Source organism: Capra hircus, chromosome 5, assembly GCF_001704415.2.
Source record: "Capra hircus breed San Clemente chromosome 5, ASM170441v1, whole genome shotgun sequence".
In the NCBI taxonomy this organism is placed as follows: domain Eukaryota; kingdom Metazoa; phylum Chordata; class Mammalia; order Artiodactyla; family Bovidae; genus Capra; species Capra hircus.
This window is the reverse complement of record NC_030812.1, coordinates 63036607-63151982: the sequence shown is the minus strand read 5'-3', so window position 1 is coordinate 63151982 and position 115376 is coordinate 63036607. Positions and strand designations below refer to the sequence as shown.

At 39.6% G+C, this 115376-nt stretch overlaps 1 protein-coding gene across 4 annotated transcripts; it reads right to left on the bottom strand.

Annotated features, from left to right (window-relative positions):
- Positions 5410-85461, bottom strand: NR1H4 (nuclear receptor subfamily 1 group H member 4). Of its 4 annotated transcripts, none has more exons than XM_018048151.1 (11): positions 85355-85461; positions 68187-68309; positions 67276-67413; positions 52052-52417; positions 26446-26598; positions 24162-24295; positions 22033-22131; positions 21613-21712; positions 16297-16443; positions 8406-8519; positions 5410-6569 (listed from the first exon to the last, which is right to left on the bottom strand). In XM_018048151.1, exons 3-11 carry the CDS (start codon positions 67352-67354, stop codon positions 6331-6333), a joined length of 1431 nt encoding a protein of 476 aa, XP_017903640.1. In that variant the 5' UTR covers positions 67355-67413; positions 68187-68309; positions 85355-85461; the 3' UTR covers positions 5410-6330. The 4 variants fall into 4 exon arrangements, with proteins under 4 accessions (XP_017903640.1, XP_017903641.1, XP_005680559.1 ...); XM_018048152.1 differs by having other exon boundaries at positions 26458-26598; XM_005680502.3 differs by lacking the exons at positions 67276-67413; positions 68187-68309; positions 85355-85461 and adding an exon at positions 57899-59353 and having other exon boundaries at positions 26458-26598.

The following is a 115376-nucleotide window of genomic DNA, read 5'->3' as shown; positions in this document are numbered from 1 at the left end:
GAGATAGGAGGGTTGAGGTAAAGTGGAGACTGGTCTTGAATATAATAAAGATAGGTCTCTGATCACTAAACGTGGCTTGTTAATATGGGGATAAAGTCAGAGCCGAAAGCCTGGAAGGCCAGGCCCTTTCTCTCAGCTTTATTTTGTCAAATTATGTCGCCTTTCTGGGTCTCAGTTTCCCATCTGTAAAGAGTGGAATTGACCAGGAATGATGCTCTTTAGCTGGAGAAGGAAATGGCAACCCCCTCCAGTATTCTTGCCTGGAGAATCCAGTGGACAGAGGAGCCTGGTGGGCTGCTGTCCATGGGGTCACAGAGTCGGACACGACTGAAGCGACTTAGCATGCCCGCATGCATTGGAGAAGGAAATGGCAACCCACTCCAGTGTTCTTGCCTGGAGAATCCCAGGGACGGAGGAGCTTGTGGGCTGCCGTCTATGGGGTCGCACGGAGTCGGACACGACTGAAGCGACTTAGCTGCAGCAGCAGCAGATGCCCCTTAGCATTTATTCCTTCATTCACTTAACAAAAAAAGAAAAATGAAGAGGTACTGTTGCTTGCTGAAAGACTAGAAAGAGAAAAGTCTTTGCCTTGAAAGTGCTCAGCAACGTGGTAAAGACTCAGTGGAAATCAGAGAATCTGTGAAAGAGGAAGGGTGAGGGGTCAGAGGCTTGAAAGGACTTGAATTTTGAAGGACAAATAGGAATCTGCCAAAGGAGAGGATAATTAAGAATGAGGAGTGCTTTCTAGGCAGAGAGAATAAGCTTCCAGGGATGTGAGAGCATCTGGAATGCTCTGGGAATTGTAGTTCTGAATAACAAGTTTAGGGATTTAGTGAAGTGAAGTCGCTCAGTCATGTCCGACTCTTTGCGACCCCATGGACTGTAGCCTACCATGCTCCTCCTTCCCTGGGATTCTCCAGGCAAGAATACTGAAGTGGGTTGCCATTTCCTTCTCCAGGAGATCTTCCCAACCCAGGGACTGAACCCGAGTTTCCCACATTGCAGGCAGACGCTTTACCATCTGAGCCACCAGGGAAGGGATTTAGGGATTTAGAGGTATTGATAAATCAGGCTGGAGGAGTAAGCACAGAGGAAACCTTTGTAGATACTACAGAATTTAGATTCTTTCTTGCAAGCAATTGTCACTGATTTGTGTTTTAAGGGGAAAAAATATTTTTGAGGGGTTTGGAGATGGAGCCTGGTGGGCTGCCGTCTATGGGGTTGCACAGAGTCAGACACAACTGAAGTGACTTAGCAGCAGCAGCAGCAGCAGCAGCAGCAAAGATTGGCAGCAATTCTAAAAATTAAAAGATTATAATTACTTAAACTAGCTCAGAAGGGATAGGAAAGAGGTGTCTGGAGATACTTAAGAGGCTGATTTATCTGGACTTTGTATCATATGACAGTGATGCCAATCTAAGGAACACAAAGAAAACAACACTGGGGGGAGAATAATGCATTTTGGTGTGAGGTCATGTTCACTTTGAAATGTGAGGGGAATGTGCACGTTGAGGTGTTCAGAAGATATGGTTGGAAAATTAGGTCTGAAGCTGGTTAAACTGGTTTGTGCAAGAGACAGAGATTTGAGAAGTCAATTTAACAAACACACTTAAGTGCTTGTTCTGTACCAAACTCCATCCTAAGCAGTGGGGTCCTGCTCTTGCAGAACTTACCTTCTGGGTTAGCCGGGTAAAGATGGTCATCAAAAAGTTGACATTTAAGTGATCATTGAATATGATACCCAAGAGTGGTTGCTCCTTTTTTACTGGTGTCTTTACCAGAACCCTTTGTTGTCCATGACTGCAGTAGATCCATTTTCACAGGACCTGGTATTCAAATCAACCTATGTTTTATAGCAGGGGTCCCCAAACTCTGGAATCTAATGCCTGATTAACTGAGGTAGAACTGATGTAATAATAATTGAAATAAAGTACACAATAAATGTAATGCACTTGAATCCTGCCAAAACCAGCCCCCCGCCCCCCACCACACACACACACACACTCTGGTCCATGGAAAAACTGTCTTCCATGTAACTGGTCCCTGGTGTCAAAAAGGTTGGGAACCAGTTTTACAGTGTTTCTGTTTAAAACTAAAGGGGCAATTTGTCATATCATTTCATTCAGCCAAACTTCTAGTAGAGTTCTGATTTTATGTTGGATTTGTTGAGCCCGAATATCAAATAGGTACACTGCTCTCCAGAACTTTAAGAATAAGTAAATTGTGTCACACAGATTTTGTTTGAGTCAATAGTTAACAGTTCTATTTTTTCTTACATGCATGGTGTGTACCTAAACATTTGAATACTATTTATTAAAAATTGAAACTATGTTATGTGAAGTATGTATACATTCTCTCTCAAATACATTCACACACACACTCACACACACCACTTAATATTTCTGTAAGCCATTTGCTGAAATGTTGGCAGCAGGGTATTTTCATGGTTGGTTTCTTTTTATTTTCATTGTCTATTTGGTTTGTCTTGGTAACTCCTCTAGCTTATAAAGGACAGTGTGGTGAAAAGTAAATCCAGAGTCAGGAAATCTGTGCAAATCAGATTCTCTAAGCCCATCTTCCTCATTGGTTAAAGGTGGGGAATGGATAAGGATTTCCCTTCTAGATTCTTTGATTCTTATTGCTTTTCCCTTATGAATAAAAAAGTCCCCCATGTTGCTCTCTCAACATCACTTTTACAAGAATTCTCAGTACTCCATCCCCCTAGTACCCCACCCACTAAGCACATTTACCATCTTACCTGCCTTGATTTTAACACTGCAATTAGTAATTGAGGGTTTCAACTAGTGAGCTGCAATTTACTTTCATGTGTAGATTTTCTAATTGGTGGTTAGGTTAATAGTAATGTTTTAGGTGTTCTCACTTGAAATTGGCATGGTTGTAACATGCAAAGCAAGCCTCACCAGTTTGCTTCCATCAGATGACAAAGTATCTTATTGAATAGTTCTAACTTTCTCCAGATTGTGATGAAAGCATCATGCTTGGAGATCTAAATTTTTCGAGTTATTACATTAGGAATATTCATTCATCTGACTACACATCTCTACAGAACACAGAAGAGTCACTCATAATCTCATAATCCTTGAATATTGAAATACAATTTGGTTTTTTCACAACCCTATAAGAATGCTCCTTTATTGCTTCAAGTTTACTGTAGTTGTTGGAGATGTTTTTCTTTGATTGATTTATTAGTTGTTTTGTTCTGCATTTTGTATTTTCTGCTGTTGTTTCTAATGTTTTGACATTAGCTATCAATCCATGGATTCTGCCTTGTATGAACTGCTGGATGAAATTTGGGGGCTACAGATAGCTTGATTCACTCAGTTAATTAAACTACTCATTCAGCAGATGATCTATTGAGAGCCAATGTTAAAAACAAGATTAAGTTCAATCTTAAAGAGATGTTATTGATTTACATTAACAAATATTATCTGTATGTAATTCAGTAATGTAAAATTTTATAAGTTATGATCAATACTAAAATGTCATATTTATATAGTGAATCGAATAGCCTCCCCTCCAAAATTCATATCCACCTGGAACCTTAGTTGTTGTTCAGTCACTCAGTTTTGTGATCCCATGGGCTTCAGCATGCCAGGCTTCCCTGTCCTTCACTATCTCCCAGAGTTTGCTCAAACTCATGTCCATTGAGTTAGTGATGCCATCAAACCATCTCATCCTCTGTCATCCCCTTCTTCTCCTGCTTTCAATCTTTCCCAGTATCAGGGTCTTTTCCAATGAGTCAGCTCTTCACATCAGGTGGCCAAAGTATTGGAGCCTCAGCTTCAGCATCAGTACTTCCAATAAATATTCAGGGCTCATTTGCTTTAGGACTGACTGGTTTAATCTTCTTGTTGTCCAACAGACTCTCAAGAGTCTTCTCCAGCACCACAATTTGAAAGCATCAAATCTTTGGCAGCAAAGTGATGTCTCTGCTTTTTAATACACTGTCTAGGAACCTCAAAATGTGCCCTTATGTGGAAATAAGATATGTATAGGTGATGCCCTCTATAGGTTTGTTAATTTGCTAGTTTGGCTCACAGAACTCAGGAAAGCAGTTCACTTACTATTACCAGTGTATTATAAAGGCTACATCTCAGGAACAGTCAAATGAAAGAGACAAAGGGTAAATGGAGGAGAGTGTGGAGCTTCCACTCTCTGGCACATCACCCTCCTGGCACTTCGATGTGTTCATCAGCCCAGAAGCTCTCCAAATACTGTCATTTAGTGTTGTGTGTTTTTTTAATTCAAATTTCCATTACACAGGTATGAATGATTAAATCATTGGCCATTGGCAACTGACATCGATCTCAGTGTTCTCCCTTCCCCAGAGTTGGAGGAATGGGACTGAATTCTAACCCTCTAATCACGTGGTTGGTTCCTCTGGCAACCATCCTCCACCCTGAAGCATCTAGAGGCCCACCTTATTAGCGTTAACTCAGGTATGGATGAAAGGATCTCGTTATGAATAATAAAGATCCTCCTATCACTCAGGAAATGCCAAGAGTTTTAGAATCTCCATGTCAGGAACTGGGGACAAGCTATGATACTTGCTATTATAAGGTCTTAACCACCTGAATAAATCCAGACCTAAGAGATTAACTTCTATCTCCATCTACAGGACACCCTCAGCTCCAGCTCAGTTCCCACCACTTGCTTTCCCCCAGATGCCTTAGGATCTGGAAACACCAAACCGCTCAGTTCCCCAAACTGACCCTTCTCCTTCAGGCATCCAGAAATTTACATCTCTGTCTTAAATGTCCTTTCCTCACCACCCACTTCCCTGGTGAGTTTGCAACTTTCCATTTACTCTTCATTCATCAGCTCAATTCCTTTTGATGGTGGGTTCTGAGATCTTTATTTTGCAGAGGTGAAACTGAGGCTTACAAAGGTACTGTGCACCCTCCCGCTCTGGCCCACATTACTTCTGGTCTTTAACCATCTGTACCACTCCCCTACCTCCCCTTCTTTTGCTCCTGCCACTGTGTTCACCTTGAATCCTCTCCTTTCTTACCCATTAAGTCCTGACTATTCTTCCAAGCCCAGGGCAAATGTCACCTCCTCCATGAGATTTTCCCAGGTAAGCCCACAGCACTTTCCTCTGCTTTTCTTTTAAGCCCCTCCAGGCAGTTACTGGGTCTTAATCATCTTTATATCTCCCATGGAGATTAGCATAAAGATTTTACTTAGTGCGGACTCAAGTCTTTTTTCTTGTTGAAACAAATGGAATTCAACTAATGTTAGCCCCAACTCACTCCCTTCTCTACTGACTAGCCTTTGTTAGAACTTCAGGATTGCCTTAATATTTTAAAACGAAAAACTCTCTGCTGCTAAGCAAGCTCCAATTTGGCTGATTTCAGGAGTAAGGGACATGTAAACTCATTACTTACAGAAGGTGTTTTATTATAGTTACTGAAGGATGGTGGGGAGAAGAATGCAACAATATAACAATGAAGGAAGGAAATGAACTAATTCCTGCTTTAGGGGAAGTATACACAGCTGTGTACCCAGCTGAAGGAGTGTTTTCCAAAAGCAAAACAAACAAATAAGTGAAAATGAGTAATTACATGCACTAAAGCCAGTAGAGAGCACTTTTACGAGAGAAAAGGGAATGTCCCATCACTGGAGTTATCTGCATACTCTGAATTTGTAAATGCCACCTCAGGACCGTAAGTAGGGAAAGAAATTGCTTGATGGAATATTCTGTGAGAATCATTAATGCTTCTGTATGCTATGCTCTGTAAACTTTGAAGAATAAGAAATTATCAAAGGGCTATCACAAATGAATGAATATTCACCAGGACCTCCGGGGATGAGAAAAGCACTATTTATGTTGTAAGAATTTATCTTTGTGGAAATTACCCCCTCAGACTCAATAGGATGCCATTCATCGTTTAAAGAAATGTTTGTATATTTTTCAAAGTTTGTTTCCAAAGAAAAGCCTGTTGCCATTATGTTCGGTTTATTGCCCAAATTGAACACAACTCTTTAATAAAATATATGCAATAAGATAAGATGAAGAGCAAAGTGAGAGCTTCCCCTATTTCAACAGACTTACAGTAATGATTAATTTAATTTGGCAAATAGGGCATGCCAATTTGAATGAAAAATTCCCTGAAGCTTTGTAAAATACAATACAGAGAGAGTATTTCAACCTAGCCCCATATTTACAATTGCTAGGGTTATATAACTACCACATAAATATAGAGAAAAATTCTGGCATGAAGCCAGGTACAAATGCAATAAAAGAAAGTTATGAATCAGATTTATATCAGGAAAATGAACAGCTGGATCCTGCCTCTGCAGTGCTCATCACTGCACATCCCAGATTTCACAGAGAAGTGGGGTAAACTTGTGGTCATTCACTCTCCATGACATAAGCATGTCTGCATGGTGATGGTTGAATGTCCTCAACTCAGTCAGGCGACCCAGAAGACAGGCAAAATGTTGAGGATTCTCAGGCTGATGAATCTTACATAACTTTTGCAGCACATCAAGCAGTGGTTCCTGAAGCTTCTCTACTGCCTCTCTGTCCTTTATGTATTGTCTATCTGTTTTTCAAGTTCAAAATAAAATGACAAAAAAAGTGGAAAAGTAAAAAAATTTGGCATAATTACAGCAAGGTTAACTTTTTTGAACTGTAACTTACAAATACTGTATACTTAAAATGGGCAAAGTATTCACATTGATGAATTTTTACACATATGTATATATACTCCTGTAATTAGATCAAGCTATAAAACACAATTAGATCAAGCTATAAAACCTTTACTGCCCCCCAGCTGCTGCTGCTGCTGCTAAGTTGCTTCAGTGCGACCCCATAGATGGCAGCCCACCAGGCTCCTCCGTCCCTGGGATTTTCCAGGCAAGAACACTGGAGTGGGTTGCCATTTCCTTCTCCAACTGCTCCCAGAGGCCTGACTAATTCTTCCAATCAATGTGTTCAGGAAAGACTGCACACTACCCTTTGGTTTTAAACTGTATGCTCTGTTACCTGTGCTTAGTCATTTTAACTCTGCACTTTGTAATAGAATGTTGCCTTGAGCCTGAAATATACAGAATAACCCATTCTCAAGGCTCTGACCTTTAAAGGTAAGACACTTTTCCATTCATTTAGAGATAAAATGTTGCAGAACAGAGAATACCATTTGTCTTGTTGGAGGTTTATAGGAACATTATAACCAGACCTACCCGAACAACTGCAAGAACAAAGGATTCTAGCACCAAGAAGTTTGCAGCAACCAACCACACCCCCTCCAATTTTATTATAAAAGAAGCCTGAATTCTAACTTGGGTGAGATGGTTCTTTGGAACATTAGTCCACCATCCTAGTCTGCTGGCTTTCCAGAGAAAGTTGCTGTTCCTTATCCTAACAACTCATCTCTTGATTTTTTGGACCACCATGTGGGGAGCAGTACGAGCTTGGGCTTGGTGACGAATGCACCCAGAAGGTAACCCCAAGAACAGACGTAAGTGTCATCTGTGGTGAGTGTATTCTGAGGAGTGGAATTTCTGGGTCATTCTTTCTAAAATTATAATTTCTCATGGTAAAACAAAGTAACAACTATCAATAGCACCTGCCACAGTGTCATATATTAAAATGGTTTAAGGCTAACACTGTAATTAAGCTTTACAAATCAGGAACATGACATTACTTATTCCCAAATAGTTAATCAAAAAATATAGACAAATTTTATGTACAGAGATTCATTTCAACATTGTTTAAAACAAGAGTAATGACAAATCTGGAAACATCTTGAATATCCAAACGTGGTAACAACTGAGTAAATGATTACACATCATACAACATGATGTACATATTACAACAAAATTCTACCAGTATGATTTTTAATGACATGGAAAAAGTATAAAGACAGTATATTCTTTATTACTTTAAAAAAGTAATAGTTTCATTTATGTCCTGCTCAAATTGCAACCCTTTAGATGAGCCTTCCCTGACTACTGATTACAACAGCATTTTGCTGCCACTTTCTTTCCTTATATGACATCTTAATTTTTTTGTAGTATTACCACTCTCTGAAAATTCTTTTAGTTTGTTTCTTTATTCATTGTCTTTCTCACTCTGCTAGGATGTGAACTACATCCTGCCTGTTTCTTTGCTGCTGCTATATCCCGCAATGTCTGGAAACATGTTTAATGTATAAAGGTGTTCAAAATGCAGTTATTAAATGAATGAGCATGATGTTCAGAAAAAGGCTGAGAAGAACTACACTGAAATGTTAACAATGGTTCAATTTGAGTGATGGAATTATAGGCCATTTTACTTTCTCTTTATTTTTTATCCAAGATTTTCCTTAATATTCCTACTATCCTTGAGAGGAAAACTGAAAAATGGGATAAAAATAAAGATATAACATTGAAATTACCTGGAGAGAGGATAACAATTGCTGTAAGCAGAGCATACTCTTCTTGAGTCATTTTCAATTCAGCAATACTTTTATAAAAGCTAAACATAGGCGTTATATATTCATCAGAGATACCTATGGGGGAAAGTTGAAAAATTGCAGAGGCATAATAAAATTTTTGAATGACTGAAAAGTGTAAAACTACAAACACATTATACACACACAGACAATATTTATATCCATATGTATACATTTAAATAATGACTATATATAAATATCCCAGTTAAAGGTGAGACACTGCAAAAAAGATCAGTTAACAAAATCCTTAAAATATAAACTAATCAATGATTTATCTTTGATCTTGACTGTACCTTTGTTTTAGTCACAACTTTGTGACAATAAATGACAATATTCTTGAATTACCAAAAGAATCTCTGAACTTCACCGTGTTCTAGACGGGGCTTGGTTAATCTTTTAAATATCACTATCAATAATCAAGACATAGACAGCATCTTAACCAACAAAAAATTATTGTTCTTTTTTTTTTTTTTTTTAGTTTTTTATTTTTTAAATTTTAAAATCTTTAATTCTTACATGCGTTAAAATTATTGTTCTTTAGTCCGGAAGTATAAACTCTACTTAATACATTGGCTAGAGTTCTTTACAGAGTTCCCATCTCTCTCTGAAGTATCAAACCGTTTATCCACTGCCTACCAGGCAATGGTACTTGGTTTCTCTCTTCAAACTCAGCATGTCCAAAAGCAAAGACACCATGTACAGAACTAAATTCCTCATCTTCCTCCAAATCCACTTCTTTCCTGATGTTCCCATTCTTAGTGACTGGTATCCTCACCCACCCAATTGTCTCCACCTGGTAACCAAGATTCAGCCTCGCTCTAACTCAGTCCGGTGCTGAGTCCCCTGGATTTGACCAGCTAACTCTCACTTGGCACCTGGTTGACCTAGTTTAACTTTTTAATTGTTTTCATCTGGATTACTCCACTTGCCTCCTCACTGGTCTTCCTGTTTTCAGTGTGGTCCCTTTCAATCCATCCCTGAATCACCCTTCTAAAATTCAGACCACACCGTGTCTCCCCAATTCTTTCAAACCTTCAAAATCTCTCCATGGTTTTGGCATAAATGTCTTCCTTTTTACATAAGAAACTCTAGGCCCTGTCCCTGGCCTTTCCCACCGCCGACTACTCACCCACATGATAACAACAGGAGTTAACATTTGAGTACTCACTATGTATTAGGTGTACTTCTTGCGCTGGGAATCATTTAATCTAACACCCCATAAGATGAGCACAGAGAGGTTACATAACTTGACCAGACACACAGCTGGTGAAAAGTGGGACCAGGATTCAAACCAAAGCTAGTAGGCCTCAGAGTCCTGGCTGTTAGTTGTGGCTAAGGGGTCCCATCTTTCTATCACACAACCTTTACTCCAGCTGTGTTCAGGCACTTGGAGTTCCCTAAACAATTCTTATTGCTCAGTTTTGTACATGTTATTTTCTCTGCTTGCAATACCCTCCTCATCCTTTATAACTTACTCCTCTTCATAATTTAAGATTCCTTTGTGCCATTTCCTCCAGTCATTCAAGAGCAATTAGTTTGGGGCCTGTTCTGTGCTTGGCCCCACTCCAGAAAAGCTTTGATTAGGGAATTGTGCAGAAAGAAAAAAAAGAAAGTTTGTGTTGTGACTTATGGATGAATTAAGATGAGACTGAGTTTCCCAGAACTGGTTCACAATAGACAACTCTATTTCATCCCAAACTAGACCTAAAGCCTTAGAGCTTAGGTCGAAACATACCAAGTAAAATTGGACTCCAAATGCTAAAAAGAGTATAATTATCATCTAATAGTACATTTCACAGGCTCAGAAAGTCTGAATCCTCATTTTTAGATGAATCTGAAGAATCTTCTCAAATAGAATCCCTGGCCTTTCTCTTTTTTAGTCAAAATAGAACTTTTCTCCCCTTCAATGCTTAATCGACCCCAGTGGGCTCTCTTAACAATAGTGTCTTTGTTGAACAACTTGGGGGTGACATCGTGTGGAAGACTGCCCTCTATCCAGCTATTACAGATTGAAGTGAATGCCCATGATCAAGCTAGATACAACTTAAAATTCAGACGGCTGGAGTATGTAGGCTGGGACTACTAGTCCTGGTTGCCAACAGACATAGTAGTTAAAGAGGTAGTAAGTCTGAGTCTAAAAGCTGACCTATGACGTGATCTTGGGCACATTACTTAAACTCTTTAAGCCTCAGTTTCCTCATCTGTGAACTGTGAATTGTAACAATAGTATTATATGAGATAAAATATGTAGAGTTCTTAGCACCATGCCTAGCCTTTAGTCACTCTACTTGAAGGTAATTGTTAGGTACTTAGTATAGTGAAAGTGAAAATGTTAGTCGTTCAGTAGTGTCTGACTCTTTGCAACCCCATGGACTGTAGCCCTCCAGGCTCCTCTGTCCGTGGAATTCTCCAGGCAAGAACACTGGAGTGGGTTGCCATTACTTCCTTCAGGGGATCTTCCTGACCTAGGGATAGAACCCAGATCTCCTGCATTGCAGGCAAATTCTTTACCATCTGAGCCACCAGCTCAGATGCAGCATCCTGCCTGGCTCATGGTAAACTCTCAGTAAATGTTAAACCCTCATAAATGTTAGAGCAAATAATCATAATAAGAACTATTATTGTCATTATTCAGGAAATTGGGTCAATACATTCATTCCATCTTAATCTTTGATTAAGTTCATGTACTTTTGTATTTACAAAGCTGTATTTTTGCTTTTTGTTTTGTTTTTGCATTCTGCAGTTTGCTAGAGATGAATACAAACTGGCTGATCAGTGATTTGCCTCAGTATTTTTCTAGGTATTAAAGCTAAGCTAAGATCTGTATTCGTTAATAAGGCTGCTCTTTTTCACTTTTGAGAAATGGCAGTCTTCTATATTTGAATACTATACTCTTCAGTTGCAGTTACCTAAAATAACTCACGACTGTCATTATTTTAAATAATACATAAAGGTTTGGAGATAAGGTTGGTGGTGGTTTAGTCGCTAAGTCGTGTCCGACTCTTGTAATCCCATGGACTATAGCCTGTCAGGCTCCTCGGTCCATGGGATGCTCCAGGCAAGAATACTGGAGTGGATTGCCATTTCCTTCTCCAGGGGATCTTCCCAACCCAAGGACTGATCCGCCATCTCCTGCATTGCAGGCAGATTCTTTATGAACTGAGCTACCAGGGAAGCAGGAAACTGATTTGAAAATATTTATGAAATCATCTTTGACTACCTCATTTCTTATTTTGTTTTCCTAAATCCCTTTCACCTTCCAAAGATGATACCATTAGCTATCTAATTGCAACTGGTAATTTGGGGGGAAAAACAGGTTAAAATGTTAATTAAAAATGTTCATCTTGTAAATGTTCATTGTAAAGACCAACAGTGAAGAGAAAATGTAGAAAATAAATAATAGAAGAGTTTAAAAAATTATTTTCCTACAGGATAGATAAATATAAAGTTGCTTTTGGAATTAGAGTGGATAATCAGAATTAATCATGCCAGCATAAACAAAGAGATGCTTTAAGTATTTTTGAGCCAGCAATTTCTAACATAAGCAATGTAACAACAGCATCATCCTGAAGGGGCAGTCTTTTCTTGTTTTCCTGCTTCCTCCTCCAGAAACTTGTTATAAGTCCAATTAGTTGATTTTTGGTCACAAGAGGGGGCTATTTTCTAATTTAATCACAAAGCCTACCATGAAAATGTTAGTCGTAAAAAAAAAATCAGTTTCTGCTTCCCTGTTTTTTTGTTTTCCTTAAAAAAGTCTGTGATTGATAAATTATTTTTCCAATGATAAATATTCTCTGAGAGAATAACCATGTGATAGAATTAACACTATGCTCTTTAAAGTTACTTTAAATGTAAATGTCTTTATTTCCTAATTAACTTCCTAGTTTTAATTGGGAGCAAAAATAAAACAGAGGTATGTGTGTGTGTATCAAACACAAATGCACATATACAAGGCATCTTCATTTGGCTAGGACACCCTACTCATATTTCAAGGCCAAGTTCAAATTTTGCTTTTTCTGTGGAGCTTTTCCTGTCATTTTGAAGCAAAATTTGTTGTGTCCTCCTCTATGTTCAATTCTATTGCACCTCTCACAATTCAAATCTCTCCCTTCCATTAGAGTGTGAAATACCATCTACATTTTATAAAAACAGGAGTCAACTGCTCTATCCCCAGTGCTTGGCACACTGCCTGACCAATAAAGATGTTTCTTATCCATATCTGTGTCCTTAGAAACTAGCATCCTACTGGAGACATAGTAGGAGATTAATAAATGCTTATTAAATTATGCAATATTATGTTTTGTTTGTTCCTAGCAATGAAGGTTACATAGCTGTGAGATGTGCTAGGAGAAAGGATGCCATTCAGACAATGGAAATATTCCTGTGGTGCTAAGAGATTGGACCTTGGCCTCTTTCAATTGCTAACCTCCACTCAGTGAGTCATTTTTGCCATACTGTTGCCTTGATTAAAATATTTAAGATATTTAATACTTTCCAATAGTCTGAGTGGCTAAAATTTATCTTAGGATAATGGTGCTTAGGAGTTGCCAGGGTTTGGACTGTCAAATTTCGGATTCATCTCAACCGAATTCACCAATTTTTGTGCACCTTGTCTGTGCCAGGCACTGTGTTAGTGCTGGGAACAGTCCTCAAGCAGTGCAAAGATTGATGGAGGAGACAAACGCATAAATAAATACATAATGTCCCTAACTGGACAAGTAAAACAGGCTTGGGGAATACTGCTGAGGGGCAATGGAAATATTGACACTTGTGTTTCTTTAATACTATCTCTTACTTTGAAGGGGTTTCTTCCTATAATTTGACCCCCAAATTTGTCCCATGCCAAAATTATCATGTGACCACTTTGAAAAGCAACATGAGAAGTTGTAAGATTTCTAAAGTTTAAGAATTAAAACTTTCTTATAAATATTCTGTCATTTGTCTCTGTACATTTCCAACCTTTTTCTTTCAAAGACAGTCTATGAACTGACAGTTTAAGTCTGCTTCATTAGAGAATTTAGCTTTTATAACGATTTTCATTTTGTGTAAGTTGCCAAAGTTGAAGCAGCAAAATCATATATATTTAAAAAGAAAAAATATACTATATATGGTATGCTTTACTATGCTACAACAACTTTATCACTCTAATAAGCATCTCTCTTTCCTCTGACCTCATTGTCTCCATTCTATTATTTGCTTAAATGTAATTTCAGATTGATAGCTGCTGCTTGTGCCTTCTCACTCAGTCAAAGGGGAAGAACCATGTCTTAGTGGGTCTTTATATTCCCTACCAGCTAGTAGCTGGGGAAATATTAGATCTTAGCAAGTGACAGGTACAGTGTATAGAATAGTGCTGGGCTTTGAGTAGAACACCTGTGTTCATCTCCTGATAGTCTGCTGATTAGCTGTATGATCTTGGGCAGGTCACTCAGCCCATGTAAGCCTTTCCCCAATTATAGTATAGGAACAAAGCCCTCACCTTTAGAGGCCATTGGAAATACTAAGAAGATGATGCTTGTAAAAGCAAACCGTTGCACAATCACAAGGTATATTGTCAACTTGATAAACACTTGCTGAATTGAATATTTTACTTATGTCTGTTGTGGGTAATCAAAAAAGGCCAAAAAACACTATAGTTTTCAGAGGTTATTTCAATTTGAAGTGAACATAACAGAACAAGTTGTTAAGTCTGTGAGAAGTTACTGCTAATTACCTTAATGTAAAAATGTAAACTAATTAGTATCGGCAAGCCCTTTTCAGTTCTATCATATTTTATGGTATCATATGATTATTCCTATTTTTATTAAAAATTCCAGGTTATAAATGAATTTTACATAATACCACATTAGGAATAAAAACCTGATGCACTAGAATTATGCAAAAAACTCAGCCACAGGTTGTGTCAGAAATATATTCTGAAGCCTCAATTAACATAAATAAACACTGTAATCCTCACTAGGTAAATGTATCTTGGGAGACAGCATCTTAGTGGATGTAATGGGATTTAATAATAGCAAACAAAAGAGTATGAATTTGAAGAACAGGAAAAGAAATTTCACATTATATTCTTTAAAGAGCTCTGTAGGCTTAAACAGGGTAACTTTGAAATGTTATGCTATTCTGGAATTAAACATACAATAGAAATAAGAATGTATTATATTTGCATAAAAATAAAGTTATTCTGAAAGGTCATCTTGCAAGATCAGGTTTTTATATGGTGTGGGGAAAAGGCAATGTTCTGAAAATCCACTGGGGGATGCAAATTCATAAATATTAATAAATGGAAGCATCACTGTAGATTAAAAATATGAAGCAGCATATGAATTTGGATGGTTTTCATTGTCACAATATGTGGCTGATGTTTGGGTAAAGTATCTTATGAGCCAGAGGCATACATGTTTCTTTATACAGACTGTTCTAGAAAACTTCATTCTTGAACTTTTCTGAAATTTGCAGTATTACAAGTTCTGTAACTTATGTTATCAAGTAAGGTTTTTTCTTTTTGATCACTACATATTTTTAGTCTATAAGACCCTCATGTTTTCTCACCTGGTTATTGCATTGGTCTCTTTATAGAGACCTGCTACTTGTCTTAATTCCCCCAAATCTTCTTTCACAATAAAGATCTTTCCGTAGTACTTTTATGGTCATATCGTATCTGTTCAGAATATTACCAAGTATCCCAATTACATAAGGACTAAAGCTACTTTTGTGGCATTCAACATCCTTAATAATCTAGCATTCACTGCATTTCCAGCTCCACAAATATTGTCTTGCAGCAATATCAAGGTATTTGTCAGTCCTATACATGGATGCTCTCTCATTTCTCCACATCTTTGTACCTGCAATTTCTATATTATTATATTGTAAAGGCTCTATCTCTTGGAATGCCTTTTTCAGACTTTTGTGGCTTGACACAAACCATTCTGCATGATTCAACTGTAATTTTACATGCCTTTTCTGACTCAGCAGGAAGATTTGGCAGAAGGGAGGCACATCTTTAGGCTTCAACTTCATTTTACATACATATTCCTTACAGTCTCTCTTACACTCCTTTGGAATCACTTGCTTATACACCTTACTTCTGCACTAGTCTGTGAGTTCCCCGAAGACAAAGACCATACATTCTCATTTCCATACCTCTCTATCACAGTATTCCTCCACAGTAAGTTAAACTGTGTTATTCATTCATTAGTTCATCTGAGAGGCAGTGAAGTATAGTGGTTAGGACATGTGGCTTCTGAAGTCAGGCTTCCTGTCTATCTCTGAAAAAATTATTTAACGACTCTCTTAGTTTTTTCGTCTATAAAATGGGAAGAATAATAGTACTTAAAGGATTTTTGTGAGGATTTGAGGAACCAATATATATTTAGAACAGTGCTTGAAACCCAATAAATGATGTATAAACGTTGCTATTGGTATTATTTCTTATTTGGCTTTGAACTGAGATAGATTAATAGCTTGATACACAGTCATTCATAGCTGAAGTTTCTGAATAAATAGATCTTTTTTTAGACTGAATAATCCCCACTCCTTTATGTTATTTTAAAAATCATACTAATTTTCCAATATTTAAAAAAATTTCGCCTTTGGTCCTTCATCTTAATGCAGTGAAAAGAGTATTTTTGGTATTTTGCTATTACAACAAGAATTTTTGAACCAAGTCACAAAATTTGCTTCTATTTAAATTGCATCTTTTCTTTTTTGGGTCATTTTCCATGCTAGTCACAATGGGCATAAATTACATAAGACAGGCAAGAGGCCTGCCTTCATGGCATATTCAAATTCTTACTTGCAGGAACAAACACTTTTTACCATTAACCAAATTACTTACCACTCTTTCGAATTCTTTCTTCCAATAGGTCAGTATGTCCGGCTGGAAGTTTCTTACTGAAAATCTCAGCTGAACGGAGAAACATAGCTTCAACTGCAGACCCTTTCAGCAAAGCAATCTGATCTTCATGGTCCAATGTCTGAAATCCTGAATGAAGATGATAATCAAATCAGTATCAAAAATTGAATGTTCTATAACAATATTTCCGGAGAAGGCAATGGCACCCCACTCCAGCACTCTTGCCTGGAAAATCCCATGGACGGAGGAGCCTGGTAGGCTGCAGTCCATGGGGTTGCTAAGAGTCGGGCACGACTGAGCGACTTCACTTTCGCTTTTCACTTTCACGCATTGGAGAAGGAAATGGCAACCCACTCCAGTGTTCTTGCCTGGAGAATCCCAGGGACGGGGGAGCCTAGGAGGCTGCCGTCTGTGGGGTCGCACAGAGTCGGACACGACTGAAGCGACTCAGCAGCAGCAGCAGCAGCATAGCAATATTTCGCCATCCCCACTGACAGAAAATTTCCATAAAGTGACTTTGTAATTGTTTAAGACTGAGTAGCCAAATTGAGTTAATAAGTATCTGTTATATTCCCCAAATAGAAGCTGACTTTTATATTCATTGAGCAGGATTTGTTCAATGAGTTGGGCAAAAAAGGATATCAGGTCTACACCAAATATATATACTTGCATACTATGGAAGACACAGGCTGATTCAGATGAAATACTGGAGACAAAGTGTACTGTTTCAGAACCATTATTTTAGTCACGTCAGAAAGGGTCAGAGAGGCTTGACTCTGTAGAATGGAAGTGTCCACAAGCCAGAAAACATTTCACATGTACTCAGAGGTTTAAATGAATATTTGACCAACTCATGAGTCTTTAATCTATGTGAAGAAGCGGCATTCTACCCTCCTTGCCAAAAACACAATCAGGGTCACATTGAGGTGTCTGTTCTGAGCTCAGCACTGCCCATGCAGGGTAGGGAAAATAAGAGAAATATGGGAAAGAACTGATGACCTGAAGAAATACAATGCTGCCCGGAAAATCCTTATGCGGGCTGATAGGCTGCAGTCCCCACTTTGACCTCACTTTCTCCTTCATCACCTCCTCTTCAGTCATTGAGCTCCAGCCACACTGACTCCTGCTTCTGCTGTGAGCCCACAAGTCTAATTTTGCTTCAGGGCATTTGCTCTTCTCCAGCTATTCCCATGCCTTACTCCCTTACTGTAGGCAGGTCTCTGCTTTAAGGTGACCCTACCTAAAATAGTACTTCCCAGCACTCACTAGTCCCTACCTTCTTTATTTTCATTCATAGAACTTAACACTGTCTGACATGATACTATAGGATTACTGGCTTATTTGTTAATTGTCTGCCACTCTCCTAGAGTATAAACTTTGAAGACAGAAACTTTGCCTGTTTCATTCATTTTTGTTCCAAGTGCCTGGCATATAACTTGTATCCAAGAATTATTTGCTAAATAATTTTATAATGACTGAATGAATGGAAAACAAACACAAACTCGTGTGCATATATGTATTAATACTCAGACACACATGGACACATGAATATAGACAGAAATAAACTAATGCCATCAGAGTCTAAATGCTCTGGAAAAGCATTAAAGAGCAACAGAATTCACAGAAGAGAGTAATGCCAAGAATTAAAAGTCACTCCATTGATGGCAGGCATTCAAAAATACTTGCTTAATGAATAAATGAATGAATTGAAGAACTGAAAACATAGCAAGAATCCATTAATGGTGATTACCTAAATAAATTATGGTAAATCAGTATAAAATATGACAGTATGGAGGACAGTATAAAATAACGTCTCTAAAATCAGGTTGCCTGGAATAAAATTCTGTCTCTGACAGTTGCTATCTTTGCGGTATTAGGAAACATAATCTTAGTGCCTCGCTTTCCTCATCTCCAAAATGGGGATTGTAAAAGTACTTGCTCCTTAGGATTGGCAGAAGTATTAATGAAGCAATTGCATTAAATGCTTAGTACAGTTTTTGACATACAGTAAGTACTTAAATATTGTTAACTATTATTATTACAATAGAATACTATGCAGTTCTTAAAAGCATGAGACTGATTTACACATATGGACATGTGAAAATCATAGATGCTTAAACTATATATTTTATGATCTCATAAATGTTAAAAAACCTATGTATGTGTATGTTTGTAGAGATAGAAATATGTGAAAGAAATCAAACCAGACTTCTATTAATCATGGCCTAGAATAAAGATGATACAGGTGGGTGAAGAGGGGACTTTCTAACCCTAACTTTCTGCTCCATATATTTCTGCATTGTTTGAGTCAGGTGATTGAATTACATACAATGGACACCAATTTATTCAGAGTTTTTCCATCTAAAACTTTAAAAATCAAGTGAAAGATTCCTTCTTTGCCTGCCTGCTGAGCCTGCCTTCTGAGATAGCCCAGATCTATGAGGTATGATTTTAAGGAGGTTTGGAAAGGTAGGAATTTTTTTTTATCAAAGTCCATTAATCTTTTAAATTTATCCCCCCATTGATAAGCAAACACTTAAATCCTTTTCCATAATTTGTATTTTTCCCAAGTATAAAATCAGATTGTGAGAGTAAAGAGTAAGCTTTTTCAAATTATATTCCCTGTCTACCTCCTACCCAAGATTCTGAATCACACTTTTAGAAGCTATGCCCCTTTGTTTCTCTTCCTAAAATATAACCCAGAAACTTAAAAGCAGTCCTGAAGTCTCATTTCCATCTCAGTGTCACAAATGCCTGATCAAGGCAAGTCTCAGAACATCTCCTGTAAGTAGCAGCTCTGCTGTAACCATCTCTTTTCCTATTGGTTATGAATAACCTTCCCCTGTTCTAAGAATTTGAGTCTTTTCTGTCTCTTAAAAAAAAAAAAAAAGTCACTACCTTAAAGACTCTAAGAGCTCCTCTGAGGGCGGGAGCCTTGCTGAGTCTCCAGCACCCTGGATAGTGCCTGACACAGGTTATGTTCAAAGTGCTGAAAGACTCTTGCTGCGTCTTTCACAAAACACCCTTTCATACTGGTATTATATCACTATTATTATTATACATAATAATGTCATTTCTAAAGTTATTGTTAATCAATATTCTTAGTTTCTCAAGATTTTCTTGCCTTTAATTTCCTGCTGTATTTAAATTTTTTTCCTTCTACTTTACTCATAAAACATGCATTAATTATTTACACATGCATTAATTGTTTCTCTCCCTCAGGAACTATGTTAGGCACTGGAAATGAAGAGGTGTAAAAGATTCTTGCCACTGCTTTCAGATAAGCTATCTTCCTGTAGATAAGATTCTTTCTTTTCTTCAGTTATTCCTTGGTTCAATACCAACTGGCCATTTGAACTGAAAAGCCTCTTCTCATAAGCGACCAAGAACGTCACATTCTCCCTGTCCCAGTTCTACCCCCCACCCAGTTTCCACTCTTGTACAATCTTGGTTTTGATCAAGATTGCTCTAGCTAAATTAGCATGCAACAAATTAAGTTTCTCTTTCATTGTTAATAAAGGAATGAGATATATTAATGTTTCAATGATAACAAGAACTTTCTCCCCACGTTTTATGACTTTTGCATAAGCTTATATCTATCTATGACACATTTAATAAAATAATAGCATAATGCTAGCAAAAGAAAGCAAATTAAATGTCTAATTAAAATCCTACATCAGAAGTCACCTATAACAACATTACAGTGGTGTGGTACTATACAAGGTATATACGAGACCATGGGTTTCTAATGTACTAACATATTTTAAAAACACTGGAACAACTTAAACCTATTGACTTAGCGTTGATAATGCGGCTGGAAAATGGGGGGTGGGGAGCGGCATAACTTTTGGAGATAAGAATCTTGAATTCCAGTTTATGCACTGGCACCATCTAAATGGGGCTTCTAAGGTGGCTCAGTGATAAAAAAATCTGCCTGCCAATGCAGGAGACTCAGGAGACGCAGGTTAAATCCCTGGGTTGGGAAGATCAGCTGGAGAAGGGAGTGGCAATCCACTTCTTGCCTGGAAAATCCCATGGACTGTGGAGCCTGGGCTACAGGCCATGGGGTCACAAAGAGTCAGACATGATTGAGCATGCACACACAATCTAAATGATTATGGATAAGTCCCTCTCCCTCATCCCCCACATACAACTGTTCATCAAGCCCTATCAATTTTTGAGTCTCTCTTCATTTCCTCTTCTCTTTCTCTGCTATTGCTTTATTACAAGCCCTTTACCTAGATTGGTGTAGTAGACATACTAACTGATTCTGACTACCTGCAATGCTTCCCTTTTCAAATCCATCTTCTACTCACCCAAGAAAGTCATATCTCTGTGACATAAATTTCATCATGTTCTACTTCAAAAATAAATAAATAAATAAAGCCACCAAAACTCCTTACCATCCAGGGGATAAGAATTAAATCCTTTAGTTATGTCCTCATCAGTCTGGTACCAATCTGCCTTATGTCAAACCTAGGAGCCCACCATAGATACACTGAATCGTCTCTCCCATCTCTAATAATCCCATTCTTGTTCATGCCTCATTACATTTTCACAAGCAGATCTCTCAACTTGGAATGCCCCTTCTTTCCTATCACCAGGAAAACTCCTTTTTTATTTTATACCCAAATCAAATAAGATTATTTCTGAAGCCTCCTGGTCTTTCTCAGGTACAATTAGGAACCACTTTCTCTCTGTTCAAACAGTGCTTTGTGTACATTAAAAAATTTTTTTGGCCTTTAGTTACTCTACTTGAAGGTAATTGTCGCTTAGTATAGTGAAAGGGAACATCTTAGCTGCTCAGTCGTGTCTGACTCTTTGCGACCCCATGGACTGTAGCCCGCTGGCTCCTTTATCCATGGAATTCTCTAGGCAAGAAAACTGGAGTGGGTAGCCATTCCCCTCTCCAGGGAATCTTCCCAATCCAAGGATCAAACCTGGGTCTCCCGAATTACAAGCAGATTCTTTACCATCTGAGACAGCAGTTGAGACACAGAGTCAGACAGGACTGAGCAACTTTCACTTAGTATAGAATAGGTATCAAAAATGCTTATTGGATGGATAAATGGATGAATAACAATTCTGCAAAGTTTCAATTTTTAATCTATCATTTGGTGAATTATTATTAATGATTTGTTGATGAGTGGAACATGATCTGGCTCTAATATTTTGTGTCTGTAGTAGACACATGAATTTAGAGCAGGTGTGAGATGACTCCCATTCAATTGATAAACAGACACCTGCCTTTCAACATCACAAGAATACTGTATAGTAGAGAAGTATGTGCAAAGATACCTGGAAGTTTTTTTGTGAATTCTACAAGAACCTGTACATGACTGGTAGCCATTTCAGTTAAAATGAGAAAATTTTCTTCTGCGCTGAATTCTTCTTTTAACTAAATTTTAAGAAAAAAAAGCAAACAATAAGTAGATCAGAGAAATCAACATAAAATTATTAGACTACAGAATCATATTTATATAATAAAATTTAAGACCCAACTCATATTTTCAGATCTTTGGAGAACAAATGCTTTCTACCAAGCTAAATATGAGACTTACTCTTTGTTTGATGTAGCAAAAAGTTTAAAATATAACTTTAATTCTAAGCCCTAATCATTTTAAAGTAACAAATTCATATATACATTTGACCTCCAAGGTAGTCAAAGCTCCAGAAAATATTAACTTCAAACACATAATTTTCAGATATTGTACATACAATTTTATTTGTTATTTCCTGAGGCATCCTCTGCTTGCTATATGAATCCATAATATAATGAAGAAGATTCTGTTGATCTGGGGTGAGTTCAGTTTTCTCCTACACTGGCAAAAAAATAAAAGGTGTTAGGGAAGGTGGTTATAAGGCATGTTTCTCATATGTACATTCATCTAGAGTAAACCGCTAGCAGAAACTGTTGAAAAAAGCCCTAAATATGGCAGAAACTGTGCATGCACTCTGTTACAATGTGTACTTGCTTTCTCTGGGCCATTGGACAAGCTCTGTCACATTTCACTAAATTTGTCCAAAGTGGCAAATTTTCCTATCCACAAATCATGGATAGCAAAATATTCCTTTCATGTATTTCTTATGAAGAGATAATAATCTGGATATGAAGCCTATCAAGACAATTCACAAAATTACTGAAAATTCAAAGTTTAATCATAACTAAGAACAGCTTCCCACATATAAAATGGAGACTCCACGTAAATGTAGTTATGTGGAACAGGGGTCAACCAACTGTAGCCCATGGACTAAATCCACCTGGTTTTATAAATGTATTTCAGCAGAACTACACTTGCTTTTCAGTGTATTGTCTATATTGCTTTTGTACTACCATTGCGGAGTTGAATGGTTCTCACAGAGACTGTGTGGCCAAGGCCTAAAATATCTCGTCCTTTATAGAAATGTTACCAACCCCTTAAGTAGTGAGTCATCAATCTGGACAATTCAGACCCCAACCACCTCTTTCCCTCTGATTAGCATCTTTTGTGAGATGAGACTAATTGTGTTAACTCGTTGCTTCCTTTACTAAAGTGTTATTGACAAAGCACAACAGCAAAGCAATATAGCCGACCCTTGAACAACACAGGGTTTGAACTATGTGGGTCCACTTATGCATGAATTTCTTTTGTTAAACATGTTCTGCTGCACTACAGAATCTGTAGTTGGTTTTTGAATTCACAGACACAGAACTGAGGTTACTGGAGGGCTAGCATGTGAAATGACACGTGGATTTTCAACTGCCTGAGAGTGGGTACCCCTAATCACCCTCATGTTATTTAAGGGTCATCTGTACTTTTAACATAAAATTATTTTTTCTGAAATGAATACAACAGAACATAGCTGAAAAACTAAACATGGATGACATTTTCAACAGTGGTATAATATTGAGAAAGGTATGACTTGACTGATCATAGATTACTGGGTTTTCAACTAATGGAAAGTCAAAATTTTTCCAAAAGTCCTAGGCACCATCATCATATGTTTGGCCAAGCATCCAAGATGCTGTTCCTCCATTTTGTCTGAAATCCTGAAAGGATTTCTTGGGTAATTTGTGACCTCGGTGGGAATGGCCTTTCTCTACTGATCCACAGATGTGTATTCACCCTGTCTTACCCCATGAGGACTAATCCACGGCCTCTATTGAATCCACATCCTTTCTGGTCTGAGCCTCCCTTCTCAATGACAAGGAAAAAATGTCATCAAAATGTGGTTAAAAAAATCTTCTTTATATCCCAAGCCATTCCCACTGGCAAACTCGGGGAAGCAGGAGAGGAATGGAGTCAGGAGATGGGAGCTTGCACTTACTCTACTTCATCCATGCTTACATGGGCTTCCCTGTATTTACTTCTGTGTTAATGTGGCTCAGATGGTCAAGAGTCTGCCTGCAAAGCAGGAGACCCAGGTTTGATCCCTGGGTTGGGAAGATCCCCTGGAGAAGGGAATGGCTTTTGCTATCTTTTGAATTTTTACGTGGAAGCATATATTACTCTTTTGATTAGAAAGCAAAGAAGAGGGACTTCCCTGGTGGGCCAGTGGCTAAGACTCCATGCCCCCAACACAGGCATTGAATTGAACCCCTGGATTCAATTCCTGGTAAGGGAACTAGATCCCATGTGGTACAACTAAAGATCTTGTTTGCTGCAACTAAGACTTGGCACAGCCAAATAAATATATAAATATTTAAAATAAATAAATAAAAAGCAAAGAAGAAATCCACTTGACGCACACTTGAAATGAAATCCTGATGTGGCTGTAGCCGTCATCTGAAAGCCCCCCGCCCATGTCATGACATCCTGGAAGCTCAGCAGCCGCTGGTTCTGACCAACACCGTGGCCCATCATTACCCTGCATGACTTAGTTGTCGAGGTTACTTGTCGCAGGTCACGTCCTTCACTGTCTTCATGGATGGCCTGATCTGCATGCTGCTTCACATTTTTTCTCAGTCGTTTAGATTTACACTGAATTTCAGTTAACAAGCCTGAAAAAATAAGCAGAGTCTTCACCATCCAAGGAAAGTCCTATTGGATGTGTGTGGTCACAAGGCAGCTGAACTATAGTCAGCTGTAAAGGTCTCCTTTGCCAGCTGGCACTGAGCTGATTCTAGCCCTGCTGACACTGTAAGACTTGACCTCAAACAAGAAATATATCTCCTGTGTCTCAGTTTCTTCCTTGATAAAATGGAAATGATATTTACCCTATAGAGTTTTTTGTAGATTAAATATGACTAGGTCACTATTTAAAATGAGTAAACAAAGAATCTGTAATAACAAAGCATTGTACCCATGTAAGGTAGTCAGTAAAAGAAGGTAAATGACACTCATCCTCTTCCTGGCCTAGGGGGGCCTCAGAAACTAGTGTTTCAAAACATAGTATTAATATTATTTTTCATTGATGTTTACATAATGTACTGTAAGAAGTATATTCAATTTCACATTAAACACAGAAGTAAATATTTTGGGTAAAATGATGTCAACATCCTTTAGGGAAAAATCTTAAAGTTCTGTTAATTTTCAGAACTGTATAAATTATTGAGAATATAGTTATAGATGAAAATAACTCCAGGAGACTTTGAAATTTTTTTTTTTTTTGAATAATCATGGGACTTCCCTGGTGGCTCAAAAGTTAAAGAATCTGCCTATAATGCAGGAGACCCGGGTTTGATTTCAGGGTAGGGAAGATCCCCTGGAGAAGGTACTAGCTACCCACTCCAATATTCTTGCCTGGAGAATTCCATGGACAGAGAAGCCTGGCAGGCTACAGTCCATGGGGTTGCAGAGTTAGACATGACTGAGCAACTAACACTTTAACACTTTGAATAATCATACAATATCATCATGAATTTTCACTTAAACAGAACAATCTAAAATAGTGGAGAACAATCTCCCATGTTCCCATTTAACTTCCTCATTCTCTCAATGTTAATGAAACAAATCTCCAAGAATTTCTTTGTTCAGGGCATGTATTTTACAGGATCATACAAAAGTTCCTGTATCTGTTGCTGGATGAGTCTGTGTTTTCATAAATAATATTATAGACTCTTGTAGGTAGGCTCATGAAAAATGTCCTCAGGACTTAGCTGGAGCAGGTTCATATTTAAGTGATGAGGAACATGAACCACCTAGGATCGAAGCGAGTGTTTCCACTGTAAGATTGGATTCCAGCCGCAGCCCCTGCCGCAGTCTCTTGTTTCATACATGCTAAGAAGAGATTGTGATCGGCCACTATAAAACTTTCATCTATCCAGAGCTGGATTATTTACACTGCCCTATTTTTTTCCCCTTCCTGCACGCATTATTTCTTTGGGTCCATCCCAGTTGCCTATGGTTGGGGAACAATAGAACTGGAGTCACCTTCCAAAGGTTTTTATTTCATGCGGCATTCCCTCTCTGAATGTTATCATCTCCTTGGTGATGTTTGTTTGTCTATTTGTGTTTTGAGAAGGAAGAGGACGTATCTCAGAATCTGAGGGGTCTGCAGAATTTTCAGAATGAAAAATTAATATGTTACATACTAGCGTGCATTCCAAATTCTGATGAAGATTATGGTTTCTCACAAAGCCAGCAGTTAATACAGTGTTTCTTTATCTGATCGAAAGACCAAATTATATTAAAACTCGGAGTAGTTAATTTCCTGTGTAAACCTATACAAATTGGTTCAAAGCTGCACAAAGAAGGAGTCTTAATAAAACGACTTGGTTTAAAACTCTATCTAGACAATTCAGAGGCAGTTATACCTTATAAAACATTTTTAATTTTCCTCACAGCTGTGAATTTTTATGCTAATTAATAGGTAAGCAGGATATTAAATTATATTTGGAGGAAATTTTAGACTTATTCTTTGTAGCTAATTAAAACATGCTATTTTGGCTGTATGTTAAAGCCACTTCATTTCACATATAATTCACTGCAAGAATGGACACTAAAATACAGCTGTTTCTTTCAGGTGTATGAAGTGCTTCTGCAGCTGACAGTTTGGACAATTTCAGTGGTTCATTATTCTCTTCAAGAACTTAGATGGTTTACTAAGTCCCTTCCTCAATTTTTGCCCTACCATTCTAATTATATGAATTACCTGACATCTGCCTCCTTAAGAGATTTTTAGTGGAATTTAATTGTTTGATGCAAATACCTGTATACATACATTCAGCCAACATTCCCATTTCTTTGCATTTCCTTAGTCGACACTCTTGGCACTTCCTTCGCATGTACATGTCCATCACGCAGTTGCCCCCATTTTTACACTTGTACACGGCATTTTTGGTAATGCTTCTTCTGAAGAAACCTGGGGAAGAAACACAGAAAGGAGTAAGAGGCTCCTAACAACACACTCGACTTCTGAGATGGCAGAGCATCTTCTCATGAACCCTGCAGGGTACCCAGGCCGTCCTCAACCATACCTGTGACAAACGTCCTTTCAGTTGCACTGCATGGTCCAGACTGGCTGCTATTTTAATGACTTATCTCTCAAAAATAAAGACATGCTTGAATGATAGCCTCTCTTGGAAAAACTCTTTGTTTTAAAAGATAGATTACTTTCATTAGCGTATCTTTACAGGGAGACAATTACCTGCTAATGAGCTCTAGGTGCTAGTAGTAAAGAGTTGAATAAGTCATACCTGCCCTCTTACAGTTTATGGGCTGGTTGAGAACAAAGACATGCAAACAACCAAATCAGTGAAATTCCATGTTCCTGGGCTGTGCTGGGGCAAAGAAGCTGGATGAATGGTCAGTTCTGGACGGAGAGGTCAGAATCAGAAGCGAGAAATGAGCTGTCTTAAAAAACAAGGGACTGTCTACCAGGCAGACAGGGAGCGGTCACATTTAAGGTTTCATTTCAGTACTTAATATACCCCGCTTGGTATAATAATAAACATGCAAACCTTGCTTTAAAAACAAGCATCTCCCTGAAGAGGATGTAGCCATACCCACTGCTGCTTCAGTTCAGTTGTCTGGAGTAGGGCAAGGGATTGCCTGACTCCCTCTCTGCTTCTCCTCTTCCTCCTCCACCCATGGACCTGGATGACCATAGTTCCTGGCTCTTCCATGGTAAATCAAGAAAGAATTGTGGGAGGCAGGGGAGGAAGTGACAGGAAAGTGCTTACTTGCCTGGTGTTGTCAGAAGCTGGTTTCTACCTAGCGAATTTCTGAAATTGACTCTTTATCCCATGGGTCATGTTATTTTGAGAACTCCTCCCCTCTCCTTGATGAGGGCAAATATGTCTCTCTTCTAGCCCATGTATCTCCCTCTGCTTCTAAGAATTTGGCAATTCTCCTCCATTCTCTTTCTTCTGAGGTCCCTCCATGTGGCGCTTTTAGCATGGACTTAACTCCATGTCATTTTCTCTGTTCCAACAAACTCAGAGAAAGTTTCTCCCACCTATCTATGAGCAGTCAGCTACCTGCCCTCTTGACCTTTCAACTTCTCAGGTGAAAGTCAGACATCAATCTCTGGTGTCCCTCAGCTGTGGGGAATATTTTTCAGTCTCCTCAAGTGATCCTGTTGACCACCCTTCCACTGGGCATAAGGCAGCAGGGCCTCCTTGGTGCACAGACCTTATCTGGGGAAGAGGGATATCTTTTCCTAATTCCCATGAAAGCTCCATACTTTTTCCACTGGTGTTGAGTGTTTGAGTGTCTCCTGTGGAGGTATTTGTCAGCAGTGGCCTGCCACTAGGGCAGGGCTTCTGGATGCAGGAGACCTGGGTATGGCATAAACCCTCTTGGAAGAGATTGCCATTAACCCCACCACAGAGCCGCCAAAACTCACATAGGACTGGGGAAACAGACTCTTCGAGGGCACAAATAAAACCTTGTGTGCATCAGGACCCAGGAGGAAAGAGGTGTGACCCCACAAGAGACTGACCCAGACTTGCCCATGAGTGTCCAGGAGTCTGGCAGAGGTGTGGGTCAGCAGTGACCTGCTGCAGGGCTGGGGGCACTGAGTGCAGCAGTGTGTGCATGAGAACTTTTGAAGGAGGTGCTATTATCGTCATTCAGTTCAATTCAGTTGCTCACTCGAGTCCAACTCTTTGCAACCCCACTGACTGCGGCATGCCAGGCTTCCCTGTCCTTCACCAACTCCCGGACTTTACTCAGACTCATGTCCACTGAGTTGGTGATGCCATCCAACCAACTCATCCTATAGCATCCCCTTCTCCTCCCACCTTCAATCTTTCCCAGCATCAGGGATTTTACAAATCAGTTCTTCGCATCAAGTGGCCAAAGTATTGGAGTTTCAGCTTCAGCATCAGTCCTTCCAATGAATATTCAGGACAGATTTCCCCTGGGATGGACTGGTTGGATCTCCTTGCAGTCCAAGGGACTCTCAAGAGTCTCCTCCAACACCACAGTTCAACAGCATCAATTCTTCGACTCTCAGCTTTCTTCACAGTCCAACTCCCACATCCATACATGATGACTGGGAAAACCATAGCTCTGACTAGACAGAGCTTTGTTGGCAAAGTAGTGTCTTTGCTTTTTAATATACTGTCTAGGTTGGTCATAACTTTTCTTTCAAGGAGTAAGCGTCTTTTAATTTCATGGTTGCAGTCAGCATCTGCAGTGATTTTGGAGCCCCAAAAATAAAGTGTGCCACTGTTTCCCCATTTATTTGCCTGGAAGTGATGGGACTGGATGCCATGACCTTAGTTTTCTGAATGTTGAGTTTTAAGCCAACTTATTCATTCTCCTCTTTTACTTTCATTAAGAGGCTCTTTAGTTCTTCTTTACTTTCTGCCATAAGAGTGGTGTCATCTGTATATCTGAGGTTGCTTATATTTCACCTGGCAGTCTTGATTCCAGCCTGTGCTTCATCCAGCCCAGTGTTTCTCTTGATGTACTGCACATATAAGTTAAATAAGCTGGGTGACAACATACAGCCTTGACATACTCCTTTTCCTATTTGGAACTAGTCTGTTGTTCCATGTCCAGTTCTAACTGTTGCTTCCTGACCTGCATACAGATTTCTCAAGAGGCAGGTCAGGTCGTCTGGTATTCCCATCTCTTTCAGAATTTTCCACAGTTTGAGGTGATGCACAGAGTCAAAGGCTTTGGAATAGTCAATAATGCAGAAATAGATGTTTTTCTGGAACTCCCTTGCTTTTTCCATGATACAGCGAATGTTGGCAATTTGATCTCTGGTTCCTCTGCCTTTTATAAAACAAACTTGAACATCTGGAAGTTCACAGGTTCACATATTGCTGAAGCTTGGCTTGGAGAATTTTGAGCATTATCTTACTAGCGTGTGAGATGAGTGCAATTGTGTGTTAGTTTGATCATTCTTTCCCATTGCCTTTCATTGGGATTTGAAGGAAAACTGGCCTTTTACTGTCCTGTGGCCACTGCTGAGGTTCCCAAATTTGCTGGCATATTGAGTGTACCACTTTCACAGCATCATCTTTTAGGATTTGAAATAGCTCAACTGGAATTCCATCACCTCCACTAGCTTTGTTCATAATAATGCTTTCTAAGGCCCCCTTGACTTCACATTCCAAGATATCTGGCTCTAGGTAAGTGATCACACCATTGTGATTATCTGGGTCATTAAGATCTTTTTTGTATAGTTCTTCTGTATATTGTTGCTACCTCTTCTTACTATCTTCTGCTTCTGTTAGGTCCATACAATTTCTGTCCTTTATCGAGTCCATCTTTGCATGAAATGTTCCCTTGGTATCTCTAATTTTCTTGAAGAGATCTCTAGTCTTTCCCATTCTGTTGTTTTCCTCTATTTCTTTGCATTGATCACTGGAGAAGGCTTTCTTATCTCTCCTTGCTATTCTTTGGAACTCTGCATCAAATGGATATATCCTTCCTTTTCTCCTTTGCTTTTCACTTCTCTTCATTTCACAACTATTTGTAAGTCCTCCTCAGACAGCCATTTTGTGTTTTTGCATTTCTTTTTCTTGGAGATGGTCTTGATCTCTGTCTCCTGTACAATATCACGAACCTCTGTCCATAGTTCATCAGGCACTCCGTCTATCAGATCTAGTCCCTTAAATCTATTTCTCACTTCCACTAAATAATAATAAGGGATTTGATTTAGGTCATACCTGAATGGTCTAGTGGTTTTCCCTACTTTCTTCAATTTAAGTCTGAATTTTGCAGTAAGGAGTTCATGATCTGATTCTAATTCAGCACCTACTGACCTGAGGAGTTCATCTTTCAGTGTCCTATCTTTTTGCTTTTTCATACTGTTATGGGGTTCTCAAGGGAAGAATACTGAAGTGATTTGCCATTCCCTTCTCCAGTGGACCACATTTTGTCAGAAGTCTCCAACAAGACCCATCCATCTTGGGTGGCCCTACATGGCATGTCTCATAGTTTCATTGAGTTAGACAAGGCTGTGGTTCGTGTGATTAGATTGGCTAGTTTTCTATGATTGTGCCTTTCAGTCTGTCTGCCCTCTGATGGAGAAGGATAAGAGTTTGACTTTTGAAGGATAGTTTGGACTCAGGTCTGACAGAATGTGGTCCACTGGAGAAGGGAATGGCAAACCACTTCAGTATTCTTGCCTTGAGAACCCCATGAACAGTATGAAAAGGCAAAATGATAGGATATTGAAAGAGGAACTACCCAGGTCAGTAAGTGCCCAATATGCTACTGGCGATCAGTGGAGAAATAACTCCAGAAAGAATGAAGGGATGGAGCCAAAGTAAAAACAACAACCAGTTGTGGATGTGACTGGTGATAGAAGCAAGGTCCGATGCTGTAAAGAGCAATATTGCATAGGAACCTGGAATGTTAGGTCCATGAATCAAGGCAAACTGGAAGTGGTCAAACAGGAGATGGCAAGAATGAACATCGACATTCTAGGAATCAGAGAACTAAAACGGATTGCAATGGGTAAATTTAACTCAGATGACCATTATATCTACTACTGCGGGCAGCAATCCCTTAGAAGAAATGGAGTAGCCATCATGGTCAAGAAAAGAGTCCAAAATGCAGGACTTGGATGCAATCTCAAAAATGACAGAATGATCTCTGTTCATTTCAAGGCAAACCATTCAATATCATGGTAATCCAAGCCTATGCCCCAACTAGTAACACTGAAGAAGCTGAAGTCGAACAGTTCTATGAAGACCTACAAGACCTTCTAGAACAAACACCCCAAAAAAATGTCATTTTCATTATATGGGACTGGAATGCAAAAGTGGAAGTCAAGAAACACCTGGAGTAACAGGCAAATTTGGCCTTGGAATGCGGAATGAAGCAGGGCAAAGGCTAATAGAGTTTGGCCAAGAGAACACACTGGTCATAGCAAACACCCTCTTCCAACAATGTAAGAGAATACTCTACACATGGACATCACCAGATGGTCAACACCGAAATCAGATTGATTATATTCCTTGCAGTCAAACATGGAGAAGCTCTATACAGTCAGCAAAAACAAGACCAGGAGCTGACTGTGGCTCAGATCATGAACTCCTTATTGTCAAATTCAGACTTAAACTGAAGAAAGTAGGGAAAACCACTAAACCATTCAGGTATGACCTAAATCAAATTCCTTATGATTATACAGTGGAAGTGAGAAATAAATTTAAGGGACTAGATCTGATAGACAGAGTGCCTGATGAACTATGGACGGAGGTTCATGACGCTGCACAGGAGACAGAGATCAAGACCATCCCCGTGGAAAAGAAATGCAAAAAAGCAAAATGGCTGTCTGAGGAGGCCTTACAAATAGCTGTGAAAAGAAGAGAAGTGAAAAACGAAGGAGAAAAGGAAGGATATATCCATTTGATGCAGAGTTCCAGAGGAGAGATAAGAAAGCCTTCCCCAGTGATCAATGCAAAGAAATAGAGGAAAACAACAGAATGGGAAAGACTAGAGATCTCTTCAAGAAAATTAGAGATACCAAGGGAACATTTCATGCAAAGATGGACTCGATAAAGGACAGAAATTGTATGGACCTAACAGAAGCAGAAGACAGTAAGAAGAGGTGGCAAAAATAGACAGAAGAACTATACAAAAAAGAGCTTCATGACCCAGATAATCACGACGGTGTGATCACTCACCTAGAGCCAGACATCCTGGAATGTGAAGTCAAGTGGGCCTTAGAAAGCATCACTATGAACAAAGCTAGTGGAGGTGATGGAATTCCAGTTGAGCTATTTCAAATCCTAAAAGATGATGCTGTGAAAGTGGTGCACTCAATATGCCAGCAAATTTGGGAACCTCAGCAGTGGCCACAGGACTGGAAAAGGTCAGTTTTCATTCCAATCCCAAAGAAAGTCAATTGCAAAGAATGCTCAAACTACGGTACAATTGCACTCATCTCACACGCTAGTAAAGAAATGCTCAAAATTCTCCAAGCCTGGCTTCAGCAATATGTGAACCCGTGAACTTCCAGATGTTCAAGCTGGTTTTAGAAAAGGCAGAGGAACCAGAGATCAAATTGCCAACATCCGCTGGATCATGGAAAAAGCAAGAGAGTTCCAGAAAAGCATCTATTTCTGCTTTATTGGCTATGCCAAAGCCTTTGACTGTGTGGATCACAATAAACTGTGGAAAATTCTGAAAGAGATAGGAACACCAGACCACCTGACCTGCCTCTTGAGAAACCTGTATCCAGGTCAGGAAGCAACAGTTAGAACTGGACATGGAACAACAGACTGGTTCCAAATAGGAAAAGGAGTACGTCAAGGCTGTATATTGTCACCCTGCTTATTTAACTTCTATGCAGAGTACATCATGAGAACGCTGGACTGGAAGAAGCACAAGCTGGAATCAAGATTGCCGGGAGAAATGTCAATAACCTCAGATATGCAGATGACACCACCCTTATGGCAGAAAGTGAAGAGGAACTAAAAAGCCTCTTGATGAAAGTGAAAGAGGAGAGTGAAAAAGTTGGCTTAAAGCTTAACACTCAGAAAACTAAGATCATGGCATCTGGTCCCATCAGTTCATGGGAAATAGATGGGAAAACAGTGGAAACAGTGTCAGACTTGATTTTTTGGGGCTCCAAAATCACTGCAGATGTCAACTGCAGCCAGGAAATTAAAAAGTGCTTACTCCTTGGAAGAAAAGTTATGACCAACCTAGATAGCATATTAAAAAGCAGACACATGACTTTGCCAACAAATGTCCATCTAGTCAAGGCTATGATTTTTCCTGTGGTCATGTATGGATGTGAGAGTTGGACTGTGAAGAAAGCTGAGCTCTGAAGAATTGATGCTTTTGAACTGTGGTGTTGGAGAAGACTCTTGAGAGTCCCTTGGACTGCAAGGAGATCCAACAAGAACATCCTAAAGGAGATCAGTCCTGGGTGATCATTGGAAGGACTGATATGAAGGTGAAACTGCAAAACTTTGGCCACCTCATGCGAAGAGCTGATTCACTGGGAAAGACCCTGATGCTAGGAAAGATTGAAGGTGGGAGGAGAAGGGGAAGATAGAAGATGAGATGGTTGGATGGCATCACTGACTCGATGGACATGAGTTTGATTAAGCTCCGGGATTTGGTGATAGACAGGCAAGCCTGGTGTGCTGCAGTCTTTGGGGTTGCAAAGAGTCAGACCCAACTGAACAACTGAATTGAACTGAACTGAACTTCCACTGGTGGCCCCTAGGGGAAGACAGCTGCACCCCACACCTTTGCAATGGAGATGTGGGATTCCCAGCACACTAGTCACATTTCCTAAACCTTTAAAGATCCCTCTGTAAAGTCCTTCTCACTTCAAACCTTCAAAGTGGGCATATTTATCTAGTCTTTAACGACCCACCACAAGATGGGCTTGCTTAGAATTTTAGCATCCATTGTCTTCTTGCCTCTGTCAAAACTGAGACAGCTGTGTCCTTCTATTTTAATAGCCTATTGGAATAATAGCTGACATTTACCAAACACCCACTGGCTTTTGTTCTAACCACTTCACTTGCATTATTTATTTAGTCTTTATATCAATTTTATTATGACGATAATATTATGTGTCCCCATATTACAGATGAAGAAGAAAGGTACATAGAGGTTAAGTACTTTGGTCATGAGCACATTGTTAATAGGTGGACTAGAAAGTTCAAATCCAGGCAGTCATGTACCAAACCCCACACTCTTAACCACGAGGTTATAATTGCTCCTCTCACATCGGAAGAGAATCACTTAATATTAACTCCCTACTATCTGCAAGCTTCATCAAAGAATGCAAGAGCTACACCAAGATGAAGAAAACATTCCTGTCCTCAGAGCTTCCAACTTAGTGGCAAGACAAAGAAGTAAAATCACAGTATAATGCAGTGGAGAGTAATAGGAGAGCTAATTAAGTAATAAATTACTGTAATGTAGATGAAAAAGTGATCATTCCATGGCCATACTAAATTCTTGTGAAGGATATGCCACATTAAAGGGGAGACGGCAGTTCCATCATAGACTTAGAGACTTGCACATTTGTTATTACAATTTCCCAAGCAGAAGGCAATAAAAATTGTTCTAGTAAGATAAGTATATGAAGCTTTCCCATCACTGAGAAGTCTAGTGTCATGAGGAAAGGCATTATATGGGCTGGGAATGAAAGAAAGTGAAAGTGAAGTTGCTCAGCCGTGTCCAACTCTTTGTGACCCCGTGGACTATAGCCTACCAGGCTCCTCCGTCCAGGGGACCCTGATTAATTCCAAGTAGCAGAAGTCACTTGGAATGATTCAGGGCCATTCTGAGCCTGTATGTCTTCTCCTCAAGACACTAGACTTGACCTGGGTTTGATCCTTGCAGGGGTTGGGAAGATCCCTTGGAGGAGGGCATGGCAACCCACTCCAGTATTCTTGCCTGGAGAATCCCCATGGACAGAGGAGCCTGGCAGGCTACTCTCCACTGGGTCACAAAGAGTCAGACACGACTGAGCAACTAAGCACAGGGGAGGTCACAGAACTCACGATGGAATTAGAATTTGAGCTGGACATCAGAGAATAAGTAGAATTTTGAAACATGGACTTTGAAGGAGGAAGGAAAGACTGGGAAAGGAGCAAAGGCATGGAGTTATGGAAATTCCAAAGAAGGGGAGATAATCCATCTTGATGGGAGGGTAGAGTGTGGGGAGAATTAGTGGGAACTGGATGAGGGCATGTGGTAGGACAGAATATGGTTAAATGAACTTGAGCTCCAAGCAAAGAAGCTGAAATACCTTTAAAGGGTTTTGGCAGGGCAGGGTCTAACCTAATCTATATGTTGGGAAGATGCCTTGGAGCAAGATCAAGGTGGGACAGGGAGACTGGAGACAAGAGGCTGTTATGGCCAGAGGGGGATGGATGCCTGACTAAGAGGTAGGGAAAATAGGGAGGAGGAAACAAGGACATTCAGGCCTGGATAACTAACTCAATATGAAAACAGGCTGAAGAAAAAAAAAAGTCATAAACTTGCTTGTAAATTTGTCAGCTAGTGTAACTCTCAGTAGGAAAGATACTACCATTTTCCTAAATGTCAGATCTAACCACATGAAGTCTAAAAAAAGTCTGTTGATATTGGGAGTGCAAATACCAGATCATGCATTTCAGAAGAAACTATAGACAAAAAAAGAATTTTTTTTCCTGGTACCAAATGATTGAACTCAGTGACCACTTTAGCCTACCTGAGTTAATATTTCCACTTATTCTCAGCCTCTCCCAAGGATGATTCCCTCTAACATCATGATCAATACTGATAGTTCAATAATTAACAGAAATAAAATTCCTTATTCCAAGATGAGTCAAAGGACAATTCTGGAGGTTTTTTTTTTTTATTATTCTGTTAATACTGCATTAATACTGAGAAGGAAATCATTATCATCTCAATAGCTGAATTAGTTAGCTTTCACTGAGGTGGCAACACAATACTATCATTACATCACTTACATAAGGCTACCTATACAGTATTTATACTTATGCAAATCCATCCATACATAAACCTCTGCCTCTATTTAGTGCATATTCAACAATGCCCATATCAAAAAAGTCATTTGAAAATGAATAGAAAGAAATATTCTCTGAGGAACAGAGGCTCCCTGGTAGACAGGGCTGGCATTGCCATCTGAGGAGTATGTTGCACTAGGAGGGTTCTGGGGCAGGGGGCGGGGGGCAGGTGAATAGCTATGGTAAAATGGACCCCTCAGTTATGCAGAACACTGGACATCCTGCTTTTTTGTTTGGGGCTTCCCTGGGCATCTGTCTGCAATGCAGGAGATCTGGGCTCGATCCCTGGTTGGGAAGATCCCTTGGAGAAGGGAATGGCAACCCACTCAAATATTCTTGCCTGGAGAATTCCATGGACAGAGGAGCCTGGCGGGCTACAGTCCATGGGGTTGCAAAGAGTCAGACACACTGAGCAATCAGTATTTTCATTTTCACATACAGACAGAACCCATATACTCCCAACTCATACATACATGCATGCCTATACAAACACACATGCACATACTGGACTCCAGGGACTGACAGTAGGCCACCCATTAATTTGAAATCAATAAATGTTGGTTGATGTTTAAACCTTTAAGGCTTTTTTTTCCTTGTTTTTGACCAAGGCCCAAGGCATGCAGAATCTTTGTTCCTTGAACACAGCTCAAACTCAAGCCTGCTGCAGTAGAAGCAAGGATTCTTAACCACTAGACCACCAGGTAAGTCCTCCCCTGGCTTTTTCAGTTCAGTTCAGTCAAGTCCAACTCTTTGCAACCCCATGGACTGCAGCACACAAGGATTCCCTGTCCATCACTAAATCCTGGAGCTTAATCAAACTCATGTCCCTTGAGTCGGTGATGCCATCCAACCATCTCATCCTCTGTCATCCCCTTCTCCTCCCGCCTTTAATCTTTCCCAGCATCAGGAGCTTTCCCAGTGAGTCAGTTCTTGGCATCAGGTGGCCAAAGTATTGGAGTTTCAGCTTCAACATCAGTCTTTCCAATGAATATTCAGAGATGATTTTTAGGATTGATTGGTTGGATCTCCTTGCAGTCCAAGGGACTCTCAAGAGTCTTCGCCAACACCACAGCTCAAAAGCATCAATTCTTTGGCACTCAGCTTTCCTTACAGTCCAACTCTCACATCCATACATGACTACTGGAGAAAACACAGCTTTGACTAGATGGACCTTTGTTGGCAAAGCAATGTCTCTACTTTTCAGTATGCTGTCTAGGTTGGTCATAGCTTTTCTTCTAAGGAGCAAGTGTCTTATAATTTCATGGCTGTATTCACCATCTGCAGTGATTTTGGAGCCCAAAAAACTAAAGTCTCTCACTGTTTCCACTGTTCCCAAATTTATTTGTCATGAAGTGATAGGACTGGATGCCATGATCTTAGTTTTCTGAATGTTGAGTTTTAAGCCCAATTTTTCACTCTCCTCTTTCACTTTCATCAAGAGGCTCTTTAGTTATTCTATTTCTGCCATAAGGGTGGTGTCATCTGCATATCTGAGATTACTGATATTTCTCCTGGCAATCCTGATTCCAGCTTGTGCTTCATCCAGCCCAGCATTTCACATGATGTACTCTGCATATAAGTTAAATATGCAGGGTGACAATATGCCTTGACATACTCCTTTCCCAATTTGCAACCAGTCTGTTGTTCCATGTCCAGTTCTGTTGCTTCTTGTCCTGCATACAGATTTCTCAGAAGGCAGATCAGGTGGTCTGGTATTCCCATCTCTCAGAATTTTCCACAGTTTTTGTGATCCACACAGTCTAAGGCTTTGGCATAGTCAATAAAGCAGAAGTAGATGATTTTCTGGAACTCTATTGCTTTTTTGATGATCCAACGGATGTTGGCAATTTGATCTCTGGTTCCTCTGCCTTCTCTAAATATAGCTTGAACATCTGGGGGAAGTTCATAGTTCACGTACTATTGAATCCTGGCTTGGAGAATTTTGAGCATTACTTTGCTAGCGTGTGAATTAAGTGCAATTGTGTGGAATTTTGAACATTCTATGGCATTGCCTTTCTTTGGGATTGGAATGAAAACTGACCTTTTCTTGCCCTGTGAGCACTGCTGAGTTTTCCAAATTTGCATACTGAGTGCAGCACTTTCACAGCATCATCTTTTAGGATTTGAAATTGCTCAACTGGAATTCCATCACCTCCACTAGCTTTGTTCATAGTGATGCTTCCTAAGGCCCTTGACCTAGGAAGACTTGACTTCTCATTCCAGGATGTCTGGCTCTAGGTGAGTGATCACACCATTATGGTTATCTGGGTCATGAAGATCTTTTTTGTATAGTTCTTCTGTGTATTGTTGGCACCTCTTCTTACTATCTTCTGCTTCTGTTAAGTCCATACAATTTCTGTCCTTTATTGTGCCCATCTTTGCATAAAATGTTCCCTTGGCATCTCTATTTTTCTTGAAGAGATCTCTAGTCTTTCCCATTCTATTGTTTTCCTCTATTTCTTTGCACTGATCAATGAGGAAGGCTTTCTTATCTCTCCTTGATATTCTTTTGAGCTCTGCATTCAAATGGGTATATCTTTCCTTTTCTCCTTTGCCTTTCGCTTCTCTTCTTTTCTCAGCTATTTGTAAGGCCTCCTCAGACAACCATTTTGCCTTTTTGCATTTCTTTTTCTTGGGGATGGTCTTGATCACTACCTCCTGTTCAGTGTCTCAAACCTCCATCCATAGTTCTTCAGGCACTCTGTCTATAAGATCTAATCCCTTGAATCTATTTGTCACTTCAACTTATAATCGTAGGGGATTTTTAAACAGCAACAAACACATGGCTTTTTAAACAGCAACAAACACATAGGACTAAGCAATTAGTTATCTAACTTCTAACATGGCCTAAATAGAGTCAACATTTTTGCCTCAGCGGACTGTAGCATAAAAAGGACTCTACCACCCACTTTATAAGGGCTTCCCTAGTAGTTCAGACAGTAAAGAATCTGCCTGCAATGCAGGAGAGCCAGGTTTGATTCCTGGGTTGGGAAGATCCACTGGAGGAGGGAATGGCAAACCACTGCAATATTCTTGCCTGGAGAATTCTATGAACAGACCATGGGGTTGCAAAGAGTCAGACATGACTGAAAGACTAACACTCACTTATACATGACTTATTTTGTATCAGACACTTTACAACATTTTGCATATGGTGTTTCACTCAACATTCATAACAATCCTATGAGGTAGACTTATTCTTATCTCCCTCTTACAGATAAGGGGACTGAGTTACACAGAAATTAAGTAATTTGCTCAAGGTCCCAAAGATAGTAAATAGTAGAGCTCAGATTTGAACCCTGATAGGCTCATTTCATGCAAAGATAGGCTCGATAAAGGACAGAAATGGTATGGACCTAACAGAAGCAGAAGATAGTAAGAAGAGGTGGCAAGAATACACAGGAGACCTGTACAAAAAAGAGCCTCACGACCCAGATAATCACGATGGTGTGATCACTCATCTAGAGCCAGACATCCTGGAATGTGAAGTCAAGTGGGCCTTAGAAAACATCACTATGAACAAAGCTGGTGGAGGTGATGGAATTCCAGTGGAGCTATTTCAAATCCTGAAAGATGATGCCATGAAAGTGCTGCGCTCAATATGCCAGCAAATTTGGAAAACTCAGCAGTGGCCACAGGACTGGAAAACATCAGTTTTCATTCCAGTCCCAAAGAAAGGCAATGCCAAGGAATGCTCAAACTACCACACAATTGCACTCATCTCATACGCTAGTAAAGTAATGCTCAAGATTCTCCAAGCCAGGCTTCAGCAATATGTGAACCACGAACTTCCAGATGTTCAAGCTGGTTTTAGAAAAGGCAGAGGAACCAGAGATCAAATTGCCAACATCTGCTGGATCATGGAAACAGGAAGAGAGTTCCACAACAATATCTATTTCTGCTTTATTGACTGTGCCAAAGCCTTTGACTGCATGGATCACAATAAACTGTGGAAAATTCTGAAAGAGATAGGAACAACAGACCACCTGACCTGCCTCTTGAGAAACCTGTATGCAGGTCAGGAAGCAACAGTTAGACCTGGACATGGAACAACAGACTGGTTCCAAATAGGAAAAGGAGTACGTTAAGGCTGTATATTGTCACCCTGCTTATTTAACTTCTATGCACAGTACATCATAAGAAACGCTGGGCTGGAAGAAACACAAGCTGGAATCAAGATTGCCGGGAGAAATATCAATCACCTCAGATATGCAGATGACACCACCCTTATGGCTGAAAGTGAAGAGGAACTAAAAAGCCTCTTGATGAAAGTGAAAGAGGAGAGTGAAAAAGTTGGCTTAAAGCTCAACACTCAGAAAACGAAGATCATGGCATCTGGTCCCATCACTTCATGGCAAATAGATGGGGAAACAGTGGAAACAGAATCAGACTTTATTTTTTGGGCTCCAAAATCACTGCAGATGGTGACTGTAGCCAGGAAATTAAAAAACGCTTACTCCTTGGAAGAAAAGTTATGACCAACCTAGATAGCATATTCAAAAGCAGAGACATGACTTTGCCAACAAATGTCCATCTAGTCAAGGCTATGATTTTTCCTGTGGTCATGTATGGATGTGAGAGTTGGACTGTGAAGAAAGCTGAGCACCAAAGAATTGATGCTTTTAAACTGCGGTGTTGGAGAAGACTCTTGAGAGTCCCTTGGACTGCAAGGAGATCCAACCAGAACATCCTAAAGATCAGCCCTGGGTGTTCATTGGAAGGACTGATGTTGAAGCTGAAACTCCAGTACTTTGGCCACCTCATGTGAAGAGCTGACTCATTGGAAAGGACCCTGATGCTGGGAGGGATTGGGGGCAGGAGGAGAAGGGGACGACAGAGGATGAGATGGCTAGATGGCATCACCGACTCTATCGACATGAGTTTGAGTGAACTCCGGGAGTTGGTGATGGACAGGGAGGCCTGGCAGGCTGTGATTCATGGGGCTGCAAAGAGTTGGACGTGACTGAGTGACCGAACTGAACTGACTGAGGCTCAGTTCCAATCTCTATGCACATTACCACTATATCATGCTTTCCTTCTGGTAAGACTGCATTCCTAAAAATTATCTTTTGACATTAATGTCCCCACATCCCTAATTCCTGTGAAATGCTCCACAGTTTCATCCCTATTTCCCAAACTTTTTCGTGGACATTTCCCTGGTGGTCCAGTGGCTAATACTCCCCACTCCGAATGCAGGAGACCTGGATTTGATCCTTGGTCAGGAAGCTAACTCCCACATGCTGCAACTAAGAGTTCACACACCACAACTAAAGATCCTGCAGCTAAGACCCAGCAGAGCTAAATAAATAAATAGATATTTAAAACCAAAAACCAAAACTTCTTCAGAAACATCCTATTCTCCCTCTCCCATCTCAGCTGTCTTTTCCACAGCTGCAACGGAGTACAACCTAGAAAGAATTGCTGCCAATACTAACCCAGGTAAACTTGGTTTCCATCGCATAATTTCTTAGACTTCAGGATCTCAGGTCTTCTCTTTGAGTTGCTTGCTGAAAATTTTAGAACTCAACAACAGACTCCTGATCACCTAGCAGGTGACTGTTTTAGGTCACTGTTTTTGAAAAAGCAAACTCTCAAACTCTTGAATTACAGTTGATGAAAATTAGTCTTAACTAGTTAGTTAATGCTAACGCCTTCTCTGGTGGCTCAGTGGTGGAAAATCCGCCTGCCAGTGCAGGAGGCGTGGTTCAATCCCTGGGCTGGGAAGATCCCCTGGAGAAGGGAATGGCAACCCACTCTAGTATTCTTGCGTGGGAAATCCCATGGACAGAGGAGCCTGGTGGGGCAAGAGGAGTCCATGGGGTGGCAAGAGAGTCAGACACGACTTAGTGACTAAACAACAACGTTTTTTTAAGTCCCCCTCCCCCTTATCTCTTAGGGAGCCACAGAAATATGTCGACGTGGTTTTTCAACACTTACTTTTATCACTACCATTTCTCTTTTTAATTAATTAATAAATCTATTTATTGGCTCACTGGGTCCTCATTGCTGCAAGCAGGGGCTATAGTCGTGGTGTACAGACTTCTCCTTGCCATGGCTTCTCCTGTTGCAGAGTATGGGCTCCAGAGCACGTGGGCTTTCAGTAACTGCCATACATGAGCTCAGTAGTTGTGGCGCATGGGCTTAGTTGCCCAGCTGCATGTGGAATCTTCCTGGACCAGGGATCAAACTCATGTCCCCAGCACTGGCAGGCAGATTCTTAACCACCAGGGAAGTCCACTACAATTTGTAATAATCTTTTTACCTTAGATAAGTTTTAAAAGATCTGACTTTGAATTATCTTTGGAAGTTGCCTAATGTCACTCCAAAGTAGACGAATCTGCAGACAGCTAAGAAGTCGAAGGGCATTCATCATACTTCTATACTCCCTCTGGGGGAAAATGCCATGAAATAAGAGAAAAATTCAATAAAACATCATAGTTTATAAAAATATTTGAATACAACTTCATTAGTGCATCAGAAATGTTGATGAACCTCAGAAAGACAGAAGTCAGAGTAAATTTATGAAGAAACATGACCATGGGGCAGAAGAGCTCAGGAGTAGTAGCAATGGGGAAGTTCCAAGTTCAGATACAGGTAGACGCAGAGAGGACCCTGAAGCATTGATGAGGAGCACTGGGTTAAGCCAGGGGTTGGCTAACTACAGCTTAAAGGATCAGTTTAGCTTCCTATTTCTGTATGGCCCACAACCTGAGAATGATTTTTACACATTTTAATGGTTGAAAGAAAGCAAAAGAAGAATATTTGTAGTATGAAAAAGTACATGACATTTAAATGTCAGCATCCATAAATAAAGTTTTATTGGAACAAAACCATAATCATTCATTTACATATCTACTTCTGCACTACAATGACAGAGCCAAGAGTTGTGACAGAGACCTTAATACCTGCAAAGCCTAAAATACTAACTTTCTGCCCCTTTACATACAGAAAAAGTTTGCCAGCCCCTATGCTAAGCCAGGGATAGCAGTAGTACTTGCATGCAGTTTCAAGCATCGAATACAGGTCACTGAGGGAGGGCAAGGAGGAACAAGGAATCCTTATGCCCAGATGACAAGGACCGGAACATTCCATCTAACAGCAAATCTTGTCCTCCCTCCTGACAGGGAAAAGCAGCCCACAGAAACACAAAGAGCATCCTTTGAGAGGTGGGCAAGGAATCTCCTTGTCTACTCAATGAGATTACTCTTGTTTCTAGTCATTTGGGAATTGTCTTTGCACAATTAAGTGCTTCCTCTCTCCTGAGTCAATGAAGAGAGACAGAGAACATAAATTATTATTATCAGAAAAAAAGAGGGCCATCCTAATAGTTTTATGTAGCTTCAATGTGCCAGGAAGAAACACACAACATTTTAATAGCTTTATTTATTCCTGACGACACATCTGGAGTGGGGTCCTCCATCCTGCAGGCAATCCTGTCATGTCCCTAGTCAGCATCCTCTCCTCTCCTAGACTTTGTTACAACCTTTCCTTTTCAATCTCTCAACACCATGTCCATACTTCTGACTCTCAGCTAATGACTGAGCTTCTTATTTGACTGACAAAATTGAACCTTTCAGAAGAGAATTTCCACGTGTACCAACCTGTCTGTATTTGTACGACATAATCTGCCTTCCTTCCTTTTTCTAAAGATGGATCAGTCCTCTTCTAAACCAAACCCACCCTAAAATAAAAGCCTCCCTTAGCCCCCATCCTTCCATTCATTGCCCTGCTTCTCTGCTCCTCTTTATGACAAGACTTCTTTAACGAGTAGTCCACAGTGGCTGTCTCTACTTGATCTCCCTTTTCTCTTAAACCCATGCCCATCAGACTTTACCCCACCACAGCTGAAAAGGATCCTCCACTTGATTCAGTTCTCAGTGCTCATCTTGACTGAACCACCATCAGTGTTTGATACAGTTTTGTGCTTCCTCTCTCTTGAGTAAATCAAGATAGAGAGAAGACATTAATTACTACTATCAGAAAAAAAAAAAGAGGGCCATTACTGCTAATCCCATGGATATTAAGAGCATAAAAAGAAATATTATCTTAAAAATTATATGTGCCTTCTCTACATCTCTAATTCTGTGTTTGTAAGGAGGGAAGATAGCTCTGTGGAAATAGAGACTATCCAAATAACCAAAACACAAAATGCAAAACACACACACACAAAAACGAAACCACAAGTGGTTATCAGTGTTTGCCTCTGGGAAGCAGGAGTTGAGGTGGAAATGGTTGGGCAGGGGCTTTTCTACCATTTGACTTCTGAAAAACGTGTGCTCATTTCTTTGCACAAATGTCTCAGTGCCTGAAGGAACTGAAAGCAAAAATCACTGACACCCTCACCCCTACTGGGTATCTCTGGGAGAATGAGGGTAAGTATAATGTCACTCTGCAGGAGTTTGCCTAGCAGGTCTTTAACAGCCATTTAAACTCCCAGGCAGGCAAATTCCCAGGAGTTGGAGGCTTACACTGTTCCTTTTAGTCACTACTTTCATATTTACATATTGCTTATATATTGAAACTTTTTTCTTGTTTAAATCTAATTTTTATTGTCTTCAGTTTCTCTTATATCACTGCTCTATATTTATTTAAAATATCAATTTTTATCCATTGGAAATCACCCTTCTACCATTTCATTTTTCTGCATGTTCTTTTAGATACTATTTTATTACTTTTGTAATTTTAACCTTTTTGTTTGTTTTCCTGATTTCTCCCTTTTATTTATTTTAGCTCAGCTGTGTGAACGGTTTTCCTACTTTGCTTTAAATGGTGACACTGAGTGCAATAAGTTCGTTTGTTTTGTTCACCATTGCATTTCCTATGCTTAGAATAATGCTGGAATATAGCTGGTATTTAATAATATTTACTGAATAAAACTGAATTAATTCAAATTCCCAGCAGCTAGAGGCTTAATTAGTTAACTAATGGGAAGAGAGAACTAAGGTCATGGCACCTGGTCCCATCACTTCATGGCAAACTGATGGGGAAAAAGTGGAAGCAGTGACAGATTCTATTTCTTGGGCTCCGAAATCACTGCAGACAGTGACTGCAGCCTCAAAATTAAAAGACGCTTGCTTCTTGGAAGGAAGCTATGACAAATCTAGACAGCATATTAAAAATCAAAGCAAAGACATCATTTTGCCGATAAAAGTCCATCTAGTCAAAGCTGTGGTTTTTCTAGCAGTCATATGCAGATGTGAGAGTTGGACCATAAGGAAGGCTGAGTGCTGAAGAATTGATGCCTTTGAATTGTGATGCTGGAGAAGACTCTTGAGAGTCCCCTGGACTGCAGGGAGATCAAGCCAGTCAATCCTAAAGGAAATTAATCCTGAGTATTCACTGGAAGGACTGATGCTGAAGCAGAAGCTCCAATACTTTGGCCACCTGGCGTGAAGAGCCGACTCACTGAAAAAGACCCTGATGCTAGGAAAGATTGAAGGCAAAAGGAGAAGAGGGCAACAGACGATGAGATAGTTAGATAGCATCACCAACTCAGTGGACAGGAATCTGAGCAAACTTTGGGAGACAGTGAAAGCCAGGGAAGCCTGGTGTGCTGCAGTCCATGGGCTTGCGAAGATTCGAACACAACTTAGCGACTGAACAACAACAAATGATCCAAATTAGGGAGGCTGGATGAAGGCAAGAGTAACAGCGGGAACTCGTCAATAAAACAACAATAGCGCTTGCTTTTGAACACTCAAATGTGCCAGGTACAAAGCTGCTGCTGCTGCTGCTGCTGCAGCTAAGTCACTTCAGTCGTGTCTGACTCTGTGCGACCCCATAGACCGCAACCCATCAGGCTCCCCCATCCCTGGGATTCTCCAGGCAAGAACACTGGAGTGGGTTGCCATTCCCTTCTCCAATGCATGAAAGTAAAAAGTGAAAGTGAAGTCGCTTAGTCATGTCCGACTCTTAGCGACCCCATGGACTGCAGCCTACCAGGCTCCTCCGCTCATGGGATTTTCCAGGCAAGGTACAAAGCTAGATGTTTCAAAATCAATGTTTCATATTACTCTTCATGGCAATCTGGTGATAACAATAGTAATAGAGGATAGACATTTATACTATGTTAACTGCTTTATATACATTACCTTATTTAAATCTATGTCAAAGGGCTTTCTTGAAAATGAAAAGTGTTAGTATATGTAAAAGTTAAGTTAAGTCGCTCAGTCATGTCCACTCTTTGTGACCCCATGGACTGTAGCCCACCAGGCTCCTCCGTCCATGGGATTCTCCAGGCAAGAATACTGGAGTGGGTTGCCATTTCCTTCTACAGGGGATCTTCCTGACCCAGGGATCGAACCCAGGTCTCCCATAATAGAGGCAGATGCTTTAACCTCTGAGCCACCAGGGAAGCCCAGTATAAAGTCTCTAGATAAAGCCTACACAAAATCATCACTCAATATATGTTATTTATCTGTCTCTCATCCTCACATTACCTTCATCATCATCTCACCCTCCTCCTCCTCATCTTTATTATTATCCTCATTTTACAGGTAAGGACTCTGAAGCCCAGAGACATTAAGTAACTTGGAAGAGAATCAGCTGGTTGGAATCCAGGTTATCTGCCTTCCGAGTCCTACTCTTCCCAAGATTTTGTAACACTTATTACAAAAGGCATACCATGCAGTGAAATTCTTTAAACCCCACCCCTTGAATCACACGCTAAGATAATTTGACCTATAGAGTTCTTTGAGATCCTTATTGCATTTTATAAAATCAGAACTCAAAATCAAATAGGATTTCAGTAAGCTTATAAGTTTGCAACCCCATGGACTGTTGCCTGCTATGCTCCTCCACCCATGGGATTTTCCAGGCAAGAACACTGGAGTGGATTGCCATTTCCTTCTCCAGGGGATCTTCCCGACCCAGGGATCGAACCCTGGTCCCCGACACTGCAGTCAGACTCTTTACTGTCTGAGCCACCAGGAAAGCCCTGTAAGTCAGTCAGGGTATCTCAACTCTGAACCATGAACAAAATTGGAAACACTATATTTGCCCAATATACCACAATTGTTTCAATAATTCTGGAATCTTCTCTTAAACTTCAGAACTAAGTCTAATGTGGTTTCACTACCTTATATAAAAACAAGTTCAAATGGATGAAAAGCCTCTCATTTACTCATAAAATGCCTTTTAAAAGTTCTACTATTTTCTCACTGATAGGCTAGACTTTCCTGGCATGGAGATGGGTTGTGAGTGACATTGACCTATTTGTGAATGCAGCCATTTGAAATATCCAGTCAGATGCAGATCAGTTTTGTTAGCTGAGGCTTGAGGTTTGAATCAAAATTCATCCAGACCTTAGCATATTTCCATATGCTCCACTGATAACTGAAGGGGAGGGACAGGTTTTGATTTAATCTAGCACCAAGCAAATGACAGTCACTGGCACTCAGCCTTATGCTTGTGTTCTGCAATTATTACATTTAAAAAAAAATCAGAATTTATCTTATTGATGCCATAAGTGCTTATTCAAATAAAACCTTAAGAAAAATTAAAATATTTCTAACAGAAACAGATATAGAGACCAGTGAAATCAGGAAGTTTAACAAAGTTTAAAATCTTTCCTTTGTTTTTAAGCTTTAAAAAATTTTCTCGTGGGTATATATGAGTGTGTATGTGTGTGTTTAAAGTATTATATGCATGACTGATCTGAGTGACGTCCTAAAGCAAGAGAGCTACCAGGATCTTTGCATATAAAAATATAATTTAATCGTCACAAACTCTGTGAAATAGATATTATCCTTAGTTTGCAGACTGGAGGTTCAAAGAAGTTATATATTCTGTCAGCTAAGGACTGGCTAACTGGATGCGTGCACCCTCTACTGTAAGGGCAGAATAGTTGAACAGTCTTTCCCAGACTCCCTTGCTGCTAAATGTGGATGTGACTTAACCTCTGCCAAACAGAGCCTCTTGTAAGACATTTGAAAAGTGGAAGTGAAACAAGAGCTGTGCTTCTGCTGTTTGCGCTGGCAAGCAGGATCACAAAGTTCTGCGACGACAGCATCTCGGTTTCCAGTTGCTGGTTCCCAGGGCAACTAAGAGAGTTGCCACAGGGCCTTCATCTTTTGTATGTACAGATTTAGCAGCCACGCCATGGCTCTGGAGCCAGTGATCGCAGAAAGGCAGATCCCTGATCCCTAAAGGGCACATATGTTGCTGTGTTCCTGAAGTTAACAGTTCTTTAGCTTCCTGACTCCCCATCTTCTTGGACAACAACTGCCCTAGCATTCCAGTTCTGCCTGTGACTTAGATTATCTTCCTGGAACACAGCACAGACGCTGCTCCTGTGCCCTTCCAACTTCTCCTGTATGGATTTTCTCTGCTTGAAATTCCGTTTCTGCTTTACTTTGTTGAACACTGACTAATTAATATGGTAAGTAACTTGCTTAGTCAGCCAAGAAGTACAGATTCAATGCATGCCTGCCAAATCCCAGAGCTTACACTCCCTTTGATGGAACATTATGGAGTGAGATTCCTTTTGCCTGTGGTAAATGCAGATACCCAAGGGGTGTGGGGTGGGGACACCAAGTTGGCCAAGATGTTAGGCCCGCAGGTGTTGGTTCTTTGGCTTGTAGTCTACCCTATTCTGTGCACCTTCTCCCCATTCACTAAGCTAGAACAGTTTCCATTTGTTCCCTCAAGTGTGTTAGTTGCTCAGTTGTGTCTGACTATTTGTATCTAGTCTTTGCAACCTCATAGACTATATAACCCACCACTATATAACTCCTCTGTCTATGGAATCCTCTAGGCAGGAATACTGGAGTGGGTAGCCATCCCTTCTTCAGGGGATCTTCCTGACTCAGAAATCGAACTCTGGTCTCCTGAATTGCAGACAGATTTTTCATCAAGAAAGCATGAAGGAGCCAATTATTGATTTTTCAGCCACTAAAGTCTAAGCCCCAAGATCCCAGACACTAATAAAATTTCCCCAAATTGGAAGAGGCAGATAATCAAAGAGTAACGGCACACTGAATATCTGAGAAGGTCCTGAACTCTGTCCCTCCCATCTCCTGTTTCTCAGGCCGAGTCCTGGGGATTAGGCTTACTGAAAGCTTATAGGAACTCCACATCACTGGGGAATCCTAGAATAGAGGGATTCTTGTGCTTTTTCCAGGGGAAGGTACGGGGAGGCGCCAGAGGTTCCCTGCACCTATTGAGGTACAGAAGTGAATGATATGGCCACGTGGTTTCCCTGGGGAACCAGGCATTCCAGGTGACACTGTGGGGCTGGACAGGAAGGAGGAGTGTGGTCAGGACACTAGGACAGTGCCTCAGAGACCTTTCCCACTAATGACTGAAGATCAGAAAGAACATTCTTCCCCAGATGCTGGACTGAGTCCCAACCCTGCACCCAATCCCTCCATGTGCATGCGTGCATGCTAAGTAGCTTCAGTTGTGTCTGACTCTATGCGACCCTGTGGACTGTAGTCTGCCAGACTCCTCTGTCCATGTGATTCTCCAGGAAAGAACACTGGAATGGGTTGCCTGACCCAGGGAATGAACCCATGTCTCTTACCCCTCCTGTGTTGGCAGGCAGGTTCTTTACCACTAGCACCACCTGGGAAGCCCAATCCCTCCACAATGCTATGCAGTTCTGGAATTCAGAGGAAATCTCAGAAAAATTCAGTAGAATCATCCTGAGTTAATGAAATGAGGTGTCCACCAAGGCTTGAAATTGGATTAAACCCAGTTACATAAAAGAAGAAATATTTTTCTTGCATGCATACCCTGAGTGTTGGGCTCTCTCACTGCACAACTCCCAGTTAATTCTGATGCTGGACTCAACTCTTTTACAATTAAGGTCAAGAAGAGTTACTGCTCTAGAACAGGGGTCAGCAAATTACAGCTAGGCCCATGAGCCAAATTCGGCCCACTACATGTTTTTCATTCTCCTGCCTATTTTTGTAGGCTAAGTAAAGCCACTCTTTCGTGGCTGAGTTTGCCGAGTTGTATAATTGCAACAAAGATCACTACAGTGCAAAGCCTACAGTATTTGCTATCCATCTCTTTATAGAAAAAAAAAAAATTACCAACGCCTGATATAGAACATGGGCCTTGCCTGGCTCTGTCTCATTTCCTGTCTTGCACTCTTGTCCTTTTGCTGTCATCATGGGGGCAAAGTCTCATATCAAAATCAATGGAAAAGCTCTGCCTTTCTCTGCTCTTACAAATGTATCCAGGTTCAGATCCAGCTCTTCCTCCCTGAAGTGCCCTGAGAATCAGTCCTCCTTAGACCAGACTTCTGTACCCTTGTCTCCTGACCCTGCATTTGCCTACCAGCCTCCCAGCTCTGACTTTTCTTCTGTATCCTTTGTGGGCATCTCATCCCATCTGCTTTTGGAGTCGCTGTTTCCTATGGTTGTCCACAGCACTCTGATCTTCCTCTACTCACTCCACCACAGCTGAGAATTCTGAGAAGAACCAGATTTCACGCCAGCCTTCACCTGTGAGGGGGCCATCTGGCCCAGGTTATTGACTTCAGGGTTTTACTCCCTTGGCTTGGATAATACCAGTATTTCAGTGCCTAAATGGAGCACTTGATTCTCTTCCTTTGGCCACCAAGTTAGTCAATGTTAGCTTGAACAAATAGCTCAAAGAGCAGTAATAAAGGCTCTGGAGTCAGCTTTAGAAGCAGGAGATTTGAGGCTATGTCCCTTCTTACCCAGGAAGTGATGAACACGGATTTTCATTGTGTCACTCCAAAAAACCACTTACTCCACATTTTCTACATACCAGACACTGTTAGATGCTATGAGGTGTGTCAAAGCTGAAAAAGACATAGTCTATGTCTTCAAAGAATTTACACGTTCTTTTTATCCATATGGACTTGACTCTCCACAAAAAGGATAAAAGTATTTTGAAGGCCATAAAAGAATCTTTAAAATTTTCTTTATAGACCTGTCTTAATTTTTTAATTTGGGGTATAAATACTGCTTTGGGGGAAAAAAAATCTCATGAAGTCACACCAAGTTTTAGATAAGCTGATCATCTGAACTTTCTAAAGTTTGAAATGTCCTCGACCATTCTTCTGTAGCTGGGTCCTCTGTTTATTTTTGTGGCAATCAATGGCATCTGGAAACACTAAACTGGCCTACCATTCAACAGATTCTCCTCAAGGGATAGTTCTTAATCAGCTTTCAATGGCCTAGACGCTAACATGGTAGCATACCATAAATACTTGTTGAATGAACAAATTAAAAAATAAATAGGTGAACCTAGCAGTCCACTACGTTCTTCCTCTGAAATTTTACAGACTTATAATTTGTGCCCTCATTAGGGGAATGATCACATAGGGATTCATACTGAGTCATTTTCATGTTTCATATGTTGTATTTTATCCATCCTATACGGATTGCAATTTTATTGATTCCCCTACAGCACTTCTATGTCCCTGCTAAGTGAAATATTTGTTGAATATCAGCTATTCCTTTTTGTTTCCTTCTGTTTGCCTTCCTCTGTCTCTTTCTCAATTAGAGTACATGAAAATGTATTTTTAAATATTTACTGAATAAATCCTTATTCTCCTTGATCTTAATTTTAAGACAGAGGAGTTCAGCAATGTCTCTTTCTTAAAAAGACAATAAAAACGAACAAACCCCACAATCATAAGTTCCTTCTAACTATATGTGAGGTTGTGAATAGGGAAAATGTTAGTTATATCCAAGCTAAATACTCTAATAAGATCTTCCTAGAAACCTATGACATCCCAATGAAGGTGAGGAGATAAGAAGAGGGAGAAGCAGAAGAAGAGAAATGGGAAGTTATTTGGGAAAAGAAAAGAATGCAGTTTGAGGGATTTCAACAACAAATATAGAAAAACCTTAATAAGGAGAAAACTGCCAACCAAAAGACATTTACCTTTGCATCCCTCACAGGTCAGGGCGTTATAGTGATATCCAGATGCTCTGTCTCCACAAACAACACATAGCTCATCCCCTTTGATTCTTCCTGCTGATGCTCCCAGTCGGGCCTTCTTTGTTATGGGAATCTCCACTGCCTCAGTCTCTCCCTGATAGAGAGTCTCAGCAGGCATTCGCCTGAGTTCATATATTCCAGGAGAGTACCACTCTTCAGGCTGCTGGGGATAGAAACCCACATTGGAATAATAGGAAGAAGGGGAAATCTGTGGTTGAACCTGGGGAAACTGAACGTTGTTGTATTGTGAGTACGGTTCCACTTCTAGATTCTGTCCCAGAGGACCTGCCACTTGTTCTGTTAGTACTCCTGAAAAAAAGTGACAACAAAACTGGAATTGATATCATCGTTCTATAAACAAGAGGCAGTTTAGCATACGGTTAGGAGTACAGGCTCTAAGGAAAGACTGAAATATTTAAATATTTACATTAAAATTTTAACATAAAAATTAGCTTTTTACAGTAAAAATACTATTAAAAGATTAAACGACAAAATTAAAAGCTCAGAAAGATATTTGCAACATAGAGGACAGACAAAACACTCATATCACTAATATGTAAAGAGCTTTTGCATATCAATAAGAAAATATTCAACATGGAAAAAAAGGAAAACATACAAGGATGCTTAAAAGAAAAACAAAAAGGAAAGTTGGAAAAAATTCAACAATTCATAGTAAAAAAGATAACAGGTAAACATACAAATGCTGTCTTTTGTCATTTCCGTCTCGTGAAATCCTATGAAGTGGATAATAGTATTATCCTCACTTATAATTGAGTATTCCAAGGTTGAGAGTAGTTAGGCAACTTTACTCCTACACACCTAAGTAGCTGAGATTTAAACTTTGAGTCTGACTTCAAAGCCCATGTGCTGAATTGTTCCTCTCTGCTGCTGCTGCTGCTGCTAAGTCACTTCAGTCATGTCCGACTCTGTGCGACCCCAACGACGGCAGCCCAGCAGGCTCCCCCATCCCTGGGATTCTCTGGGATGACTTCAAACGTGTGATGCTTTAAAGAATGATGGTAAAGATTTCCTCTTCCTTCTTTTATACTTGAGTTTACTAGTCCCTTCAGTGCCCCCATTTGCAGGTAACCTATAACTAGGCCTGCAAGACTATGCATGATCCTACTGTTTCTTTCTTTCCCAACCATTTCCCAGTGTTCTGACTTCCGTATTCCTTGAATGTGCCTTGCTCCTTCCAGAATCAAAACCTCTCTCACATGCTGCTTGCTGAGCCTGGAACCTTCCTCCACACAGCTACCCACCTCCAAGAACATCATCTCACTATTCTCCACTTATCTTTAAATTTCCCATTAAGTATAGCTTCTCTTGAGAAGTATTCCTTGACCCTGGGTTCTGGGAGTCTTGGTTCTGAACCTAGTTATATGGTACTTACCTACACTGCCTAGGCCTCCCTTATCTGTAAAGAGAAGACTCCATGCTTCATGATATTATAGTTCTTCTTTATATCAAAAACTTCTATAAGTTTATGACCAACAGTTTATGGGCATTACAATTAACAGCCTTTCTACAGTGACAAAGTGGAAAATATGTATGTTAAATATTAGTTGAAACAAAAAAGCTTTCTGCATTGATCCAGGAAATGATTGATGGAACACAAAGTATACAGTATCTGTGTGAAATCAATTTTGTTTCTTTTATGCCCAACTTATCTATATAAAATCAGCACTGAGTCAGTATATCTGACAGTCAAACAGTTTTGGCAATGGTGCTTTGTCTTATGGTCACAAAATGGAAGAATATAAAAATATGGAATTATTACAGAAAAAAGATAAAACATATACAAAATTTGGATCATTTAGTAGCTAAATATGATTAAAATTCCTGGAGTGAATACAACTGAAAATAGTGAAAAGCATTAAAATCATTACTTTCACCTAGATTTATCCTCCAACCCATCTTACCCCTACTCAACTCCCCATTCCACCCCCAGCCCCAGATTCTCTCCATCTACAGGTCCAGTGAAGTTAAGCAACTTGCCTGAAGTCACATAATCAATTAAAGACAGAATGTTGATTCTCTAGAATATAAAGAAATGTATAGTCATTTTCTCTTTAAAATTCCAAGGTCTCTGAGCATTCTTTCAAGAAATCTTTTACAAATCAAGAGACCATGGAGTTCCAACTCAAGTCAAATCATGTTATCAGTATCATATCAATCTCTCGAATCATTTCAAATTAAACAGAAAGCTTTCACAAAGACATCAATTCTATTACATGAAATTAATAAACAGGGTGAGATTATGATATCAGTACACACAGTATTATTAAATAACACCTTTATTCCAAAAGCACATCCACTTCTAGTATTTCATAGTGTTCCCACCAAATCCCCACAGAGTAGAGACAATAAATATGCAGGCAACTTACAATTAAAAGAAAAAAATCCAGCATGAACACCATGCTCCAAAAGAGTGGAACAAGAGCTTCCATGAACTGACTATAAGATCTTAAACAACTGCCTGACAATTTTCTGTTTTCTTCTGTAAAATGAGGCTACTAACAACCAGCCTTCCTATCTCATAAGGTAGTTTTGAGTATAAGATACAGTTTCTGAGAAAAAGTTTTGACAAGTTAAACACCATAAAAAGGCATGTTTGTTTCCTAAAGAACCCAGCAAAATCTTGATTCTAATGACAGTTAATTGATAGTTAATTAGTAAATATTAATACACATTAATCTGTTTTGATATATTATCTATCTTTTAAATAAGGTATATATATATATATCTTACAATTTGCTAAACACAGAACTAGGTTCTGAGAATAAAACAGTGAACAAGACAGAAAAGAGGCCCCAGACTTTCTCTTGTTTGTGTGCTGGGGGTGGGGAGGGGTAAAGGTATGTCAAGGGCTGGGATAAAACCAAGTAAATGAATACAGAATTTTCTGACAGAGCATAAGATGTGGAGAGGGCAAAGGTAGGTCAACTTCAGAGTGTACTTTCTGAAAAGGTAAATTTATTTCTGCTTTAATACAATTTATGAATGATTTCTTAAGAATCAGTTTATCAAGAAATAGGAGAATTTGGATTTCTTTATAATAGGAAATTTTCTGTGGGAGTTTAGGGAAGAGTTCTTAAATGGGAACACTTGAATGGACTCCAGGATAGTCTGAGACCCCCTGCAAAAGGAAGAAAAATTTTCTGGGTAGAGAGTCATTTAGTAGCATTTAATAGTTTCTCTAAAGGACTAGACCAAAGGGAAATTTCTGAGATGGAAGCCCTCTATAGCTTTCAATGTGTTAGCGGCTAACCATGTGGAATAGTGAACATTTGCAACATGGCTAGTGATAATGAGGAAATGAATTTTTCATTTTCTATAACTTTAAATAATTAAAATTTAAAATAACCACATGTAGCTAATGATGCCATATCCAACAGCACAGCTCTAAGGAGTTTGTGACTAGAACCGCTGGGTACCCAGATGGGAGAATCAGGTTCATGTGAGGAGGATGGCGCTTTTTCTTGAACCTGTAGTTAATTGCTGATGAGCCCAATAAAGGATTCAGATTATATCCAGTTTTTCTCCCTGGCACAATGCTGACGCTGGTAAATGTTTTATGAATGTTTGTTGAAATGTTTCATGAATGGAAAAACTGCCTTCTTGTCCTTTCTTATTCCCTAACCCATGGTTCCTCAAGTAGATGATACGACTTGGTTTGTGAAATTGTTTGCCAGTCCTGGTGCCAGGCCTTTGCGATGTTGGTGCCTCTTCCCACCAAGTTTGTCAACCCATCGCTTGCTCTGTGATGCCTGATCCAGTTTCCCCAGGTAGAATTAATCTCTCTTCCCCTCTGCACACGCTGGTACTGCACACTCAGAAGCATGTACCATTGCTGCTGTTGGTTTACAGGCTCGTGTTTCATGCTATATCATTTAGGGTGGTGGGACATACGCATCGCAAGCATCCGGCCATGCAGACAAATCTGGATTCAGTTTACCTGCAACATGCTGGAAGTATGAACTTGGGAAACACATTGAACATCTTTAAGCTTCTGTTCCTTTCTTATAAAGCTGGGGTAATATAATACACTACTATGTATAAAATAGATCAACTAGTGAGAACCTATGTATAGCACAGTGAACTCCACTCAAAGCTCTGTGATGACTGAAACGGGAAGGAAATCCAAAAAAAAAGAGAAATATGTGTACGTGTAGCTGATTCACTTTGCTATACAGCAGAAACGAATACAGCATTGTAAAACAACTATATGCCAATAAAAATTGATTTTAAAAAGGATAGGACAATATAGTAATTGAAACAAAATATAGTACCTAGGTGAAAGGTTAAAGATAACCTAAGAAAAAGAATCTAAACTGCCCTGACTAAGCATAAACATTCAATACATTTTTGCTATTGTTGCGGTTAGTCTGTGGACTTCAGGGGAATACATTAGATTCAGTTCAGTTCAGTTGCTCAGTCGTGTCTGACTCTTTGCGACCCCATGAATCACAGCACGCCAGGCCTTCCTGTCCATCACCAACTCCCAGAGTTCGCCCAAACTCATGTGCATCAGTCAGTGATGTCATCCAGCCATCTCATCCTCTGTCGTCCCCTTCTCCTCCTGCCCCCAATCCCTCCCAATATCAGAGTCTTTTCAAATGAGTCAACTCTTCACATGAGGTGGCCGAAGTATTGGAGTTTCAGCCTCAGCATCAGTCCTTCCAATGAAAACCAAGGACTGAACTCCTTTAGGATGGACTGGTTGGATCTCCTTGCAATTACTATATATTATATTCCCTTTTTTCCTTCATTTGTGGCACCTTAAAGAGTGCCTGACACAGTTTAACTCTTTAATAAATGTTTATTAAATTGAAATGATGGGGAATTTGCTTCTCCAGCTTTCCATCTACTTTCCATTACTAAATACAGTCTCAGTCATTTTAAAATAAAACATTTAACTAAAATAACATGCTGCGAAGTTTACAATCAGAAATATGTTCAAAATTACAATTATTGTAAAAATGACGAGTTTCTCTAGCTGGAAATTCGAAAGGTAAGCTTCTATTTTGAAAAAATATGAAAACAGACAATATTCTTTATACTATCTATATTTTGATTATAATCTGTATTTTAGTTCAGAGAAAACAAACATACTGGGCTTAATGCTGAACTCTTTACTCATCTGATTTTCCATTGACTTTTGGGAAAAACCTGTTGTGAAACTATTTCAATAAATTTTTTGGATCTCTTTTTATTTTTCTCACCATAACCCACAGTTTGAAATAAATCTTATATCATGATCCTTATACACACTTACACATATGTATAAATAATCTGAAACAAAATTTCCATGAAATAACATGTATCCTTACCCCTGACTGCACTCTGATATTTCTACTGTACTTATTCAGTTCTAAATTTTTAATGCTGGTCACAAGTCACAAAATAGATGTCATGACCTGCTAGGATCTAAGACTCGCCATTTTAAAACATTGCATTGAACAATGTACTTTAAAATGTTTTTTCAAGTGTCTGAGGGCATTAATACTTTAGCTGCCTAGTGTTTAAATTGGAAGAACTGTGCTACTTTGACACAATATCCAGTGAAGAATTGTAGGGAAAACACACTTAGATTTAATCTCTATGAGATACCCACCTACCTCGAGCCCTACAAAAATCACCCCAGCCAGCTTTTCACCCCAGCCCTCTGGTTCTGACTGAGCCATCTTTGATGGAGATCTGTTGCTGAAATCTCAAGCAAAAGTCCCCCACATTTCCTCAGTCCACTGCCAGACGCTCCACCACAAGCAGCTGTGAACATTCTCTTACCTTTAGCGGACTTCATGCTCATCACTTCCATGGCGAATCCTGAAGATGTGTGGCTGTGACAAGGACTGATTTGAACTGGATTTTCTAACTCCTGAAACTGCATTACCATTCTTAGCTTACTCACAGCAACTGAAAATGAGACTAGGTGAGGAGTAACAGAGGCCAGAGGTTGTACGGTTTACTGATTAACTTCATTACTGAGCAGAATATTTGTAAATGTTTATGAGAAAAGTCCTCAATGCCAAATTGCCTAGTAAGCTGGAAACCAGCCTCTTAGATAAACATTTTGGGGGAGCACATTCCAATTTAGGAATTTTCAGAGGATAGATTTTGGTTCAGTGGCTCTAAAAGTAGATTTGAGGGTCTAGAGCCATATTCTATGTTTTGGCATTTGTTCCTCTCAAAAGGGTACAGAATGGTATAATTTTGTAATGTCAGGAAACATGAAAGCATAACACTGAACGGTGTGAGGCCAATTAATCCGGGCTTATACGCAGTGTTATGGGTAGAACTGTGTCCCCTCCCCACAGTTAGTATGTGGAAGTTCTAACTCCCAGCTCCTCAGCATGCAACACAGTTTGGAGATAGGGTCTTTACAGAGGTAACCAAGTTAAAATGAGGTCATTAGATTGGTTCCTAATCCTGTATGACTGGTGTTCTTATGCAAATGGGAAATCTGTATTTCAGACACAGAAGCTCAAAGAAAAGGTGGTGCAAAAGACACAGGGAAACATCATCTACAAGCTAAGAAGAGGCCAGAAACAGATCTGTCCATTTCAGCTTTCAGAAAGAGCCAACTCAGGCTTGATTTTGAACTTCTAGCCTCCAAACTGGTACAACAATACATCTGTCATTTAAGTCACCCAATATGTGGTATTTTATTACACCAGCCTTAGCAAACTAATACCTGCAGGCTTCCTTGGCATTCACTAGCTTTCTGGATCACAGACAAACTACTGCCTTAATTTCCTCGTCTGCAGAATGGGACTGATAATCACACAACCTCAGAGAGTTGTTATGAGGACTCAATAAAATAATGTTTATTAAATGCTTAGCACACTGGGTGGCTACCCATCATCATTATATTGATATTTTAATTATTCAGCCTTGGACTCACATTGTAGGTTGGTTTGCTTCCTGAGTAAGAATAATTTCTGTGGCATAACCTGTGGATACCAAGCTTGTGATTACAGGTTATTTTTTGGAAGGGAGGGCTTTAGAGTAGGACTCAGTAGTTCTGGGGTTCAGCTCAGGGATAATGCAACCAGACATATCAACAGATGGCAAAAACATAGATAATAATTCCTGCCCTACTTCCCTTATGGACCTGTTGTGAAGATAAAATGACATAATAAATATGAAAGCAGTTTTAAAAGGCAAACATGATCTATATAAACATAATAATCCCTGCTAAGCCATTTCTACAACCTTTACAGGTTTACAAAGTGGCTTTCTATGCATTGGGCTTCACTGATGGCTTAGATGGTAAAGAATCTGCCTGCAATGCGGGAGACCTGGGTTTGATCTCTGGGTTGGGAAGATCCCCTGGAGGAGGGCATGGCAACCCACTCCAGTATTCTTGCCTGGAGAATCCCCATTGACAGAGGTGACTGGCGGGCTACAGTTTATGGGGTTGCAAAGAGTCCAACCTGACTGAGTGACTAAGCATGCACACACACACACACACACACACACACACACACACACACACATTATCTCACCTGATTCTTACTTGCACGTCTTGAGGAAGGTATTATTTCTGATGCCCACTATCTTTTACCTTGTTTTGCAGACTTGGAAAGGCAATTCAGTGAAGTTATGTGATTTGTCTTAAGTTAGCCAGCTATTAAGGGATGAAGCTAATGCTCTAACCCTTGTGGTAGAAAAGCTAAAGCACACCTGCCCTCATTGCCAGGAAAGAGTTATGGTTCCTGGTTGTATTTCAGTTTGTATTTCTCAACCAAGAATCACCATTTGCAAAGCTGTTTTCAATTCTCAAAATACATTTTTCCCCTAAGGGTCTGTGCTGTTTGAAACAGTAGTCACTGCCTATATACGGCTACTTAAATTTAAATTCAGTTCAGTTGCTCAGTCGTGTCTGACTCTTTGTGACCCCATGGACTGCAGCACGCCAGGCCTCCCTGTCCGTCACCAACTCCTGGGGTTTAAATTAAATTAAATTAGAATTAATTTCTCAGTTACACTAGTCCCATTTTAAGTGATCGGTAGCCACAGGTGGTTAGTGGTTACTGCATTAGACAAAATAAACCTACTATATTTTTTATCACCACAGAAAGTTCTACTGGATAGCACTGTTGCAGATGGTACTTGGGAGCAATGTGAATGATATGCCAGTTGTGCCAAATGGAGGCATAAGCTATGATGCCATAAAAAAGGGAAGTTCCAGAGCAAACTCTAGCAATGATTTTCAGAGAACTATCCTTGAGAAGAGTCTTGACCAACAGATTTGAGTGATACAGTCTCACCGGAAAGACCTTCTCCACTGAGAAGGTGAACAGGAACGTTCTCTTAGCCTGAATCCTTACTCATCCAATTCTGATTTCCTGGTCTGGACTATATTTTGGTTGCCTACTCACTATCTATGGAATCTTAGCAGATTATTTAACATCCTTAGATCTCTATTTTCTCATCATCAAAAGGGGAATAGTAATGGTATCTACCCTATAAAAGTGTAATGGGAATAAACACTAATGGCAAATAGAGTATTTACAATGTGCCAGGCATTCCTCTGAGAATTCTTTAAATGAGATAAGTAACTCGCACAAAGTTAAGTAATCTGCCTATGACCTCATGCCAGTGATATGGGACTGGCATAGATGGGGCTGAATGCAGAATCCACTAACCAACCTAAAATACACTCCACATGATGCCTGACATGTAGAAAGGGCTCAAGAAATGGCAGTGGTTATGATCACATTTTTCTTTTTTAACCACTGTAAATGTATAAATTTGCAGCCTGATTTCATGGTCAATCTTTCTCAGTTTGGTTATCCTGAGAGTCCCTGAGACCTGTTTGTTAGCCTGCAAGGTTGAGAGCCAGGCCCTGGATGGTAGTGGATTCACCAACTAGCTGGTTAGCCGGTACCTCACTGCATACCTCTTCCAAACGATGCATACCCTATCTGAAAGATGCAGTAATTTATTTTGTAATAGGGAAAGGTTCTACTGATATTTATTTTCCATCTCCCATTTCTTAACCTTATAACAACAGTACCAGATCTGAGAATCCTGGGAGAGCAAGAACCAAAGCCACAGTGAATTAATAAAAATCCTAGAGACTGCTTCAACCTGTAAAAGAGATATAGGTAATAAAAGGTAGTAACAAAATATTTAAATAAGGCTAAAGTAAAGCTCCATTTTGTCTGAGACAATGGTATCTTTCCATCTTCTGGAAACTTTCAGCTTTGATTCACCCACCAGGTCAGAACTACATTGACTTGTGTTAAACTCAGTGAGATGGAAAAAGATTTGAAATCAAATGTCAGAAATATTATACAACATTGCATCTCAAGACCTTTAATTGTATTTCAAAACCATCTGGCTGGTTCTGCAACATCTGAAAGTTTCTTTTAATTTAAGCAAAAGACATAGGCAAGAACCAGATTTCAATAAAAATAAAGCTATACAGAGAAAATGAACATCAACAGCTGAGAAAAGCATAATGTAATGAGAAGTAGCTAAGGGAAATGAAGTATAAGTGGATAGGATTATTTAGGATCTGACCTCCTGTGACTTGCTGGACCTCATTCATAATGGGGCTTTGGAAACACTGTCAGAAACAATAATAAAGGTAACACAAAAATGTAGATTCTAGAACATGTTTTTTTTTTTTTTCCTTAGAACACCCAGAAATTTAGCTTGATACTGTTGGTTTCTGTTGGCTCCTTGAAAATTCTTAGCACTCAACAATGTTAAGATCAACAGAATTTCCTCCATTTAATAAGTAGAGTGGTGCTTATCATTCCAACAGTTTAAATAATAACAACTACGTTTCAAACCCTGGATGAGCTATACTGCTTTATGATGCCTTCAGATTTACAGGACACTTTCCCACACAGTCATTCAATCCTCCAACAAACAGCGAAGTGTTATTATTAACCCCAATTTACAGGGGAGAAAACTGAAGTTCAGAGTTTCAACTGCCTCTGCAACTTTATTTCTTTCAATTTCATCACTTATTTCCACTCACATTCATTGAACTTTTCCCAGTAACGCCGAGCTAAAGGAACTGGATTCATCGTACTTGAAATGGTTGGTATGGGGACATGAGATTTGCAGTGATATGGATGAACCTAGAGTCTGCCATACAGAGTGAAGTCAGAAAGAGAAAAACAAATCTTGTATATTGGTACATAGACATGGAATTCTAGGATAACTGTACTGATTAATCTATTTGCAGGGATAGGAATAGAGAGGCAGATATACAAAACGGACACGGGGACACAGGCTGGGGAAGGACAGGGCAGGATGAACTGGGAGAGCAGCACTGACATATGGATGCTACCATGTGCAAATGGACCCCACTCCAGTACTCTTGCCCAGAAAATTCCACGGATGGAGAAGCCTGGTGGGCTACAGTCCATGGGATCACGAAGAGTCAGACATGACCGAGCGACTTCACCACAACGATGTGCAAAATAGATAGCTGTTTTGGAATCTGCCATATATATAACACTGAGAGCTCAGCTCAGTGCTCTGTGATGATCTAGAGGGGGTGAGGTGGGGAGTGGGTTAGAAGGCGGTCCAAGAGGGAGGGGATATATGTATGCCGCTGACTCACTTTGTTGTACTGCAGAAATTAACACAACATTGTCAAGCAAATACACCCCAATAAAAAAAGATTGTACCTTTTCTTGCTTATTCTGTGCTAAGAATGGTTTTCTGTTTTCTGAGTCTTTCAAATTCTGTTTTTTTTTTTCCTTTAGTTCTCAAACCACAATTTGCTAAAAGAAGACAGATTTTAATTGACATGTCACATTCTACCCTATTCATTATGTCACACCATGGGAAGCTGTGGACTTTGTCATTATTACCTTTTATTATGTACTAATTGCATAAGACTCTGCCTTCTTCATTCATCAGAGAAGTCTTTCTTAACCCACTCAAATTAATCTTTGACCAAGTTTCCTGGCTTTCGGGATCTCCCAGAGGAAAGGAAATTTGTCTTTGTTAGGTCACCATGTCCTTCCATCCTGAGTCCTGTGTATGGATTGGGGACCAGTGAGCTAGGTCCCCATGTGGATTTGTGAGGCAGGCCTGGCCACAGAATGAGTTGAAGGATCTTACAAGGTGATTCCAGACCCATCTCTGCAATTCTTTCTTTCCTTCTTTTCTACATGGCCCAACCTAAGAAAAGAGAACTATAGAACAAATGTACACCACTCCCCTACCCCACCTGAGCTTTCCTTTGAGTATTCTGACTGATCGGCAGCTGGGGATCCCATTAGCACTGTGTGGCAGTCCCTCTGGTGATGGTGCACATCCTTCGTCCACCTCTCATTTCAGCTGTAGCTGTAGCAGGGGATCATGTACAAGCTCAGACTCACTTCACACTTGCACCCTGTCATTTCAAGAGCAGGCTGCACATCTCTGCTTTTTGCCCAGAGCTTCTCCAAGGCCACAGGAGACCACACAGCTTGACTCTACTGGGAGTAGCGAAAGCACGGCCCAGAAGCGCAGGGACGTTAATGTCCCCGGAGTGACCCTCAACCAAGGGGAGCCAGAGGTCAGTTAGTAACTTCTCCAGTGCCTGGTGCCTCAGTGGACAATTCTCTCTGCTTCTCCCAGTGCAACCAAGCTCCCCTTGCCCACAGCAGTGATCTCTATAATTCACCTCATCTTGGTTTTTCCTCCTTCCCTGTCTTATCACCCCACTCCTTGGCTCCTGCTCCCTAGGATCATCTCTCACATAAAGTCTGCACACAATCCTTGCTTCAGGCTCTGCTTTTCAGGGTAACCATTTATATGGACGGAAAGGCTTCCCCTTCTCCTTAGGCAAAGCCTTCTAGAGGGGCTCACAGTCGTCTCTGGAAGCAGCTGAAAGGCCTCATTCACGAGGTCATTAGTGTATCCACAGCCCATTAGTGAGTGCTCATCAGTATTTGTTGAGTAACATTTATGTCACTTTCTCAATGTCTTAAATTAAATGTCAATGGCTTGGGATTTAATTATGGCCTTTTGGGTGACCTGCAGGAAGGGGAACCATGCCCAGGACCACCTGAAAAGTCACATCATATGTCAGGTGAGTACCACTGAGTCCAAGTTGCCACTTCCTGACATGACGACTGTAGAGATTTGTGGACTTGAATGCTAGTTCTAGGTGTCCTAGAATTCCCAGCCTAATAATCTCTTTACCAATGTTGATTAATGGAAATATCCAGAGCCAGTTCTCTAGACTCTTTCAACTTTCCTCAACAAAAATGAGAAGACAAAGCCCTTACAAGTCATTCTAGACTTTAGATCTTTGCATTTGCATTTCATTTACCCAGGATATGTCTTCAGATTAAGACTGTCTTTTTTAGCTCGGTTGTCAGCTCCTCAGAGGTCTCCCCTGACCACACAAGTTAGAGCAGCCTCCTTCTTCCAGTTGCTATGACATCACCCTCTTTTGTTGTTTCCATAGCACTCAGCACTACCTGATATTATTTCATTTATTTATTCCTTTGCCGGTTTCTTGAGAGTTTACTCTCCACTAGGGTCTTGCGTGTCTTATTTTCTGCTTTATTCCAACATCCAGCACATGATCAGTGTTCAGTGTCTAGATGGAAGAAATTATAGCCACCCATATGCAATACCATAAACTTCAGTTGCTCTTGTTATAACAACACGATGGCTGGTTTTCAGGACACAGTTAGACCATAGGAAAAGAGTCCAGCTCTCCAGTTAGTTGAGCCTATGAGTTAAACTTCTGAATTTTGGGCACATCTCAAGATCTACAAGTGACGACTTAGGTATTGTGGGCTACTCATCCATGAGCCACAGTCTTTTCCCTGGTGCTCTGTACCCCAGGCTCAGAGTGGGAGGTCCAGAGAATCCATCAGTGTCATCAAGACGTGAAAGAAGATGGGCAGGAATTATAACAAAATGCTCTTCGTCCTCCCCTTTGGCAGACTTTGGTTAGGTATGTTGAACAGAGTGAGACAGAGGCCCCGAGGGAAAGGTATGTGGGAGAGGAAAAAAAAAAATCAAAAACCTTAGACCCTGCTCTAGAACTTAACAGAAAAGATTGAAGGAAACTTCTCCAACTCAGAATAACAGCCATGCATTGCAGCTTATGCATTTTGTGCTATGTATTCTAAGAAACATTACAAAAAGTGTTAGGAAACTGGATAAGGATGTGGTCCTGCAAAGGAGAGATGAGGAAAGAGCACCACTGAAAGAAAGCATGAACCACAACGCTTCTGCAGAAATCATTTTCAGATGTTTCTAACTTGACAGCCCCTTCACAACTTCTTCTCTATCTACTTACCTCTTTTTCACCTCACCACCGCTGAGGTCAGCTTTCAATCTGATGAGCTTGCTTAAAGTGGACTACTTTGTAAGAAAAATCTTAACAGTTTCCTCTTGATGTATATACAAAATTAAAGCTGGATGGATTTGTTTAATAATGATGACATCAGAGTTTAGATTTGGAGATCTTAACATGCAGTCATAAAATTTCAGAGCAGGAAATGGAGTCTATATGTGAAAAAAATCATCTCAAGTGCAACTTTCCTTAGTCTATGATCTGCACCTACAGTCTTAATCATCTGATGAGTAGATAAAATACTATCAAGATATCTATACATTATATTTGTAAGGACCCATAGAAGGGTAGGCTGGAACATGGAAGTCTATGTCCCACTGCCCTTGACTGTATCCACAGCATGAAGAAAAGCCAACTGGAAGGAATAAGATGTAGCAACTATATCTGAGAACTGGCATTTCATAAATAATTACTGCTGCCTTTAGTTCTCTGAGAGTTACTGATGAAGATCTTTTCCCCTTAAACCTCTTTTCCCCTTCCCTACTATTATTTATTGTTAGATTCTTGGATCAGTCCTGGGTGTTCTTTGGGAGGAATGATGCTAAAGCTGAGACTCCAGTACTTTGGCCACCTCATGTGAAGAGTTGACTCATTGGAAAAGACTCTGATGCTGGGAGGGATTGGGGGCAGACGGATAAGGGGACGACAGAGGATGAGATGGCTGGATGGCATCACCGACTCAATGGACATGAGTTTGAGTGAACTCCGGGGGTTGGTGATGGACAGGGAGGCCTGGTGTGCTGCAATTCATGCGGTCACAAAGAGTTGGACAGGACTGAGTGACTGAACTGAACTGAGGATTAATAAAATATAGTCTCTGCCCTTAAATGCTCTTAAACTGAATGGGGGCAGGTAGACATGTAAAGAGATAATAATGACCCCTCCTTGGAAATGACCTGATAAACCACTGCACTCTAATGCTAATGACTAGTAGGTAATAGTATAAGCTATTGATTAATATCTTTCAGGGATTTCTGCAACCAAATAGGGGATAGATTCTTAACACATTGAAATTTGTGTAATTTCAAGTGTTTGCATTCTCACTATCATCATCGATCATGGTTCATATTTTAATATAGTGTAAAAACCTGGGAGCATCTAAGCCTCCCAGCAGAGATGCAAAGCAGAAGGGAACTATTTTAAGAGTGGCGGAAAGCTGCTCTACCCCACTCAAAATATTGCCCCTGCCAACATTTTGCTGATGTTCTCAATTCAAACTCTTTATAATGTGGTGTTTTTTTAATAAATGCATAAAGTGGAGCAATAGATCATTTTATGGTATCATCTAGTTACAGATCTACTGAAAACAACGTAGTACAATTTGTGCTCAATCCAGTTTAAATGACTAATCCTGACACTGCCATAATCCTGACACTGTGCCATATCTCCCCCAGCACCGGAAGAAGGGTGGAAAGGAAACGTAGCACAGAGCTATAATCTAAGTAACCCCAGCCTTTAATAGGTATAATATTAAACCATAAGAATCATGATTTCATACTTTAGTACATGCTATAATAATATTAGAATTAGCCCTAGACAGGAATGTATTTCTACTCCCAGCTCTGTTAATTATCTAGCCTCATGGCCTTGGACAAGTCACAAAACTCTCTGACTCTTGCAGTTCTCATCTATAAAAAAGAAGACTATTAGGTTCAGTGAATCCAAGGTCTGATCTATCTCTAATCTTGCAGAGTCACTAATGTCTGTGGAGTACTCGGAACAAAAATATTTTCTGGACCCTCTCTGGACTTATCAGTTAGGTTTTTTTCCTTTTGTATGTCCAAATTGCAGTTTGTTTTTTACTAATATTCGAATGAACTTGACAACTTACCAAATAAATTGTCAGAAAGAGAAAATTCATCTGTGGCAGGTAAGTGGGAGTGTTCAATAAGATTCATTTTTGATCCCATCCAAACTTTTCTATTTGAGAATGTATTACCTTCGTTATGGTGGCCTTCAAAAAAATCCCCTGAAAGGTAAATAAATACATAGAGTGTTGGGGAGGGTGGGCAGATGATTAAGAAAGAGAGGGAGAGACAGAGAATGCTAATTTTAACAAGCACAAAAGATTCCCTTTGTAGACATTTTTTCATAGCTTTTCTTTAGATGTCTTTCCTCGATAATTACCATTTTTACAGTCATTTGGACTTACAAATGTCTAAGATATATGCTTTCAGACTAGATACTCTCTAATTTATCTGGGAAAACACCTTTTGTTTTCACTTGTTTGAGCACTTGGTAGATTTGGGCAAGATATGATATTTTGGATATGTTTATTTTACGTATAGAAAAAACAGAAACAAATATAAAAGCCTTGATTAAAAATGGGATGAAAAAATGATTTACCTTAAATTTTACACTAAAGATGAACAGGTCTTTGCAAGACACAAAAATGATTTCAGATCACTTCCGACCAGAATTTTTCATTTTCTTTTTTTGGCTATACTGTGCAGCCTATAGGATCTTCGTTCACCAACCAGGGATTGAACCCACACCCTCAACAGTGAACGCATAGAGTCTAATCAACTGGACCACCAGGAAATTCCTTGGAATTTTCTTAAGTTGAGTAGGCATCATATTAGCAGATAAAAAATTCAGAAGATGTTCACCCAAGATCTTTATTCTTGCCTTTTAGAGAAAATTTAAGGGGCTTACATTTTCATTCTCATGGTCTACCTTGTCGTGTATTTAATCTAGGGTAAAAGAAGCTATGGCAAGAAGAAAAAAAGTGGTAAATCTCACCCAGATGTCTGAAGTTTCATCCTGAGAAGATGTCCAGAGTATATCCAAGAACCCAAGAGATGCGGTGCTCACTTGTACTCTATTTCCAGTTCTTCCTTCCTTCCTTCCAATACGTCTTCCCCCCTGAAAAAGTAATGAAAAAAGTCGAATAATGAAAAGGTATGTTATCAGAACATTTTTTCCAAGGCCGTTTTCTGAGGATGATTTTTAAACTTTTAATCCTGTCTTTACTAAGAAATCATTTCATTTATGGATAACTACTTATATTTACAACTCAGAAAGAGAATACAGGGGGTTTGTTGGGCAAATATTTATTTCATTAGAACTTCCTTACTATTCATAGCTCTCTGTTTCTTCCTCACTCAGCAAAATGTTCCAGATCAAGCAGAAGTGACAGTTCAAGCAGACATTTGGCTGCAAAGAGTTGGACACGACTGAGCGACTGAACTGAACTGAACTGAACTGAACTGAAGGTAGTTCACCAGACTACATTTGTTGTATGCAGTCATTTATTCATGTTTTCAACAAATATTTATTGAAGAGTTATTTTGAACTAAGCTCTGTGCTGGATCTTTGAAAATGAAATAACAGGAAAAATACCATCCAAAATCTTTTATATCAAGCTTAATGAGGAACAGAGACATTGAAAAACAATCACAGGAATACACAGATGATTACATGTCTTGAAAGCTGCTGATGAATGCAAAGATGAGGATGCTCTAGTGGGGACTCACCTGTATTAGATTCAAGAGGCCTTCTCACCACCCTGAAGTCAGGAAGGAAAGGGGTGTAAAAAGGAGTCAAGATAGGGCAGTAGTTGGAGGAAAATGTGTGGTTTTGAGGGCAATTTTTAAAGACAAGCAATACTAGGTCTCATCTAGAATACACCAGAGAGGTTGAAGAAACAAGAGAAATGATACTCCTGAGAAATGATACTCCTGAGAAATGATACTAGCTGTGTCCACTGTGGGAACGCAGACATACCTGAGTCCATCTGGTAAACCACTGGCCTGGCCCTACCAAAGTCTACTGTCCAATAAGCCAAGGGGCTTGTAGGAGAAAACTCATCCTAAAGTCAGAGGGAACCAGGACCCATGATCTTCACCTCAGTCCTTAGAGGAATGTGTAATCCTCACTGTGGCACAGTGTTTGACCAACCTGTATTAGATTCAAGAGGTCTTCTTGACACTCAGGTAAGAAGGGAGAGGGTTATAAATAAAAATGAGTCTAGAAATACTGAACTGTAAGATAGAACTTCCAAAAGAATGAAACAAGGAGGAGAGAGCTCATCTCACTTCCATCCCCACCTTCAAACAACTCTGCAACATATCATAGTCACAGGAGCTTTGACTCCAAGGGGACTCTGGGCCTTTCTGGGGCATCTGTGAAACAGTGACACCATCTAGGTATCACCATGACCCATGGAAACGTGCCCAGCAGAGGAATTGTGACCACTGGTTGGGCACTGCTTTCCCCCATGAACACATAAAGTAATGGAGAAGCGGCCCGAGTAGACTTGATTATGAACAAACATAAAGAGACCCCAGGGCATTCCTAAAACATCTGCAGGGAGAGGAGGGCTTTGATAAGGAACTATAAGTCCTGAGGAATAAACCAGTAAAAGTTCAGCTGTCACTATCGATGGGACCGCATTCATACTCATAAGCTAGCTGCGTGTGAGTGCTCAGTTGCGTCTGACTCTTTGTGAGCCATGGACTATAGCCCGCCAGGCTCCTCTGTCCACGGGATTTCTCAGGCAAGAATACTGGAGTGCATAGCCTTTCCCTTCTCCAGAGGATCTTCCCAACCCAGGGACTGAACTTGCATCTCATCCTTGGTAGGCTGATTCTTTATCACTGAGCCACCTGGGAAGCCCCTGATTAGCTAACAACAAAAATCTCCCAGAATCCAGATAGTTGACCAAGTCTGCTCAAATCAGTTCTGTTGGTTATGATTTCTGAAGGGAGTTAATACAAAGGAAACTCTAATTTTTGAAATGGTAACATAAGCACATGGCAAGCAATTCAATACTACACTGAAAAATAAGTCTTCCTTGAGTTCTGTCACCCTTTTCCCTTACCAGCCACCAGACCTGGTTTCTTGTGTATCCTTATCATACTGTACCCACTCTTAGCATAAAGGGGCCCATATCTTAAACTGGAGTCTGGCAAACTACTTTCTGTAGGCCAGAGCTGGCCTACCACATGTTTTTGTAAAGCCTGTGAACTAAGAATGGTTTTTACATTTTCAGATAGTTGGGAAAATATCAGAAGAAAGAAATTTCATGACATGAAAATTATATAAAATTCACATTTAAATGTTCATAAACAAAGTTTTATTGGCTCATAGACACATTCATTTGTTTCTGGACAATCTATGGTTTCTTTTTCCCTGCAGTATGACCCACAAAACCAAAATTTACTATCTAGCCCCTTTGTAGGAAAAGATTGTTTCCTCCTGCCTTATATAAAGAATAGAAGAAAAATTTAATCAAAGTAATATCATAGTAAACTATGAATAACTATAATGAGTACCTTGGGGATGTGACCTCACCTAATTTTATACATATCATGATAGTAGACTCTTCCTTGCTTCTTGACAGATCCTTCCTGGGTTTGGCAGCTTTAGTCTTAATTGCTCTGTGATTTAATGAGCACCTTCTGTGTACGACAAAGGTCCATATTATCAAAGCTATGGTTTTTCCAGTAGTCATGTATGGATGTGAGAGCTGGACCATAAAGAAGACTGAGTGCCAAAGAAATTATACTTTCAAACTGTGGTGCTGGAGAAGACTCTTGAGAGTCCCTTGGACAGCAAGATCAAACCAGCCAATCCTAAAGAAAATTAACCCTGAATATTTATTGGAAGGACTGACCCTGCAGTTGAAGCTCCAATACTTCAGCCACTTATGCAAAGAGCTGACTCATTTGAAAAGACCCTGATGCTGGGAAAGATTGAGGGCAGGAGGAGAAGGGGGTGACAGAAGATAAGATGGTTTGATGGAATCATCAACTAAATGGACATGAGTTTGAGCAAACTCTGGGAGATAGTGAAGGACAGGGAAGCCTGGTGTGCTGCAGTCCATGGGGTCACAAAGAGCCAGACACAACTGAGGGACCAAACAACAAAAACTACATCTGAAGCACTTGGCAAATGTTTTCACATATGTTATTTCTTTAATGAGGGTTACATCTGTGTCTTCCTTTTTCTAATACTCTTCCCTTTCTTTGCAGGAATTGCTTCACAATAGGAAAATAACTCCCTGGAAGATGTAAGAAAGATCGTAGCTCTGGAGTCTTTTTTCCTCCTTGATTTCTCCCTTCCGTACAAAGAATCCTTTTATAGGTTGAGAATAAGAAAATGAATATTCTCTACCTAAGTGATCTTTGAATTTTGCTTGTTTACCCCTCAAAAATGAAGTTTTAAAAAACAATACGTTCCCACAACACATTTTTAGGTTGGAATCTAAAGTTTTTTACTAAAATATAAACTAGTTCAAAAACTGTAATTGCTGATATATTGCAAAAATTGACATTTTTACATGTTATTACATTGCTTAAATCTCTTCAATTAAATATGAATACCACAGCAACTTAATAATCTTCTTCATCATTCTAAGAAATATAAGGAAATGTTCTTTAAATTTCGGGAAAAAAGTTTAATCATCCCTGTGCTTTTTTGAGTTCCTATTGCATTCCACTACACTGAAGAATTTTATCCTAACATATGGTTGAATGTCTATTACTGAATATTCTATCATATTTTCTATAACTAAATTTTGCATACAAATTTGGATTTAAAAATTTTCTAATGGATTCAATTTTTTAAATGTTTAGACAAATTTTTTTCCGGATTAAGTTTTTTTTACTAGCTATTAATAATTGGTGCTTAGTAGACTTTCTCTACAAATAGGGTGGCTCACCCTCTGTGTTCCAGAGCACAAGTGGAGACACCCATCTGGTGTGGAGGAAAGAGCATGCAGATGAGAAAGGAAGACGGCACTGTTGGGTAACAGCCAGAGCCAGCACTGGCAAAGCACACACATCAGGGGAAGAACACCTTCTTAGAAATGCAGGTGAAGGTTCTGGTTAAATAATGAACTTTGAACAACTGCAGAGAGAGCACCTAAGCATCTCTGAAGTTAGTAATAAAATCCCTGCTAACAGAAAGCCATCCTTTCTATTCAGGTGAATTCATGTATGTATCAACACACAAAACATTAAGTTTGGAATCGCAGCAGATAAAGAAAAATACCTTCTCCAGCTTCATGCACTATTTTCCTGAAAAGCTGTTACAATTTATTTTTCAAATGAAAGCATTTTTAAAATAAAGAGGTCATTGCCGAAAATTCAGACAATAGAGAAAAGTATTTACAAAATGCTAAGTGACATTTTATAATTTTGCTCCAATTTACACTTGTACCAGCAGTGGATCTGGGTGTCTGTCTCATCACACCTTCAATGGCATTACTTACTCCCACTTCAAACATTCTTTTCTAATTTGCCAGTGACAAATCCTATCTCACTGTATTGAATTATATTTCCTTGAATATGAGGAAATTGAAAAGAAATTTATTTTATATCTTTATTGTCTGTATGCGATAGATATTTTTTATGTCCTTTGCACCTTTCTATGGAAGTTTGCTTTTTTTATTGACTTAGAGGAGTTCTTTGTATATTGAGTGTACTAGCATTCTGGTATACTTATTACAAACATTTCCATTTGTCTTTTAAATATCTTTACTTGAAAAGATTTGCACTGTATGTAGTTAAATATATTAGATTTTTTAAAAGCTTTTTAGTTTTAGTTTTTGGTACAGGGTGATTTTCCTGAGAATTGCTTGCTGACTACTTTTTCCTTTCCCATTGATTTATAATTTTTCTTTTATTGAGCCTGAATTTAGTTTCCCATTGATCATATAGTTACATCTATATCAAGATCATCCTTTCCTATTATTGTTCATTTGTTTTCAACCTTTTCTAAGATATTCTTACCTTCTTACTTTCTATGATAAATTATCACATCTTGTATACATTCTTTAAGAAAAGTTTCTTTGAGAGTTTGATATGGTACCAAACCTATATATTTAAGGTAGGGAGATTTATATCTTTGTAATAGTCAGTTTTGTCTTTCAGGGGCAAGTTGTGGCTTCATTTATTCAAACATGCTTTTATAACTCTCAATTTTGTAGATTTTCTTTCATGTATGTCCCAACTTCTCCAAGAATGCATCTCCTATCATTTATCTTCCCTGCTTCATGTGGTCATTAATGATTTAACTTCATCTGTCGTCTTCTCCACTATATTGTAAACTCCTAGCAGGCAGGAACCATAGCTATGCTCCTTCTGTATCCCCTCTCACAGCTAGCTGAGTTATGCATACACAGAAATAATATCTGTGGTCCAAGACAGACATCAAGAGGGATGAAACATGAGAAGATTAGAATGAGGAGGGAAGGAATAGGAGTTTTGAATTAGCAGAGAGAAACTATTATATACAGGAGGGAAAAACAACAGGTCCTACTGTATAACACAGGCTTTCCTTGTGGCTCAGCTGGTAAAGAATCTGCCTGCAATGCAGGAGACCGGGGTTCAATCCCTGGGTTGAAAAGATCCCCTGGAGAAGGAAAAGGCTAGCCACTCCAGTCTTCTGGCCTGGAGAATTCCATGGACTGTATAGTTCATGGGGTTGCAAAGAGTTGGACATGACTGAGCGACTTTAACTTCATTGTATAACACAGTGAACTGTATTCAATATCCTGTGACAAACCATAATGGTAAAGAATATGAAAAAGAACATATTGAACATGTGTATATGTCTGTGTGTATAACTGAGTCACTTTGCTATACAGAAGACATTAACACAACACTGTAAATCAACTGCGTGTGTGTTCAGCCATTCAGTCACGTCTGACGCCTTGTGACCCTGTGGCCTATAGCCTACCAGGCTCCTCTTTTCATGGGATTCTTCAGGCAAGAATGTTGGAGTGGGTTGCCATTTCCTCCACCAGGAGATCTTCCTGACCCAGCGATCAAAAAAAGAAAAAGAAGGAGACGAGAATGGAGAACCAGTGCTGACCTTTCATAGCTTCATCCATAACCTGCAACTATTCGCTTAACACTCTGCCCCATTATACACCCTCAGCTGAATGTTTAAGAATCTAAATGATAGAACTGAAATAAAGATTATAAGGCAATCTTTCATAAATGTCCATATATAGAGAAAGTGACAGGCACAAATTTGACTGCATTGTTTCCAACAGTAAAAAAATGAATAAAACTGGAAACATTAATAAATGTCCATTAACGAGAGAATGAGTACAATAAAGAAATAGTATATGCATAGTGCTATAAGTATATTTGTAAGTGTTATACAGCATTTAAATGAACGGACTAAGTGTTCATATGGATAAACTGAGTAACTTCATATTGAGGAAAAGAATCAGGTTGCAAAGTAATACATGCGGTTTGATATAATGTATGTATGTTTAAAGATATGCAAAACAATGCTACATATTAATCCTGATATCCTAATGCAAGGGTCAGCAAATATGATCCCCAGGCCAAATCTAGCTTGCCCAGAACTAAACATGCCTTTTTGTTTACATATTGCCTATGGCTGTTTTCACACCACAGTGACAGAGTTTAAGTAGTTGCGACACAATTGCAGGTGGTCTGCAAAGCCTAAAATAGTCACTCTCTGGTCTTTACAGGAAAAGTTCCTGATCCCTGTCTAACCTGTAGAGACAAGCCTGGAAGTGTTGAATGCACATTCAGGATGTGGTCAGAATGACTGGATGGATACATAGGGAATTTCAAAGCATCTTTAATTCTCCCCTTAAGCTAGGGGCTAAATACAAGAAAGCTGATGATGTTATTCAATGTTCTCCATGTTGGAAATATTTCATAATTAAAAACCATGAATGAAATTATATATGTGAAGAACTTCTTCATCTATAAAGATATGCAAACTCATACAGAAATTCTCTCTTACACGCTCTTAAACATACAAACACACACACATTCTTGAGGCTTTGAGGAGGAAGTAATTCCTAACTATAAAATGTTGGGGACTTTTAACTGTGGTCAACGAGGTGCTATTGGAAATTTTGACGGCACAATAAAATCTACGTTCAAGAAGATTACTCTTATGAGAAAGCAGGACAGGGGAACAAGCAGTGAAAGAAGAAAAATTCAGGAAATTCTCATTCCGGAAGTGAGATGATTAGGTGCAAAGCAGGGTGGTTTCTGTAAAGATGGAAAGGAAGTGACTTGAGTACAGTTTACAAAGAGGAGGAGGAAGAAGAGAAAGCAGGCTGATGATACAAAGTTTAAGACTTTGGTACTGGTGGAAGCAGGGACAAAATGTTTATTTTACTTTATGTTTATTTGTACTATGATGTAATGTAAACCTTAACTTAAGGACCCAGGAATCATTTCAGAAGTGGTAAGCACTATTTGTTTTTAAAGTGATAAGACACAGAGTGACTGGTAGCTTGGACTCCTACTTTCTGGTTATCGGTTTGTACTTGTTTAGATAGTGTGTGTCACAGGGAGTTCATGGTGGATGGAGCTTCTCTGATTTAGCACAAACCATTTGGAAGAGACCTTGGAAAGACCTTGCTCCAATTAAACGGCCTTGACTCTGATTTAGAAGAATCTCAGCTCTCAGAATATGAAGATAAAAAACCAGTTTCTTGTGCTGGTTCCCCATGAACTCTCCACACCCAACATCACCCTTCTCAGTGACGTTTTTCTCAGATAAACCCAGTTGCTGGTGGTAAAGCATACACTTTGTGGGATATCTATGTAGTTCATTCATAAAGGGCAATAAAAAATAAACTTTTTCTAGCCATCATGATTTCATGCTCAGCAGAAGTCCTGGATTCAGCCCAAGGCTGGAAGAATGTTCCTAAGAGAAAAGAGAAAGGAGTTCTAGAAGAAAAGGTTTTATCTCACAGGGGATTTGGTTTTCCCAGAAGTGATCAAACCAAAGTAATTCTTTCCAGGGCCAAAATACAGACTTAGAAAAACAAATCCTTTCCATTTGGGGCAGAATGGATACTTGTAGATGTATGGTTAGAGTCCCTTTACTGTTCAACTGAAATGACCACAACATTGTTAACTGACTATGCTCTAACACAAAATAAAAAGTTTTTAAGAAAAAAACAAACAAAAAACCAAACAGTTCTCATGGGGAAAAAAAGGGAAAAGAGAATAGATCCTTTCCGAAGTTGAGATTTAAAGGACAATGTGTGGCCATTGTGATCACATTATTCTGAGAGTAGTGCTCTGTAAGAACTGGATGACCTTTATTGCTATCACAGTAACCTTTACATCTTTTGTGAAAATAGATTAAAATAATATCTACTATTTTATGAGTACTTATTATGCGGCAGCTTTCATGCTATGTTATCTCATTTGATCTGTAATAAACCAAGTAGGTAATAATATATACACTTAATAAATGAGAAAACTGAAGCTCAAAGAGATTAAGCAAACTTTCCAAGGTCACGCCACTTGTAAGAACCAGAGTGGGGATGTAAACCCACCATCTAACTCTAAATTCATGTTTTCTCATGCGACTCTCCCACTGAGACTGTCATTAACTACTCACCAGTGCTCAGTGAGGGTGATCTGGCACTTCTGCAAGGTCAGTTCTGCCTAAAACATTTCAACATTAGCTGTTTATATGCACAATTAAGTAAGCCTCTACAAAGTTTGCCTGTCATATTATTTTGCCTCTTTTCAAACTTCTTTGCTGTTTCTAAAGTCTTCATTTAGGGACTTCCTGGTGATCCAGTGGCTAAGACTCTGAGCTCCCAATGCAGAGGGCCTGGGTTCAATCCCTGATCAAGGAACTAGATCCCACATGCTGCAACAAAGAGTTGTACGTCACAAATAAAGATCCTGCATGCCACAACTAAGACTCAGCACAGTCAAATAGATAAATAAACAAAAAATAAATACGCTTTTAAACAATAAAAAATAAAGTCACCATGTAAAGGTACACTTCCTTCAGGTGCTGTACAATAAAAATATTTTTGAGTCAACCAGACCTCTACTTCTGAGCTTCTGTGCTTTGGAGGTTATACAATAGGGCTCAAAGAGTGACTGACCTTTATTTTCAACTAAGTGTAAAAGAGGCACCTGGAATAAAGGCCCCCAGGGCCATGAACTTGAGAGTCAGGACTCTAAATTTTGTACCCTAAGCATCTCATTTGTCTTATTCTAGTTCTAGGCCTCCTTTTCAACCTTGACCAGGACTGATCTCCAGCAAACTATCATAGCACTGGGTACCTCTTGGAGCATGCCTCCAGTTGTAATCCTCCCTTTCTTTTTGTGGTGATTTGGCTGTCGGTCACCCCACTGGGGGCTTCCCAGGTGGTACTAGTGGTAAAGAGCCTGCCTACCAATGCAGGAGCTGGAAGAGATTTGGGTTTGATCCCTGGGTAGAGAAGATCCTCTTCCTGGAGGAGGGCATGACAACCACTCCAATATTCTTGCCTGGGGAACCCCATGGACAGAGGAGCCTGGCGGGCTACTGTCCCTAGGGTTGCAAAGAGGCAGACATGACTGAAGCAACTTAGCATGCATGCTCACACACACCCCTACTGGACCATCAGCTCTAGGAGAGCTCACTCTGGATCTCCAGTCCCTAGCCTGTGGCCAAGTACACATTAGATACACAATTAATTATTTGTTGACTGATGAGCAGATGAATAAGTGAACTAAACACATAGACAATAAATGAATAATATATCTCACCAGATAACCATTTTTCGAATCAGTCTTATTTTGGCCACAGAATCAACAGTAAATACAGGTGTAGGATAACAACACATGCAAGAGCTGAAGAAGGACTTTTTTTTCAGTCACACAAAAAACCTGACAACTAAGGCTGCTTCCCCACAATGTAGTCTTAATTAGTGGTGCAAAAATCCATTCTTGTTGGAAATCTCTTAAGCAGTGATCCCCTACATTTTATACATGGACTGACCACCCCAGGAAATAATTTTAATCATCCTCCCAAAGCTTACTTAGTTAATTTCTCTTCCTTGAGAGCTACCAGGAATAGTTTTTGGTCTACTTAACATTCATTCAGTAGGCTGCAGTCCATGGGGTCGAGAAGAGTCAGACACGACTAAGTGACTTCACTTTTACTTTTCACTTTCATGCATTGGAGAAGGAAATGGCAACCCACTCCAGTGTTCTTGCTTGGAGAATCCCAGGGATAGGGGAGCCTGGTGGGCTGCCATCTATGGGGTTGCACAGAGTTGGACACGGCTGACACGACTTATTAGCAGCAGCAGCAACATTCATTCTTAATAGTCAGGGGAGTTTCTTCCCATTATCTGCTATAGTCAAAATGGTCAAGATGATGGAGAAAGTTACTCTTTCTCCATGACTGACTTGTCTTCTTCTTTTCAAATAGTTCATTAGATCTTCTGAAATTTTATGACTATTACTTTTTAAATCAATTTATTTGTAATTAGAGGATAATTGCTTTATACTACTATGTTGGTTTCTGCCTGCCATATATCAGCATGAATCAGCCATAGGTATACGTATGGCCCCTCTCTTGAAACTCCCTCTCACTTCCCACCTCATCCCACCTATTATTTACATAAATCATTCGTTATTTGTAAAAGTGGCCACCTCGGCCTCTCATATTCCATATGCTCTTTTGCAATGAGGGTTTGCCACTACACATCAATAGGTGAAGGCTATTTCCACAGCCCTTGAACCTGAACTGGTCTGGTAACTTCCTTGATCAGTAGAATGGTGGAAGTGATGTTGTGAGACTTCTGAGCTTGCCCTTAAGAGGCATTTACGCTTCTGTTCCCTTAGTCTAAGAATGCTGCCGGGAAGCTGTCACATTATTTGTAGATGCCCCAGATATAAAACCTAACGGAGACAGAACTCAGCTATCCAAGCTGTCACACTTGACAGTCACACCAGGACACCAGACCTGTGTGAGGCCATCTTGGACCTTCTGATTGTCTATCAGAAAAAGTCACTTGAGTGAGCCCAGGCAAAACTATCAGAGGAACTGCTCCTCTGACTCACAGAAATATGGGAATTAAGTCACTAAGCTTTGGGGTAGTTGTTACGAAGAAATAAATAACTGCTATAGAACTGGTACTTAGAAGGGGGATGATTTTTTTTTTTAAGAGGCTAAACAAATGGCTCTGGCTTTGGGATTGGGAGGTGGACAGAGCCTGAAAGGGCAGTGGGGAAACTGGTAGAAATCGGAAGAATGGGGAGGAATTACTATAGGAAGTTGAAAAATGAATAGGTCATAGTTTGCAGTCTCTTCCTCTCTCTCTCTCACACACTCACACATACACACACACACACACACACACACACACATGGGCAAAACTGTTCAACTTGGAAGATACACAGTTTCCTAATGAACCTGTGGGTTTTTGTTTGTTTCGCTCTGGTTTGCTTTCAGGAGTGGCAGAGCCTTTTCCCCACTGACCTCCAAGTACCTCTGTGGATCCCTTTGGGATTAAGGAGAACTCCAAATAGTAAGGTGAAGGTGTCAAGAGGTGTTTTTAGCTGTGAATGATAGGTACATGAAGACAGAGATGAATTGGGAAGGAGCTATTCGTTTTAAGCAGGATTTGAAGTGACAGCACAGTACAGCATTTGGGGCTTCCCTGGTGGCTCAGTGGTAAGAATCTGCCTGCCAGTGTAGGAGATCCAGGTTCGATCCTTGGGTCGGGAAGACATCCTGCAGGCACGCATGGCTATCCATGCCAGTATTCTGGCCTGGAGAATCCTATGGACAGAGGAGCCTAGCAGGCTATAGTCCATAGGGTCACAGAGAGTCAAACACAACTGAAGCAACTTAGCATGCGAGAGGTCCAGGATGTGCTGGATTGATAAACAAGACTATTGTACACTTTTGTTCTTCCATATGATGTAAGAGTCTCAAAATAAATGATTCCACAGTAAATATCAAATCATGGATGTGGCTATAAGATCCTTTGCCGAGAGCTCAAAAAACATAAGGAGGTGCCTAAGAGACCCTCACATCCAGGTAAAAGAGCTTCTAAGAATTCCAGGGCATTATCTCACAACATTATTTCATAGTAGCTTGACGTGTCCAAAGTAGAAAGAAGTTTGTCTCAAAAAATTATGGAGGTAAGTTTTCAGGCATGGAGTAAGTCCCCAAAAGACTAATAAGAAATCCACAAAGTGCTTTAGCAAATAGGTGTCATGAGAGCAATGCCATCTTAAATCAAAAGCTAACTCTGCAATTCTTAGAAATAAGTAAAGCCCCACCAATGAATGAGCTGTTTTGATGACTTGCTCTGACTGACAGAATTGTTGTACTTCTGAAGGTAAACCTCAAGAGAACCTTGTTACTTCCACTTTCATCCTCTTGGGATGTTGTCCTGAGACCCCATGCCATGAAGAAGCCAGGAATGAAATGCTCCAGGACAGTGACACTGGGTCATTTCAATTATCCCAGTCAACAGCCTTCATCAAGGCCCCATTCATGAGAATGAGACCTAGCTGACCCTCCAGTTGATATGTTACCTGATTGAGCTCAGGAAAAACCAGCAAACAGCCACCTAGTCAGCTCACAAAATTATAAGAAATAATAAGTTATTATCTTCTTAAGCCATTAAGTTGTGCAGTAGCTTGTTATATAGTACTAGATAACTGATACAGTCTCCCAAAATGAACAGTATGGCATGTTGTCTTTTATTTTACTGGGTCTAAAAAAGAGACCCCTTGCTTAAAAAAACTACATTTTCTCTTTTAAAGTGGCATTTCAATGTCCACTTCCAATATCAATGCCAAGGGAATTCATTCACTCACATATTTATTCATTCAATATACATTTATTGACTCTGTGTCAGGCATTGAACAGATACAGGAAAAAAACAAAAATCGTGATCCTTCAAGAGGCTTAGTGGAAAAGCCAGATAAGGACAACAACCCAATCAAAATGGTATGGGGACTGCTATAATAGAGGTAAGGACAAGTCCCTTCAGGAGCACAAGCAAAGGCTTCACTCATTCTGTACTCATTAATTGTTCACCAGGTACGAGGTTTTGATCTCGGTCTTGGAAATAGAATGATGGATGAGAGAATAAAAAAATAAATCCTGATAATTTGCAAGTAAACAAGTAGTAAGGTTTCCAATGATGATAACAAGGAAATAAAGGAGATAAGGGATAGAGTGGTGTGCATGCATGCATGCTAAGTCATTAAGTCATGTCTGACTCTTTGCGACCCCATGGACTGTAGGCCACCAGGGATTCTCCAGGCAAGAATACTAGAGTGGTTGCCATGCCCTCCTCCAGGGATCTTCCACATCTCAGGGATCGAACCTGAGTCTCTCAGATCTCCTGTACTGGCAGGCAGTTTCTTTACGACGAGCTCCATCTGGGAACTAGGCACTATTTTAGAGAGGGTGATCCTAGAAAAGCTCTCTAGAGAGTGGACATTCGAACTGAGATGTGGACGACAGGAAGAAGTAAGCCAAAAAAGGCGGAAATCAGTCCAGGCAGAGTGTTCAGCAAGTGCTAAGGACCTTGGCTTGGGGCGCTGGAGGAACAGTGAAAGCCCAGTGAGGTTGGAGATGAGTAAGCAAAGGGGCAGTGCAGGAGATGAGGTCTGAGAGTAAGCACCTCTCTATGGCCTGTTGACTATGATAAGGAGTTCAAATTTATTCTAAGTGGGAGTCTGACTGACATTAAGCATGGATGTGACTAGGAGAAAAAGAAAGTCTTTTTGAGGGTGGGGGGCTGGTTCGTGAATTTAATCTCCAAGAAGTAGGCACTAAACTAAGCGGAAGGCATGCAGAGGGGATGGCCATAGGAGGAAAACAGCAGGCTGTCTTCTAAGCAGCCGTATATTGTCCTCATGCTGTAGTGAGTGGACTCAGCTCAAACCAGTGGAGAAAGGTGGCCTATTCAAGACCCAATAGCCAGAAAAATGATGATTCCTTTGGGGCAAAAAATTAAAAAGTCCTATCTTATATCATTTTAAGTCTCAGGTGGATTAAAGACTTTTAAAATGATAAACATTATTGGGATAAAAACACATTTGTGATCTTTATTAAATTCATAAACATTGGGAAAAAAAGACTTATTGAACAAGAAACAAATAGGAAAAGAATCAATTTGACTACATTAAAATCAAGAAGACAGAAATCAAGACACCATAAACAAAGCTAAATATATGAAATAAACTGGGAGAAAATGTTTACCACATAAATAATGGCCAAAAATTAGTATAAACAACATATTAATAACTTCTGTAAATAAAAACAGAAAAGATAAACAACTCAAGGAAGAAACTGGCAAAGGATACAAAGAGGAAATTCACCAAAAGGGAAATACAAGTGGTTGATGAACATACAAAAACATCTGAAGCTAGTTATTAATTAGAAGAATGCAAACTAATACAACTAGATACCATTTCCACCATTGAATTATCAACGCTTTTTTGTCTAATAATACTAAAAGTTGAAGAAGATGTGTGGAAATACACATTCTCACACACTGCTAGTGGGGGCATAGTTGTTATGTCTTTTTGAAGGACTCTTTAGCAGTATATTCTGAAAAATAAAAGTACAATTCTAATTCTTAGGTATCTTCCCTGGATAAAACTTTGTACAGGTACTCAAGAATGTTCACTCTAGCACTGCTTCTATTTAAAATAGGAACTGAAATATCAAAGCTTTATTTGGACTTTTATCCAGAAAAATTAAAATTAATAAAACTTTATATTTACACCTATTAATTTTGGTCACCAGAACTCTGTTGTCATTCTTAGACCTAACAAAGAGAAAACATATTTTTCCGGTACAATACTTTCTTTCTTATACAATACTTCCCTTGGCAATCAAGCTGCATTATGTTGGCATTGAACTGAAACAAGTTTGCAAAGAAGAGAAAAAGAAGAGCAGACATTCCTTTATTGCCCAAATTGGAAAGGGGCAAACTAAAGGAGAAAATAACTCACTGTGGAGGGCAAGGTGTCTAGGGGACTGCAGATTGGGATGAAAGAACAGAGAGGTAGGAGAAGAGAGGAGGGTGGATATTTTTAGGTATTGATGACTTTTGCCTCCCCTGCAGCTGGGTGACTGAGGATACATAGAGTGATGCCTCGTACATTTCCACTGGTAGAAAACATAACAGCAACAAGAAATACCTGGGAAGAAAAAAACTCTTCCCATTTCTTTTAGCCCCTTCATGATGTATGTTGCTAAGATTTAAGAGAAAAATGGGACTGAACAAAATGAAGGAAAAACACCCCCTATCAAGAAAAGAACATGAACCTTCATTCTTTTCTTTATCCACAAACCTAATGACAATGCAAGTCTCTCAAAACCTATCACAAGGTGATATGTATTCTCCTGGTGTTCATAACCTGAGGTTTCTGTGAAACACAGCAGTTCTGAGTGCCTTTTGAAAGTCCCTGATCACAACACCAGGGAGGGTTCACTGAATCTTTAATTAAGATGACAATAACTGAGGTGTCCAGTCAGCTCTCCTAAACTGACCTTTGGGTTAAAGCAAGTAGTGCTAATAACTTGCCACTTGCCCTGCTTGAGCGTAGTTATTAGAAAATGCCCTAAGAAGTTTTAGTAATCTTCACAATTGTGCTAGGTCTTAACAAATCACCCCTGTCGAGATGAAACATTTGTGGTCTGGTCCACCTGCTTTCCTCTCATCATTCCAGATTTCAAATTCTCCCAACCTCCAACAATACCGAGGTAGCAAGAAGAGACCTTCTGAGTTAAAAAGACTTGCCCGTCCTGTTACTTCCTAACTGTGTGATTGCAGACAGGTGACTTGTTCCCTTTGAGCCTCAGTTTTCTCATCAGTAAAATGAGTATAAGAACTTCCATTCAGGGTTATTGTGAGAAGGAAACAGGAAATTTAGACAAAGCCTCTGACATGTGTACACACTCTTGCACACAAAGTTCTTTTCTTTTACTTCCAAATACAACGACTGGGTGTTCCACCACCATGTGGCCAGATTTTGGAGGTGTGGAAATAAAAAGAAGGACAGGGATTACATTACTTTGCTTCTCCAACTGGTGGGGAGAGGGCAGAGGTGTGTGGTGCAAAACAATGCTGCAAAGCCTGATGAAGGGTCTCAGGATGAAAGCATCATCCCTGGCCAGTATTTTATCAGCTAACTTGAGTTGCATCAGCCATATTGCAACATTCTCAGCAAAACAGAAAAGTCCACGGTGCAAATGGCACAGGTCCACAATTTGGAGGGCGGGGGAGACTCAGAGACAAAGGTGTCTATCATTTTATAAAAATCACACTAAAAACCTGGTATTAGCTGTCTCTATTCCCCTTGTTGATACTGCTGAGGTGGTTCTAAGGCCGCATCAGTGACATCATCAGATTTCTTTAAAGCTCAGGTGAGTTTCTCAGACCAAGGATCCAGCATGAGTCTTTTGCATCCCTTTCCCCAGCCCCTCCCTTCTAAACAAAAACTCAGTTGAGAGAAATATGACCCAGGCTTCACTCACAGTTTCCTAATTCCCTATGGCAACATGTAGAGAAGGAGATGCTTTATCTGCAGATTCAGACCTTGGAAAATTTTAGTAATAAAGTTCTTCCTAATATTTTCCATCTTATTTTAATATTTCCATCTGATACTAATATGAGAAATGGAAACCAATAGAAAAGTTTGCAGTAGGACTCAAAACAGAAAGCTTTTGAAACCTACTCTTCTCCTAGGGAAAACTTTCAGTCAAGCATAACTTAAATATCATTCAAGTCCTAGATCTGAAATCTTCTGACATTAGTAATATTCCCCAACTTGCATTAAGATTTGATAAATCACAGCACATTATACAGACGAGATTGCCTACAGAATCAGAACAGAGACACTTCTGAAATTTACAGTCTCCAGTGATTCTCTTGGGTGATCACAATGTTGAAAAGATATTCCAAAATAATTTTTCAGTAAGAAAAGCAATTTACTTTTTAATAAAGTACTACCCATTGACTTCTGCTTCTTTGTTTTGAAGAATTTTTTTTTCTTTTTTAGAAACCATCATGATCTCACATCAAATTCTACCAACTGAGAATTCATTCATTGACCAAACTTACTGATGCTAAAGAGAAACTTTCAATGACAACGTCCCCACACCCAGAGGAATCAGGTACTCACTGAGATTGTCTTAGGCTGGAGGTCAACTTTCAAAGCCCTGGGAGGATTCTGAGTCCAATCTTCCTCTCCAAAATGCAGTGGTTTTGCTACAAATGCTCAGGATCTGATTTTGCATTGGGGCAAGTCCAGGAGACAGTGGGGTGAGGAGGAGGGAGTTCCAGCAGGAGCCGGGGCCAGTCACGGGCGGCCTTCCCGCCTAGCAGCAGCATCTCTGCCTTGGCTCTGTGCCTCATGGACAGAGATTAGTCATTAACAATCCTTTCCCTGCTAAATGATATAAACAGAGAAAGGAACCTTGGGACATGCTCGAGATTCCCAGGACAAACTCCCAAAGCCCCTGGATGGGGACTGTAACAAAGCGGAGGCACGCCCTGACGCCTTTGAAAACGCTTCTCCACAGGCTGTGTTTTAAGGGTCCCAGGTACCCCGATTTTTGCACACAACATCTAAAACTGAATTGTCATATTCACTCTCTCTCTCCAACTGCTTTCAATAGCTCTACCACCTACAAGGGACTGGAGTTAGCAACTCTGAACCTTTTCGACTCTCCCTCTCCCAGGCTTTCTGTATCAAGAAGTAACAGATTAATGCAGATTTCCTCTTTCTAATGTCTCCTATTTCCAACCCACTGTGCTCCTCTGCTGATTCAGGCCTACCACCACTTCCCTTTTGAACAGTGTTGCTTGGCCTCTATCTCTTCTAACTCTTCTCTTCTGGTTTCTGAATTGCACAGCAGCGTAAATTGTGGGGCCCTGCTGAGATACCTACTCATCTGCCACAACCTCAGGAAAGACACTCAGCATTTCTGAGTCTTGGTTTCCTTGTCTATGAAATGAGGATGGTGTAACTGTCCTATGTGTGGTGGTGAGAATTACATGCATAGTTTAAAATGCATACAATGTTTATAAAAGTGCCTGACAGAGAGGAAGCACCCAATACATTTTGTTGTTGTTATTCAGTCGCTCAGTCATGTCCAACTCTGCGACCCCATGGACTGCACCATGCCAGGTTTCCCTGTCTTTCACCATCTCCCAGAGCTTACTCAAACTCACGTCATGGAGTTGGTGATGCCATCCAACCATCTTGTCCTCTGTTGTCCACTTCTCCTGCCTTCAATCTTTCCCAGGATCAATCTTCTCTAATGAGTTGGCTCTTTGCATCAGATGGTCAAAGTAATGGAGCTTCAACTTCAGCATCAGTTTTTCCAATGAATATTCAGGGTTGATTTCCTTTAGGACTGACTGGTTTGATCTCCATGCAGTCCAGGGGACTCTCAAGAGTCTTATCCAATACCACAGGTCAAAAGCATCAATTCTTCAGCACTTAGCTTTCTTTATAGCCCAACTCTCACATCCATACACGACTACTGGAAAAACCATAGCCTTGACCAGATGGACCTTTGTTGGCAAAGCAATGTCTCTGCTTTTTAATATGCTGTCTAGGTTGGTCATAGGTTTTCTGCCAAGGAGCAAGCATCTTTTAATTTCATGGCTGCAGTCACCATCTGCACTGATTTTGGAGCCCCCCAAAATAAAGTTTCTCACTGTTTCCATTATTTCCCCATCTATTTGCCAGAAATGATGGGACCAATTTTTAATTTTCTGAATGATCTTCATTTTCTGAATGGTGAGTTTTACACCAACTTTTTTCTCTTTCCTCTTTCACTTTCATCAAGAGGCTATTTAGTTCTTCTTCACTTTCTGCCATAAGGGTGGTGTCATCTGCGTATTTGAGGTGATTGATATTTCTCCCGGCAATCTTGATTCCAGCTTGTGCTTCTTCCAGCCCAGCATTTTTCATGATGTACTCTGCATATAAGTTAAATAAGCAGGGTGACAGTATACAGCCTTGATGTACTCCTTTCCCAATTTGGAACCAGTATGTTGTTCCATGTCCAGTTCTAACTGTTGCTTCTTCACCTGCATATAGATTTCTCAGGAGGCAGATCAGATGGTCTGGTATTTCCGTCTCTTTAGAATTTTCCACAGTTTGATTATACAGTGGAAGTGACAAATAGATTCAAGGGATTAGATATGATAGACAGAATGCCTAAAGAACTATGGACAGAGGATCATGACATTGTATAGGAAGCAGTGATCAAGACCATATGCAACAAAAAGAAATGCAAAAAGGCAAAATGGTTGTCTGAGGAGGCCTTACAAATTGCTGAGAAAAGAAGAGAAGCAAAAGGCAAGGGAGAAAAGGAAAGATATACCCTTTTTTTTTTAATTTTAAAATCTTTAATTCTTACATGCATTCCCAAACATGAGATATACCCATTTGAATGCAGAGTTCCAAAGAACAGCAAGGAGAGATAAGAAAGCCTCCCTCAGTGATCAATGCAAATAAGTAGAGGAAAACAATAGAATGGGAAAGACTAGAGATCTCATCAAGAAAATTAGAGATACTAAGGGAATGTTTCATGGAAAGATGGGTACAATGAAGGCCAGAAATGGTATGGACCTAACAGAAGCAGAAGATATTAAGAAGAGGTGGCAAGAATACACAGAAGAACTATACAAAAAAGATCTTCACGACCAAGATAATCACGATGGTGTGATCACTCACCTAGAGCCAGACATCCTGGAATCAGAAGTCAAGGGGGCCTTAGGAAGCATCACTACGAACAAAGCTAGTGGAGGTGATGGAATTCCAGTGGAGCTATTTCAAATCCTAAAAGATGATGCTGTCAAAGTGCTGCACTCAATGTGCCAGCAAATTTGGAAACCTCAGCAGTGGCCACAGGACAGGAAAAGGTCAGTTTTCATTTCAATCCCAAAGAAAGTCTTCAAACTGCTGCACAATTACACTCATCTCACATGCTAGCAAAGTAATGCTCAAAATTCTCCAAGCCAGGATTCAATAGTACATGAACTATGAACTTCCAGATGTTCAAGGTAGATTTAGAAAAGGCAGAGGAACCAGAGGACAAATTGCCAACATCCACTGGATCATCGAAAAAGCACAAGAATTCCAGAAAAACATCTACTTCTGCTTTGTTGACTAAACCAAAGCCTTTGACTGTGTGGATCACAGCAAACTATGGAAAAAACTTGGTGGAAGGCCTACACTCAAATCTATTAGGAAAGCTGTATTTTACTTCTCTTATTAAATAGTATCTGTAGGTCCTGCAGGCTCAGACTCCCTACCCCTATGGGCTTCTTCTATCTTGAAGCATACCACCTCTACCCTTTATTACCAGGAAGAGGGAAAGCCCAGCATTGGTAAACACTGCCCTGCCAATTTGAAGAGTCTTTCCCATGACACACAGTGGGCTCTGCAGCTCTGGGCTGCCCAAAGGGTTCCTGCATGACTCCCAGACAAATTCTTCTTAGATGATGAAAGCCTTTGTCATGGCTTCACTCTCTTCATCAGCACTGGAAGGTGAAGGCTGAAAGAATTCTGTGAGAATCAATTGACTACCTGAAACTGTATATATACATATATACAATTGTATATATTTACAAATAATAAAAAAATATAAATTTGTATATGTATATATACCTATATACAATTGTATATACATATATATACAATTATATATACATATATATGTACACACATATATACACACATATATATATACAATTGTATATACATATATAAATTTATATTTTTTTATTATTTGTAAAAACAAGTTAGACAACTGTTATATCAGAAAAATTTTAAATAAACTTGTGAGTGTATATGTACCTGGGAATATATGTGTGAGTATGTGTGTGTGTACCCCCTGCCCTGAGAGCTGGTTGTTAAATACTTCCCAGCACACCACTGCCCCCACCTATACTACCCCTATTTCTTCATGGCTCCTCCGTACTCTTAGTTGAAAAACACTGATGTTCTCTTTACTTAATGGGATTCTCCAAGCTCCCTCGTGCCTCAGAACATTTCCTTATCCTGAAATGCTCCCTTTTTTCCTTCTCAGTACCTTTCACCTTGATCATTCAGATCTAGTCTAGGCATGAGAATGTGATAGTGTGAAATGTCAAGAGGAAAATATTGCTGAACTCTTGTATCAGTAGCCAATTTATGGTTGCAGTTCAAGCATGATTTGACAAATGGACCTGCATTCCATTCCATTAATTCCTTCCCAATACACTTATTTTCCTGATATCACACACATGATGTACTGTTAAATTCTTAGTCTCACACAAATTACATTCATAAAAGTGAATACTCTTTTGGCTCCAATACTACATATGTTGGAAATTCACTAGTTCATCAGAGATATGAACAGCTTTTTTGCTGAATCAAATACTAGTTTTCAAATACTGGAAGAGAATTTATTCAATGTTTCGTGTGTGCTCTTCACAATGTAAATAATCTGCATTATTAACAACACCACAACTTAGACCAAAGGTCAGCAAACTTTTTCTCTAAAGGGCCAAAAAGTAAATATTTTAGGTTTTGCGGCCACATCTGGTCTCTGTCATATTTTTCAAACTTTAAAAAATTTAAAATCTCTTCTTAGCCCACAGGCTGTACAAAAACTTCCATAGGCCAAATTTCATCCTCCAGCCTTAGTCCGCCAATCCCTTGGACCAGCGGCTTTCAACAGGGAAGAAGTGGGGGAAGTCTTGCCCACCAGGGGCTGTTTGGCAATATCTGGAGACAGGAGTGGTTGTCACAACTTGGAGGAAGTGCTAGTTGCATTTAGTAGGTAGAGAAGACAGATGCTGCTAAAAAACCCTACGGCGCACAGCACATCCTTCTGGAACAAGGGATTGTTGAGCCCCAAATGTCAATAGTGCTGAGGTTGAGAAACACTGGGGCTTCCCAGATGGTACTAGTGGTAAGGAATCTGCCTGCCAATGTAGGAGATGTAAAAGAGGTGGGTGTAATCAGGAAGATCCCTTAGAGAAGGATACGGCGACCTACTCTAGTATTTTTGCCTGGGAAATCCCATGGACAGAGGAGCCAGGCGGGCTACAGTCCTTGGGGTCACAAAGAGTCAGAAACAACTGAAGCAACTTAGCACAAAAGCATCAAGAAACGGTGTTAGACAATTACCAAAGCAGTAAAAGAAGTACAGATTTGTAGATTTAGTTCATTCCCATGGTGTGAATGTCTTCACACTGGCTAATTTCAAGCTATCAGCATGATGTGACTGAACACAGTGATGGAAAGAGAGGTACAGAGGCACACGATTGCTTAGAATTTCCACCATTCAGATACAATAGATCTGAATAGCCACGAGAGCATATATAATTGTGAAATATTTTTAAATAGTTAGAATGTAAAGAGTTTTAAGTACATATTACCCTTGATTTTTAAGTGCCTTTAATTATAAGTTAATGTAATTTAACTTTTAATAGGTGCTGTGTTTAACAACCAGTTCAGAAAAACCTGAAAACTACTAGTTCTCATGGGCCAGGGCAAGCTGACTCAGTCCACCATTGGGGGAATGAGGACTTTCTTACATGTTGTCTTCATAATTTAGGAGCTGCTGCTGCTGCTGCTGCTAAGTCACTTCAGTCGTGTCTGACTCTGTGCGACCCCAGAGATAGCAGCCCACCAGGCTCCCCCGTCCCTGGGATTCTCCAGGCAAGAAACACTGGAGTGGGTTGCCATTTCCTTCTCCGATGCATAAAAGTGAAAGTGAAGTCGCTCAGTCATGTCCAACCCTCAGCGACCCCATGGACTGCAGCCTACGAGGCTCCTCCGCCCATGGGATTTTCCAGGCAAGAGTACTGGAATGGGTTGCCATGCAATTTAGGAGCTAGGAAGTATTATCTTCATTTTTTAAATGAGAAAAGTAAGACTTAGACATTCAATGGCTCATGAAAGCAAGGAAGCTGGGCTTTAAGTTTAAGTTCTTTTCTCCAAAACTGCTATATTTTCTCCTATATTTTGTTCTACAATCAATCCAAGCAAAGTGAAATCAAAATATTTGTTCTATGAAGTGCTTCTCAATACTGGCTTATTTTAGTTAGTTGCTAAATAGAATACAAATGAAGGAAGTCATTAAATATATTGACAGTGACCAACTTTTGTACAGTATTAAGTATATAGTAGAAAAGCCATTCTGCCAAAAACAAACAAACAAACAAACAAACCCAACTCTCCATTCATTGATAGTGTTTTCTTGGTTAATGTGTTGACTTCCTTAGGTTCTCCAGGATTCTTCTGTTTTTTGAAAAACCCACCCCCACTCCCAACTCTAATGATTGAGTTCACCCCAGATCAGGGACTATAAGATATCCTGAGGTAAATGGGAAGTAGAATAGGTGAACTTTGAATACTTGGGCAGCCAAGGTGAAACCCAGCCTAGGAGGCCTGGGTGATCACCACAGAGAACAGAGCCAGGGCACTCAACTCCACAGACGGACACTAAAATGCACAGAAGGAAAGGAAGGAAGGGCTTGGATCATTGATGCTGGCCTCTTTTCCTAATGACCCAGGCTTACCTGTGAGCATTAATCTCTGCTCCAACATTGTACCTATCAGAAAGTTGCATCTGCAATGGTCTTTACAGCCTTGAATAATGTCTTTTCCTTGGTAATGAGAGAGTTAATTGTTAGATAGGTTGATAAAGAGTCCGGTGCCCTTAGGAGGAGAAAGGAACAAACGTTTTATTCTACATTGCTTTGTCTTAGTCACATAGATGTTTTTTCTTAAACTCTGAGTTGTTATGACAACAATCTTTAAGACTAACTTTCTTTAATCCCAGAGGTGATGATTATACAACAAAACAACTCATCTTAAACTATATAACAATGTATCCTTCTCCAGGACATGTTTCTCCTTCTTAAGAACCTTCTAACTAATCCTGTTCTAAAAGGTCTTGTAGGTCTTCATAGAACTGTTCAACTTCAGCTTCTTCAGTGTTACTGGTTGGGGCATAGACTTGGATTACTGTGATATTGAATGGTTTGCCTTGGAAACGAACAGAGATCATTCTGTCGTTTTTGAGATTGCATCCAAGTACTGCATTTCGGACTCTTTTACTGACCATGATGGCTACTCCATTTCTTCTGAGGGATTTCTGCCCGCAGTAGTAGATATAATGGTCATCTGAGTTAAATTCACCCATTCCAGTCCATTTTAGTTCGCTGATTCCTAGAATGTCAACATTCACTCTTGCCATCTCCTGTTTGACCACTTCCAATTTGCCTTGATTCATGGACCTGACATTCCAGGTTCCTATGCAATACTGCTTTTTACAGCATCAGACCTTGCTTCTATCACCAGTCACATCCACAGCTGGGTATTGTTTTTGCTTTGGCTCCATCCCTTCATTCTTTCTGGAGTTATTTCTCCACTGATCTCCAGTAGCATATTGGGTACCTACTGACCTGGGTAGTTCCTCTTTCAATATCCTATCATTTTGCCTTTTCATACTGTTCATGGGGTTCTCAAGGCAAGAATACTGAAGTGGTTTGCCATTCCCTTCTCCAGTGGACTACATTCTGTCAGACCTCTCCACCATGACCCACCCGTCTTGGGTTGCCCCGCGGGCATGACTTAGTTTCATTGAGTTAGACAAGGCTGTGATCCTGGTGTGATTAGATTGGCTAGTTTTCTGGGAGTATGGTTTCAGTGTGTCTGCCCTCTGTTGCTCTCTTGCAACACCTACCATCTTACTTGGGTTTCTCTTATCTTGGGCATGGGGTATTTCTTCACGGCTGCTCCAGCAAAGCGCAGGCACTGCTCCTTACCTTGGATGAGGGGTATCTCCTCACCGCTGCCCTTCCTGACCTTCAATGAGGGATGACTCCTCTAGGCCCTCCTGTGCCCGCGCAGCCACCACTCCTTGGACGTGGGGTTGCTCCTCCCAGCTGCCGCCCCTGGCTTGGGCGTAGGGCTGCAAAAGTAGGAAGTCAAGAAACACCTGGAGTAACAGGCAAATTTGGCCTTGGAATGCAGAATGAAGCAGGGCAAAGATAGAGTTTTGCCAAGAAAATGCACTGGTCATAGCAAACACCCTCTTCCAACAACACAAGAGAAGACTCTACACATGGACATCACCAGATGGTCAACACTGAAATCAGATTGATTATATTCTTTGCAGCCAAAGACGGAGAAGCTCTATACAGTCAGCAAAAACAAGACCAGGAGCTGACTGTGGCTCAGATCATGAACTCCTTATTGCCAAATTCAGACTTAAATTGAAGAAAGTAGGGAAAACCGCTAGACCATTCAGGTATGACCTAAATCAAATCCCTTATGATTATACAGTGGAAGTGATAAATAGATTTAAGGGCCTAGATCTGATAGATAGAGTGCCTGATGAACTATGGAATGAGGTTCGTGACACTGTACAGGAGACAGGGATCAAGACCATCCCCATGGAAAAGAAATGTAAAAAAGCAAAATGGCTGTCTGGGGAGGCCTTACAAATAGCTGTGAAAAGAAGAGAAGCGAAAAGCAAAGGAGAAAAGGAAATATATAAGCATCTGAATGCAGAGTTCCAAAGAATAGCAAGAAGAGATAAGAAAGCCTTCCTCAGTGATCAATGCAAAGAAATAGAGGAAATCAACAGAATAGGAAAGACTAGAGATCTCTTCAAAAAAATTAGAGATACCAAGGGAACATTTCATGCAAAGATGAGCTCAAAAAAGGACAGACATGGTATGGACCTAAGAGAAGCAGAAGATATTAGGAAGAGGTGGCAAGAATACATGGAAGAACTGTACAAAAAAGATCTTCACGACCCAGATAATCACGATGGTGTGATCACTCACCTAGAGCCAGACATCCTGGAGTGTGAAGTCAAGTGGGCCTTAGAAAGCATCACTATGAACAAAGCTAGTGGAGGTGATGGAATTCCAGTGGAGCTACTTCAAATCCAGAAAGATGATGCTGTCAAAGTGCTGCACTCAATATGCCAGCAAATTTGGAAACCTCAGCAGTGGCCACAGGACAGGAAAAGGTCAGTTTCCATTCCAATCTCAAGGAAAGAAAATGCCAAAGAATGCTCAAACTACCGCACTATTGCACTCATCTCACATGCTAGTAAAGTAATGCTCAAAATTCTCCAAGCCAGGCTTCAGCAATACATGAACTGTGAACTTCCAGATGTTCAAGCTGGTTTTAGAAAAGGCAGAGGAACCAGAGATCAAATTGCAAACATCTGCTGGATCATGAAAAAGCAAGAGAGTTCCAGAAAAACATCTACTTCTGCTTTATTGACTATGCCAAAGCCTTTGACTGTGTCAATCACAATAAACTGTGGAAAATTTTGAAAGAGATGGAAATACCAGACCACCTGACCTGCCTCTTGAGAAATCTGTATGCAGGTCAGGAAGCAACAGTTAGAACTGGACATGGAAAAACAGATTGGTTTCAAATAGGAAAAGGAGTATGTCAAGGCTGTATATTGTCACCCTGCTTGTTTAACTTCTATGCAGAGTACATCATGAGAAATGCTGGACTGGAAGAAGCACAAGCTGGAATCAAGATTGCTCGGAGAAATGTCAATAACCTCAGATATGCAGATGACACCACCCTTATGGCAGAAAGCGAAGAGGAACTAAAAAGCTTCTTGATGAAAGTGAAAGAGGAGAGTGAAAAAGTTGGCTTAAAGCTCAACATTCAGAAAACGAAGATCATGGCATCTGGTCCCATCACTTCATGGCAAATAGATGGGGAAACAGTGGAAACAGTGTCAGACTTTATTTTTGGGGGCTCCAAAATCACTGCAGATGGTGATTGCAACCATGAAATGAAAAGACGTTTACTCCTTGAAAGAAAAGTTATGACCAACCTAGATAGCATATTGAAAAGCAAAGACATTTCTTTGCCAACAAAGGTCCGTCTAGTCAAGGCTATGGTTTTTCCAGTGGTCATATATGGATGTGAGAGTTGGACTGGGAAGAAAGCTGAGCACCAGAGAATTGATGTTTTTGAACTGTGGTGTTGGAGAAGACTTGAGATTCCCTTGGACTGCAAGGAGATACAACCAGTCCATTCTGAAGATCAGCCCTGGGATTTCTTTGGAGGGAATGATGCTGAAGCTGGAAACTCCAGTACTTTGGCCACCTCATGCGAAGAGTTGACTCATTGGAAAAGACTCTGATGTTGGGAGGGATTGGGGGTGGGAGGAGAAGGGGATGACAGAGGGTGAGATGGCTGGATGGCATCACTGACTTGATGGACGTGAGTCTGAGTGAACTCAGAGAGTTGGTGATGGACAGGGAGGCCTGGCGTGCTGCGATTCATGCGGTAGCAAAAAGTCAGACACGACTGAGCGACTGAACTGAACCGATACTAATGAATTCATAGACATATGCCCTCATTTGACTAAACCCCTACCTCTGAACCTTTGAATTATTTCTAATTTCCCTCCATTATAAATCATATTGCAGTGATCATCCTTGGTAGTTAAATTTGGCTACATCTGTGATTATATCCTTGCGCTTGTTTTCTAGAGGCGGAATTACTAGGTCAGAGTGATCACACTTTCAACTGCCTTCAGAAAGGTCGTGCCAATTTTTATCCCCCTAGTAGGAACCAAATGTGTCTATTTCTTGCCCTTTTGCAGCACATGGGGGCCTTGGTGATTCTTTTTTCCAGAAGAGCATTTCTGTGAGATGCCTCCAGTCCTTACTGGTAGAGAATGCCTCTACCCCTCCCAGTAGAGAATCAACATGGAGATTCAAGCAAGGTTTTTGAACTGCACAATATAACCCACTGTTGTTCCCAAAATCAGTTTAGTAGGTCATGACCAGCATTTGTTTGTTTCAAAGAAATAGCATTTTTAAATAGCATAGCAAATATTTCCTTGGCAAGCAGAAAGGTAAGTACTGCTTAAGGGAGCTGTATCACTTATGTATACATGTTTTGTTGCAGCCTAGAGTTCAGTATAACACAGCTGTAAGGTCAAAGTTTATTTGCTTATTTATTCACATTTATTTTAGATTGTGAGATAATACTTAATACATGTATCTGACAGAGGACTGATATTATGGATGCCTTTAACATACGAAATTCTTTTTTTAGTTTTTGCAAAGTAAAATGTATCAGTCTTTTTCTTAATGCTGATGCTTCTGGTGTTAATCTTAGAAAGACACTTTCATCCCCAATATTATATAAGTACTCATTTATAATTTTTGACAGTTGATTTCTCATTTTGTTTTGTCTCTGCGGCACAGAAGATCTTAGCTCCCCAAACAAGGATGCCTTGCCTCCTGCATAGGAAGTGCAGAGTCTTAACTACCAGACTTTCAGGGAAGTCCCAAGGTCAGAGTTAAGAAAGTTTTAAAAGCATGTGATCAGTCAAAAGATCATTGAATCAGTGCCCATGGACTTGGATTCTGGACATAATTTGGTGGGGCAGGAAGCCAAGGGCAAAGAGAAAGGACACATATCCCATTTACTCTCTTTGTTGGAAAAGTATTGGTAGAAATGTGACAAAACTCTCAAAGGTACACATAACCTAAGACATGGTTTTAGAATGGGAGAAATGATCAGTTTCAAAGGGTGTGATAAGTAAGCTGAACCTCTCTTGTCCATATATTTGAGTCACATTATATCTTTGGTTATAGATCTGACTCTGCTTCTACCCAGCTCTGCCTGGATCTTAACTCAATCTCTCCATGCCTGTTTCCCTACCTGGAAGACAAGGACGTTCAACAAGAGGACAGCCAAGGTTCCTTCCACATCTGTGCTGCCAAGGGTCTGATGAAGGGATCAGCTGTGTGAGGCTGATATATTGCAGTTTTCTGCAACCCATTCGCAGGGCTGCTTCATGAGCATGTGACCTGTTCAGTCACACAGGATCCCTCACTTAGAAGACCATATGTTCGATTTAACATTGTGCTGCCATTATGTTGAAATTCTTAGTTTTTCAACAAAGGTCTTTCTATTTCCATTTTCCACTGAGCCCCACAAAGTCCAGTGGATTAATTCAGATAACAGCCTTCCTGATAAAAAGTGGAATTATTTTCTTTGGCACTGCTAAGAGCCGAAGCAGTGACTCTGTACCTCCGGGGATCAAGTACGAGCTGCTTAGAGGGTTTATGACACAGGAATTCAAAAGTCTGCTATGCACTAGAACAACACAGAAGAAAAACTGTTTAGAACTTCTGTTCTATCCAAGGCTTGTGTTCCATTGTTTCAGCCCCAGCTGGAGTGGATTGTCCAAACTGCATTCAACTCATTAAAAAAAAAGGTCTTAAAATAGGATGACCCATTTGATGCCATGTGCTGCTAAATGGGTTAATTAGATATGAAACATTCACAGCAGGTTCTCAATAAGGGAAATAAAAGATATAATAGAAAGATGAAGGTCATTTTTGGGCCTGAGCACTATATTATGTCCAACCTGCATCTAAAACCCAAAAGTTGCTGAAAAAAGATTGTTAATAGATAGAACAGAGGATGACATTTGGGGATATGGCCCATTTTATATCTGGAAATATCTCTATCCATTTGGGAAATTTAGATGATAGTTCAATGGTAAGCTGTCTTCAACAGAGACAAAGCTACTTACTATCAGAAAGTATGCTTTTGGAGTAGCGGTGAGGCATCTACTCTATTCCTGTTCTGTTTGCCAGATATAAGTCATAACCATGGAGCAGAATCAGATATGATGGAATCATAATGCTGATTTTCTTAGAAATGAGTCTGAAACACAGGAGTCAACCAAGTATTTAAAACACCAGTCTTTACACAAAGGACACGCATCTAAGCATGTGTTACTCAAAGGCTTTGTACATCCTTTGCAGATTCCTAATCAGACATAGTCTACATGAATGTTCTCTCTCCCCTGTGCTCCAAAAGCATCCCAGGCACACCCATCTCAAAGCACTTTTTATTCTTTATTACAATGGTTAAGTAAAAGAATGAATGTAATATGATATATATGTAGAGTTCTTGTAAGAAAATGATCAACAACACCAAAGAAGAATGGGTAAAGTGCAGGAAAAGATGAAACAAAAAGGATACAAATGACCAATAAGCATATAAAAAGATATCCAAAATCAATCATAATAAAAGAAATGCAAATTAAAACCACACTGAGATATCATTTTTCACCCATCAGATGAGCAAAGATAAAAAGAAATTCACTAACATATTGTGCCAGTGAGGGTAAGCCCTTTCATCTATTGTTGATAGGGATGTAAACTGGTATAATCTCTAAGAAGGACAAATTGCAAGTGTACATGAACTTTTACCTAGCAATTCCACTTTAAGGAATTTATTCTAAAAGATATACGCACAGATGTGTGAAATGATGCATGGGAACTAAATTCATCTGTATGCTCCAGAACTGCTGTACTGATTGTTAAAATGTTAAAATTGTTGCTTGAAAAAGAAAGTAAAGTGTTAGCCACTCAGTTGTGTCCAAATCATTGCAATCTCATGGACTACAATCCACAGTCTCCTCTGTCCATGGAATTCTCCAGGAATGAATACCGCAGTGGGTAGCCATCCCCTTCTCCAGGGGATCTTCCTGACCCAGGAATCAAACCCAGATCTCCTGCATTACTCATTGGTAAGTACCGACCTGAGCCGAGACCCAGTAACTCAAGATATAATGTATGGTACTGCAGGGGCTCCAGGATCATGCTCAGCACTATGGCCAACCTCATTCTGATTGGTCAGTGCTGGTGCTATAAGTGTTGCTAAATATCTGGATATCACTTCTATGTTCAAGGTTATTTACTTCAGCATAGAATGCACTAGCAAAATTTGGGAAATAATCCAAGCAAAAACTAACATTTATTAAGAGCTTACTATGTGCCACACAATATTATATATACTTTACATTGATTAACATATTTAATCCTCAGCAACCCTAGGAAGAAGTGTTAGTCCCTCAGCTGTGTCTGACTCTTTGTGACCCCATGAACTGTAGCCTGCCAGGCTCCTCTGTCCATTGGATTTCCCAGGCAAGAATACTAGAGTGGGTTTCCATTTCCTACTCCAGGGGATAATCCTTACCCAGGGATCAAACCTGAGTCTCCTCCATTACAGGCAGTTTCTGTACCATTTGGGCCATGAGGGAAGTCTGTGAAGAAAGCACTACTGTAATTCCCCCAAGGTCATATAACTAATAAGAAATGAGAAGAATTTTATCAAGGCAGTCTGATTCTAAAGCCTCTCCTCGTAAAACCAAATGTCCTTTACCAGGGATTGGTGAAGTCAATTACTGTATAGCCATGGAAGAGAATATTACACAGTCCCAAAGAAGATAAAGAAGCTTATAATGGAACAGCATCCAAGCTATATTACTAACTGAAAAGAAAGTACAGAAAAATGTGTTCACTGTTAAATACATATGTAAAATTGAAAACTGGATACATAGGCTATGTCTAGAATTATATTAAATACATATGAGACTGATAACACTAACTGCTTGCCTCTGCAGGGACAAAGTATTAGGGAAAATATTTGTAGTGTGTGCCTTCCGTACATTTTGGATTGAATCCTATTTGCATGCACTGCCTATTTTAAAAATAAAACTGCCAATCATTTTTTTAAATGAATGATATGATGTGGACATAGATATTCTGAGCAGAAAGTCAAAAGACCTTAGAGAAAAATAGAAAAGGTATGTGGCTGGCTGGAGGTGGATGAGAGTCTATTCTCCTGATCATCAGGGGGAGGTCTTTGAGCAGAGCCTTTGAAGATAAGGAAGTTGTGAGGATATTTGAAGAGTGGGGGAAGGGCATTTTAAGGGAAGAGGCAGAGATATGGAGACATGAAAAATTTTAACAAAAATGAGGTGAAGGTCACCCTAGCAGATGATTAGGAAGCTAAGACCTGCATTTAGAGGGATCCAAGGAGGGATTCCAAGGGGCCCCTGAGGCTGACTGCAGATTAGAATCAGCCCAGTGATGCTCATTTTAAGGAAACTCAGAAGAACATAAACTCAAACTGCCTGAACCTCGCCCTGTCCCACATCTAGTGCTGGTGAGGAGTTAATTTGTGGAGCCGTCCTCAAAAGACTGGGCAAGAAACAAAGATGTAATTGAAGGTTTGGGGGAAAATAGGGCCAAGGGAAAACAGTTCAAGAAGCTGAGATTGTCAGTTCTGAAGGAGGACAATTACTGTCCCCTCCTTGAACGACGCATCATTGCATTGTCAGTGGGATGGTGACCAGCTGTTCTCTGCAGTCACAAAGGAGACAAAGAGAAAAAGGGCTTCGACTGCAGCATGAGCAATTTAAATGAGATTCAGAGGAAAACTTTCCATCAGAAAAATATAAAGTTCCTAAAAGATTTTGAGGGAGAATACAGTATCCCTCCCTCTAAATTGAGCTGGTGCTGCACAAATCCACCTGGATTTGAATCAGTCATGTTCTCTGCTTCCCAGAGTCTTCATCCTGAGCTATTGGTAGTATCAATAATATCACCCTCACAAAGTTGCTGTAAAGATTAAGAGATCCTGTGTGTAAAAAAATAGAACAGGGCCTAACACAGAGTAAGTTCTGAATAAATTGCAGCTTTGTCCTTTATGGTAAAATGGTGTCTATTAAACAAGGTCTTAAATGATTTAGACAGTTTCTTGGGATGGTCCCTGAAGGTCTCTTTGATTCAAGCAAACATCCCAAATGCTTTATCAATAGTTTTATATACACAGTTTAATAATGAAATTCTAACTTTTCTGGAATAAATATTAGACTTTTCATTCTACTTGCTTTGACTGTAAAATGTTCCACCGTCAGCCATGTTCCTCAAAATCACATTTCTAACAACTTCCCCTCTGGAGGGATGGCTGTGTAGAATAGTTCCAAACACTGCCAAAGAATTGGGTGCCCTGAGTGTAGCACAGAAGCGACTGAGCTGCAGAGCCCCCACAGGCTGGGACAAAGGCCAGCTCAACAGTCAGCACTGTGGGTGATGCCCCATGGTTGCAGGAGCTTTATGTGTGAGAACTTGACACAAAGCCAGGCAGAGGGTCAATAATGACCAAAATTTAATTCCTTGGTGACTTGGCAAAATGGGAAACAGAACTATTTTTCACACTCTTGAGTTTTGGCCTGAGATTTAAACCTGCTCATTTCTAGATCTAAAACCTCAGTGGTATTTCTGTGGCTGAAATATTCCTTCCTGGACCAAGAAGCCTCTAGTTTTTGAGAGCATAGATTTTAACATGTCTGACAAATTTCTCCCCTGGTCCAGCCCAACTAATCAGGTGCCACCCCTTGGGTATAAGCCCTCAGGCTGGTGTCTTACCCAGGGATTGAACCCAGGTCTTCTGCATTGCAGGCAGATTTTTTACCATCTGAGCCACCAGGGAAGCCCTGGTATCTTACAAGCAGGACCAAAACAATAGGTAAAAGATGAGCTGACTCTCTATACCAATCTCTGGAGTTTATGTTTCAGAAATAAACTCATATTACTACTACAATGATTCATCATCATCCATTATATTGGGAGGATATAATACAAGGTGACAATTTAAGGAGACACATCTCACTGCAGAATGATGAATTACCTTAGACATAAGATGCTGTCAGCCCAGCCCCCTCTTTCCTGCTTCCAGGCAAGGGAAGGGTATGTGTCCGTATCAGATTTGGGGATCAGATATCATAGATGAAGCTGAAAAGAGTGAATGCTTTGTTATTCAACAAAGCCCATTTTCAAAGCATTATCCCTTTCTGCTTCTATGCTTATCAAAGAGAATCAGATTATCACCAGAACAGGGCCAAGCATTATTTTATAGAGAAAGCTAGATCATTACTCATTAGGATCTAATTACTGAGTTTAATTTCACTGATGCTACTTCCTCCCATTCTCTCTCTCTGAACAAAAATTTTAGAAATTTCCACTTTTCTTTGTGATTCTATTATTCTCTATGAGTACTGAATACCTGTTTTGCTAACATTGCTTCTTAATTTATTTTAAAAATTAAGTTCTAAACACTAATCTCTATGAATCACTTTGGTAGTATCATCTCTGTGAATCCATTGCCAATGATTAAATACAACTAATTGTGTGCTTTTCCATTAATAGATAGCTAAAATATTGCTATTTAGCATAATAGTAAATCATCTATCTGAAAACGTGGGCTTCCCTGGGCTTAACTGCTGAGCAAACTATATTGAAAAAGCAAAACTACTGCTTATGTGATAAAATAAGGAAAACGTGTCTATAGCAAGAACATATAAAATCTAAACTTGTAATCATATCTGGAGTTTATCTTCTTCCTGAAACACAAAAAAAAGTAAGATAAAGAAGGAAATTATGAAAGTCAAGTAGGTTTTCAGCAATAGCAGAAAATAGAGCCTGTGACTAGCAGTCAGACCAGTGAGGGTATGGGGAGGGTCCAGACTCCTCTGACCTCTTCAGAAACAGAAAAACTCATGCTAAAGGACAATATAATATTAGAAGAATATATTACAATGTGATATTACATTGTATCCTGAGGTGCAATGTACTCCTTCTAGTATTTCCAAACCAGAAACCTTGGTGTATGGTATGATGAGGAAGACTGTAGGTATAAGCAACAGCTCACCCCATTTCACCCCAATCCATTCATTCAATCTTTCATTTAAATGCATATTTATTGAGCCCCTGCTCAGGGCCAGTTATCAGGCACACGGCAGTACATAAGACAGATACATTTCCTATCTTTGTGAAACACGTTATGTAGGAAACTCCAAATATACTTCACATAAAATGGGAAAAAATAAAAAAGCAAAAAGTGACTGAAGAGAATTGAAGTGAACGTTAATTTAGACCTCGATGGCTGCAAAGAGAAGAATCATTTTGATAACCATCATCATTTTTGTTATGTTGTAAACTGCCATTTTGCATATAGTTGCTCTTAATGTTAACAAAAACTTTCCAAAGTAGATCCTGTTCTCCTTTTTCCAGCTGAGAAAGCTGAAGCTGGTTAAGGGACTTGCCTAAGGTCAAAGGCTAGAATGGCCAAGCAGTGGGGCTTGAACCAAGACTAACCAGCCTTCTGACACCTCACTCTTTCCCTGTACTGGAACATCTTTGGGAAGAGCGCTTTTCCTCCCAACTAAGAATCAGAATCATCACATTAGCTTAACAGAAGGAGACCTATCTAGAGCATATTAACTTAGCTCCTCATAAGATGCTTCATAAGGATTTATCATCTATTTTTCAAGGATCATTTTAAAAAATAGCTTATATATATAGATAATTTCTGCTTCTGAAATACTACAGTAAACAATGTCATCAGTTATGTTACCCCAGTTATTAAAGTCTACAAAATAACTTGTTTCACTAAGGTTATATACTTTCTTGAAAAGAGCCTCTTGATGAAAGTGAAAGAGGAGAGTGAAAAAGTTGGCTTAAAGTTCAACATTCAGAAAACTAAGATCATGGCATCCGGTCCCATCACTTCATGGTAGACAGATGGGGCAGATTTTATCTTGGGGGAGGGCTTCAAAATCACTGAAGATGCTGATTGCAGCCATAAAATTAAAAGATGCTTACTCCTTGGAAGGACAGTTATGACCAACCTAGACAGCATATTAAAAAGCAGAGACATTACTTGGCCAACAAAGGTCTGTCTAGTCAAAGCTATGGTTTTTCCAATAGTCATGTATGGATGTGAGAGCTGGACTATGAAGACAGATGAGCGCCGAGGAATTGATGCTTTTGAACTGTGGTGGAGAAGACTCTTGAGAGTCCCTTGGACTGCAAGGAGATCCAACCAGTTCATCCTAAAGGAGACCAGTCCTGAGTGTTCATTGGAAGGACTGATGCTGAACCTGAAACCCCAATACTTTGGCCACCTGATGTGAAGAGCTGACTCCCTGGAAAAGACCCTGATGCTCAGAAAGACTGAGGGGGAGGAGAAGGGGACAACAGAGGATGGGATGGTTAGATGGCATCATCAACTCAATGGACATGAGTTTGAGTAAACTCTGGGAATTGGTGATGGACAGGGAAGCCTGGTGTGATGCAGTCCATGGGGTTGCAAAGAGTCGGACATGACTGAGCAACTGAAATGAACTGAACTGAACTCAACTAATATGCTTTCTTATGTTACACATATCATATGCCTCTTTGTACTCTAGCTTCTAGGAATTTTTAAGTTTGAAACCTCTGATCATTTGCTCATTCAACAAACATTTATGGAAAATGATTACTTTAATGTGATTATTTTAGAATGATATCATCCCCGCCTCAAAGCGCTTTTGAATTCCCTTTAATTTTTGTCACAACTGTTTTTCTCTTAAACATTTATTGCTATGTTTTTTTATTAGCTGTGTTTTTCAAAAATAGTCAGGAGAGCATAAAATGTAAATGACAGACAGCTAAAATGTTTCTATTGTAAAAATATAGCACCTGGGACACACTGCAGCATAGGGACTAAGAGACCAGGGCTTAAGCCTCAGCTCTTCCCTCTGACAGTGTTAACCGAGACAAATTATACTTTGACACTCAGTTTATCCATTTGTAAAATGGAACTAAGAATTTCCACACAGATGTTTATAAAGATTAAATATGATACACCACATTAACAAAATGAAGGATAAAAATCATATATGATCATCTCAACAGATGCAGAAAAAAGCATTTGACAAACTTCAATATCCTTTTACGATTAAAAAAAATTCTCAACAGAGTGGATATAGAGGGAATGTATTCAACCTAGTGAAGGCCAAATATGACAACTGTACAGCTATATAATACTCATCAACGGAAAGCTGAAAAAAAGCTGCCACTTTCATTCAACACAGTATTGGATATCAAAACCAGAGAAATTCAACAAGAAAAAATAAATAAATAAAAGGCATGCAAAACAGGAAAGGAAGAAATAAAACTGTCATTACTTGCAGATGACATTATTTTATATATAGAAAATGCTAAAAACTCCATCAGGAAACTGTTACAGCTAATAAGTAAATTTGGTAAAGCTGTAGGATACAAAGTCAGTATATAAAAAAATGTTATGTTTCTTACATGCTATGTTTCACTTATAACGAACAGTAAGTTCATGAACATAATATGTTTCACTTATAATGAACAGTAAGAAAGAGAAGCTAAGAAAACAATCTCATGCACAACTGCATCAAAAAGATAAAATATTTAGAAGTAGATTTGACCAAGGAGGTAAAAGACATGTATATTGAAAACTACAAGACATTAATGAAAGAAATTAAAGAAGATACAAATAAATGGAAAGATATTCTGTGCTCACGGATTAGAAGATTAATATTGCTAAAATGCATATCTACTCAAGGAAATATACAAATTCAGTGAACTGCCTATCGAAATTCCAGTGGCATTCTTCACAGAAGTAGAACAGACAGTCCTAAAATTTGTGTGAAATCATAGAACATCCTGAATAGCCAAAGTAATCTTGAGGAAGAATAAAAAGCTGGAGGCATTACACTCCCTGATTTCAAACCACATTACAAAGCTATAGTAATTAAAACACTGCATTATCAGTATTAAAAATAAACATAAAGGTCAATGAAAAAGAATAAAGAGTCCAGCAATAAACCCATGCACATATAGTCCAATAACATACGACAAAGAGCAAGAATACAGAATGGGGAAATGATAGTCTCTTCAATAAATGGTGTTGGGAAAATCAGACAGCCACATACAAAAGACTGAAACTGGACTATTATTTTAAGCCACACACAAAAATAAACCCAGAATGGATTAAATACTTCAATATAAAACCTGAAACTATAAATCTCCTAGAATAAAACATAGGTGGTGAGCTCCTTGACATAGGTCTTGGCAATGATTTTTTGAATCTGATGCAAAAAGCAAAAGCAACGAAAGCAAAAGTAAATAAGTGCAAATATACTACACTAAAAATCACCAAAAAGGAAACCATCAATAAATGAAAAGATAACCTACTGAATGGCAGAAAATATTTGCAAGTCATATGTCCGATAAGAGGCTAATATTCAAAATATATAAAGAACTCATATGACTCAATAGCAAAATCACAAATAATTTGATTTAAAATAGATAGAAGATGTGAATAGACATTTTTCCAAAGAAGACATACGGATGACCAACAGGTACATGAACAGATGCTCTACGTCATTAAGCACCAGGGAAATGCAAATCAAAACCACAATGTGTTAAAATAGCTATTATCAAAAAGACTGGAAATAACAAGGGTTGGCAAGGATGTGGAGAAAAAGGAACCCTCACACACTATTGATTGGGAGTGTAAATGGGTACAACCACTGCAGAAAATAGTTCCCCCAAAAAACTAAAAATATAAAAATGTGTGGTCCAGCAATTCCATTCATGCGTGTGTATCTGAAGAAAATGAAAATACTGATTCAAACAGAAATATGCACCCCAGTGTTCATAGTAGCATTTTTTCAACAGCCATGATATGGAAGCAACTTAAGTGTTTATCAATAGATAAATGGATTAAGAAGAGGCATTATACCGCTATAATAGAATACTCAGTTCAGTTCAGTTCAGTCGTTCAGTCGTGTCCGACTCTTTGCAACTCCATGAATCGCAGCATGCCAGGCCTCCCTGTCCATCACCAACTCCCTGAGTTCACTCAAACTCATGTCCATCGAGTCGGTGATGCCATCCAGCCATCTCATCCTCTGTCGTCCCCTTCTCCTCCTGCCCCCAATCCCTCCCAGCATCAGAGACTTTTCCAATGAGTCAACTCTTCGCATGAGGTGGCCAAAGTACTGGAGTCTCCAGCTTTAGCATCATTCCTTCCAAAGAACACCCAGGGCTGATCTCCTTTAGAATGGACTGGTTGGATCTCCTTGCAGTCCATGGGACTCTCAAGAGTCTTCTCCAACACCACAGTTCAAAAGCATCAATTCTTTGGCACTTAGCTTTCTTCACAGTCCAACTCTCACATCCATACATGACCACTGGAAAAACCATAGCCTTGACTAGACGGACCTTTGTTGGCAAAGTAATGTCTCTGCTTTTCAACATACTACCTAGGTTGGTCATAACTTTTCTTTCAAGGAGTAACTGTCTTTTAATTTCATAGCTGCAAGTCACCATCTGCAGTGATTTTGGAGCCCCCAAAAATAAAGTCTGACAGTCTGTTTCCACTGTTTCCCCATCTATTATCCCATGAAGTGATGGGACCGGATGCCATGATCTTCCTTTTCTAGATGTTGAGCTTTAAGCCAACTTTTTCACTCTCCTCTTTCACTTTCATCAAGAGGCTCTTTAGTTCCTCTTCGCTTTCTGCCATAAGGGTGGTGTCATCTGCATATCTGAGGTGATTGATATTTCTCCCGGCAATCTTGATTCCAGCTTGTGCTTCTTCCAGCCCAGTGTTTCTCATGATGTACTCTGCATAGAAGTTAAATAAGCAGGGTGACAATATACAGCCTTGATGTGCTCCTTTTCCTATTTGAAACCAGTCTGTTGTTCCATGTCCAGTTCTAACTGTTGCCTCCTGACCTGCATATAGGTTTCTTAATAGAATACTACTCTCCCATAAAAAAGAATGAAATATTTCCATTTGTGACAACATGGATGGAGGACATTATGCCAAGTGAAGTAAGTCAGACAGAGAAAGACAAATAGTACCTGTTATCACTTATATGTGAAATTTTAAAATAAAATAGTAACTATAACTAAAAGGAACCGACTCAGAGAAATAGAGAACATACTAGTGGTTACCAATGGGGACAGGGATGGGGGGAGAAGCAAGATATGGGTAGGGGATTAGGAGGCACAAACTACTACCTGTAAAATAAATAAGCTACAAGGATATTGTACGGCACAGAGAATATAGTTAATATTTTATAATAACTTTCAGAGAAGTATAACCTATAAAAATTTGAATCACTATGTTGTACACCTAAAATAATACTATAAATCAAATATAACTCAATAAAAAATTAAAAACATATATATACCTGGGGGGGGGGATACAAGTTCATAGACACAAAGAACATAATGGTATTTGCCCGAAGCAGAGGGTGGGGAGTACGAGAAATAGGTGAATTGGATTTTTTTTTTCATTTTAGTTTAAATAAATTGAATTTAAAAATAAAAGAAGGATGGACAGCAGTATCATGAGCTAAGAGAGCAAAATGAGATAATTTACAAAAAGCACATTGTGGCAGAGGAAATAGCTCTAACAGTCTTAATAAAGCTACAAATTTTTTTCTCATCTCCTTCTAAGCCCAGAAGCTACTTTCTATTTTTTATACCTCTTTCCTCATTTTTTGATTGACAAGAAAGAATAGCAAAGTAAAACAGTTTCTTGAATAAATTGGTTGACTACACTTCACAAAGCCCAGATTAGATGGAAAAATACCTATATAGCTGATTTCTCTCTCAGTTATCGCTTGCTTCCATTTTGCATAAAAAGATGTTTAACAAGAAAGTTTGGTTCAGCAAAAAGCAAACAAACAAAAAACAACAGAAAATAAAAAACCAAGCAAGTTTGGTTCAGATGGATTCCTAATTACATAATGAAAATTATGCCAATTAGCACTATTTCTCAGTGAGGCTATGAATCCCTACATTTAAGTTAACACAAATCCTTTCGATGAGATGGTTACTCAGAGACTGATTCGGGTAAAACTATTTTTAAGATTTTTTAAAATGTGGACTATTTTTTAAAGTTTTTATTGAATTTGTTACAATACTGTTTCTCTTTCATGTTTTGGCTGCAAGGCATGTGGGATCTTAGATCCCTGAGCCTGTGCCCCTTGCATTGGAAAGCAAAGTCTTAACCACTGGACCATTGAGGCAAAATCTTGAATCTCACACTTGCATCCTCTATCCCTCTAGCCTCTTTAGAGAAAAAATAAGATAGCAAATGTAAAGCATCTAGCAATGATTGGCATATGGTTAGTGTTCAATAGTCACTGTGTGTGTGTTAGTCACTCAGTCATGTCCAACTCTTTGTGACCCCCATGGACTGTCGCCTGCCAGACTCCTCTGTCCATGGAATTCTCCAGGCAAGAATACTGGACTATTGAGGAGCCATTCCTTCTCCAGGGATCTTCCTGACCCAGTGTCTCCTGTATTGAACTCATGTTTCCTGTATTGCACGCATATTTTTTTTTTACCATCTGAGCCATCAATAGTTGTTACTTGTGATTAAAGCAGGTAAAAGATACCACAAAGAATTCCACCCTTAAATTCCCAGTCTCTGAGATGGGTTGACATTGGTTTCCATGGAAAATAAATGGACATTTTTAAAACCTCAAAATTTAAATTAATTGTAAACTGTTTCCCTTGGTCCTCTCCAAGATTCTCGGCAATGTTCCATCACCCCTGGTTGTTGAGCCCTCTTGTCTAATTATAAACTAAATTCTGGCTTGTTAGCAGGAAAGATTTTCTCAGGCTCTGTTCTGTAAACAATACCAGAGAAATCACAGATGCTTTGAAAACTGGGAAGCCTCTCCCAATCTGTAGTTTTATTTTGTTTTTTTCATATTAAAGATCCCACAAATAACTGGCTTTAAAAGCTGTATATTTGCTATTGACAAGCACATCACCTTAAGCTTTTCTCTTTCATAGCATGAAGCCCAGGGTCTTGTAATTTTTTGTCTCCTGTCTGTTTAATCCATAGGAAACTTCTTGAGGGCTGCTGGCAGATCTCATTCCTCACTTTTAACCCAGTGGCAAGTATACAGCTGGTGCTCCATAAATATTCAACGAATCAATCAATTAATGAAAAGCTCCATGAGTGCAAGGACCATATTTAATACATTGTCTTATCTTCCACAACACATAGTGAATGAATGAATCAACATCATTAAGTCCTTGAGATATGAAGAGCTTTTAAAATACTAACAATTTAAACCTAAGTTTTAATCTTATGCCACAATATATGGACTCTTTTTTTAAGTACTAGAGTTAATTCTTAGAGATCTTTCAAGCCATGGCCAGCATTTAAGAGTCTGAACATCTTTGTGACTATGTCCACCAAAATTTTCAAACAAATCTCATTGAGTTCATACAGTGTTCTGGTGTGGAGTCTCAATGTTACACGTTGTCTCTCAGTGATAGAAGCTTGGGCTGAGGATAAATGGAAGCTCTCAAGATCAGACTAAGATTAGCAAAGCCTGTAGCTTCAGCCTGGGTTGTGCTCTTCTTAAAACTCAAGCATATCTGGCAGATATGAAAGAGACCTGCCAGGGCTTCATTCACTGTGAAAATTTAGAAGGTTCTTAGAAAATAACTCCTCCAAAACTGGGTTCAAGGACAAGCCAATGGAAAGCTGAGGGGTGATTCTGAGTACTTTTATTTATGAACTGTTTACTTTCTCAAGGAATCTCTTGTCATGCATGATACTGGCTCACACAGAAATTCAGTCCCTTCCTAGATCTCTACACATCAATATATAAAATCCAACTGCGCTGGTTCTTAGTTGCGGCTTGCAGGATCTAGTTCCCTGACCAGGGATCGAACCTGGGCACCCTGCATTGGGAACACGGAGTCTCAGTCACTGGACCACTAAGGAAGTCCCCAGAGAGCCTTTCTTTGCGTGGCAGACTTGATAAATGTTTGGGGAGTCCAGACTTCTGTCAAAGAACTTAGTATTGCTCCCTCTTTCCTCTTTGTAGGAAAAAAAATGCATATTTACCTATGCAGAGAAATATCCGAGTTCCTTTTACTACACCTTCTCTTTCTAGTCTCTGCACTGCATATATTTTTACACCAAATGACTGAAAGTAGTTCTCTAAAGAAGACATTTCTCACCCTAAGAATTTTCTACCAGCTGTTAAAGAATGAAGTTTTGCCACTTGACCTAAGATTCCTAATTGTTAGCCTTCATGTGCTAAGAACACTTGGGTTCTCATGACACCCAGAATAAAGGCAATCTTTCTCAGCCTCCCTTGCTGCCAGGTGTAGCCATGGAATGAGAGAATTGACAGAGTAACTTACTAGTCATGTCCTTACAAGGAAGAAGCATGCCCTCCACTTTCTTTGCACCTCCTTCCTGTTGGATGAAATGTGGGCATGATGGTGAAGGCTGGGGCAGCCATCTTCGACCAAAAGGGAAGATTGTGTGTTGAGAATTGACGGAGCAGCAAGATAAGAGTTCAGGTCTCTGACACTTTCAAACTACTGCGTCAGTTCTGAACTACTTACACCTACGCTATGTACGCCAGAGAAACATACTTTTCCCTTGTTTAAGCTGCTATTTTTTTGATTCTTTGTGACAGCCACTAAAACTGTATCCTGCCTAATATTCATCTTTACACAGATATTGGCAAACATCAACGGCATCAATAAATACTGTGACAGGCATTTTAATCAGATTATCCATTAGAGTAAGCCCTACTCATTTCCTTTCTATTGCTTTTTTGTTTTCCTTTTTCATGTAGAATCATTCTGCAGACTCTTATCAAGTTGACAGATCTCATTGTTTGAGGCTGTAAATAAAAATTTTAGCATTTTATATGGGATGGGATTTTTTTCCAATCATTTCCAATGAATGCTTCTGAATATAAATTTAGTTTACATTTAAAGTTTTCTGTTTAAATTTCTTAAGCATATAATTTTAATTCCTTTTAGATTTTTATCTTTTATAAATGTTTTTGGTATGAAGTCATCAACCATACAGAAAAACAGAGTATCTTTCTTAAAACCCTGAGAAATCACCAACTCATCAAAATCATATTTGGTTCATTTTCTTATTTGAAAGAAATAAACCTTACTCGTAGTTGAAGGTCCTGTCAACCCCCAATGCCATCCACTTTCCTTCTTCTCCAAAGTTTGCCATTGTAATGACCTTTGTATGTGGCCATTCCTACACATATTGCATTTTTATTATATACCAAGACACAAACAGTACATAGTACTCTTCTGTGTGTTTTCATACTTGAAATAAATTTTGCATTTGAAATAAATTTTATTCACAAATAGAATTTATGAAATAAATTTTTCTGCAACTTGCTTTTTCAACACAAGGCTCTAATTCATTTGTTTTAATTCTGCTTCACCATAATCTGCAATGTCGTCATTCTCCCATAGATAGACATGAAGGTTTTTTCCAATTTTTCACTATTTCAATCAATCCTGCAACAAGCATTCTTGCACCTAACACCAGGCATACAGGTTCAAATGTTTTCTAGGATATGCACTTAGAAATTAAAGTGTAGTACTGTACTGTTTAAACTTTAATAGACTCCTGAATTGCTCTACAAGCTTGCTCTACCAATTTCTACTCTTATTCCCCTATATTTTTACTAGCATATCATATGGTCAGTTTTCCTACTTTGGGGTATGAAATAATACATTTATTTTTGATTTCTTTGATTACTGATTTATTTGGCCTTTGGGAGAAGGAAATGGCAACCCACTCTAGAACTCTTGCCTAGAAAATCCCATGGATGGAGAAGCCTGGTAGGCCATAGTCCATGGGGCCGCAAAGAGTCAGACATGACTGAACAACTTTTTATTTATTATTTATTATTTTGGCATTTAGTTTTCGAATTCTGTGACCTGCCTCTATATTCTTTGTTCATTTTAGCACTGGGTTGCCTGGATTTTTTGTTGATTTGTAACTAATTTTTATATATGTGGGATCTTAAATCTTTCTGGTTATATGCATTGGAAATATCTTCTCTCAGCCTATGGGCTATCTTTTAATTTTGATACATAGAATTTAAACATGTTAATGTCAATTCTTTTTTCTACAAATTGTGCTTTTGTCTTCTGGTTAAGAAATCTTTTTGCTGTCTTAAATCATAAAAAATATGCTTCAGTATCTTATTCTAGTAATTTTGAAGTTTTGCTTTTCAAATACAGCTCTTTAATCTATAGAAAAATAAATGTAAACTTAAATTTAAATGTATAATTCTGAAAATACTAAATTCTGGCTTTTCTGACATTTGAGGGATAAGTTAAAAAAACAAGATCGCATTTTTAAACAAACGACATCCAAAAGTATCTGGGAAAATATCAACAGTAGATGAAAGAATTCTGCCATATGCACTTTTTAACCTTTTTGTCACCTTCAAGTACTTACAGGATCCTTTCTTCATTTCTCAGGCACTGTGTGATGTTTAGTTCATGCACCACACCAGATCTGCTCATCAGCCCTGGTCACTTGCCCTTCTTCCTAGATTGGAGTCATCCCAGGGATGGCTCACACTCCAGCTGCTGCCACCATCACCTCATATCCTAACATCTTCAATTTTCTCAGCCTCCCCTGGGATGAGGACTGGGCTGAGACATGGGCTCCACTGTGCCAACAGCATGGGAGCTATAGCAAGTCTGGTGCAAGGCCAAACCTGGCTGAACTCCATGAAGACTGTAGTTTTTCCAGCCAGTGGTTGTCCAAAAGGGCTGAGTAAAACAGGGGCAAGAGTGAGATTCTCAATGCCTTGTAGGCAGGTTTTCACCAATGAGCCAGAAGATAGAAACAAGACTGCAGATACATGTCATGTCCTTATTCTTCTTTCACAAAGGACTGTTTTGAAGAGCAGTGAATCCACATGACTGACCCCTCAGGAGATTTCCCACATTAGCTAGCCATGTTTTCTTGAGAAGTGAAATCGTTCAGTCATGTCCAACTCTTTGTGACCCCATGGAATCTTTTCTTGAGAAGGCATACCTAAACTTGGCAATACACCAACTTCTATTGTTTTCCCTCCATCTCTACTTTAGTCCTTTTTCCCCTCTCTCCTGTGTCCTCAAGAGTGCATCCTTTCCTCCAATAAGTGTGTAAATTTTGCTTCATACTCTCTTTTCTAGGGACTGTACACTAACAGAATTTGCTTAAAAATTAAAAAACGTGTGCTATCCATCAATAACTAAAACACAAAATTTTTAATTAAAACCATAAAGTTTTAATTAAAAATTTTAGGAATATAATTTGAAAAATTTGTAAATATTATATAATGAGTTGGTTTGTTAGTGATTTTCCTTATCTGACCCATATTAAGAAGACACATTGGGAATTTGTGATTGACTAAATGCGAAGGTTAAGGATAAGGGGTGTTAAAGTTTACACCTAGGTTTTTGTTTTGGGCAACTGAATGAATGGCAATGTCATTTGTTTCATTAAAGCAGAAGGAGGTCTATGTGTGCAATAGGGCAGGACCTCGGGGTTTAGGCAAAAGACCGTCAGGGAAAATGATGAGTTTATGGAATCTGAGAAGTGTGAGATAGATGTCTTGCAGGTATTTGCTTAAATGGGACTAAACTTAATGAAGTAGATTAGGGTTGAAGATATTGATTTTGGGTGCTATGCTTGACATTATTAATTAACCATCCAATGACCACTCCCTCCCATCTTCCTTGCTAACAGAACTCTAATTTTATTCACGCAGTGATGTACTCAGTTCAAAGAAAGAAATAAAAATTGGTTAAGTCAATCCTTAGAGAAGGAAATGGCAACCCACTCTAGTACTCTTGCCTGGAAAGTTCCATGGATGGAGGAGCCTGGTGGGCTACAGTCCATGGGGTTGCAAAGAGTTGGACACAACTGAGCGACTTCACTTTTTTTTTTTTCTATAGTTCCTTTTGGAGAGGGAAATGGCAACCCACTCCAGTGTTCTTGCCTGGAGAATCCCATGGATGGAGGGGCCTGGTGGGCTGCAGTCCATGGGGTTGCAGAGAGTTGGACACGACTAAGCAACTAATACACACACACACACAAGTCAATCCTGGTAACCCCATTTCTCTTTGTCATTGGTATGATACAGGACTTACTTCTAAGGCAAGTGAAGTCCACTGAGGAAAGATTTTCCTCCTTATAAAGCAGAGAGCAACATGAGAAGAGAGCCCTCTTCTGCCTTCAAAACCCCCCTCCTTCCCACTTTAAAAGTATTATGTGAGAAACTGAGGTTTGGAGCTTCACCGGCCATCTAGAAACTGGTAAGATGGCTCTGTAAATGCCAGAGCTGAAAGATGTAAAGAACCTTGGTACCTGATGACATCTCTGAACTCCTGAGCCAACCCTGGAACACACTATCTCCAGATTTCTTGTCCTGTGAGGTATCTGATATCATCGTTAGGTCATTATTGTGTCCTTTGTTACTGCCAAAATCTCCCTAAATAATACAGATATCACTTGCACATCCTGGTAACTGGAGCTATAGGTTAGATGAGACCAGCAGAAAAGGCTTTGGGTATAAGTCTAAAAAATACCAACATTAAAAGGACAGACAGAGGAGAGTGGAAACAGCCAAGAGGTATGGGAATGATTAGCT

Coding starts and splice junctions, on each gene's coding strand:
- NR1H4 (XM_005680501.3), bottom strand. CDS start 58,007: ATGGTAATGCAGTTTCAGGAGTTAGAAAATCCAGTTCAAATCAGTCCT. Junction 21,713..22,032: donor AGGAAATAACAAATAAAATT/GTATGTACAATA, acceptor CTTAAAATTTAG/TTAAAAGAAGAATTCAGCGC. Junction 8,520..16,296: donor AGAAAGAATTCGAAAGAGTG/GTAAGTAATTTG, acceptor TTTCCCCCATAG/GTATCTCTGATGAATATATA.